Source organism: Leptodactylus fuscus, chromosome 6, assembly GCF_031893055.1.
Source record: "Leptodactylus fuscus isolate aLepFus1 chromosome 6, aLepFus1.hap2, whole genome shotgun sequence".
Classification (NCBI taxonomy): Eukaryota; Metazoa; Chordata; class Amphibia; order Anura; family Leptodactylidae; genus Leptodactylus; species Leptodactylus fuscus.
The window spans coordinates 3180955-3325133 of NC_134270.1; the positions used below are offsets into that span (position 1 = coordinate 3180955).

General features: G+C 47.1%; 3 protein-coding genes across 4 annotated transcripts in view; 2 read left to right on the forward strand and 1 right to left on the reverse strand.

The window, feature by feature from the left end:
• The first annotated feature begins 8591 nt into the window (after positions 1–8591).
• On the forward strand, positions 8592–43843 carry LOC142210230 (ATP-binding cassette sub-family A member 9-like). Its single transcript, XM_075279256.1, has 38 exons — positions 8592–8795; positions 11380–11593; positions 12808–12963; positions 13112–13209; positions 14113–14339; positions 14856–14994; positions 15412–15597; positions 16338–16485; positions 19547–19712; positions 20237–20295; positions 20438–20548; positions 20746–20921; positions 21196–21315; positions 22653–22791; positions 22902–22992; positions 23911–24050; positions 24173–24292; positions 26747–26942; positions 28431–28597; positions 29186–29313; positions 29571–29708; positions 29832–29942; positions 30052–30222; positions 31840–31953; positions 32824–32940; positions 33515–33592; positions 34994–35085; positions 35333–35450; positions 35829–35946; positions 36935–37026; positions 37396–37574; positions 39765–39840; positions 40027–40121; positions 40200–40319; positions 42017–42157; positions 42277–42356; positions 42926–42981; positions 43359–43843. The coding sequence occupies exons 1-38, from the start codon at positions 8691–8693 to the stop codon at positions 43449–43451; spliced, it is 4875 nt and encodes a 1624-aa protein (XP_075135357.1). The 5' UTR covers positions 8592–8690; the 3' UTR covers positions 43452–43843.
• Positions 43844–55297: 11454 nt separating this feature from the next.
• LOC142210229 (ABC-type organic anion transporter ABCA8-like) lies at positions 55298–108096 on the forward strand. Of its 2 annotated transcripts, none has more exons than XM_075279254.1 (39): positions 55298–55446; positions 61842–61946; positions 62976–63189; positions 64277–64432; positions 64582–64679; positions 65130–65356; positions 67164–67302; positions 67726–67911; positions 68494–68641; positions 70043–70208; positions 72172–72230; positions 72490–72600; positions 73189–73364; positions 73628–73747; positions 74346–74484; positions 75037–75127; positions 75748–75887; positions 76017–76136; positions 79758–79953; positions 80254–80420; positions 81326–81453; positions 81711–81848; positions 81976–82086; positions 82196–82366; positions 86743–86856; positions 91234–91350; positions 92052–92129; positions 92517–92608; positions 92856–92973; positions 95514–95631; positions 96201–96292; positions 98078–98256; positions 98409–98484; positions 100123–100217; positions 100296–100415; positions 100583–100723; positions 100843–100922; positions 107111–107166; positions 107544–108096. In XM_075279254.1, exons 2-39 carry the CDS (start codon positions 61842–61844, stop codon positions 107634–107636), a joined length of 4875 nt encoding a protein of 1624 aa, XP_075135355.1. In that variant the 5' UTR covers positions 55298–55446; the 3' UTR covers positions 107637–108096. The 2 variants fall into 2 exon arrangements, with proteins under 2 accessions (XP_075135355.1, XP_075135356.1); XM_075279255.1 differs by having other exon boundaries at positions 64280–64432.
• A 17122-nt stretch (positions 108097–125218) lies between these two features.
• Positions 125219–144179, reverse strand: part of PGS1 (phosphatidylglycerophosphate synthase 1) — a 32333-nt gene continuing 13372 nt past the window's right edge. Inside the window, exons 2-10 of the mRNA XM_075279264.1 lie at positions 137049–137247; positions 136375–136452; positions 136164–136251; positions 135852–136041; positions 135176–135354; positions 134420–134914; positions 132949–133097; positions 129564–129690; positions 125219–125444 (exon numbers count right to left, since the gene is read on the reverse strand). Of these exons, the coding sequence (XP_075135365.1) occupies positions 129571–129690; positions 132949–133097; positions 134420–134914; positions 135176–135354; positions 135852–136041; positions 136164–136251; positions 136375–136452; positions 137049–137247 (1498 nt within the window). The 3' untranslated portion in view covers positions 125219–125444; positions 129564–129570. The remainder of the gene's footprint in view (positions 125445–129563; positions 129691–132948; positions 133098–134419; positions 134915–135175; positions 135355–135851; positions 136042–136163; positions 136252–136374; positions 136453–137048; positions 137248–144179) is intronic.

Sequence of the window (144179 nt, forward strand, 5' to 3'; positions counted from 1 at the left end):
CCATGTGACTTTTCCACACAGCTAGCCACAATGGGATGCGATGCATCCCGCTCCTGATTAGGCCCAAATGAATGGATTCCGCATCAAAATCCACCTGCAAAAAACTCTGTGTGAACATACCCTAAGAGCAGGTTCCTCTCCATATAGCAGGGCGGTCCAGGGTTTGGGCTGCTTAATGAACCTCATTGAGAGGACTCTTGAAGTAAAGGAGAACATCACTGAGACATGACTGAGTCTGGAGAAGGCTGAGCCAAGGAATGTAGAGCTGGTAGCGTTCTGGTATGAACATCATTTTGTTTTGTGTTTCTAGGCATTAGGCCGACACCCTGATAGTAAAGGACGCTGCTTTCTGTAGTTAGTGGTCAGACGACCAGGATTTGTATATTGTTAAACCACTTTGTGGACCCTCGTTGTGTCTCTGCACGCTATGGCTGGAGAAAAAGCTACTGAGGTCAGTATTGAAGCTGAACTTCCTGTGTGGAACTGAAGAACTCTAGGATGTGCTAACCATCCTAGGCTGGAGATGGAGATCCGCTGACCTGTTACAAGTCTCCTCTCCCTTCTCTCTCTCTCTCTTGCTCCTCCTCTTCATTCTCTGTCTATTGCTCCTCCTCTCCATTTTCTCTCTCTAGCTCCTCTTCCTTCTTTCTGTCTCGAGCTCCTCTTCCTTCTCTTTCTCTCTCTTGCTTCTCCTCTTCTTTTTCTCTCTCTCTTGCTCCACCTCTTCCTTCTCTCTCTTTCTCTTGCTCCTCCTCTCCCTTCTTTCTCTCTCTTTTGCTGCTCCTCTTCCTTTCCTCTCTTTTGCTCCTCCTCTCCCTTCTCTCTCTTTTGCTTCTCCTCTTCCTTTCCTCTCTCTCTCTTGCTCCTCCTCTTCCTTCTCTGTCCCTCACTCCTCCTCTTCTTTTTTTCTCTCTCTTGCTCCTATTCCTTCTCTCTCTGTTGCTCCTCCTCTTCCTTCTCTCTCTCTTGCTCCTCCTCTTCCTTCTCTCTGTCTCTAGCTCCTCCTCTTCCTTCTCTCTCTCTTGCTCCTCCTATTCCTTCTCTCTCTATTGCTCCTCCTCTTCCTTCTCTCTCTCTTGCTCCTCCTTTTCCTTCTTTCTCTCTCTCTCTTGCTCCTCCTCTTCCTTTTCTCTCTCTCTTGCTCCTCCTCTTCCTTTTCTCTCTCTCTTGCTCCTCCTCTTCCTTTTCTCTCTCTCTCTCTCTTGCTCCTCCTCTTCCTTCTTTCTCTCTCTCTAGCTCCTCCTCTTCCTTTCCTCTCTCTCTTGCTCCTCCTCTTCCTTCTCTCTCTCTCTTGCTCCTCCTTTTCCTTCTTTCTCTCTCTCTAGCTCCTCCTCTTCCTTTCCTCTCTCTCTTGCTCCTCCTCTTCCTTTCCTCTCTCTCTTACTCCTCCTCTTCCTTCTCTCGCTTTCTCTTGCTCCTTCTCTTTCTTCTTTCTCTCTTTTTTGCTGCTCCTCTTCCTTTCCTCTCTCTCTTTTACTCCTCCTCTCCCTTCTCTCTCTCTGTTGCTGCTCCTCTTCATTTCCTCTTTCTCTTTTGCTCCTCCTCTCCCTTCTTTCTCTCTCTTTTGCTGCTCCTCTTCCTTTCCTCTCTTTTGCTCCTCTTCTCCCTTCTCTCTCTCTTTTGCTGCTCCTCTTCTTTTCCTCTCTCTCTTGCGCCTCCTCTTCCTTCTCTCTCTCTCTTTCTCCTCCTCTTCCTTCTCTCTGTCTCTAGCTCCTCCTCTTCCTTTTCTCTCTCTCTCTCTTGCTCCTCCTCTTCCTTTTCTCTCTCTCTCTCTCACTTGCTCTTCCTCTTCCTTCTTTCTCTCTCTCTAGCTCCTCCTCTTCCTTTCCTCTCTCTCTTGCTCCTCCTCTTCCTTTCCTCTCTCTCTTGCTCCTCCTCTTCCTTCTTTCTCTCTCTAGCCCCTCCTCTTCCTTTCCTCTCTCTCTCTTGCTCCTCCTCTTCCTTTCCTCTCTTTTGCTCCTCCTCTCCCTTCTCTCTCTCTTTTGCTGCTCCTCTTCCTTTCATCTCTCTCTCTTGCTCCTCCTCTTCCTTCTCCCTTGCTCTCTCTAGCTCCTCCTCTTCCTTCTCTCTCTCTAGCTCCTCCTCTTCCTTCTCTCTCTCTCTTGCTCCTCCTCTTCCTTCTCTCTCTCTTTTGCTCCTCCTTTTCCTTCTCTCTCTCTCTTGCTCCTCCTCTTCCTTCTTTCTCTCTCTCTCTTGCCCCTTCTCTTCCTTTTCTCTCTCTCTCTTGCTCCTCCTCTCCATTCTCTCTCTCTTATGCTCCTCCTCTTCCTTCTCTCTCTCTCTCTCTCTCTCTTGCTCCTCCTCTTCCTTCTTTCTCTCTCTCTTGCTCCTCCTCTTCCTTTTCTCTCTCTCTCTTGCTCCTCCTCTTCCTTTTCTCTCTCTCTCTTGCTCCTCCTCTTCCTTTCCTCGCTCTCTTGCTCCTCCTCTTCCTTTCCTCGCTCTCTTGCTCTCTGATACTTGCAGGACTTTTTTATCTACATTTTTAAAGCATAATGGGGAACCTAGTCTTAAGCTGATCCTTACCCTTCTGTGTTCCATGATATTTCCCATTATAAAGTACTGTATATGTAACCATCATCAAGCACATAAATCCTGTCCCATGTACTGCGGGGGTGGGGGAAGTAAACAAGATAAAAAAAATAGTTTTCCTCAAAATCTGCTATCAGGGGACAGCGATATGACCCAGTAAGCATTTTCTTTTCCTGCCAATTTCCTATTTGAATTCACTGTGTGCCAGATGTTACATAGAGCAGAAGAAACCATCGGACATCCCAGAGATGTGGAATCTAATGAGCGGGGAGAACAGAGCGGCTCTTGTCACCATCTTATGTGTATAACAATCCATGTCTTGTCAGCCCAATATCCTGACCTTCGCTCCTTTGTCCCGTCTTTTGCACCTTATATGACAACTAGAATAGACCCCACAATAAAGTCCCCAGACCCCTAAACACCAAATATTGATGGGATTTACATTTCTGTTTTCTTCATTCACTTCCTTTTGCTAATTGACAGAATTGTAGAAATTGTGAGGAAATCAGATTTTTTTGTAGGATTTATTTGTGTATGTCAGAGGTGTGAAAACTGTCCTAGAGGCGAAAGAGGTGAATTACATTGTCACGTTTCATCTGCACAGAAGATACAGAGAACAGCGGCCTGGTCTGTGGGGTCTAGACTGGCCATTAACCCCTTCTCCAATTCCAAAACCCATAACTTTCACAGAGCCATATTAGGGCTTAATGTTTGCAAGACAACATGTTCTTCGTAACGGTACCGTTTATTATTCTGTACAATGTACTGGGAGGCGGGGAAAAATAGCCCCACCCACTTCTACCTTGACTCCACCCATTTCCATCCATTTCTTTGTGCCCCCACACAGTATAATCCCCCTACAGCTACCCTAATGTGATATCCCCCCACATTATAATATCCTCCTCCTGGTTCCCCCACTGTATAATGTCCCCATCCAGCCAACCCCACAGTTTAATGCCCCCCTTTCATCTACCCCTACAATTTAAACTCCCCCTTCTGACGAGCAAACATAAAAAACCCCTAATACTTCCCTAGCCCCATTCCCTGATCTTTTCTGTAATCTCTACGCCCAGAGTCTTTACGGAGCTTTGCCCCCCACATATAATATATTTAACTAATGGCCACTTGTAATCTATAATATAATGGCCCCCATGTATAACCTATAATGTAATAGTCCCTACAGCGCCCCCTGCTGATGGTTAATGAGTGAGTGGTGAGCTGTGTCCTGTACTCACCTCCCAGTAAGGATGGAGTCTGCGGACATTCAATCCTCCTTTGTGGTGAGAGGAGGGACAGCGGCTCTCACTGTGGCATGTACCCCTGAGGAAAGCAGATCGCCCCCCCGGGGTACATGTACTGCAGGCTGAGAACCGCTGCTTTAAGGGGTGCTCCGATCTCACTGGGGTGTAGGACGATTTCCTCTGCACTACATATGTGTCCCAGTTCACGCCAAGTCTTTCTCCTGCCAGCAGAGAAGTCTCCATCCTACACAGAACCTTCTTGTTACATGAAGCTGTTGTCACTCGCTTTCTTCTTTTTGTTACAGTGTATCAGCACAGCTGTATTTGTACCAATGGAACGATTCCAAGACGTATCACGTGATGACTCTCCAGCATTATTAGGATACAGAATAGACTTTCTAGTGGAGGAAACAGACGGTAAGATCTCTACCCCTCCCACCGAGTCCTAAACTTCAGATCAGCAGAAGACGACATGAAGTGGAGAGACAAGAAACTTTCTCCCATCAGAAGCCTCAATATCTGAGCCCTTCTCAGTGTTTACCCTGCGGCCAAACAAAGAATTCAGGGTAAGTCGGCACTTTAAGGGTCAATTCAGATGTGATGGATACAGTATCCGCAGATTCGCACAGGTAAAGGTCACAGCAGATTACAGTATTGGGCAAGTGGGTGAGATATTACACGTCATCCATAGGCTGTGGACATATTCACTGTGACAAAGTGAGAATATTGCTGATTTCCAGATCCACAGTATTCTGCCCCATTGCAGGTTTCTTAGCACTGATGTTATCACTTTCAGGGTAAGTCTACATGTAACCAGGAAATATATCAGGGATTCTGAATCTGCACCAAAATCAGCAAGAGAATTGTGATACGGATTCTCTGTAGCGAGGATTGACATACATAGTAACTCATACGTGAATGTTTTTCCTCTCTCCTCAGCATGCAGATAATATTTGGTATACTCTCTATATACTTCTTCTTTCTGCCAGAAGAAGCTGCAAAAAATTAGTACTTTATGTTTCTGCTGCGGATTCTTAGTCCTGTGTGAACATAATATAATACATTGGGTAATTTAATAACATTTGGGAACAGACTGAAATCCGCCGTGGATCTGGGGCACAGACCAAAGTGAAATATAAAGTACGATAAGCTCGTCTACTTCTACTTTTTTCTTAATCCAGTCCTGGCCCTGCCTAACACGATATTATCCACATGACAGTGAATATCGGCCATGTGGTTGGTGGTTTTTTTAATGGCCATCACACGGCCGCTATCTGTAAATGACACAAAGGTTGACTGTCCGCTGTCCCAGACTTACAAAATGCAGGTTGTGCTCTGTTGCTTTCCGCTGTCACGGATCCCTCCATACCCTGCAATGTATGAGCGAGCCGGGCACAGGGGCCGTGGAGAAAGACATTTATTATGGCTGTTTTCACCCGTAGTCATGTCAATGTAGGCTCAATGTGCAAATCAATGGAACAAATATCCTAACCCCGACTGTGTTTACAACCAGTGATATCTCTGGTAATAATAGAGATAGCACTGCAGCTTCCTTTTCGTCCTAACAGCAGCACAATATGGGGTATTTCTGCCCCTGTGTGCTGGTAGGACAGAATGGAATTTTTAATGAACGATTAAATGGTTAAACATGATCTCCTCTCCCTCCTCAGTATAAGGAAGGAAGTACCAACCCCCAACATGTTTTTTTTTTTTGTTCTGTTGGCCATAACCTCAGCTAAGAGAGTAGGAGAACTTCAGGCTTTATCTTTGGTAGAACCTCACATAGCCTTCTATCCGTATAGAGTGCAATTGAGGTTTATAGCAGGGTTCCTCCCTAAGGTACCCTCAGATTTTAACTTGAACCAAGTTATTTCTTTACGCTGGGTTCAAACCAACGTCTGGACTCCGTTTTCAGGTTGCATGCAGAAGACGGAAACATGTCATGCCAAGTCCGACCGTGAGCACCGATGAGCGTATCATGCTCTCCGCGGCGAAACCGGGTTTTTTTAAACCGGACACAGAGTACTGCATGTCCGACTGCATAAAACGCTCACCGGCGCTCATGGCCGGAGACTTTTCAAGCCCATTCAAATGAATAGGATTGACACATGCCTGCAGGTTTCCATCTCCTGCCCCTGTTTTGTGCAGGAAACGGAAACCTGCAGAACGGAGACCGGGCGTAGATGTGAACGAGCCCTTACCAGTCTTCTATCCCAGTGCTTCAGCCACAGAGGAAGTTAAAATTCACCCTTGGATGTTTCCAGATGTCTCAGAATTTATATTCAGAGATCTCTGCCTTTAGGCGGTCGGAGGACCTCTTTTTGTCTTTTGCTGAGAAGAATAAAGGGCTCAAGGTTTCTAAACCCTCCTTGGCCCATTGGATTAAGGAAGCCATAAACTTGGCTTTTACTTCTCAGGGGTTAGACCGCCCTGAGGCTTTAGGGCTCATTCTATGAGAACCGTTTCCACCTCCTGGGCAGAAAGGAACTCCGCTCCTTTGGAACAAATCAGTTCTGCAGCTTCTTGAAGCTCCCATTATACCATTGTCAATCATTATAGATATAAGGGCTTGTTCACACGGAGTAAACGCGGCACGCAATGTGCCGCGTGTACAGGTCGTTTGCGCCGTGATTTTGACGGTGCATGTTTGCGTTAGCGCCGTGTAAACGCGCGTTAACGCGGCGCTAACGCGACCGCAAACATGCACCGTCAAAATCACGGTGCAAACGTCCCGTACACGCGGCACACTGCGTGCCGCGTTTACTCCGTGTGAACAAGCCCTAATACCCGGATACATAGGCCATTCCCTTTAGCTATTCTGTTCTGTTCTAGGGGTTCTCCTTGCCTGATCCCCAGTATTGTGCTGCTGGTGGGACCAAAGGGAAGCATGGATTATGAATGATGTTAATCTGTTTTTCCTTAGTCCCAACAGCAGCACCAGGTTCCCTCTCTATGTGTTATGTATTTTTCTTTATAATTACACATTGGGGGGTTGGTACTTCTTTCCATATATTGGGGAGGGGGAGGGGGTTAATGTTTAACCATTTAATTGTTCATTACAAATTCCATTCTGTCCTACCAGCACACAGGGACAGAAATATCCCAAATTGTGCTGTTGTTGGGATTAAAGGAAACAGATTAACATCATAATCTACGTTTAGTGTCATATGACAGAAAACAACCTCCTCTGTCACATGACACCAAAAGCAAGTTTTAGCATTTTATAATGTCGGAGATATATCTGTATGAAGTGACCCCTCCCCCGCCCTCATTTTCTCTTCATATTACACAGCCCCCTACTCCATACACAGGAACATTCAGTGAGAGGCCGGAACAGATCTCAGTACAGAAAAATAAAGAGAGGCCGATGTCACAGAAAGGAGACAGAATGTGTTCATAAAGAATATTCCAGAATGTAGTAATGACACAAATCCTGCCAGAAAATCAAAAGTTGTCTGAAAGTTTAGTGACACTATAAAGCGATATCAGTCCTGCATAGAATATATATATATATATATATATATATATATATATATATACACTCACCGGCCACTTTATTAGGTACACCTGTCCAACTGCTCGTTAACACTTAATTTCTAATCAGCCAATCTCATGGCGGCAACTCAGTGCATTTAGGCATGTAGACATGGTCAAGACAATCTCCTGCAGTTCAAACCGAGCATCAGTATGGGGAAGAAAGGTGATTTGAGTGCCTTTGAACGTGGCATGGTTGTTGGTGCCAGAAGGGCTGGTCTGAGTATTTCAGAAACTGCTGATCTACTGGGATTTTCACGCACAACCATCTCTAGGGTTTACAGAGAATGGTCCGAAAAAGAAAAAACATCCAGTGAGCGGCAGTTCTGTGGGCGGAAATGCGTTGTTGATGCCAGAGGTCAGAGGAGAATGGCCAGACTGGTTCGAGCTGATAGAAAGGCAACAGTGACTCAAATAGCCACCCGTTACAACCAAGGTAGCCAGAAGAGCATCTCTGAACGCCGCACAGTACGTCCAACTTTGAGGCTACAGATGGGCTACAGCAGCAGAAGACCACACCGGGTGCCACTCCTTTCAGCTAAGAACAGGAAACTGAGGCTACAATTTGCACAAGCTCATCGAAATTGGACAATTGAAGATTGGAAAAACGTTGCCTGGTCTGATGAGTCTCGATTTCTGCTGCGACATTCGGATGGTAGGGTCAGAATTTGGTGTCAACAACATGAAAGCATGGATCCATCCTGCCTTGTATCGGTAACGGTTCAGGCTGGTGGTGGTGGTGTCATGGTGTGGGGAATATTTTCTTGGCACTCTTTGGGCCTCTTGGTACCAATTGAGCATTGTTGCAACGCCAAAGCCTACCTGAGTATTGTTGCTGACCATGTCCATCCCTTTATGACCACAATGTACCCAACATCTGATGGCTACTTTCAGCAGGATAATGCAATGCCATGTCATAAAGCTGGAATCATCTCAGACTGGTTTCTTGAACATGACAATGAGTTCACTGTACTCCAATGGCCTCCACAGTCACCAGATCTCAATCCAATAGAGGAGCATCTTTGGGATGTGGTGGAACGGGAGATTCGCATCATGGATGTGCAGCCGACAAATCTGCGACTGCAACTGTGTGATGCCATCATGTCAATATGGTCCAAAATCTCTGAGGAATGCTTCCAGCACCTTGTTGTATCTATGCCACGAAGAATTGAGGCAGTTCTGAAGGCAAAAGGGGGTCCAACCCGTTACTAGCATGGTGTACCTAATAAAGTGGCCGGTGAGTGTATATATATATATATATATATATATATATATGGACTAGTAATAATAGTTGTGTTGGGGAGTATGTGAGAATCCAGGAAAAGAGAACGAAGCACCAAATAGTAGTGAGCTGACGCGTTTTACCGCAATCCTTCTGTTTTCCAGATGCCGGAGAGGAAGGTGACAGACACCGGTCTAGTTCAGCAGACCCTGGCGCTGCTGCTGAAGAATCTGATCCTCAAGTGGAGGCGGAAGTGGTCCACAATATGGGTAGGGGCGTAAGGGATCTGCTCAATGGATATGAATATTTATAGTGGTTTGCAACATTGTTACGGTGTTTGATGGACACAGAACAGTCCTGGATCGTATCTCTGCCTGCCACATGTTTGGTTGTCAAAGGGAATGTTCACACGGCAGAATTTGGTGCTGAATTCATGAAGTATTCCACCTCACAATCCGCCCCAAATTCTGCCTAAAACAAGGCTCCGCTGATTTCAGCTGGAGTCAAACAATGTGAAGCAGAAAATTACCGCATGGCCGCTGCAGAATTTGCAAATTCTGCAGCAGATTCCACAACAGATTACACAGCGGAGTTTAGTCAAGCAGAAAACTTCGATTTGAAATTCCTGAAACTGAATTATTCAGATAGATAAAATTCTTTGTGAACATATGGCTGTGTGTGGTCTGTGTCAGAAGGGGCGCTATATTGCATATCGGGAGGCCACTGTGAGTTATACAGGGACTTATTAGACTAGGCATGTCCTGCTAAGGGTAATGCAAATAAGACCTCCTGGTGAAAAAGAGGAACGCGCTCTAGCACCACCTATTGGAAGGAGCTGACTGTATAGCGATGCCTGGTTTTTACTATAACCTAATGGCACAATCTGGGAACAATTAGTAGAGATCACGTTCCGGCTGCACTTCCAGAACCATCCGCGGCTCAGCTGACGTGTGTTATTGCTGTATTATAGTGATGTACAGCAGGCATGTCAAACTCAGGATACCCCGAGGGCCACATGAGTAACAAGCGGTTGTTGCGAGGGCCGCACACAGCAGCTAATGGCTAGGGCCTAGGGGATTGATCACTAATACCATGCATCGCATAAATCCGGCATTTCTATTGCAGGCTACATAGAGTAGTCTACAATAGAAAGTATAGAATGACAGGCTGGAGCCTCACAATGCTCCCGGCTGCCATAAAAATGCACGCAGGCCCCAAACCTTGCTCCGGGTGCCTGCAATTGCCGGTAAAATGGCACCTCAGTTAAAGCTGGCAGACACCATTATTGTGTTGGAGTGCTGGGGAAGGGTTGGAGTGCTGGGGGGGGGGGGGGGTGCTGGGGGAGGGGGGCTTCTGGATGTCTGGCCCTTCCTTGGGCCTGAGGACTGTTTTTTCCCACCCACTTGCAATTCTTGCACTTGGGGGTTAATAGGAGCACTACAGACTGTAATACTCCAATTAACCCCCAAGTGAAAGAATTACAAGGTGGGTGGGAAAAAAACAGTCCTCAAGCCCAAGGAAGGGCCAGACAGACATCAAAAAGCCCCCCCCCTCCCCCAGCACCCCCTCCTCCAGCACCTCAACCCTTCCCCAGCACTACAACCCCCCATCATCATAAATCTAGTATTTATCCCCTATCATTAGGATAGGGGTTAAATACTTGAAAAATCCCAATTTCTTCTGCAGAAGCTTACCTGCTTCTGCTCTTCAGCCTGCACAGCGGTCTTGTGAGACCGCGTAGGACGCAGGCACACGTCGGGTGCGGGCCTGATTACGTGGCCACGTCACCCGGCGTGTGGGGAGGAGGGGGCGGAGTGGAGGGGGCGAAGCAGAGCAGACAGAGAGCAGGCAGGGAGACCTGCTCTCTGCGAAGGGTGAGGGGCGGCCGGTGGAGCAGCGCTGCGTCAAGCAGGGCCGCCCCAATCCACCTCTCACTTTCCCTGTCGAGACGGTGACACTAAGCCAGTCCAGAACAGTTTGCTGATCACGCAAGCAGGTCATATGCAGGGATATGGGCCAATGAATGAAGAGCCGGAAGTGCTGATCATGAGTTTTGTACATCTGCGGCCCGCACAAAAGTCTCAAACTTTGTCTCTAAAGTTTAGACACAAAGTTTGAGACTTTTGTGAGGGCCGCAGATATGCCTGTAAAGGGCCTCATTTGGCCCGCGGGCCGCATGTTTGACATGCCTGATGTACAGGATGATGCTGCGACTTCCAGCCTGACTGCGACTCTTCTGTCCTGTACACACCCCATTATTTGGGACAGTAGACCGGCCACAGTATCATAGATCACTATATTACTGCAAGTTCAGCCAAGTCGTAGACAGTACAGGAGAAGAGGCCGTCACATGGACCATATTACCCAGACCACACATGGCTGTCTGATTTTGCACTAAAACATCCTCAAATCCAGCTCTTGTTTCTTCTGGAGCTCAAGCTCTTGACCTTTTGCCTCCTCCACAAACCCCTGGCAAATCTTGGCCCATTGCTCATTCCTCAGAGTAATCTTGATCCCTTCTAGTTAACTATTGGATGTGTAACACTCAGGAGGACCAGGGCTGGTATCACGGGTAATATATCAGATGTGGTCGGCTTTTAGGGGGTCCCTGGGTCCCAAATGTGCACAAAATCTCCTTTTTGACGTCCCCGACTACCCACCCCCACGTGGTATCTCACAATGACAACAGACAACCAGGTCCTTCCTCCTCAGTCACCTGGGCGTGGCCAATCCTGTACAAGGTGGACTCTTCAGCCAATAAGAAGTAGTAGGGAACCCGCTGATGGTCTGACACAGGGTTGTGGGCGCTGCGGTCCTTACTGCTATTTATTTCTAGTGCTTTGTGTTTTTCAGGAATGGATCCAGAACTTGGCCTTTGTCTTCTTGATGTTTCTCTTAGTCCTTTCCGGGGAGCGTTATTTATTGAAACATATAGTAGTCTCCCCTGCAGAAGAGCTCGGGTCTTTGGACAGCTTTGACAGGTCCGAATTTATAATCGGATATGTGACTAGTCCTCCGGCCGCCAGAGAGATCATGAAGAAAGCGGCTGAGAGCAGCCTGATAGCAGGTAGGTGAGCAAAGAGCACAGAGCCTTGGACACCCTGCACAAAGCCATTGATGCCACCAGCACAGAATTCTGACTTTTTGCACCTGCCACTAGAGGGAGCTTAGTTATAGGGGGTGGACGGGATTTTTTTTATTTATGGCTTTCTATTAATTGTCCCAGGGACTTTTACTATTATTTTTGGGCAAGGGGATAATAAGGAGTGGGCACCTTTGCAGGCGTATGAAGACTTACAAAGCCATTTTCGCTCTACTAGGGGATTATGGGGAATATGCAAATCTGCACAGCTAAAACTTCTAAACTGAGACAGCGCCACCTAAAAGATACATGTCACATGTCACACCGCATTATAACTATTTAGTTCTAGGCTCCACTATATGAGGACGGGGTGCAGGGGGCTGAGGGCTCCGGTTCTCACACAGTCCTCTTCATCTTCTCCTCCTCCGGACAGATCGGTGTCAGGGAGGAAACAGCTCTCTCAGGGTCCGGGTAAAGAACTTTATCAACACGTGTCCCACTAATGTCACTCCTTGAGGAGAGATCACCTTCTCGGGTGTGTGGAGCCTTACAAAAAGCCATTTTAGCTCCACTGGGGGATTATGGGAAGACTATGCAAAGATGTAAATAGGGAAACACTGCCTCTGTTTGCTGCCCTCTCGGGGAAGCTCCCTTGAACATCATGCCCAACTTTCCCACAAGCCCTTGCTACAATGTTGCGGGGTTTTGCCCAGTCAGTATCCCAGCTGTGGACAGCGCTGTTTTGATCTGATTGGATCTCTTCAGCACAGCCTAGGGAATATTGAGTTGGCAGAGGTGAGACACTTCTAGACCAGGTTATGAGGATAATGTCACTCCTTGGCTTGCAAAATCCTGCATCATTGCAGCAAAGGCTTGTGGGAAAGTCGGGCATGATGTTCAAGAGCGTTTACCCTAGAGGGCAGCAAACAGAGGCAGTGTTTACTTATTTACATCTTGGGAAACAGATTTGCATATTCTTCCCACTAAATATGGAATCAGTCGGGGGGATCTGACACAACCGGACCCCCTGACTTTGGAGTATAAGATGCAGACACTCTTTAGTAACATTTTTTCTTATAGTCCACTAATGCGATAGGTATTGTGGCAAGGGAGCAGATGGTAAGTTTGAGTCTGCCACAATGTTATGTCCTGCTGCGTCCTGCTCTCACTTTACAGCTGTTGTGTTTTTTGCTTTGCAGCAGAAAATTTAAAGGAATTTGAGGATGAAAACCAATTGCAGGCGGCCATGTCCAGCAACCTGTCAGTGGGCGTGGTGTTTAAAGACTCGTTCCACTATGACATCAGATACAATATGGCCGATATACCCCTTCCTAATGAATACCTCTCACACATGGGTAAGAGATCTAGTCTGTACCCGTCAGCTGCTTATACAAGTCATGGAAGCCTCTTATACAGCCCGATGTAGCAGAGCTCAGTTTGTCTCTTAGCAAATGGTAATTCTGTGTCTTTTAACGACGGACATTTATGTTTTTTTCCTTGCAGGAGACTGTGATAAGAAGTCAAATTTTTGCATTCCCTTACAATACTGGAAAAGTGGATTCCTGTCACTGCAAGCGAGTATAGACTCCGCCATCATTGAAGTGAGTGGAGGGAAGACGCCGCGGGGCTGGATACGTACATTACTAATCACACGACTGGGCTGCTTTCCCTTCTTAACTGTGCCATTATTTTTTTATAAGGTTTTTATTTAGAGATGTATAGCTTTGGATCCTCAGGGGCGGGGCTACAATCGTAGTTTGGGCTATCATTGGTCAGTTTTTTAGGGTTTTTTATTTTATACATCGGGACCTCCATTATTTTTGTTCTCGATTTCTCCCACAACTAGGGCTGATATATTTATTATTATGGATTGTAGATGTGATCTGGGTCTGCTAAAAGGGTTAACCAGGACTATAAAACATGGCTGCTTGCTTCATTTCCATAAGTGACGTCAATTCTACAGCTCAGTCCTGTTCTAATGAATAGGATTGTGCGGTAGCATTGCCATGGGGCCCACAGACATGATGTCACCTACAAAAAAGAAACAGGCAGCCATGTTTGTCATCCTGGGTAACCCCTTTAAGACCCAGCAGCTCCTACATCGACCTAGCCCCCAGTGATCATATGATCGCCAGGACTGGAGCAGTGAGCAGCATTGTCCTACGTCAGAACTTACAGACACTAGTCAATACGACTACATGCACACCATCAGGATTTACATGTAGAAAATCTGCACTGAAATCTGCCTGTATATGCACAGCAACCCATGCAGAGAATCCACCCCAACCGGTTCAGAGGATGCTTGATTTTCATATATGTATATATTGATTTTGGTGCAGCTTTGGAATCATTTTTTGAAATTTGGACACTTATGTATTACACAGAAGGCCATTCACTGCAATGGCCAACATGTAATACTATTTGTCACCTGTAGTGGCCGCTGTATAGCCTAACATGACTTCTACACCTATATAACATACACTAACCAGGATTTATATCTACAGATGACCACCGACCGTTCCGTACGGAACAACATGGCGTCCATCAAGGTAACGAAAATGCAGTCTCCAGTCCGAACGTGGAGGAAACACGTGAACATCGGCTCATTCCTGCTCTTCATAAACATCAGCTTTGTGTCTGTGATGTATCTCATGTCTGTGTACGTCGCAAGAGAGCGGCGGGAGATGAGAGAGATCATGAAGATGATGAGGATGAGAGATCTGGCTTTCTGGTGAGTTCTCCAGCATTATGTCACCAGAATAACTAAGTTGTTATGTCAAACTAACCCTAATAATAGACGGACACTTGGCCATCCTGGAGATTTTTTTTATTTTTTTTTGCAGCAGTTTCCTCATTTACAATAACAGGATTACAATAGTAGATAACACCACTGATGATATCACTCCTTATCTCCTCCCCCTTCCTGCATAGAGCATGTCTAGAAAACTCCCCCATAGACCTCAATGAATCGGCTCCAGACTATTACCGCCTATGGCCACGACACTGCTGTAAAGCAGATCACTAAATGCTGTTAGCAGAGCAGAGAAGAAGCTCAGCCTAGAAAAACAAATAATAAATTTCACAATCTGGTTTTAATACATTTAAACTAGTGACACATTTATTTTAAAGGGGTCCACTCCTTCTATAGGGAAATATCCCTTTAACTATATTATCTCCTATAGACTATGTTAGGTCCTCCTTTACCATACACTATAGAAGCGTTAACCCTTGACATGTCTGTTCCTAGGTTATCCTGGGCTTTGCAGTACGCCATCTATGTGCTAATAATGGCAAACCTGATGACTCTGGTTACAGGAGATTACGTATTTGTGCGGAGCTCCTATGGATTAATCTTGCTGCTGTTTTTCCTCTATGGTATATCATCGGTAGGTGCATTATATACATTATACTAGCAGAAGGACCCGGTTTTGCATGAGTATTTTTCATTTTTCGTTTGTGCAGTGGCCCCATAAGAATAGGTTGTTTGTTATGGCAACCTGGTGTAAAGCTGTGTGTATGTTAAGACTGAACCGGGGTCAGGGACTAAGAGAACTCCTTAAGGAGAAAACACCTTTGCAGGCCTATGGAAACTTACAAGTCATTTTCGCTCCACTGGGGGATTCTGGGGAATATGCAGATCTGTGTTCCAGGATGTAATTCGAAAACAATGCCTCTGCTCGTTGCCTCTAGGACAGACCCCTCAACATCAGACAGCCTAATACCATGATGTGGGATTATTGCCAAACTAGTATATCTAGTCCAAAAGGAACAGACTCACTGACAGGGTTATTCCTTTTCCGCAGATGTGTTTCACCTTCATGCTGATCGCTCTTCTCAGGAGACCGCGTATTACCGCCATCGCAGGCTTCTTCATTACCGTCTTCCAATCTGTCCTCAGCCTCCTTCTGCTCATGAAAGATCTGCCCAAATTTTTTGAGGTGATCCTGAGCGTCTTCCCTGCTTTTGCCTTCTCAGTTGGGATTTCACAGGTAAATGACCCGGACGCTCGGCTGTCTATCAGTCAGTGTAATCTGTGCGGTCAATGCCATAGACTTTGTATGGAGTGTCAGGGTGCGTGGTCAGCCACCGCCGCTCCATTCAGTCTCCTGAACTGCAGGGACTTGGTGCTGAAGGAAAGCAGGGCCCTTTGTGGTTGGACGCCCATCACTAGTATTTATCACCCCTCCAGTAAATAGATGATGGCTACTGCAGGCCAGATTAGGCTTACGCTAGGTTCACACTGGGGATGCGTCTCTGTTGGTTGGTTCCATCGGTTTGTGAGGGAGTCTATCACTGTGGCCCCTCTCTGGAGCAATTTTAGGCGGCCCAACAACAAACTCACCATTATGAGAGAGCTTCAGTTAGGCAACTCATCACTTAGAGCCCATATACAATAAATATCCCCTGAGGAGTAGCACTTATGTGCATGAAATACATCCAGGAGACAGACCAGTACACCAGGAGACATGGAGGGGGCCGTAGGAGGGCGACATCCTCATCAGGAGCATGCCCACACATTGTAGGGCATTGTCATACAGGCACGTGGAGGCCACACACACTACTCAGCCTCATCTCCTTGTCTTGAGGAATTTCCACCAAAGTTGGATCTGCCTGGAGTTTGATTCAGATTTGGATCATTCCAAACCCCCGACCTCCAGGGGAGATTCATATACATTTACATAGATCAGTTTTAATGTTCTCAACCAATGACTATATACCTTCATTGCAGAGTATATACATGGAGTACGACTTTCAGGGAGTCCACTTCTCCGCCTTGATGAACGATTCCTCTCATGTATTGGTCAGCTGCATCATGCTTGTTGTGGACGCCATTTTCTACATGATGCTGACGCTTTATTTTGAGAAGATTTTGGCAGGTAAAGAAGGTTTATATCCAAAGCAGAGCGTGAAGCGGCTTCTGTCAGGTTATCTAGAACCATCTATTTACTATATATAGTACTGCAGTCCTCATGCAGGGGTCTTCAGTCCCCGCAGTACCAGTCACAGGGCCCCGACCATCTATTTACTATATATAGTACTGTAGTCCTCATGCAGGGGTCTTCAGTCCCCGCAGTACCAGTCACAAGCCCCCGACCATCTATTTACTATATATAGTACTGCAGTCCTCTTACAGGGGTCTTCAGTCCCCGCAGTACCAGTCACAGGGCCCCGACCATCTATTTACTATATATAGTACTGCAGTCCTCATACAGGGGTCTTCAGTCCCCGCAGTACCAGTCACAAGCCCCCGACCATCTATTTACTATATATAGTACTGCAGTCCTCATACAGGGGTCTTCAGTCCCCGCAGTACCAGTCACAGGGCCCCGACCATCTATTTACTATATATAGTACTGTAGTCCTCATGCAGGGGTCTTCAGTCCCCGCAGTACCAGTCACAAGCCCCCGACCATCTATTTACTATATATAGTACTGCAGTCCTCATACAGGGGTCTTCAGTCCCCGCAGTACCAGTCACAAGCCCCCGACCATCTATTTACTATATATAGTACTGCAGTCCTCATACAGGGGTCTTCAGTCCCCGCAGTACCAGTCACAGGGCCCCGACCATCTATTTACTATATATAGTACTGTAGTCCTCATGCAGGGGTCTTCAGTCCCCGCAGTACCAGTCACAAGCCCCCGACCATCTATTTACTATATATAGTACTGCAGTCCTCATACAGGGGTCTTCAGTCCCCGCAGTACCAGTCACAAGCCCCCGACCATCTATTTACTATATATAGTACTGCAGTCCTCATACAGGGGTCTTCAGTCCCCGCAGTACCAGTCACAGGGCCCCGACCATCTATTTACTATATATAGTACTATAGTCCTCATGCAGGGGTCTTCAGTCCCCGCAGTACCAGTCACAAGCCCCCGACCATCTATTTACTATATATAGTACTGCAGTCCTCATACAGGGGTCTTCAGTCCCCGCAGTACCAGTCACAGGCTCCCGACCATCTATTTACTATATATAGTACTGCAGTCCTCATACAGGGGTCTTCAGTCCCCGCAGTACCAGTCACAGGCTCCCGACCATCTATTTACTATATATAGTACTGCAGTCCTCATACAGGGGTCTTCAGTCCCCGCAGTACCAGTCACAAGCCCCCGACCATCTATTTACTATATATAGTACTGCAGTCCTCATACAGGGGTCTTCAGTCCTCTCAGTACCAGTCACAGGGCCCCGACCATCTATTTACTATATATAGTACTGCAGTCCTCATACAGGGGTCTTCAGTCCCCGCAGTACCAGTCACAAGCCCCCGACCATCTATTTACTATATATAGTACTGCAGTCCTCATACAGGGGTCTTCAGTCCCCGCAGTACCAGTCACAGGGCCCCGACCATCTATTTACTATATATAGTACTGTAGTCCTCATGCAGGGGTCTTCAGTCCCCGCAGTACCAGTCACAAGCCCCCGACCATCTATTTACTATATATAGTACTGCAGTCCTCATACAGGGGTCTTCAGTCCCCGCAGTACCAGTCACAGGCTCCCGACCATCTATTTACTATATATAGTACTGCAGTCCTCATACAGGGGTCTTCAGTCCCCGCAGTACCAGTCACAGGCTCCCGACCATCTATTTACTATATATAGTACTGCAGTCCTCATACAGGGGTCTTCAGTCCCCGCAGTACCAGTCACAAGCCCCCGACCATCTATTTACTATATATAGTACTGCAGTCCTCATACAGGGGTCTTCAGTCCCCGCAGTACCAGTCACAGGCTCCCAACCATCTATTTACTATATATAGTACTATAGTCCTCATACAGGGGTCTTCAGTCCCCGCAGTACCAGTCACAGGGCCCCGACCATCTATTTACTATATATAGTACTGTAGTCCTCATACAGGGGTCTTCAGTCCCCGCAGTACCAGTCACAGGCCCCCAACCATCTATTTACTATATATAGTACTATAGTCCTCATACAGGGGTCTTCAGTCCCCGCAGTACCAGTCACAGGGCCCCGACCATCTATTTACTATATATAGTACTGCAGTCCTCATACAGGGGTCTTCAGTCCCCGCAGTACCAGTCACAAGCCCCCGACCATCTATTTACTATATATAGTACTGCAGTCCTCATACAGGGGTCTTCAGTCCTCGCAGTACCAGTCACAGGGCCCCGACCATCTATTTACTATATATAGTACTGCAGTCCTCATACAGGGGTCTTCAGTCCCCGCAGTACCAGTCACAGGCTCCCAACCATCTATTTACTATATATAGTACTATAGTCCTCATACAGGGGTCTTCAGTCCCCGCAGTACCAGTCACAGGGCCCCGACCATCTATTTACTATATATAGTACTGTAGTCCTCATACAGGGGTCTTCAGTCCCCGCAGTACCAGTCACAGGCCCCCAACCATCTATTTACTATATATAGTACTATAGTCCTCATACAGGGGTCTTCAGTCCCCGCAGTACCAGTCACAGGGCCCCGACCATCTATTTACTATATATAGTACTGCAGTCCTCATACAGGGGTCTTCAGTCCCCGCAGTACCAGTCACAAGCCCCCGACCATCTATTTACTATATATAGTACTGCAGTCCTCATACAGGGGTCTTCAGTCCTCGCAGTACCAGTCACAGGGCCCCGACCATCTATTTACTATATATAGTACTGCAGTCCTCATACAGGGGTCTTCAGTCCCCGCAGTACCAGTCACAGGCTCCCAACCATCTATTTACTATATATAGTACTATAGTCCTCATACAGGGGTCTTCAGTCCCCGCAGTACCAGTCACAGGGCCCCGACCATCTATTTACTATATATAGTACTGTAGTCCTCATACAGGGGTCTTCAGTCCCCGCAGTACCAGTCACAGGCCCCCAACCATCTATTTACTATATATAGTACTGCAGTCCTCATACAGGGGTCTGATATTTACTGACCATGAGATTCTCCACATTAGATAAACATGGTAAGAAGTCCGAGCCGCTCTTCTTTATGAAATCTTCATTCTGGTCTAAAAGGAGTCATGTCCCTCTAAGGACCGAGGAGGACGGACGCAGCGAGATGCCGGCCGGAGATTATGTAGAGAAAGTCTCTGCAGAATTACTGGGGAAAGAAGCTGTAAGGTAAAGTCTGCACCACATAGATGAGGGAAGGTGATCCTTAAAGGGGTTTCCCATGATCATCACACTATATAAATGTCTGTAGACAATTGAGGTAAACATTTTGGCGAATATAAGTAAGTAAAAATTTTACAGAAGACACCTGGCGGCTATGGCTGCCACTCGACTCCTGAGCGACCACCATATTTAAATACCCAATATCCGTCTTACTATGACAATTGATGTCGCGAAGGGGTTAAACACACCGATCCCACATTCAGCTCATCTCCCTGAGCAGTGGGAGGATCAACGTGGGCACGTTTAGTGATGTTGCAGCAGTAATAGAAGAAAACTCCCCCTGTACTCCCAGATACTACTCCAAGATAGTGCTTTTTCTCTGCATCCCCGGGGCTGTGAAACATAAGAAAGGTATCTTTTTTTTTTTTTCCAAGGATCAGCAATAGATTTAAAGAGCAAAGTATTTGCAAAGTTACTCAAGTACACCTAAGAAATTTTAGAAAACTAAAAATAAGTCCTTTTCATTACAGGATAAGTAAGGTTAGGAAGACGTACAGCGACGCGGAGGAGAAGGTGGAAGCCTTGAGAGGTAAATTTACCTAAATGTAAACCGTAAACCTAAGGGGGAGAGACAAAGTTTAAAAAGTGCCAAAAATGTTGCAGGGTAATGACTTTAAGGGTCGGATCGGCCCCAGGTTATCAGATGGTCATAGAAATTTTCTTTCTTGCAGGTCTAGACTTAAATATATATGATGGACAAATTACGGCTCTGCTCGGACACAGCGGTGCAGGGAAAACAACATTACTCAATATCTTAAGTGGAATGTGTCCAGCGAATGGTGGTGAGTAGAGATGAGCGACACGAGACACAAAATTTTGGGGGTTGATTACCGATGAACTGAGTATAATAGGCGGAGGTCCTGGAGTACACAGCACTGTGTATATCTGTGATGTAGCAGATACAGACATAACCTGTGTAGTCTGATGGTGTCGTCCTGTATTACTCTGCGCCTTCAGTCCCTTATTTCCTAACCTCCAGGCTCGGTCTCTGTGTATAACTGGGACATATCAGATCCGGAGCATTCGGAAGAGGTAAAGAAGAGACTCGGCTTCTGCCCTCAGTCCGATGTGAAGTTCGATCCTCTAACAGTCAAAGAAAATCTGAAAGTATTTGCCAAAATAAAGGGAATCCCATCCAAGCAAGTGAATGAAGAGGTAACGTTATCAATGTGTCTGTACCCCACCTAAATCCCTGACCTGACCCTGAGGAAGCAAACCCTAAATATGGAGCCTGATGTCACCCCCATCATTAGTGATGCCTCCGTACCACACATAGGATCACTTACTCCCTCAGATATAACATGACCTGCCGCCTGCACCCCCAGACCTCCCTGCCTATACTGGGGGGCCGGGGATCTCTGCAATAAGTCATTGTTATGCAGACACTTTAATGGATTTTTATATATAAGACCCCAAATCTTTTCCCCAGGTACAAAGAATTATCTCAGATTTGCACATGGAAAACATTGAGGACGTTGAGGCTGGTAATTTGAGCGGAGGACAGAAGAGGAAACTAACCCTGGGCATCGCCCTCCTGGGGGACCCTCAGGTAAGTGTCAGACCGCTGAATATCTACGATGTACATTGATGGTGGTTTTCAAGGATTGACCAAGTGCCTAATGTTTAGGAGGGGGGTCCTGATTTTACTATTTTATACATATGAGGGTATTTGTAATTCTGAACTCACTATAAAACCCCCTTTTTCGCCTAATTCACTGGGAGATACAGCATTGTGGGTATTAGCCCTGACACTAGGAGGCGATACACCCTCACAGACACTGCGCTTGATCAGTTTTATCTAGTGTCCATAGGAGGCCGACATGACCTGACTCGTGTCTTTCTGTTTCACATTGCTTTTATTTTTTATTTTTTTTCGGGTGCAGGGGTCTTCAGCATGGACTCCACACTAGTCATACCCCTCTGTCGGCGTAACACTCAATTAGAGCACCGGTCACCTGTCCCCACTTACTGTGTCTGCAACTGGATTGCCGGTGACCCCACTTCCGTTCTGCGGGTCCTGGGCACAATGGTCTCATCCTCTGAGGCCGTCCCTTTCACTCAGTTCCACTCATGTCCTCTGCAGTTGACTATTCTGGCCTGCTAGGACAAATCTCCGGTCAGCCTCGATCACCTGATTCTCCTGCTTTCTTAGGTTTGTCGAGCTTCTTTAGTGGTTCTCCTCCCCAGGACTATTTCGGTGAAAGTCCTTTCTTCCCCTCCGTTTGGCAGGTCATTTCCATCAATTAAGTCTCTCAGGCTGGGGAGCAGTTTTGGGTGCCTTGACCCTTCAGGGCCTGTCGTCCAAGGCAAAGTCCTCCCTCCAGAGCAACCTGATAGAACTGAGGGCCATCTTCTTAGCCCTTTTTCATTGGACTTTTCTTCTCCAAGAACTTATGCTCAGAGTTCAAACCAACAACTCTACCAAGATCGCCTACTTGGATCATCAAGGGGCAATAGGAGCCATATGGCCTTTCTAGCGGCCTCCCATTCTCTTTGGGCAGAACACCACAAGCCAAATCTTTCAGCGGCCTACATTCCATGTGTGGACAATTGAGCAGCAGACTACTTTAAATCGCAAAAGACTTGACCTGGGTGAGTGGTCGCTTCATCAGCAGTTCTTACTTTAGTTGAGCTCCCACTGACGCACGCCCGACGTCAACGTCTTCGTCTCCCACCTGAATCACAGGAGGGGGAGCCAGCAGATTGTTTTCATCTCTTAGCAGCCGGGCTAATACCCAAGGTGCTGTGTCGCCCTGTGAAAACATTGAGAAAAGGATTTTATGGTGAATACAAAAAATCCATTTACCAGACAAGTTCTGTATTACAACATGATGGAAATCCACAAGCAAAGCATGCTGGGGAAAAAATAAACTCTATTTACTACAGATCCTGCTCCTGGACGAGCCCACCGCAGGGCTGGACCCATGTTCTCGCCACCTCATATGGGCTCTGCTGAAAGAACATAAAGTCAATCGGGTGACCTTGTTCAGTACCCAGTTCATGGACGAGGCCGATATACTCGCTGGTAAGCCACGTTTCTTTCTATGAACACATTAGACAGACATTACTTCTGCCATAAGTATACTTATTAGTATCTGTCTCTTTTTTTACTCCGTATGTTTGGTTTTTTTCTAGATCGGAAAGCTGTTATATCCAATGGGAGACTGAAATGTGTTGGGTCATCCCTGTTCTTAAAGAGAAAATGGGGCATTGGCTATCATCTGAGGTAGAGGATTTATCGCCACACTATGCCATCTCTTATATTACTATTTATATAGAGAAGGGATATTTTGCATGACTGCAATCACCACTAGAGGGAGCTCCTTGTAGACGGATTTGTCCATCTCCTATTGGACTCTGTAGTAAGTCAGTCATTAGCTCCTGATCTCCCTCTAGTGGTGGCCAGAATGTTGTATTTTATTGGGGGCTCTGTATGAACCAAATAAGGAGCACTGATCCTTCTATATAATATGTTAGGAAACACCTGCACATTGAGGCCAAGGCTCCATGTACACGAGTGTCTGCTCTGTCCGTGTTCTGGCAGTGATTATAACAGCTAGCGCTCATATTGTTTATTTTTTATGGCCCTATACACATGATGGGTCAGTGTACCTCTTATGTCCTTGGCCGTAAACCAAGGACAAAACTCATCACTGGTCCTGTTCCTGTCCGTTTTGCAGTCTGGGCTCTCTATATGACATGAATGGGTTTGTGGAGAGCACGGACAGCACATGTGTATCATCTATGTAGATGCACACACTCATGTGCTTGTAACCTTATGGGAAAAATGTGCAAATCTGTTTCCCAAGATGTAAATAGGGAAACAGTGCCTCTGTTTGCTGCCCTCTATGGGTTGCTCCCTTGAACATCATGCCCGACTGTCCAACAAGCCTTTACTGCAATGATGCAGGATTTTGCCAAGTCAGTATCCCAGGGATACTGAGATATATATATTTTCCCATAATCCCCCTAGCGGAGCTAAAATGGCTTTTTGTAAGACTCCATATGCCTAACAAGGTTGTCTCTCCTTAGGGAGTGACATTATCCCCATAACCTTGTAACCTTAGTGCACCAAATGTAAATATGTCCTGAATCGATCTGTTAATGGTTTACAATAATTTATTATTCTCCTGGCATTGACCAGGATGCAGGTGCCCCCATCTTGTGACCCCGAGCAGATGACGTCCATCATTAGGCAGCACATACCCAGCGCCAAGATGTCTGTACAGAATGAAGAACACATCACATACACTTTACCATTTGAACACATGGACGGCTTCTCAGGTAAATGACAGATCTACAAATCTCACATGTCCTGAATAATGTCCTGTCCCCAGCCCTGGATCACACTGGATTGTAATAGAAACTTACATAAAATATTACATTTTCATATACTTGGGTTTTAGACCTTTTTGCTCATCTGGACCAGCGTGTAGGACAGGACATTGTCACATATGGAGTCTCCATGACCACCCTGGATGATGTTTTCATCAAGCTGGAAGGAGAAGCAGAGCTTGAAAAAGGAGGTAAAGAGCAGAGATGTGTAACAAGAATATAACTAATATAATACTGCCCCCTTATGTACAAGAATATAACTACTATAATACTGCTCCTATGTACAAGAATGTAACCACTATAATACTGCTCCTATGTACAAGAATATAACTACTATAATACTACCTCCTATGTACAAGAATATAACTACTATAATACTACTCCTATGTACAGGAATATAACTACTATAATACTGCCCCCTATGTACAATAATATAACTACTATAATACTACCTCCTATGTACAAGAATATAACTACTATAATACTACTCCTATGTACAAGAATACAACTACTATAATACTACTCCTATGTACAAGAATATAACTACTATAATGCTACTCCTATGTACAAGAATATAACTACTATAATACTACTCCTATGTACAAGAGTATAACTACTATAATACTACTCCTATGTACAAGAATACAACTACTATAATACTACTCCTATGTACAAGAATACAACTACTATAATACTACTCCTATGTACAAGAATATAACTACTATAATACTACTCCTATGTAAAAGAATATAACTACTATAATACTACTCCTATGTACAAGAATACAACTACTATAATACTACCCCCTATGTACAAGAATATAACTACTATAATACTGCCCCCTATGTACAAGAATATAACTACTATAATACTACCTCCTATGTACAAGAATATAACTACTATAATACTACCTCCTATGTACAAGAATATAACTACTATAATACTGCCCCCTATGTACAAGAATATAACTACTATAATACTACCTCCTATGTACAAGAATATAACTACTATAATACTACCTCCTATGTACAAGAATATAACTACTATAATACTACTCCTATGTACAAGAATATAACTACTATAATACTACTCCTATGTACAAGAATATAACTACTATAATACTACCCCCTATGTACAAGAATATAACTACTATAATACTACTCCTATATACAAGAATATAACTACTATAATACTACCTCCTATGTACAAGAATATAACTACTATAATACTACCTCCTATGTACAAGAATATAACTACTATAATACTACTCCTATGTACAAGAATATAAGTACTATAATACTACTCCTATGTACAAGAATATAACTACTATAATACTGCTCCTATATAAAAGAATATAACTACTATAATACTACCTCCTATGTACAAGAATATAACTACTATAATACTACTCCTATGTACAAGAATAACTACTATAATACTGCTCCTATGTACAAGAATATAACTACTATAATACGGCCCCTATGTACAAGAATATAACTACTATAACACTGCCCCTATGTACAAGAATATAACTACTATAATACTGCTCCTATATACAAGAATATAACTACTATAATACTACTCCTATGTACAAGAATATAACTACTATAATACTACTCCTATGTACAAGAATATAACTACTATAATACTCCCTCCTATGTACAAGAATATAACTACTATAATACTACTCCTATGTACAAGAATATAACTACTATAACACTGCCCCTATGTACAAGAATATAACTACTATAATACTGCTCCTATATACAAGAATATAACTACTATAATACTACCTCCTATGTACAAGAATATAACTACTATAATACTGCTCCTATGTATAAGAATATAACTACTATAATACTACTCCTATGTACAAGAATATAACTACTATAATACTACTCCTATGTACAAGAATATAACTACTATAATACTATCTCCTATGTACAAGAATATAACTACTATAATACTGCTCCTGTGTATAAGAATATAACTACAGGTAGTCCTCGGGTTACGACGGTCTCGGGTTACGACGTTTCGTGGTTACGACTAGAGATGAGTGAGTAGGTCCTTGCTAGTCGGGAGTGCTGGCAGCTTGCATTTATGTGGGAGCTGACTTTTTCTCATAGGAATGCATTGGCCAGCGTTGATTGGCCAGTGTAGAGCAATCAGCGTTGATTGGCCGAATGCTCTACACTGGCCAATCAACGCCGGTCAATTCATTCCTATGAGAAAAAGTAAGCTCCCTTGTAACAGCAAGCTACCAGCTCTCCCTGTACAGTACGTAATTTAGTGTGCAGCGGCACAGAACTTCTCGGCTCTTCTCAAGGAAGACTGTACTGTACTGTACTATACTGTACTGTATATGGTACAGTCTTCCTCGGTTCCGAGCCACTGTACACTAAATCACATTGATCCGTTCCTACGCGGCGTCGTATGGTATGTTTCCGACTTACATCGAAATTCGGTTTACGCGTAAGAATGGATCAATGTCGTAAGTCGAGGACTACCTGTAGTATAATACTGCTCCTATGGAAAAAGTATAACAAAAAATTTGAGAGGAAATTGAGTATAAGGCCAGATATGACACCAGATCATATATACGGTAGATATTTCTCACTGTCATGTGATTCTTCCTCTCATTGTAGATTTCAGTGTTTTTGGACATGAACAGCAAACAGCAGATGACGCCTTCTCAGCAGAAATGGACGAGTCTCTTTTATTGATGTCAGACTCAGGAACTGTAACATTAAGTGGATTTCAGCTCTGGAAACAACAAGTTCTGACTGCTGCACGGATTCGATATCTAAAGCTGAAACATGACAAAAAAACCTTCAGATCTATGTGAGTTACAACACATACAAGACGTAGAATAGTGAGCGCAGCTCTGGAGTATAATACAGGATAAGTAATGTAATGTATGTACACAGTGACTGTACCAGCAGAATAGTGAGCGCAGCTCTGGAGTATAATACAGGATAAGTAATGTAATGTATGTACACAGTGACTGTACCAGCAGAATAGTGAGCGCAGCTCTGGGGTATAATACAGGATAAGTAATGTAATGTATGTACACAGTGACTGTACCAGCAGAATAGTGAGCGCAGCTCTGGAGTATAATACAGGATAAGTAATGTAATGTATGTACACAGTGCCTGCACCAGCAGAATAGTGAGCACAGCTCTGGAGTATAATACAGGATAAGTAATGTAATGTATGTACACAGTGACTGCACCAGCAGAATAGTGAGCGCAGCTCTGGAGTATAATACAGGATAAGTAATGTAATGTATGTACACAGTGACTGTACCAGCAGAATAGTGAGCGCAGCTCTGGAGTATAATACAGGATAAGTAATGTAATGTATGTACACAGTGACTGTACCAGCAGAATAGTGAGCGCAGCTCTGGGGTATAATACAGGATAAGTAATGTAATGTATGTACACAGTGACTGTACCAGCAGAATAGTGAGCGCAGCTCTGGAGTATAATACAGGATAAGTAATTTAATGTATGTACACAGTGACTGTACCAGCAGAATAGTGACTGCAGCTCTGGAGTATAATACTGGATAAGTAATGTAATGTATGTACACAGTGACTGCACTAGCAGAATAGTGAGCGCAGCTCTGGAGTATAATACAGGATAAGTAATGTAATGTATGTAAACAGTGACTGTACCAGCAGAATAGTGAGCGCAGCTCTGGAGTATAATACAGGATAAGTAATGTAATGTATGTACACAGTGACTGCACCAGCAGAATAGTGAGCACAGCTCTGGAGTATAATACAGGATAAGTAATGTAATGTATGTACACAGTGACTGCACCAGCAGAATAGTGAGCGCAGCTCTGGAGTATAATACAGGATAAGTAATGTAATGTATGTACACAGTGACTGTACCAGCAGAATAGTGAGCGCAGCTCTGGAGTATAATACAGGATAAGTAATGTAATGTATGTACACAGTGACTGTACCAGCAGAATAGTGAGCGCAGCTCTGGGGTATAATACAGGATAAGTAATGTAATGTATGTACACAGTGACTGTACCAGCAGAATAGTGAGCGCAGCTCTGGAGTATAATACAGGATAAGTAATTTAATGTATGTACACAGTGACTGTACCAGCAGAATAGTGACTGCAGCTCTGGAGTATAATACTGGATAAGTAATGTAATGTATGTAAACAGTGACTGTACCAGCAGAATAGTGAGCGCAGCTCTGGAGTATAATACAGGGTATAACTCAGGATCAGTATAGGCTATATACTCTATCTGTACATTGATAAGTTACATCTGTATAGATATATAATGTACTTTTTTCTTTTTTTCTAGATTACTGATCTTGACCTTGTTCATCCTGCCACTGATCGGAATGACTATATACATGCATGTTGTCCCTTTTATATATTCTTTGGATCTGTCTCCCAATCTCTACTTCTCTAGACCAGGAGACCGATATCACGGCTACTACACCAACCTCCTGATTCACAATAACACAGGTAGCTGTTTGTACTCTCAATCATAGACATATTTTCCAAACTGAATTTATATTCACCCCACAAGCCCGTCACCACCTACCCCATGTACACTGCCTCCCGTATACCCAGACCACTCACACCTGCGCCTTTTTTTTTCTCCCTTTGGTTTTATGAGGACTTTTTAGAACGAAAGACAACTTTATGAAATTTCGGATATAGACAAGAAGGTCCAGTGCTTATAGAAAAACTATGTAATAAAAAGACATAAATATCCAGATATTTGATGTCAGAGATGTGTCCGTGTTTCCCAACCATATGTCTGAATGCAGATGGTTATGAAACATGAATTATGACTTTGATGTTACCTTTTCCCTTTGTCCTGGAAAGCCACAACCATACACATAATATGTAACTATTCACACTACAATATATGCACAATTCATCAAAGCTGGATTCTGTAAACATATGACTAGTATGTAATGTGTTGTTGTATAACTAGGAAAGCTGTGTGATGACCATGTGGTATGTATAACGGCCGCCTCTTTGGGTGTCACTCAGCTTTACCTGACTCAGATTTAAGGACCTTTTCTTCTTTACTCCCCCTCCCAGGCTCCCCTATAGAAGACTTTGTCATGGCCGTGCGAGCTCAGGATATTGTGGTGGATGTTGTTGATGGAGAATATGATCTAAAGACCGAAAAATATAAGGGCGCCATTGAGGTCTCTCATGGAGATAAGGTACGGATACAGGTAGCAAGGTGTTAAAAGGGAGTATGGTTTAGGGGTTAATGCTGTGAATTGGGGGGAAAGGTATTTTATTGTAATGAATTCTGTCTACCTGCAGCCACCACTAGAGGGCGCTCACTGTATGGAGTCTAATGGCAGCTGTATAGATGTGTCTGCAGTGAGCTCCCCCTGGTGGTGGCTGCCATTCTTGTTAGGGACACTGTGACATTGTTGGACATGGTTCATACACTGCATTACTTCTTTTGTAGGGTTACAGCTTTCACATAGTTGGAAACACCAAAGCAATAAACGTATTCCCGGTACTGGTGAACGTCATCAGTAATGCCTTCCTCCAGATGTCCGAGTCTGCCAACCTCATCCATGTGTGGAACAATCCCTATCTACATGTATGTAACTGGGGGAAAGTGTCATCAACATGGAAACACATAGAAGTGCTCAGTGGTGTTATCTGTTTCTGGGAAAGCTGAGTTATTCACCGTTTCCTTCATTTTCCCCAATTTTTTTTATAGGGTGCTATGCATAATTTGTATGAGATTCATATGGACATGATTGTACTTTACACCATGTTCTCGGCCAGTCTCTCCCCTCACATTGCAATGAGCAGTATCAGTGACAACATGGTGAGTAGTGCGCCCAATGCCAGACGTATCCTGGCACAGCCGCCACGTTATGACGCAGATTCACAATAAGCAACTCATTGACCTAACCAAGTAATCTCGACTTTCTTAGATCAAAGCTCGGTGTCAGCTGCGGTTGTCAGGTCTCTTCTCCTCGGCGTACTGGCTCGGACAAGCGTTGGTGGACGTCACGGTCTACTGTCTCCTCCTCTTCCTGCTGACCGCAATATTTTTTGCTTTCAGCCAATTAAATGTCTTTTATTTCGGGATGACCGTACTTCTGGTGAGTGACCGGGGAGAGGCAAATAACTAGAATGTAGTGTTATATATATCTGACATTCATCATCATCCCAGAGCTGTAATAGTGAGCGCAGCTCTGGAGTATAATACAGAATAAGTAATGTAATGTATGTACACAGTGACTGCACCAGCAGAATAGTGAGCGCAGCTCTGGAGTATAATACAGGATAAGTAATGTAATGTATGTACACAGTGACTGTACCAGCAGAATAGTGAGCGCAGCTCTGGGGTATAATACAGGATAAGTAATGTAATGTATGTACACAGTGACTGTACCAGGAGAATAGTGAGCGCAGCTCTGGAGTATAATACAGGATAAGTAATGTAATGTATGTACACAGTGACTGCACCAGCAGAATAGTGAGCACAGCTCTGGAGTATAATACAGGATAAGTAATGTAATGTATGTACACAGTGACTGCACCAGCAGAATAGTGAGCGCAGCTCTGGAGTATAATACAGGATAAGTAATGTAATGTATGTACACAGTGACTGTACCAGCAGAATAGTGAGCACAGCTCTGGAGTATAATACAGGATAAGTAATGTAATGTATGTACACAGTGACTGTACCAGCATAATAGTGAGCGCAGCTCTGGAGTATAATACAGGATAAGTAATGTAATGTACACAGTGACTGCACCAGCAGAATAGTGAGCGCAGCTCTGGAGTATAATACAGGATAAGTAATGTAATGTATGTACATAGTGACTGCACCAGCAGAATAGTGAGTGCAGCTCTGGAGTATAATACAGGATAAGTAATGTAATGTATGTACACAGTGACTGCACCAGCAGAATAGTGAGCGCAGCTCTGGAGTATAATACAGGATAAGTAATGTAATGTATGTACATAGTGACTGCACCAGCAGAATAGTGAGCGCAGCTCTGGAGTATAATACAGGATAAGTAATGTAATGTATGTACACAGTGACTGCACCAGCAGAATAGTGAGCGCAGCTCTGGAGTATAATACAGGATAAGTAATGTAATGTATGTACACAGTGACTGTATCAGCAGAATAGTGAGCGCAGCTCTGGAGTATAATACAAGATAAGTAATGTAATGTATGTACACAGTGACTGCACCAGCAGAATAGTGAGCACAGCTCTGGAGTATAATACAGGATAAGTAATGTAATGTATGTACACAGTGACTGCACCAGCAGAATAGTGAGCGCAGCTCTGGAGTATAATACAGGATAAGTAATGTAATGTATGTACACAGTGACTGTACCAGCAGAATAGTGAGCGCAGCTCTGGAGTATAATACAGGATAAGTAATGTAATGTATGTACACAGTGACTGTACCAGCAGAATAGTGAGCGCAGCTCTGGAGTATAATACAGGATAAGTAATGTAATGTATGTACACAGTGACTGCACCAGCAGAATAGTGAGCGCAGCTCTGGAGTATAATACAGGATAAGTAATGTAATGTATGTACACAGTGACTGCACCAGCAGAATAGTGAGCGCAGCTCTGGAGCATAATATTGGTTGTCACAAGATATGTCATCTAATGCATTTATAGCATGTATATAGATGATATCTGTACATATACTAGTCCTGTGTGTAATCTCTGTATATTTTCTGTCCTCACAGATTGTCAGTATTATTAGTTACGGTGCAGCGATGATCTTCTACGTGTATATACTTGCTTTTCTTTTTGGGAAGAATAAAACCCATTACGACATCTGGTCCTTGTTCTTCATAATAGTAAGTAATCCTTGTGTACGTGGATATGTCAGTGTATGGGGACTGTGGGGATAAGCTGTAGGCAGGACTGCTGTAACCATACACTTGCATCGGGCCCTATGGTAGTGGGGCCCCCTATCTCTGCTTCCAGCGTAGGGTTTGGAGCAGGCAGTATGATGTAGTGAGACCTGATACTGTGGGGAAATCCTGGAGAAGAGAAATTATACAGTGGGGTAACTTGGATAGGGGATGTGTTACTGGTGGAGGGCAAATTAGAAAAGGGACATTATACTTTGGGGCAAAGTGGAGGGGGGCATTATAAAATAATGTGTGAGAGGCCACCGAGGTGGGACAGGGTAATGTATGAGGGATCACTGGGGACCTGTTAATATCTGATGCCTCTGCAGCGGCATTAGATAGTGTGATGGGCCACTGAGGGGCATTATATTGTATGGGACCACTAAGGAGGCATTATACCATGTGAGAGTCACTGAGGGGGCATTATATTTGGGGGGGGGGGGTCAGGTATTTCTAAGTGGTGGTGATGGGGGGGCCCATTTATGAAATCTTTCTACTGGGCCCACCGATGTGTTAATGCAGCCCTGGATGTAGTGTGTAGCCGAAGGACGTGTCCTGGAGAGGGCGCTGTCAGCAGACTACAGCTATAGCGTATGTGACCCCCACAGACACCACTACAGTCTATGCACCCTTTATAGCTCCTCTACCTGTATAATTCCTGTATACACTGCTGTACATACTGCCTGTATACTGCTGACTGCACCTGTAGGGTGATATCGGGGATTATGGGACTGTCTCCCCCTATAGAGCCGGTGACATATTGTGTGATGTATAAAGTGGCTCAGAACTTGAGTTTCATCTTCTCTCTTTCAGACTTCCTTGGTTCCCTTGGCTTTAGCAGACTTATTCAGCAAATTTGTTTCCCATATATCACTGCTGTATGCCTTAATATTTCCAAGCAGTAGCCTTGGAGTGATCCTGATAAATATAGTAAGTTTCCGGGAAAGTTGGGTGTTTGGCCGGTGCAATCGCTTACTTACATTGGTCCACTAGAAATAACACTGATGGACTTACTATATCACTGACCTGTACTTGCTCTGGGCCTCCCATCGCTCATGGCAAGGACCCTTAAGCTAAGTTCACATGGTGGAAAATGAAGAGGTATTTGAGGCAGACATGCACCTCAGACTCCTCTTATCCTCCTCCCTAATACCCCCCCCCCCCTCCCCCTGCGTCAGAATCCAAAGTAGAGCTTCACTATTCCGCCATGACTTTCCGACTCTGTTTAGGCCTAATGGATTATCTCACGCCACAGAGTCCGCAGCAGGATAGAGCAGGATACTTATTCTTTCAGCTTCCTGCTCCGATCTCCGATTCCCATTGAATATAGTGGGAGTAACGCCGCTGATCTCGCCCACGCTCATCTGTAAGGGGCCTCAGAGTCAGGGCAGAATCTGTTGCTGATTTTGAGGCAGAGACACGACTAGACTAGATGAAGAAGATGTCACATTTTGCTGTTCATTTCATTTCTACTTCTATCACTTTTCTTCTCTTTTCTTTCCAGCTGACCAGCCCCTATGTCACCGGTTACTATGATGCAGAGGATTGGGAAATCCCACTAGAATACTTCCTTGTCATGATAGTGAGTATGTCTGTAACAGGGACGAATCCAGAGCCGCGGCGCGGCCCGGACCTAACAAAATGGTCCCGGTCAGCATGTCCCGTCCTACGGACGCCGATGAGCTGAATACATAGGCGTTTAAAGCAGGAGCTGACAGCTCCTGCTGGGGCAAATGAAGGGGGGGCAAATGAAGGGGGGGGGGAACGGCATGACACTGAGGCAGATGAAGGGGGGAGAATGGCATGATACTGGGGCAGATGGAGGGGGGGAGAACGGCATGACACTGGGGCAGATGAAGGGGGGAGAATGGCATGACACTGGGGCAGATGAAGGGGGGGAATAGCATGACATTGGGGCAGATGAAGGGGGGGGGAGAACGGCATGACACTGGGGCAGATGAAGGGGAGAGAACGGCATGACATTGGGGCAGATGAAGGGGGGGAGAATGGCATGACACTGGGGCAAATGAAGGGGGGGAGAACGGCATGACACTGAGGCAGATGAAGGGGGGAGAATGGCATGATACTGGGGCAGATGAAGGGGGGGAGAATGGCATGACACTGGGGCAGATGAAGGGGGGAATGGCATGACATTGGGGCAGATGAAGGGGGGGGAGAACGGCATGACACTGGGGCAGATGAAGGGGAGAGAACGGCATGACATTGGGGCAGATGAAGGGGGGGAGAATGGCATGACACTGGGGCAGATGAAAGGGGGGGGCATGAAACTGTGGGAAGATTAAGGGGGGAGAATGGCATGAAACTGGGGACAGAGATAGAGGGGGGGACATGAAACTAGGTGTAGATGAAGGGTGTATATGAAAATGGTTGGAGATGGAGGGGGGACATATATATTTTACGGGTGACTGTAGGAGGATTATACTGTGTGGAATCACGTGAAAATGAATGAGAATGGGCGGAGTCAACATAAAAGTATTCCCTCCTTCTCGTTTTCAACAGTTGGGAGGTACAGGTTAGAAGTGCGAAGACCCCCCGGTAAGTAGGGCCCCGCCAAATTCAATTGCCCAGGGCCCCGCAAACCCTGGATCCGCCACTGGTCTGTAAATACTAAGACCCCGAACACACAGGAATTTATTATATTTATATACTCAAGGCAGAATTTGCTTTGATTCCTTGACATATCAATTTTGTTGCAGATAAAAGAGGAAATTCCATGGAAAGAATTTCCAGGCTGCGGATTTCACTATCTGCATCCATTCAGTTAAAGCCATTTCCTCTCCAATGGAATGGTGTGGGATTGCTGGGACCCCCACTGATCATAAGAAGGAAGGGTCTTTGTGCCCCCTAAATTAATAGAGTAGCTTTTCATGAACGCACAATCCTGCCGTTCACTTCTGTGGGACTGCAATAGATATGTGGCCGCTGTCTTACATGTATCTTCCCCTCTGTGTCTTCTTCTCAGCCCATCATACAAATCTTCTTATTCTTTGGCATCCTGTGGTTCCTGGAATGGCGTTGGGGGAAGAAGACCATCAAGAGAGATCCAGTTTTCAGGTTCTGTACAGTCGGTATATTCAGCCTGATTTACATGGTAGCGCTGATGTAGCAGAGCTGAGTCCGGGTGATATGACATTGTGTTATCTCTGGTGTTACCAGTTATCAGCTCAGTGACACATTCAGCTCTGCTACATCTTATACACATATTATTAATACTCACTCTCCATCTCTGCAGTAAGAGTCTGTATTACGTATTATAGTCTATTATACAGATGACATTACGGTTTCTTCCTGCGAATTGTAGAACTTACAGGCAGAAAACTAAACTGAAGAAGAACCCGGAGACCCTGGAAGGCCCGGAGGACGTCTTGGAAGAAAGAGAAAAGGTTGAGACCCTGTTGGCTTCCCAAAATGTGGAGGAGGTAAGTGCTCATGTGATGTATGATAGTAGTGGTATGTTACAGGTATATACTGCCGTCTAATAGTGCCGTATACCAACAATCTCAGTCACTGACAGTCTGGTGCATGTGTGGCTGACAACTGTCTCAGCTCGTACATATGTGCATGTGTTGTCGCTGGGGATCTGACATGTCTTGTGGCAAAACATAGGACAGCTCTTATTCCCGTCCATTTTGTGGCCCAGCCGTGTTTGGCCAATGCCACTTTCTCACAGATCCATCCATGTACAAGATCATGTGTATGTAGAAGCCGACCCCTGTCATGAGTCTGTGGTCTATACTACAAGATTTACTGACATTTACCCTCCTGACTTACAAAGGATTTTTCACTTTATTTTTAAGAAACCGGTGATTATCGTTGACGGCCTGCGCAAAGAATATCGTGTCCGGAGTCGCTGGTACCAGCTTAAGAAAAAGAGGAAAGTGGCCACAAAAAATATCTCATTTCACGTCAGAAAAGGTTTGTATACAAGATTGTTTGTATGGAGGTGACCTGAAGTTATGCTAAATAATAGGAAAAAATTACCGATTTCTTAAACCGGGTTTTAATCATATTTTTAAAAGAATTTTCCATGTCGCTACATATATTTTAAAAACAATGACTAAATCCTGGGATTTTCACTCTGGCTTTAAAGCCTAATATTAGGCCGATGTTTTAGGAATTTTCTTTGCATCAGTCACCTCATTTACATTACAGACAGGACTACAATAGAAGATAACACCCAGAATAATCCATCATTCCATCCACCACTGACCGTAGATGATGTCACAGCTTATCTCCTATCCCCCCCCTTCCTTCCCCTGCAGAGAAAGTCTAGAAAACTCTCCCATAGACCTCAGTGACTCCAGCTCCAGGCTAGTGCTGCCTATAGCCATGAGACTGCAGTAAAGCAGATCACTAAATGCTGTTAAAGGGATCCTATCATTCAAACGCCTTTTTTTCTCAGTAACACGTCGGAATAGCCTTAAGAAAGGCTGTTCTTCTCCTACCTTTCGTTGTCCTCTCCGCGCCGCCGTTCCCTTGAAATCCCAGTTTTTGTCGGTATGCAAATTACTTCTCTCGCAGCACTGGGGACGGTCCCCAGCGCTCAAACAGCACTTGGGACGTCTCCGATACTGTGACAGAACTCTCTCCAGTGTCGCCTCCATTTTTGTCAGCAATTGCCTCTTCACGTGTCTTCCTCTGGAGCGCGGGGGTTAAAATTCAATGCATGCGCAAGTCGGCTCTGCCAGCGGGCCTCAGGCAGAGCCAACTTCACATGCGGGCGGCCATTTTTTGTGGCCGCTTACGCGAGCAGGCGTAGTAAGAACTCAATAGAACTACAGGAGTGTACTACACATGCTCACAGAAGCGGCCACAAAAAAATGTCAACTCCTTCCCTATAAGATCTGGATTCTCGTCCATTATTGATGTGCAGGATGATGACTTCCGTGTCTTTTATGTTAAGGTGAGGTGCTCGGCCTATTAGGACCCAATGGAGCAGGAAAAACCACCTCGGCGTATCTGCTGGCGGGGGAGGAGGAACCAACCGCGGGAAATGTGAGTATCCCCGAGGCCTGGAGAGGAGCAGAAACGTCCTGGTAAATAGGAAAAGCCAAAATCAGCGGGAAATCGGATTTATCTCATAGGAATGAGCGCTCCGAGCATAGCCCTAAACCAGAAGTAAATCATTCCCAAATTTACAGCAGTTGCTCCCTTTCCAGCAGGATTGTTCTGGGATAGTGCAGGAAACCCATTAGAGCCTCAGTAGCCATCTACATGGGGGTTGTAGCCATTCCTAGACATCACACTGTAACAACCCCTCTGCTCTTGTAGTCCCGGTATACAGGCTGCCATAAGTCAGTCTGAAAACAGTTATATAAGATTGTTGCAGATATAGTATACACTAACATTATGTGTTATCTGCAGGTGGAGCTGTGCGGGGTGGGGTCTCCGGTACCCCAGAAGATGGAGGAGTGCACGGCCTTCCTGGGCTACTGTCCTCAGACCAGCCCCTTATGGCCCAGCCTGACCATAAAGGAACATCTAGAGATTTACGCTGCTGTAAAAGGCCTAAGGAAGGAGGACGCCGACACGGCCATCAGACGGTAAGAGATGCCCGTCACACGCGGAAGTGAATACAATCGTGAAGCAGTAAGCTGCCCGCCCTCTACTGAGAAATGGTGACATGACTTACATTGCACTTGCTGCTCTTTGAATCCCCCCAGGAACTGAAAAGGTAGAGGACTGTAGGAGGACACGGAGAGGTGACTATAAGTGGAGGGGGGGGGGGGTTTCCATTATACAGTGAGAGCACCAGGAGGAGAGTGTATATACAGTGGGGGCACCAGGAGGAGAGTGTATATACAGTGGGGGCACCAGGAGGAGAGTGTATATACAGTGAGAGCTCCAGGAGGAGAGTGTATATACAGTGGGGGCACCAGGAGGAGAGTGTATATACCGTGGGGGCACTAGGAGGAGAGTGTATATACAGTGGGGGCACCAGGAGGAGAGTGTATATACAGTGGGGGCACCAGGAGAAGAGTGTATATACCGTGGGGGCACCAGGAGGAGAGTGTATATACAGTGGGGGCACTAGGAGGAGAGTGTATATACAGTGGGGGCACCAGGAGGAGAGTGTATATACAGTGGGGGCACCAGGAGGAGAGTGTATATACAGTGGGGGCACCAGGTGGAGAGTGTATATACAGTGGGGGCACCAGGTGGAGAGTGTATATACAGTGGGGGCACCAGGAGAAGAGTGTATATACAGTGGGGGCACCAGGAGGAGAGTGTATATACAGTGGGGGCACTAGGAGGAGAGTGTATATACAGTGAGAGCACCAGGAGGAGAGTGTATATACAGTGGGGGCACCAGGAGGAGAGTGTATATACAGTGGGGGCACCAGGTGGAGAGTGTATATACAGTGGGGGCACCAGGAGGAGAGTGTATATACAGTGGGGGCACCAGGAGGAGAGTGTATATACAGTGGGGGCACCAGGAGGAGAGTGTATATACAGTGGGGGCACCAGGAGGAGAGTGTATATACAGTGGGGGCACCAGGAGGAGAGTGTATATACAGTGGGGGCACCAGGAGTAGAGTGTATATACAGTGGGGGCACTAGGAGGAGAGTGTATATACAGTGGGGGCACTAGGAGGAGAGTGTATATACAGTGGGGGCACTAGGAGGAGAGTGTATATACAGTGGGGGCACCAGGAGTAGAGTGTATATACAGTGGGGGCACCAGGAGGAGAGTGTATATACAGTGGGGGTACCAGGAGGAGAGTGTATATACAGTGGGGGCACCAGGAGGAGAGTGTATATACAGTGAGAGCACCAGGAGGAGAGTGTATATACAGTGGGGGCACCAGGAGAAGAGTGTATATACCGTGGGGGCACCAGGAGGAGAGTGTATATACAGTGGGGGCACTAGGAGGAGAGTGTATATACAGTGGGGGCACCAGGAGGAGAGTGTATATACAGTGAGAGCACCAGGAGGAGAGTGTATATACAGTGGGGGCACCAGGTGGAGAGTGTATATACAGTGGGGGCACCAGGAGGAGAGTGTATATACAGTGGGGGCACCAGGAGGAGAGTGTATATACAGTGGGGGCACCAGGAGGAGAGTGTATATACAGTGGGGGCACCAGGAGGAGAGTGTATATACAGTGGGGGCACCAGGAGGAGAGTGTATATACAGTGGGGGCACCAGGAGTAGAGTGTATATACAGTGGGGGCACTAGGAGGAGAGTGTATATACAGTGGGGGCACTAGGAGGAGAGTGTATATACAGTGGGGGCACTAGGAGGAGAGTGTATATACAGTGGGGGCACCAGGAGTAGAGTGTATATACAGTGGGGGCACCAGGAGGAGAGTGTATATACAGTGGGGGTACCAGGAGGAGAGTGTATATACAGTGGGGGCACCAGGAGGAGAGTGTATATACAGTGAGAGCACCAGGAGGAGAGTGTATATACAGTGGGGGCACCAGGAGGGGGCCATTATACTGTGGGGGAAAACTGAAGGGTGAATATTACATTGTCAGGGCCACTATAGGGGTGTTATTCTGAGTGGGGGCTCAAAGAGACATTGTTGGGACTGGACAGGGCCAAAGTAGAAATGGATGAGGCTGGAGCTGAGTCTTACTATATGTAAATTTGCCGGGCAAAGCGTTCCACACATTCTGTCCCTTATTCTTTCCTTTGAGAATTATGAGCTATGACTTCCTACTACTGAGGTCAGGATGTTTTATGGCGTCAGAGAAAGTTGTATAAAATTCATTCTCCTCCTCTCAGGGTTGCCGATGCTTTGGAGTTGAAGGACCATTTAGGAAAACCGGCCAAGAAGTTATCTGCTGGAGTGTCCAGAAAGGTGAGGCCGCACATCACACACTATAAGGTGCCGTCACACCGGTGTCATCGCTTCATTTCTCTTCAATAAGATGTATTACAATGTTCTTATATTCACCTGTACTATTCATTAATGAGAAGGTATCTTATAATTGGAGGTCCACTTTAAGCCCTGTGGCCTCCTGAGATCCATCTCTCTCCATTTCAGGTGTGTTTTGCTATCAGCATGCTGGGTAATCCCACCATTGTCCTCCTGGATGAGCCCTCTACTGGGCTGGACCCCAGAGGTCAGCAGCGTCTATGGTAAGAAAGATGGCTGAAGACTGATAAATCTTCCTTCCTTCCAGTCTTCCTTCCTTCACCTTTCTTCTCACCCTGAAGGAGAGCCATCAGAGCGGCCTTCAAGAACAAGGAGCGAGGGGCGATACTGACCACCCACTACATGGAGGAGGCCGAGGCTGTGTGTGACCGAGTCGCCATCATGATTGCCGGCAAACTCAGGTAAACCAAGAGTTAAAGGAGCTACGGGCCTGCAGTCTAGTACAGGACACGTAGCTTGTACTGCCCGGCTGTGGGGTACAGAGGGGTCATCTACAATAGAAGGCAGGCAGGGTAGGATTGTCCCACCGGGGTACCGGTGAATCCCCTGATGGGCCCCGTGCCTTTACGGGGCCCTACCAGACCCCCATTGCTTTTTTTTAATAGGCAGAGGAGGAGCAGTAAGGCCCCCATTCACTTACCTATCTCGACTCCTGGCCAGGGATCCCCGTACGCTGCACATTACGTCATCACGACATGCTGTGCAGTGCATAGGGGTCCAGTCTGCAGTGGGTAGGGGAGAGGCCGATAGCAGGAGTGGGGTAAGGTAAGTTATGCAGACAGGTTCTCCCTGATTTTGTGATCTGGTTTTAACAACTGGATTGGAAAAACAGGGAGATGTGGCGCCGCTGACCTGGTTCTGCTACTACTATAGCTGAAAGAAACTGGCTTCCTGCTCTACCACTCACAGGCTTGTAGGCCACAGGCCCCATTGAACCAGTGAAGGGGCCACTTTCCCACTCCCCATACAGTGGCCCCCTTACTATTCTTACCTCATACAGTGTCCCCTTCACTGGCCCCCTATACTGTTTGGGGACCATGGATGAGGTCGTTATTTTGTGGGTGGAGGAGGGCAGTGATGGAAGCCAATATGTTGAGGGACATTAAAGGGGTTGTCCAGGATAACACTTTTTAGAGGTGGTCCTTGTGCATATATAGTTTTATATACCACTAGAAAGCCAACAATGCGCTGAATTCCCATTTTGTGACCCTTGCCTGGAGATACTGTTGCCGTTAATTTCGGCACCGATCTCTCCCCACTGTCAGAAGGGCGTTCCTGACAGTCTAGCGCAGGGGTCAGCTATCTTCGGCACGCCAGCTGCTGTGAAACTACAACATGCTCCATTCACTTCCATGGGAGACCCAAAAACAGTAGAGCAAGTATACATGCTGGGAGTTGTAGTTTTACAACAGCTGGAGAGCCGAAGATTTCGTACCCCTGGTATAGCGTCATTGCTGGGCTGTGAGGAACACCTTCCCCCTGACAGTACTCGTCCATAGACTTGTACTGGGGGTGCGTTCCTTAGAGCACAGCATCATGGCTGGGGGCTGCAAGCAGTCCAAGCGCTCCCCTCTGTGTATTAGCCGGGCACCTTCACTGCATCTCAGCACACATTGAAGTCGGTGAGAGTTGAGCTGCAGTGAAGGCGCCGGGAAACTATACCACGGATGGAGCTTTTTGCTTCCAGCTCTGTGTGTTGTATACAGAATGGGTGCCGAAGATGGCTCCATACAGCAGCTGGGGCCATGTGTCAGCCCCCTACCGATTAGGTATTTATGGCCTATCCTGAGGACCTGAGGATAGGCAATAGAAAAAATTACCCCTAGACAGTGTGGCTACAGGTAATGGTGACAATTCTAGGAGCCACGCTGTTCATTTGTCATACAGGGTGTAGCAGTGGGTTTACATGGTATGGTTGAGCACCATGGCTCCCAACATGTTATTATCTTTAGCTCCCTGTGTCAGTACAGCTGATCTGCAGGGGTCTTGGTGGTGGGCCCCTAGAAACAATTCCACTGGTGGGACCTGGACGGTCTGGGGACACACACATTGTAGATATGGCCTGATGTAATAGAGTAATGGCCGCTCGTCTCTCTAGATGCATCGGCTCCATACAGCAACTCAAGAGCAGATTTGGTAAAGACTATCTCCTGGAGATCAAAGTGAAGGATTCCCAGCAGCCGGAGACCATTCACAAGGAAGTGATCCGCTTGTTTCCTCATGCAGAGAGACAGGACAGGTAAGTCATCCAGCATGGCTGCCATGTCCTGTATGCTCTGAGGACAGGATCTCATGTCGCTGCCCCCTTGTCCACCTGGTCTTCTGTGTGACCCATCTGCTTATAATCTATTCCCACAGATTCTCCTCCTTGCTGGCATACAAGATACCAAAGGATGATGTGGGCACCTTGTCACATGTCTTCTGTCTGCTGGAGGAAGGTACCGCCATATACTGATAATAAGGTCACATGACCCTACATGCCCTGCAGCCCCATTGGTAGTGAATATGTGGTACAGAGCATAAAAAGCAAATCCAGCTGTTCCTGGTGCTATGTTGTCCACTGCCGGTGTCTGTTCAGACTTGTGGTGTCCTCATTTTTAGAAGTCCTGCTCCCCACATGAGACACAGGGGGCCTAGGACTTCTGGAAACGAGGCCCCAGCATGAGAACGAATGGAGTTTGGCAGTGGACAACAGAGCCCCAGGAAAATGTCAGCATGCTTCTTTTTATTTTACACCTTCCCCTGGTCTCTGTAGGGCTTAGTCCAATTCAGGAACAATCCCTTTAATGTGTCCGTGTCCTTTTTTAGTCACAGTCACAGTAGTACTAGATGCCTTTTCTGTGCTCTAGAAACAGCGCCACCATTGTCTATAGGCAGTGTCTGGTATTGCATCTCTTCTTTAGCTCTTCACACAACACTATGCTGTAGCTTGTCCGATGTGTTAGTGTCTCCGGACCTGCCGTACAGGTCACACACCCCATTATAATCTGCTGTTTCCCATCCACAGCTAAACGGGCCTACAACCTAGAAGAGTACAACTTCTCCCAGCCCACCCTGGAGCAGGTAACACCGACACATTACTTACTACTATTCTGTGGTAATGGGTAGAGGCGAAACCGAAAACTAATGTGCGACCTAAACAAAACTAGTGATAGCGGTCCAGTCCTGCCAGACACTACCTAGAGAAGGGGTCGGCACTGGACACTAAGGATATATTCACATACTGCAGACTGCTTTCAGAACTTTCTGCAACTAAAAATCCACTCTGTTCCTTTGACTGGGGATGTTTCTGCAGAATGTGCCTGGATTTCAGCAGCCCTATTCATATGAATGGACAGTCACACAAATCTGCTGCCTGTGAATTCATCCTAATGTATAGGGAGACATTTCCAGCACCTGCATTCTGACAGTTTCCTGACACGGCCTCTTCTACTCTCCAGGTTTTCATTGAGTTGGCCAAAGAGCAGGGCATGGAGGACGCGGACGTGAGTCGCAGTTTCCAATGGAAACAACTGAGAGCGGAGAAGGTGTGAAGGTGCGAGGAGGCCGCAGCGTCTGTCAGTGTAGAGTATATATATATATATGTCTATGGCGGGCGGGGGGTACAGGGGAGATCAGGGCCAGGACATTCCTACACATCACTATATTACAAGACCAAAGAATGTATTTGTCACTTTTTTACCTTTTTTTTTTTCTTTCATACAAAAATTACAACAATAAGAGAGAAATGAAGTGCAATGATTTCTGACAACTTGCCTGACAACTAGTTTCTTGCAATACATGACATGTGACCATAAAGCAAGGCATGACATGGCATTACAAGGGCTCTGAAATACAACAGTAAGATCGGAGACGGCTTTTATCTTGCTGTAGCGTTGCAGCACTTCTGTGTTTCACCTTTGAGATGATGTTATTGAGTAATAAAGATGGATTGCACTGATATTACAAGTACATGGATGTGTCTGTCTTCTCTTACAATATGTCTGCGGTACAGCCTAGGAGGAGCTCTCACCTGTCATTCATAGCACATGTCTAAGACAGAAGAAGGAAACAGCAGAACAAGTAGAAGTAGACAGGCAAGTCAAAGTTGTGAGTAACAGCAATGCAACAAATGGCCATGACTAGAGCCGGGAACTTCAATGGGTTTATTCACATGGCGCTCGCTGCATCCGTTTTGACATAGCTGTGAAAAGTGGACCATTAAAAAATACGGGTGTGTGAATAGATATCGGGGGTAATTTATCAAATGCTTCATTTTTCAGCAAAATTTTGCACAGTTGCGCCTTGACTTGGGGAGGAGGAATATAGTTTCACTCCATGTTTACTTACCATCTCCTGAAAGCCCCACTTACCATTACCAAACACGTTCCCCGACCCAAGAACAACCAGGACTTACCTACTTTGGATTTAAATTCGGCCTGTACAGTCTGAATTATTAAACATTATAAAAAGTAACACATAAATAACATATAAATAAGCGCCATAAACGGGCAGAATATAAATACACATAAGTTACTGTACAGAACAATACAGTATATTACATATACTATATACGGTACTTCTTTGTTTCTTAATCCTCCCCTCCGTCACGTGAACCTGATCCCCTAGTGTCTAGGGCCTTGTCTCTTGTGCACCCTTTCAGTTTCTGGCGCAAACTGTTGGTAAATCCCATGCACGTTTCGTGTCCTGCGCCTTTTTTTTTTTTTACAGGTGTTCGCAATGTGCTGAATTTGTCAAAAGGGCTCAACTACATAATAAAATTAGAGAAGCAGAAACAAGTGACTTCTCTGAATCTGGAAAGATGGCTGCAAATCTATTCAGCTTGTCCAGTGAAGAGAGCTGTGGCCAGGCCCTTGGCCCCATGTTAGCTTCACCTCTGACCCCGCTAGCTATGCCTCTGCCCTCCTGCTAGCTACACCTCTGCCCCTGCTAGCTACACCTCTGCCCCCGCTAGCTACACCTCTGCCCCCGCTAGCTACACCTCTGCCCCTGCTAGCTATGCCTATGCCCTCCTGCTAGCTACACCTCTGCCCCCGCTAGCTACACCTCTGCCCCCGCTAGCTACACCTCTGCCCCTGCTAGCTATGCCTATGCCCTCCTGCTAGCTACACCTCTGCCCCCGCTAGCTACACCTCTGCCCCCGCTAGCTACACCTCTGCCCCCGCTAGCTACACCTCTGCCCCTGCTAGCTATGCCTATGCCCTCCTGCTAGCTACACCTCTGCCCCCGCTAGCTACACCTCTGCCCCCGCTAGCTACACCTCTGCCCCTGCTAGCTACACCTCTGACCCTACTAGCTACACCTCTGCCCACAGCTAGCTATGCCTCTGCCCCCCCATGCTAGCTACACCTCTGCCCCCGCTAGCTACGCCTCTACCCCCCCACTAGCTACACCTCTGCCCCCACTACCTACACCTTTGCCCTCCCACTAGCTACACCTCTGCCCCCGCTAGCTACACCTCTACTCCACCCACTAGCTACACCTCTACCCCCACTAGCTACACCTCTGCCCCCGCTAGCTACACCTCTGCCCCCGCTAGCTACACCTCTACTCCACCCACTAGCTACACCGCTACCCCCACTAGCTACACCTCTGCCCCCCGCTAGCTATGCCTCTACCCCCCCCACTAGGTACGCCTCTACCCCCTGCTAACTACGCCTCTACCCCCCGCCCCCCCCCCCCCCCCACACACACTAACTACACCTTTGCCCCATGTTAGCTTCGCCTCTGCTGCCAATGCATTTTATGGTTTTGACACAAGTAATTGAATTTGATTTATAAAATTGATTTAAATATTAAGTTTACTAACTTTACATAGTTTTGTGTGTGTCTCCTGGTTGTACGATTGTGTCCTATAGTCTGCGCTGTTATGTACGTGTCCCCAGAGATTTGCGTCTATTCATGCATTTCATAAATCCGAGGTAACGGTGAAAAAAAGCAGGAAAAAAAGTGCAGCAGACGCCAAAATCACCCACAAACACGATGATAAATGGGCCCCATTGAATCCAAATGTTCTTCATGGCCTAACGCTTTTAATCCCAATTCATTGCAGCTGCCATAAAGCAAACTCTTCCTGCTGCAATGTCTCCAGTGTGTGCTTCCAATATGGCCGCCTCCAGGTAACGTCCAGCACTGTCTCTCTTCTATACATAGCTGATGACATTACAATAAGATCGGATCCATTTGCTTTCTGGTGTTCTGACGTCTCTTTGCAGCTGTTCTCTTCTTACATTCCAGATGTGTAAGGGAATACGTATTCTCTAAAGGAGCCCTCAAGATATTCCAGGACATTGTTGTCTGCAGAGGCCAAAACCAGGAGGTCATTAAGGGTAGAAATACCGAAATGTACATGAGAAATGACGTCATATAGTGCAGATGCTATGTATATGTATGTCTGTATACAAAACGGTGCAAAAGTTATAAGAAGTGCTTTTCCAGAGAATCAAACCCCAGGCAAGTTAAGCCTCGCCCGATTTCCCCCTCGTTTGCATGAGTAAAACAGCGATTTACATCAGACATGTCTGGTAATGTTAGAATCACCTTTACAAGGTCCCAGGATTAGGATTATAACCAATTTACTGCTGACATACTCCCTGTAATAGTTTATTATTAGTCAATGAACAAAATGAAGTGAATGAAGAAAAGAGAAATGTAAATCCCATGAATATCTGTTGTCATCTTTGCCCTTTGGAGAGAGAGTTTTGGAAGGGATGATGGCCCCACGGAAATATAGCCCTGATCTCAACATCATCCAATCTGTCTGGGATGACATGAAGAGACAGACGGATTGGAGCAAGCAACATCCACAGAAGATCTGGGCTTAGTTCTCCAACAACCTCCCTGCCCATTCTGCCAAACACTGTCTGCAAATACCGAAAAGAACTGATGGAAGGCAAAGGTCACACCAAATATTCATGGGATTTACATTTCTCTTGGGAAGAAGGTAAGAGCAGGTTCCTCACCATATAGCAGGGAAGTCCAGGGTTTGGGCTACTTAATGAACCTCATTGAGAGGACTCCTGAAATAAAGGAGAACATCACTGAGACATGACTGAGTCTGGAGAAGGCTGAGCCAAGGAATGAAGAGCTGGTAGCGTTCTGGAATGAACATCATTTTGTTTTGTGTTTCTACACCCTGATAGTAAGGGACGCTGCTTTCTATAGTTAGTGGTCAGACGACCAGGATTTGTGTATTGTTAAACAATTTTGTGAACCCTCTTGTGAATCTGCACGCTGTGGCTGGAGAAATAAAGCTTCTGAGGTCAATATTGAAGCTGAACTGCCCGTGTGGAACTGAATATTTCTTGGATGTGCAAGCTAAACTAACCCCTAAGTTGTCACAAGTCTCCTCTCCCTTCTCTCTCTCTCTTGCTCCATCTCTCCCTTCACTCTCTCTTTTGCTCTTCCTTCTTTCTGTCTCTTCCTCCTCCTCTTCCTTCTCTCTGTCTCTAGCCCCTCCTCTTCCTTCTCTCTGTCTCTAGCTCCTCCTCTTCTTTCTCTCTCTCTCTTGCTCCTTCTCTTCCTTCTCTCTGGCTCTAGCTCCTCCTCTTCCTTTCCTCTCTCTCTTGCTCCTCCTCTTCCTTCTCTCTCTCTAGCTCCTCCTCTTACTTCTCTCTCTCTCCTGCTCCTCCTCTTCCTTCTTTCTCTCTATCTTGCTCCTCCTCTTCTTTTTCTCTCTCTTGCCCCTCCTCTTCCTTCTCTCTGTCTCTAGCTCCTCCTCTTCCTTCTCTCTGTCTCTAGCTCCTCCTCTTCCTTCTCTCTCTCTCTCTTACTCCTCCTCTTCCTTCTCCCTCGCTCTTTCTTGCTCCTCCTCTTCCTTCTCCCTCGCTCTTTCTTGCTCCTCCTCTTCCTTGCTCTCTCTTGCTCCTCCTCTTCCTTCTCTCTCTCTCGCTCCTCCTCTTCCTTCTCTCTCTCTCTTGCTCCTCCTCTTCCTTCTCTCTCTCTCTTGCTCCTCCTCTTCCTTCTCTCGCTCTCTCTTGCTCCTCCTCTTATTTCTCTCTCTCTTGCTCCTCCTCTTCCTTCTCTCTCTCTTGCTCCTCCTCTTCCTTCTCTATCTCTCTCTTGCTCCTTCTCTTCCTTCTCTCTCTCTCTTGCTCCTCCTCTTCCTTCTCTCTCTTGCTCCTCCTCTTCCTTCTCTCTCTCTTGCTCCTCCTCTTCCTTCTCTCTCTCTCTTGCTCCTCCTCTTCCTTCTCTCTCTCTCTTGCTCCTCCTCTTCCTTTTCTCTATCTCTCTTGCTCCTCCTCTTCCTTCTCTCTCTCTCTCTTGCTCCTCCTCTTCCTTTTCTCTCTCTCTCTTGCTTCTCCTCTTCCTTCTCTCTCTCTCTCCTGCTCCTCCTCCCTCTCGCTCCTCCTCTTCTTTCTCTTTTTCTCTTGCTCCTCCTCTTCCTTTTCTCTCTCTCTCTTGCTCCTCCTCTTCCTTCTCTCTCTCTCTTGCTCCTCCTCTTCCTTCTCTCTCTCTCTTGCTCCTCCTCTTCCTTCTCTCTCTCTCTTGCTCCTCCTCTTCCTTCTCTCTCTCTCTTGCTCCTCCTCTTCCTTCTCTCTCTCTCTTGCTCCTCCTCTTCCTTTTCTCTATCTCTCCTGCTCCTCCTCCCTCTCTCTCTCTTGCTCCTCCTCTTCCTTTTCTCTCTCTCTCTCTTGCTCCTCCTCTTCCTTCTCTCTCTCTCTTGCTCCTCCTCTTCTCTCTCTCTCTCTTGCTCCTCCTCTTCCTTCTCTCTCTCTCTCTTGCTCCTCCTCTTCCTTCTCTCTCTCTTGCTCCTCCTCTTCCTTCTCTCTCTCTCTCTCCTGCTCCTCCTCCCTCTCTCTCTCTCTTGCTCCTCCTCTTCCTTCTCTCTCTCTCTCTCTTGCTCCTCCTCTTCCTTCTCTCTCTCCTGCTCCTCCTCCCTCTCTCTCTCTTGCTCCTCCTCTTCCTTCTCTCTCTCCTGCTCCTCCTCCCTCTCTCTCTCTTGCTCCTCCTCTTCCTTTTCTCTTTCTCTTGCTCCTCCTCTTCCTTCTCTCTCTCTCTCTCTCTCTTGCTCCTCCTCTTCCTTCTCTCTCTCCTGCTCCTCCTCCCTCTCTCTCTCTTGCTCCTCCTCTTCCTTTTCTCTTTCTCTTGCTCCTCCTCTTCCTTCTCTCTCTCTCTCTCTCTCGCTCCTCCTCTTCCTTTTCTCTATCTCTCTTGCTCCTCCTCTTCCTTCTCTCTCTCTCTCTTGCTCCTCCTCTTCCTTTTCTCTCTCTCTCTTGCTTCTCCTCTTCCTTCTCTCTCTCTCTCCTGCTCCTCCTCCCTCTCGCTCCTCCTCTTCTTTCTCTTTTTCTCTTGCTCCTCCTCTTCCTTTTCTCTCTCTCTCTTGCTCCTCCTCTTCCTTCTCTCTCTCTCTTGCTCCTCCTCTTCCTTCTCTCTCTCTCTTGCTCCTCCTCTTCCTTCTCTCTCTCTCTTGCTCCTCCTCTTCCTTCTCTCTCTCTCTTGCTCCTCCTCTTCCTTCTCTCTCTCTCTTGCTCCTCCTCTTCCTTTTCTCTATCTCTCCTGCTCCTCCTCCCTCTCTCTCTCTTGCTCCTCCTCTTCCTTTTCTCTCTCTCTCTCTTGCTCCTCCTCTTCCTTCTCTCTCTCTCTTGCTCCTCCTCTTCTCTCTCTCTCTTGCTCCTCCTCTTCCTTCTCTCTCTCTCTCTCTTGCTCCTCCTCTTCCTTCTCTCTCTCTTGCTCCTCCTCTTCCTTCTCTCTCTCTCTCTCCTGCTCCTCCTCCCTCTCTCTCTCTCTTGCTCCTCCTCTTCCTTCTCTCTCTCTCTCTCTTGCTCCTCCTCTTCCTTCTCTCTCTCCTGCTCCTCCTCCCTCTCTCTCTCTTGCTCCTCCTCTTCCTTCTCTCTCTCCTGCTCCTCCTCCCTCTCTCTCTCTTGCTCCTCCTCTTCCTTTTCTCTTTCTCTTGCTCCTCCTCTTCCTTCTCTCTCTCTCTCTCTCTCTTGCTCCTCCTCTTCTTTCTCTCTATCTCTCTTGCTCCTCCTCTTCCTTCTCTCTCTCTTGCTCCTCCTCTTCCTTCTCTCTCTCTTGCTCCTCCTCTTCCTTCTCTCTCTCTCTCCTGCTCCTCCTCCCTCTCTCTCTTGCTCCTCCTCTTCCTTCTCTCTCTCTCTCTTGCTCCTCCTCTTCCTTCTCTCTCTCTCTCTCTTGCTCCTCCTCTTCCTTCTCTCTCTCTCTCTCTTGCGCCTCCTCTTCTTTCTCTCTCTCCTGCTCCTCCTCCCTCTCTCTCTCTTGCTCCTCCTCTTCCTTCTCTCTCTCTCTTGCTCCTCCTCTTCCTTCTCTCTCTCTCTTGCTCCTCCTCTTCCTTTCCTCTCTCTCTTGCTCACTGATACTTGCAGGACTTTTTTATCTACATTTTTAAAGCAGAATGGGGGATGGATTTCCTGAGCGGAGACCTGGCACTGGTGTGAACTTAGTCTTAAGCTGATCCTTACCCTTCTGTGTTCCATGATATTTCCCATTGTAAAGTATATGTAACCATCATCAAGCACATAAATCCTGTCCCATGTACTGCGGGTGTGGGGGAAGTAAACAAGATAAAAAATAGTTTTTCTCAAAATCTGCTATCAGGGGACAGCGATATGACCCAGTAAGCATTTTCTTTTCCTGCCAATTTCCTATTTGAATTCACTGTGTGCCAGATGTTACATAGAGCAGAAGAAACCATCGGACATCCCAGAGATGTGGAATCTAATGAGCGGGGAAAACAGAGCGGCTCTTGTCACCATCTTATGTGTATAACAATCCATGTCTTGTCAGCCCAATATCCTGACCTTCGCTCCTTTGTCCCGTTTTTTGCCTCTTTTGTGACAAATAGTATGTACAACCTCACACGTCTATCAGAAGACATCCATATTGTCTCATCTCAGAAGAACCAAGACGGTAGACAGCCGTGAAGCAAGGGGGCCTGATATTGAAATGTGTTATTATTAGTAGTAAAAACACCAAAACAGACCCCAAAATAAACATACCTGACCCCTAAACACATTAAAACCTCAGACTAGACCCTTAAACACCAACAGGGCCGGTTTTGGACAAAGCGGGACCCCCATATCCTGACACACCAACACCATCATATTCAGTCATTTCATAAGTCAGGGCTGCAATTCCAGCGACATTGATATAGTCTCAAAACATCAGGAATACCAAAAAATTTGTAAAGATATACATATATACTGTATATATATATATATATTTCCCTGAAAATAAGACAGTGTCTTATATTAATTTTTGGTCCTAAAGACATGCTATGTCTTATTTTCAGGGGATGTCTTATGTTCTAAGATTGCGCAAAGACTGTATAAAGAAAAACATTGCAGCCGGCTGAACGCTTGTGCGGTGATCTGTTTTCACAGGAAAGTCGGCGGCTGCTGCTGCTGTGATCCCATTATTTGTATTCAGTGTTCCTGTTGCTGTGGGATGAGCTGGGAGAGTGGATCCCCCCGCCGCATATGATGCTTAGTGTATGTCCACGGGCATCTCCCAGCTCATCCTACTGCAGCAGGAACAGTGGATACAACGTATTGCATCGGTGTCAGCAGCCGGCATATCTGTGCACACAGAACATCGCGCACAGTGTTCAGCTGGCTGCAATGTTTTTCTTCATACAATCTTTGCGCAGAAAGATTATTACCGTATTATTGGGGAATGTTTTACTTTCGGTGGGTGCCTTATATTAGGCAATTCAACAATACCTCTGCCATGTCTTACTTTTGGGGAATGACTTATTTTCGGGGAAACAGGGTATGTAGAAAGAGAGAGTATATACAATATATATATGTATATATATATATATATATATATATATATTACTGTATATATTAGTTCCCCTAGCCTTATTAATAATAATCCTTCCTTTTATATATAGCTCCCTTATTAATAGTATCCCCCTCCCCGGCCTTATTATTAATAGTTCCCACTAATAAATAATAATTAGGGGGTCTTACTAATATAAGACCCCCTTATTAGAAATGGTTCCAAAAATAAAATATTTATGCTGGAAGAGAGATAATTTGCATTGCCGAGAGAAATCGGGATTGTAGGCAAAGGTGACGCAGAGAAGACAACGAAAGGTAGAAGAAGTATAACCTTTCTTAAGGCTATTCCGACATTGTACTTAGATACAATTGTGTGTGACTGATGGGATCTCTTTAATAGATCTTTCTTATCAATAGCCCCTTTATTAATAATAGTTCCTCTCTCTTTATATATAAAAAACATAAAGGTACTGTTTATTATTCTGTACAATGTACAGGGAAGCTGGAAAAACTTCAGAAAGCCATGATGTCCTTATTGTGGTCAGGTTATCTTTTCGTACATGTAGTGACCTCCTGATAACCAGCCATGATGTCCTTATTGTGGTCAGGTTATCTTCTCATACATGTAGTGTCCTCCTGATAACCAGCCATGATGTCCTTTTTGTGGTCAGGTTATCTTCTCATACATGTAGTGTCCTCCTGATAACCAGCCATGATGTCCTTATTGTGGTCAGGTTATCTTCTCATACATGTAGTGTCCTCCTGATAACCAACCATGATGTCCTTATTGTGGTCAGGTTATCTTCTCATACATGTAGTGTCCTCCTGATAACCAGCCATGATGTCCTTATTGTGGTCAGGTTATCTTCTCATACATGTAGTGTCCTCCTGATAACCAACCATCATGTCCTTATTGTGGTCAGGTTATCTTCTCATACATGTAGTGTCCCCTCCTGATAACCAGCCATGATGTCCTTATTGTGGTCCGGTTATCTTCTCATACATGTAGTGTCCTCCTGATAACCAACCATGATGTCCTTATTGTGGTCGGGTTATCTTCTCATACATGTAGTGTCCTCCTGATAACCAGCCGTGATGCCCTTATTGTGGTCGGGTTATCTTCTCATACATGTAGTGTCCTCCAGATAACCAGCCATGATGTCCTTATTGTGGTTGGGTTATCTTCTCATACATGTAGTGTCGCCCTGATAACCAGCCATGATGTCCTTATTGTGGTCAGGTTATCTTCTCATACATGTAGTGTCCCCTCCTGATAACCAGCCATGATGTCCTTATTGTGGTCCGGTTATCTTCTCATACATATAGTCTCCTCCTGATAACCAGCCATGATGTCCTTATTGTGGTCAGGTTATCTTCTCATACATGTAGTGTCCTCCTGATAACCAGCCATGATGTCCTTATTGTGGTCAGGTTATCTTCTCATACATGTAGTGTCCTCCTGATAACCAGCCATGATGTGTTTTATTGTGGTCAGGTTATCTTCTCATAAATGTAGTGTCCTCCTGATGACCAGCCATGATGTCCTTACTGTGGTCAGATTATCTTCTCATACATGTAGTGTCCCCTCCTGATAACCAGCCATGATGTCCTTATTGTGGTCAGGTTATCTTCTCATACCTGTAGTGTCCTCCTGATAACCAGCCATGATGTCCTTATTGTGGTCGGGTTATCTTCTCATACATGTAGTATCCTCCTGTTAACCAGCCATGATGTCCTTATTGTGGTCGGGTTATCTTCTCATACATGTAGTGTCCTCCTGATAACCAGCCATGATGTCCTTATTGTGGTCGGGTTATCTTCTCATACATGTAGTGTCCTCCTGTTAACCAGCCATGATGTCCTTATTGTGGTCAGGTTATCTTCTCATACATGTAGTGTCCTCCTGATGACCAGCCATGATGTCCTTATTGTGATCAGGTTATCTTCTCATACATGTAGTGTCCTCCTGATAACCAGCCATGATGTCCTTATTGTGATCAGGTTATCTTCTCATACATGTAGTGTCCTCCTGATAACCAGCCATGATGTCCTTATTGTGATCAGGTTATCTTCTCATACATGTAGTGTCCTCCTGATGACCATACTATTAGGTGTCTCTCTCAGCTTTTAGCATTCTTAGCTTGGACTGTTATCACAGATTTCATTGCTCTATGGCTAACTATTGATAGCATTTGATAGCCACCTAGTAGCCTCTCTGGGGATATTTGGGCTAGGTTCCCATTCCGACCAGTTTATGGGGCAATTTCCTGATTATTTCGGCTCTCAGAGCTTTTCTATTTGCAGACTACAATAGATGTTTGCAGTTAGGGATTTGTAATAGACCCTAATAGATTTGTGTAACACACCCGGGGACTCTTGGTGCCTGGACAAAAATTGTTGTATAGTAAAGTGTTAGCTGTGTTTGCATTGGCAGCTTTATTACACCCGATTTGGTTATCACGTTTCTACTTTTACACATAGTGGGATTTTTTATTTTTGTTTTATGCCGCTCCCTATCAGTGATTTCAGTTATTGTTCTGTACAATGTCCTGGGAAGCTGGAAAATAATCCGAATTGGGTAAAATTGGAGAAAAAATTTGTGCAACTTTCTTATGGGTTTCATTTTTACGGTGTTCATTGTGCAGCTAGATGACATGTTGCCTGTATTCTATGTTTTGGCACATGTGATTTTTAGACCTTCCCTAGGGGTCCTGACCATTTAAGGGGTTAAGTGTTACATTTAGTCGCTGGACGCCTGTCTCTTCACTGCACCATCCTCTAGTGGGGCCCTATAGTGTCGGGGGGCCTTGCACAGAACTGATTTTCTTTCAAGTGCACTGAACTGTCACAGGTAGTAATAATCCTAATGTCTATTGTCTTCTCTCTATTGCTTGCAGTCTATGCAGTCAGAAATGATTGCTCAGGAATGGTGGGGGCTAGCGAAAAACCTCCAACTGAGAAGCCTATTATACAATGCAAATAGGTCAGGTGGTGAAAGGTTCCCTTTAAGTTTAATGACCTTAGGGATTTTTCTTGTCGCCGCAGGCATGTGCAGTCTGCTCTGCCCAAGGCCTAGCAGTTAGCTCCGGAAGAAGACGCGCAGAGAGGCCGTTCCTGAAGAAGATGGAGGTGGCGCTGGAGAGTTCTCTCGCAGCATTGGGGACACCACCAGTGCTGCTTGAGCGCTGAGGACCGCCCCCAGTGCTGTGAGAGAATTCATTTGCATACAGACGAAAACCGGGATTTCTACCGAATGGCGGTGTGGAGAAGACATCTAAAGGTAGGAGAAGAATAGTCTTTCTTAAGGCTATTCCTACGTGTGATCAAGAATAAATGTGATTTTACTGATAGAATCCCTTTAAGGGGTGCTCCGATCTCACTGGGGTGTAAGACGATTTCCTCTGCACTACATATGTGTCCCAGCTCACGCCAAGTCTTTCTCCTGCCAGCAGAGGAGTCTCCATCCTACACAGAACCTTCTTGTTACATGAAGCTTTTGTCACTCGCTTTCTTCTTTTTGTTACAGTGTATCAGCACAGCTGTATTTGTACCAATGGAACGATTCCAAGACGTATCACGTGATGACTCTCCAGCATTATTAGGATACAGAATAGACTTTCTAGTGGAGGAAACAGACGGTAAGATCTCTACCCCTCCCTCCGAGTCCTAAACTTCAGATCAGCAGAAGACGACATGAAGTGGAGAGACAAGAAACTTTCTCCCATCAGAAGCCTCAACATCTGAGCCCTTCTCAGTGTTTACCCTGCGGCCGAGCAAAGAATTCAGGGTAAGTTGCCACTTTAAGGGTCAATTCCGATGTGACGGATACAGTATCCGCAGATTCGCACAGGTAAAGGTCACAGCAGATTACAGTATTGTACAGTATTGGGCAAGTGGGAGAGATATTACACACTTCATCCATAGGCTGTGGACACTTTCACTGTGACAAAGTGAGAATATTGCTGATTTCCAGATCCACAGTATTCTGCCCCACTGCAGGTTTTTTAGCACTGATGTTATCACTTTCAGGGTAAGTCTACATGTAACCAGGAAATATATCAGGGATTCTGAATCTGCACCAAAATCAGCAAGAGAATTGTGATACGGATTCTCTGTAGCGAGGATTGACATACATAGTAACTCATACGTGAATGTTTTTCCTCTCTCCTCACATGCAGATAATATTCGGTATACTCTCTATATGCTTTCTGTATACTCTATATACTCTCTATACACAGCAGATTTGCTGTCATGGAATTGTATAGAGAATATCTGCGACATGTCAAATGGGTCAGACTTCACACGGCCACTGGCTATTAATGGGAGATATTTACATGACACAAAGGTTGACTTGTCCGTTGTCACAGACTTACAAAATACAGATTGTGCTCTGTTACTTTCTGCAGTCATGGATCCCTCCATACCCTGCAATGTATGAGCGAGCCGGGCACAGGGGCCGTGGAGAAGGATATTTATTATGGCGGTATTCATCCGTAGTCTTGTAAATGTAGGCTCAATGTGCAAAATATTGGCACAAATATCCTAACCCCGACTGTGTTTTCAACCAATCATATCTCTGGAAATAATATACAGTTAGGTCCATATATATTTGGACACCAAGACAAATTTGGGTTGTTTTTTTTTTACCTATTTACTGAAACATATTCAAGTTGTAGTTATATAATAGACATAAAGTCCAGAGTTTTAGGATTTTCAACTCCCTACATCGTCCCCCTAGTTTTAAAGGGCCCATATGTAATTGTACCATTGACTCTGTGGCTGTTTCCTGGGCAGGTTTGGGCAATTCCTTCCTTATGTTATTCTCAATGAAGCAGAAACAAGGGCTGAAGTGGATGTGAAGTGTGGTGCTTGCGGTGCTTGTGGTGCTGTATTTGGAAGATTTTATTGTAAAGAAAATATGTGGTCAAAGGAGATCTCCCTGCAGGTGAAACAAGCTGCGGAAACAGAAAAACTCATCCGAGAAATTACCACAATATTAGGAGGGGCAAAATCTACAGTTTGGTTCATCCTGAGAAAGAAAGAAATCAAGAAAGCCCTGGTGAGCTCCTGGGACCTGACCCGCAGTGACGTAACTACCGTGGAAGCAGTGGCATACCTCCTGTGGTAGCGGCTGCCATAGCGCCCGGGACATTAGGGTGCCCGGCGACAGCCTCTACCGCTGCGTTTTTTAATTTTTTTTAATAGCCGGTAACGGGCCCTATATACTTACTGAGCCTGGCAGGGGCCGGGATCGGTAAGTGACGGTGCGGGCCCCACAAGCACAATTATACTCGGGGGATCTTTTTGGACCCAGAGTATAACAATTGGAGGCCCGGGAGAGGTAAAATAATGTAAAAAACTGTGTTACCTACCTCTCCAGGCTCCGGGCAGGCTTCGGCCTACTTGCGTGACGTCGTATGACCCGCGACGCAGGGCTGCGGTCACATGACGTCCCAGAAGATGGCTGACAGCGACGGAGAATGCAGGGAAGTCAGGAGATAGGTAACAGTAGTTTGTTATGTCCGATTATTATACTCTGGGGTCTGAAAAGATAATTGTTCATGTGTGTCCACTATGGGACAGAATACTGTGTACTGGGGCCAGTATGGAACATAATACTGCATACCTCCCAACTTTTGAAGAACTGAAAGAGGAACAAAATGTGCGGCGCGCGTAGCGTGCCATGGCAAATTTAGCCCCGCCCACTTTTGTGTTGACTCCGCCCATTCGTTAATTTTTCATGTGCCTGCACACAGTATAATCCTCCTACAGTCACCCGTAAATTATATGTCCCCCCTCTATCTCTCGCCCAGTTTCATATACACCCTTCATCTTCCCCCAGTTTCATGTCCCCCTTCCATCTCTGCCCCCAGATTCATGTCCCCTCCATCTCTGCCCCCAGATTCATGTCCCCTCCATCTCTGCCCCCAGATTCATGTCCCCTCCATCTCTGCCCCCAGATTCATGTCCCTCCATCTCTGCCCCCAGATTCATGTCCCCCCAGATTCATGTCCCTCCTCCATCTCTGCCCCCAGATTCATGTCCCCCATCTCTGCCCCCAGCTTCATGTCCCTCCATCTCTGTCCCCAGATTCATGTCCCCCCAGATTCATGTCCCTCCTCCATCTCTGCCCCCAGATTCATGTCCCCTCCATCTTTGCCCCCAGATTCATGTCCCTCCATCTCTGTCCCCAGATTCATGTCCTCCCATCTCTGCCCCCAGATTCATGTCCCCTCCATCTTTGCCCCCAGATTCATGTCCCTCCATCTCTGCCCTCAGATTCATGTCCCCCCATCTCTGCCCTCAGATTCATGTCCCCCCATCTCTGCCCCAAGATTCATGTCCCCCATCTCTGCCCCCAGATTCATGTCCCCCATCTCTTCCCCCAGATTCATGTCCCCCATCTCTGCCCCCAGATTCATGTCCCTCCATCTCTGCCCCAAGATTCATGTCCCTCCATCTCTGCCCCCAGATTCATGTCCCCTCCATCTCTGCCCCCAGATTCATGTCCCCCCATCTCTGCCCTCAGATTCATGTCCCCCCATCTCTGCCCCAAGATTCATGTCCCCCATCTCTGCCCCCAGATTCATGTCCCCCATCTCTGCCCCCAGATTCATGTCCCCCATCTCTGCCCCCAGATTCATGTCCCCCATCTCTGCCCCCAGATTCATGTCCCTCCATCTCTGCCCCAAGATTCATGTCCCCCATCTCTGCCCCCAGATTCATGTCCCCCATCTCTGCCCCCAGATTCATGTCCCCCATCTCTGCCCCCAGATTCATGTCCCCCCTCCATCTCTGCCCCAGATTCATGTCCCCCCAGATTCATGTCCCCTCCATCTCTGCCCCAAGATTCATGTCCCCCATCTCTGCCCCCAGATTCATGTCCCCCATCTCTGCCCCCAGATTCATGTCCCCCCTCCATCTCTGCCCCAGATTCATGTCCCCCCAGATTCATGTCCCCCCTCCATCTCTGCCCCCAGATTCATGTCCCCCATCTCTGCCCCCAGATTCATGTCCCCCACATCTCTGCCCCCAGATTCATGTCCCCCATCTCTGCCCCCAGATTCATGTCCCCACATCTCTGCCCCCAGTGTCATGCCGTCCTCTCCTTCATCTGCCCCCAGTTTCACGTTTCACCTCCACATTAAACTTACCTTCTCCTCCGCTCCCTCGCAGCTCTCTGCGCGCCTCTCTCGCTGACACACATGCAGCTGAAGAAAGGAGCTGACACAGGTCAGCTCCTCGCTTCACCGCTGCGTGTCTCTCTCGCTGACACACATGCGGCTGAAGCGAGGAGCTGACCTGTGTCAGCTCCTTGCTTCAGCCGCATATGTGTTCAACTCAGATCTGCGTCCTCTGGAAGTTGAAATCGGGACATACCTCTCTCCAACCGGGACGGTTGGGAGGTATGATACTGTGTGCAGGGGCCAGTATGGGACATAATACTGTGTGCAGGGGCCACTATGGGGATATAATACTGTGTACTGGGGCCACTATGGGACATAATACTGTGTACTGGGGCCAGTATGGGACATAATACTGTGTGCAGGGGTCACTATGGGGGATAATACTGTGTACTGGGGCCACTATGGGGTATTATAGTGTGTGCAGAAATGCACACATGGGGGGGGTGGCGGTGGTAGGGGTCAGTTGGTCGAGATCTTCAGTGTCGGGAGGGAGGGGGGCCATGTCAAAAGTTGGCCACAGGGCCCCGCCATTCCTAGTTACGCCACTGCTGACCCGGACCTGGCCATGGAGACAACAGTGGTGGATGATCACAGAATAACAGAAACCCCTGCACAGCCAACCAAGTGAGCGGCCCTCCCGGGGATGTAGACAACATATCAGTACCCAAATCTATGGAAGTAAGTAAAGAGGGGTCACTGCGCGGTGCGAGCCACTCATAAGCCTCAAAAATAGCAAGGCTAAAAAAGCCAGCACAGATCTGGAAGAACATTCTTTGGACAGATGAAACCAAGAGCAACCTCTAGCATAATGATGGGATGAAAAAAGTATAGCATATAATAAAGAAAAAAAAGCACAAAAAACTAAGAAAATATAAATTTATTGATATGTAATAAAACATATATAAACACAAAAAATATAAGGCAAAAAGCAATAAATTTATATTTTCTTAGGGTTTTTTTGTGGGGGGTTTTCTTCTTTAATATATGGTTTGTAGCGGTTTCCCACATGTTGTTTTGTTATTGGACTTGACTGTGTTATACAGAAAAAAGTATGGTGAAGGCTCGGTACAGCTCATGATCCAAAGCTTAGCACATCATGTGTAAGACACGTCGGAGGTGGCAGTGTGATGGCTTGGGTATACATGGTTGCCAGTGGCCCTGGGTTGTGTGTAAGACACGGTGGAAGTGTGATGGGTTGGGTATACATGGCTGTCAGTGGCCCTGGGTCATGTGTAAGACATGGCGGAGGCGGCAGTGTGATGGGTTGGTCAGACATGGCTGTCGGTGGCCTTGGGTCATGTGTAAGACATGGTGGAGGCGGCAGTGTGATGGGTTGGTCAGACATGGCTGCCAGTGGCTCTGGGTCATGTGTAAGACACGGCGGGGGTGGTAGTGTGATGACTGGGGCAAACATGGCAGCAAGTGGCCCTGGGACATGTGTAACACACGGTGGAAGCGGCAGTGTGATGGGTAGGGTATACATGGTTGCCTGTGGCCCTGGGTCATGTGTAAGACACGTCGGAGGTGGCAGTGTGATGGGTTGGGTATACATGGCTGCCAGTGGCCCTGGGTCATGTGTATGACATGGTGGAGGTGGCAGTGTGATGACTGGGGTATACATGGTTGCCAGTGGCCCTGGGTCATGTGTAAGACACGTCGGAGGTGGCAGTGTGATGACTGGGGTATACATGGTTGCCAGTGGCCCTGGGTCATGTGTAAGACACGTCGGAGGTGGCAGTGTGATGACTGGGGTATACATGGTTGCCAGTGGCCCTGGGTCATGTGTAAGACACGTCGGAGGTGGCAGTGTGATGGCTTGGGTATACATGGTTGCCAGTGGCCCTGGGTCATGTGTAAGACACGTCGGAGGTGGCAGTGTGATGGGTTGGGTATACATGGCTGCCAGTGCCCCTGGGTCATGTGTAAGACACGTCGGAGGTGGCAGTGTGATGGCTTGGGTATACATGGTTGCCAGTGGCCCTGGGTCATGTGTAAGACACGACGGGGGTGGCAATGTGATGGGTTGGGTATACATGGTTGCCAGTGGCCCTGGGTCATGTGTAAGACATGGCAGAGGTGGCAGTGTGATGGGTTGGGTATACATGGCTGCCAGTGCCCCTGGGTCATGTGTAAGACATGACGGGGGTGGCAATGTGATGGGTTGGGTATATATGGCTGCCAGTGGCCCTGGGTCATGTGTAAGACATGGCAGAGGTGGCAGTGTGATGGGTTGGGTATACATGGCTGCCAGTGCCCCTGGGTCACTAGTGGTTATGGATGATGTGACACGGGACAGAAGCTGCCAGATGAATTCTGCGGTATTCAGAGACATTCTGTGCGCTCATATCCAACCAAACTAATACCTAATACAGATGGACAATGAGCCAAACCATAAAGCCAAAGCAACCAAGGAGTTTATATAGCAAAGAAGTGGAAGATTCTAGAATGGCAAAGTCAGTCGCCTGATCTCAGCCCCACTCAGCATTTCACTTGTTACAGACTAAACTTCAGACAGAAAGGCCACAAACAAAGAGCGACTGAAACCTCTGAAGTAATGGCCGAGCAAAAAGAACAAGGAGACACAGCGAGGTCTGGAGATGTCCATGAGTACAAGACTTCAGCCAGTCACTGCCAACAAAGGGGAACAGCCAAGGATTAGAGAGTCACATCTTAGTTACAATTCTTTAATTTGTCCAATTACCTCTGGGCCCCTGACATGACGGGATTGGGTTTCTCTATAGACTTTAGTTCCTCACATTTTTGTGCAATTATTTTGTTCATCCCACTGAATTAAATCTGAAAGTCTGAACTTCAGCGGCATCAGAATTGTTGTGCTTAGAATTCGTTGTGTTAATGTGCAGAAGCAAACGAGAAAAATGTGCTCTGTGCCCGAATATCTCTGGACCCCTCTGTATATAATGCTGTAAGCTTCGTGTCATATGAGGGAGAATAGTAGTGAGCTGACGCGTTTTACCGCAATCCTTCTGTTTTCCAGATGCCGGAGAGGAAGGTGACAGACACCGGTCTAGTTCAGCAGACCCTGGCGCTGCTGCTGAAGAATCTGATCCTCAAGTGGAGGCGGAAGTGGTCCACGATATGGGTAGGGGCGTAAGGGATCTGCTCAATGGATATGAATATTTATAGTGGTTTGCAACATTGTTACGGCGTCTGATGGACACAGAGAGGTCACGGATCAGAGCTTGATCCACCAAATATTGGTATGTCTAAGGGAATGTTCACACAGCAGAATTTGGTGCTGAATTTAAGGCGGATTCTGCCTCAAACGCAACTCCAAATTCTGCCTAATACAAGGAGTCAAATTTTTTATTTTTTTTTCCCTCAAGCTCAAGCGTCATCCTCAGTCCACAGGCGGATCCCAGAGGCCGTCACATGGACCATATTACCCAGACCACACATGGCTGTCTGATTTTGCACTAAAACATGGTCAAATCCAGCTCTTGTTTCCTCTGGGGCTCAAGCTCTTGACCTTTTGCCTCCTCCACAAACTCCCGGCAAATCTTGGACCGTTGCTCATTCCTCAGAGTAATCTTGATCCCTTCTAGTTGACTATTGGATGCCTGTCCTGTATCTGGATCTCTCTGATCCCTGTAGGTTTAGGATTTATGACTGTCTATTCCAGGCCTCAGACATTGCCAAGGAACACAGTGTAGCAGTGAGCGGGCGTGTTGTCATCCCATATACTCTGCTGGACGGCTCTAGCGCTATGTGGGGTCTTTCACTGTAGATATATAAATATCAGTATTCAATGAGTTTTCTTTCTGTGCAGCTGCAGATGTCTCATGTGATGTCAAGGGACTATAACTCCCATCATCCTCTGCAAGAATAAAAGTTCACATTATGACTCCTCTAGAGTATATGGATTGCATTGAAATATAATTGGTCACAAAGTAACAAATCCAATAAGTATGTGCCCCCTACAGGTAGCATTGTACATCAGTTTTGGGGTGACAGCTCCCTGATTAGAGCAGCTTATTTCATACACGTTGGTCCCATGACTGACTCTGCTGTAGTCTATGGAGTAGTGCAGAGTCATAGAGCTGTAGGGAAGGCAAAGTATGATGGTCTGACACAGGGTTGCTATTTATTTCTAGTGCTTTGTGTTTTTCAGGAATGGATACAGAACTTGGCCTTTGTCTTCTTGATGTTCATCTTAGTCCTTTCCGGGGAGCGTAATTTATTGAAACGTATAGTAGTCTCCCCTGCAGAAGAGCTCGGGTCTTTGAACAGCTTTGACGGGTCCAAATTTATAATCGGATATGTGACTAGTCCTCCGGCTGCTAGAGAGATCATGAAGAAAGCGGCTGAGAGCAGCCTGATAGCAGGTAGGTGAGCAAAGAGCACAGAGCCTTGGACACCCTGCACAAAGCCATTGATGCAACCAGCACAGAATTCTCTCTTCTTGCACCTGCCACTAGGGGGAGCTTAGTTATAGGGGGTGGACGGGATTTCTTATTTATGGCTTTCCGTCATTTGACCCAGGTTGCCCAGTCTCTGTTATGCAGAATGGGGCTATGGGATATTCATAAACCCGGGGGTTGGGACCAGTGCATTTTATTCTTAGCTCAGTGGTTAGGTAACACACGGGGAATACACAATGTAAAATCCTCTCAGTGGATGAGGCGGTTAGGAACATACTCGGTGACCTGGGGAAGGTTCGGACCGCTTGTGCTTCACCACTGTGCTCCTGTATGCATCGGCCCTGGGAGTTGTAGATGTGATGTGATGACGCTGCTGCAACTCCTTGAACACTCTGGAGAGGGAGACCTGAAACAGGGTAGCAGGAGAGCAAGGAGAGGTAAGAAAATGGAGGGGGGACACTAAACTGGGGCAGATGGAGGGGACAAGTCCGCCTATAGTTGCCCCAATTTAATATCCCCATCCAACTATCCCAACGTTTTAATGTCACCCTCCAGATGCCCCAGTTTAACTGGGGCACCAGGAGAGGGACTTCATAAGGAACATTATAATGTGGGGGAAAGTAATGAGTGATTGTTGGGGCATTATACTGTGTGGGGCACATAGAAAAATGGATCAGAGTCGGCAGAGTCAACATACAAATCGGTGGAGCTAAATATGCGCACCGCATGCTGCCCTCTTTCTATCCTTGGGACCATGTAGCACCCAAAAATACTCAAATGGAGCCCGCCAGACTCTACAGCTAACACTTCCCAAAGCCAAGACAGCACCACCTAAAATATCCATGTCACATGTCGCACCGCATTATAACTACTTAGTTCTAGCCTCCACTATATGAGGACGGGGTACAGGGGGCTGAGGGCTCCGGTTCTCACACAGTCCTCGTCATCTTCTCCTCCTCCGGACAGATCGGTGTCAGGGAGGAAGCAGCTCTCTCAGGGTCCGGTTAAGTTCTGCTCTCACTTTACAGCTGTTGTGTTTTTTGCTTTACAGCAGAAAATTTAAAGGAATTTGAGGATGAAAACCAATTGCAGGCGGCCATGTCCAGCAACCTGTCAGTGGGCGTGGTGTTTAAAGACTCGTTCCGCTATGACATCAGATACAATATGGCCGATATACCCCTTCCTAATGAATACCTCTCACACATGGGTAAGAGATCTAGTCCGTACCCCGTCAGCTGCTTATACAAGTCATGGAAGCCTCTTATACAGCCCGATGTAGCAGGGCTCAGTTTGTCTCTTAACAAATGGTAATTCTGTGTCTTTCAACGACGGACCTTTATGTTTTTTTCCTTGCAGGATATTGTGAAGAGAAGTCAAATTCTTGCATTCCCTTACAATACTGGAAAAGTGGATTCCTGTCACTGCAAGCGAGTATAGACTCCGCCATCATTGAAGTGAGTGGAGGGAAGACACAGCGGGGCTGGATATGTACATTACTGATCACATGACTGGGCTGCTTTCCCTTCATAGATTTGTGGTTTTTCATTATGGTTATTTTTATAGGAGATGGTTAGCTGTCATTCCTCGGGGGCGGGGCTACAGGTGTAGTGTGTGCTACCATTGGTCAGATTTTATTTATTTATTTTACACATTGAGCCACTCTTAAGGCCATGAGAGACCTGCATTATTTTAATCCAAATACTAAGGAGAATTTCTCCAGGAAAAAAACAAGGGTCATTAGTGCTGTAAGGGTCATATACTTATATATTACACAGAAGGCAATTCACTGCAATGGCCTCCATGTAATACTATTTGTCACCTGTAGTGGCCGCTATATAGCCTAACATGACTTCTGCACCCATACAATATACAGTAGCCAGGATTGATACCTTATATATCTACAGATGACCACCAACCGTTCTGTATGGAACAACATGGCATCCATCAAGGTAACAAAGATGCAGTCCCCAGGCCGTACATGGAGGTACAATATGAACATCGGCTCATTCCTGCTCTGCATAAACATCAGCTTCGTGTCTGTGATGTATCTCATTTCTGTGTACGTCGCAAGAGAGCGGCGGGAGATGAGAGAGATCATGAAGATGATGAGGATGAGAGACCTGGCTTTCTGGTGAGTTCTCCAGCATTATGGTCCTTAAAGGGAATGTGTCACCAGAAAAGACCTACCATATATGCTCAAGTATAAGCCGAGTTTTTCAGCCCCCCTCGGCTTATACTCGAGTCAAGTGCTAGAGCAAGGGAGACCCGATGCTGACTTTGGGTGGTGCTGCTGCTGATAGGTGAGTTGCGACTATAAGTCAGCTGCGACTATAAGGGAGACGGAATTGCAGCATCGCCAAGCTCCTGCCGCTGCTGGTTTCTTTCAGTGGCAGGAGCGTGGCGATGCTGCGGGCCTCGGCACCAAAACCCTCCCCGGAATCCACCGTTCTATTACAGTGGATGCCGGGTCTGTAAGTATAATGGCAACCGGGTTTCCGCTGTAACTCTGATCGCAGGCATCATTGACCTCCCCCCTTAGCCCTGGGTCCCTACCAGCCCCATACCTTTAGAGTTGCAGGCCAGCGAAGTTGCAGGAGCTGACCTGTTCTGGTGACAGCTGGGAGCCTAATGAAGGCTCCCAGGCCTGTCATAGCAATATCACTATTGAGGCTGGTCTATGACCAAACGCAATAGTAATGTATAGAATCAAAAAAAAAGTAATGTGCAGAATCTCCCATAGACGGCCATACACTTGTATTGCCGTCTATGGGACTTGCAATCGAATGATTGCAGGTTCAAGTCCCCTAGGCAGGGGGTTATAAAATAGTGGAGAAAAAAAAAAAAAGCTTTAAAAAAATAGAATAAAAAAATTAAATAAATAAACGTTCTAAATCATTTATTAACCCTAACATCCCTCAACACGAGAGTGTTCAGTATGATGATGATATCTAGTGCAGCCTGGCATGTGAACCTATATGGTATCTGTGTCAATATAATGACATAAACAAAGACAAAATAATAATAAATAATCCAAAAAATACTTTTATTAATATTACAAATATCGAAAAAAAAGGGAAAACAAAATAATTAAAAACAATTAAAAGAAAATCGCATCGACATACGAATGGGTCACATGTAAAGTATAGTCAAAGGTATATAGCAGTGCTATTAATCAATTGTACACAGTACCTAGACAGATATATACACCCATTTATAACACATGTAATGTGAGTGACAAAAGTAATCACTCATATATATGAAAATATCCAGCACGACAAGAGTTAAATGTAATAAAAGGTAAATACCAGTCAAATAATAATGACATCAGAGTATACAAAGCTGTAGCATGTATATATAAAGGGAATCAAGATCTGTCCAAATAGCGTAGCTAAGTACAAAATAGTATCTAATAGAACATGCTGACCACTGCAACCTCCACCTGCATTTCACACCCTGCTTCGTCAGTGGAGATCGCCACAAGAAAATGGCCGCTTACACAGTATTGTAAGTGGCCATTTTCTTGTGGACGGCGGGCATGCGCAGTAGGCTTTGTCCTAGGCCCGAGGCCTAGAAATCTGAAGTCTGCACCGGAAAAAGACGCATGAAGAAGACGTTGCTGAAAAAGATGGAGGTGGCGCTGGAGAGAGTTCTCTCTCGCAGCATTGGGGATGCCCCTGGTGCTGTTTGAGTGCTGAGGCCCGCCCCCAGTGCTGCAAGAACTCATTTGCATACCGACAAAAAACAGGATTTCAAGCGAACAGCGGCGTGGAGAAGACAAGGAAAGGTAGGAGATGAATAGCCTTTCTTAAGGCTATTCCGAGGTGTTAATGAGAAAAAAATGTGTTTGAATGATAGGATCCCTTTAACTATATTATCCCCTATAGACTATGTTTACCATACACTATAGAAGCGTTAACCCTTGACATGTCTGTTCCTAGGTTATCCTGGGCTCTGCAGTACGCCATCTATGTGCTAATAATGGCAAACCTGATGACTCTGGTTACAAGAGATTACGTATTTTTGCGGAGCTCCTATGGATTAATCTTGCTGCTGTTTTTCCTCTATGGTATATCATCGGTAGGTATCATATATATAAGATAATATTTAGGGGTTAATGTATACAGCCTGTATCCCCCCACCTTTGTGTCACGTTCAATCTAGGTCCAAAATCCCATAGATCATTATTTTCTAATATATCTTTATAGGGGTTGGCACTGCGCTTGCTGATACAGAGCTCCAAATCCCCTGTAAAGAGCTAGATGGTAAAATTCTGACTGCCTTCAGCCACCACTAGGGGGAGCTGGCTATAAATGGATTTACATTCCATGATAATAAAATCAGATCAATTCCAGTCCCTCTCAGAGATCCCCTTTAATCGGCTCCCCCTACTGGTGGGTGCAGGCAGCAATAATCTTACAATTCTATAGTTGTACAGAGGAATGTTCTGCTTTGTATCACAAATCTCCACTTATCACTGACAGGGTTATTCCTTTTCCGCAGATGTGTTTCACCTTCATGCTGATCGCTCTTCTCAGGAGACCGCGTATTACCGCCATCGCAGGCTTCTTCATTACCGTCTTCCAATCTGTCCTCAGCCTCCTTCTGCTCATGAAAGATCTGCCCAAATTTTTTGAGGTGATCCTGAGCGTCTTCCCTGCTTTTGCCTTCTCGGTTGGGATTTCACAGGTAAATGACCCGGACGCTCAGCTGTCTATCAGTCAGTGTAATCTGTGCGGTCAATGCCATAGACTTTGTATGGAGTGTCAAGGTGCGTGGTCAGCCACCGCCGCTCCATTCAGGTAGCCTGACTGCCATTAGGTATCGGTACTGAGATCCTCAGACCCTTTTGAGACCATATACAAGTGCAGTGGGCCCTGGGCTCATTCTGATGCAGGACAAGGCCAGACCTCATGTGGCAGGAGAACATCGACCGACTCATCAGAGCATGCCCAGGCGATGTAGGGAGGTCATACAGGCACGTGCAGGCCACACACACTACTCAGCCTCATCTCCTTTCAAGGATCTGCCTGGAATTTGATTTTCCACTTTGATTTTGAGGACCATTCCAAACCCCCGACCTCCAGGGGAGAATCATTTACATTTATATTGATCATATTCATGTTCTAAAGGCAGATTACACCATATAATGAGTAAAGATTTGCAACTGGAAGATTTAACTCATTGATATTTAGGATGTGGGATTGTAGTGTTCATGTGTGTATACTGTATGCTATATATATGGAATCTGACCATATACCTTCATTGCAGAGTATATACATGGAGTACGACTTTCAGGGAGTCCACTTCTCCGCCTTGATGAACGATTCCTCTCATGTATTGGTCAGCTGCATCATGCTTGTCGTGGATGCCATTTTCTACATGATGCTGACGCTTTATTTGGAGAAGATTTTGGCAGGTAAAGAAGGTTTATATCCAAAGCAGAGCGTGAGGCGGCGTCTGTCAGGTTATCTAGAAAGATCCATTTGCTCTCTCTCGCTCTCTCTCTCTCTCTCTCTCTCTCTCTCTCTCTCTCTCTCTCTCTCTCTCTCTCTCTCTCTCTCTATATATATATATATATATACTATATACTATATACTATACTACTATAGGATGTTTGTGAGTTTGGATGTTTGTTCCTCAATCACGCAAAAACGACTGAACGGATTTGCATGAAATTTGCTACATACATAGATAGGAACCCCAATTAAAACATAGGCTACTTTTTATCCCGGTAAATGACGTCACTATACGACCGCAGTGAGGGAATTTAGGTTCGCACTACACTAAAGGACCTGTGATGATATCATCACAGGTCCTTGAGCCATTCTCAGCTAGGATCATGCTCGGCAGTGGGCGGAGCTATATAGGATGAAGATGGACAGTGTGAAAGCTGAAGAAAATGAAGTCTCATAGAAGATCAGGAGACTACAGAACATGCAGGCTGTGTGTGGGCAAGAGGAGTATATCGGGTGTAGAGTTTCAGTCAGTACGACGGGGAATGTGTTGTTCTGCCTCTGATGTGGGGGGGGGGAGAACTTTAGCACATTTCAGCAACATCCGTTCAGCCCTTTGTAACACAGAAGCTGCTCAGACAGTCACATAACCAAACCCCTGTAATCACAATTGCCCGATGTAGCAGAGTTTAGGCAGCACTGTAGCACACCCCTATAGGCTCTGCATATGCAAACATGTACATACAGGTGGGTATCCTATGCATATGCAGCGATGTAGCAGAGCCGAGACGCGGGAGCAGGCTGATCGAACTGTGGCAAATTTCTGCAACATCCATTCAGCCATTTCCAACACAGAAGCTGCTCAGACACTGACATAAGAACACCCCTCTAATCCAAATGGCCAGATGTAGCAGATCTTAGGCGGTGCTGTAGCACAGCTGAGTACGCTCTCTATATGCAGAGATGTACATACAACTGAGTATGCTGCGTATATGCAGTGATGTAGCAGAGCTGAGACGCGGGAGCAGACGGATCATCCACAACAGCAATTGGCTAAATATAAGCGGCTCAGCGCCAACACCAACCCGCAAATAAAGTCACAGGCAGATGCTAGTATATCTATATATATATATATATATATATATATATATATATATAGTACTATTTATGGTTCAGAGGCCATAGGGGTCATCATCTAAGGTTGTCAACTATGATTTAGTGATGCATGCAGTATATTCTATAGTAAATGTCTGCCGCCTGCTCATGCTCTGCGCTACCTTGATTCCCAGTATGTTGGTGACGTCTGCTCGTAGCTTTACTTGCACATGTCTGATATTTACTGACAATGAGATTCTCCACATTAGATAAACATGGTAAGAAGTCCGAGCCGCTCTTCTTTATGAAATCTTCATTCTGGTCTAAAAGGAGTCATGTCCCTCTAAGGACCGAGGAGGACGGACGCAGCGAGACGCCGGCCGGAGATTATGTAGAGAAAGTCTCTGCAGAATTACTGGGGAAAGAAGCTGTAAGGTAAAGCCTGCACCACATAGACGAGGCAACATGGTCTTAAAGGGGTTTTCCCAAGAACATAACCACATATACGTCTGTAGACAATTAAGTTAAACATTTTTGCAAATATAAATAATTAAAAATTATAAAGAATTTATAAAATTATCTCTAATCATCTGTTGTCTTCAACATCAGTTGCCAATAGATACAACCACGAATGCAGGAGTTTTCTATGTTTAGGGACTTGTCAGAAACCCAACAGTGATGTCCTTATTGTGGTCAGGTTATCTTCTCTTAACCCCTTCCCGCCAATGGCATTTTTTGATTTTCGTGTTTCGTTTTTGACTCCCCTCCTTCTAAACCCCATAACTTTTTTATTTTTCCGCTCCCAGAGCCATAATTTTTGGGGGACAAATTTTTCTTCATGATGCCACCATTAATTATTCTATATAATGTACTGGGAAGCAGGAAAAAAATTCAGAATGGGGTGGATTTGAAGAAAAAATGCATTTCTGCGACTTTCTTACGGGCTTTGGTTTTACGGCGTTCACTGTGCAGCCAAAATGACATGTCCCCTGTATTCTGTGTTTCGTTACGGTTCCAGGGATACCAAATTTCTATGGTTTTATTTACATTTTGACCCCTAAAAAAAATTCCAAAACTGTGTTAAAAATTTTTTTTTCTAAAAGTCGCAGTATTCCGACGGCCGTAACTTTTTTATACGTAAGTGTACGGGGATGCATAGGGTGTCTTTTTTTGAGGGGTCGGGTGTACTTTTTAGTTCTACCATTTTCGGGAAATGTTATTGCTTTGATCACTTTTTATTCAAATTTTTATCAGAATCAAAACAGTGAAAAAACAGCACTTTGGCACTTTCGACTATTTTTCCCGCTACGGCGTTTACCGAACAGGAAAAATATTTTTATAGATTTGTAGAGCGGGCGATTTCGGACGTGGGGATACCTAACATGTATGTGTTTCACAGTTTTTAACTACTTTTATATGTGTTCTAGGGAAAGGGGGGGTGATTTGAATTTTTAATACTTTTTATATTTTTTTTTATATTTTTTTTTTACTTTTTTTAACTATTTTTTTTTTTGCATTTATTAGACCCCCTAGGGGTGTTGAACCCCAGGGGGTCTGATCACTAATGCAATGCATTACAATGCTAATGCATTGCAATGCATTGCAAAAAATCATCCTTTCTTTTGCAGGCTGCATAGACCAGCCTGCAAAAGAGAGGATTTGCAGACAAGCCTGGGAGCCTTCTACATGCGCCGCCGGGAAAATGGCGCCTCCAGCGCCTTTGACCGCGGCGCCGGAGGGGTTAATGCCTCCGGTCGGTCCGGGGACCGATCGGAGGCATGAGAGCCGGTTGTCTACTGCTTAAAGCACTAGACACCTGGCGGCTATGGCGGCCGCCCGGCTCCCGGGCGGTCGCCATAGTTACAGACCCGACATGCGCCGTACTATTACGGCGCATGTCGGGAAGGGGTTAAAGCTGGGTGATTGCACATTGTGCTGCTACTACCCCCAATTGGAAGCTGTTGTTCTACCTGTTCCAGTTGTTAAATAAAGTTATCACCCTGTTCAACTGCAAGCGCGGGCTTCCTGAGTCCTGTCTGCATCGCCATCAGGGCCCTTCTGAACACCATCCCACCGGCTCAGAGAGGAGAGGTTCCCGCCGGAAACTACTACCACCACCATCCAGGTAGTAGCGCAGGACCTCCCTCAGCGATGTCTGGCCCAGGAGCGGGCCTGGGGTGCATGGTTGCGTGTGCTTGGCCTAGCAGATGTCACATCATCCAACACTACCACTCCCATCCTCCGTTTCCCTCCATCTGGGTTGCGACATACTGACTGTTTCCAATTACAACCAACAGCATAAAACCGCAAAGCAAAGTATTTTCAGAGTTACTCAAGTTTCTTTGTGAAGTTTATCTAAGAAATTTTGAAAACTGATAATAAGTTCTTTTCATTACAGGATAAATAAGGTTAGGAAGACGTACAGCGACGCGGATACAAAGGTGGAAGCCTTGAGAGGTAAATTCACCTAAACATATGCACTAAACCTAAGGCCCGCTTCACCTCTGCCTTCGGGTTTCCATTCTGGGACTCCGTGTGGGGAAACCCTATAGGCATTAAAAAGCAGTTACCTAGGGAAGCCACACAGACACCATAGACTGTAATGGGGTCCATGTGGTTTCTGCTTGGTTTCCACACAAATCATGCAGAGAGAAAACTTTAAGGGTCGAATTGGTCCCGGATTATCAGATGGTCATAGAAATTTTCTTTCTTGCAGGTCTAGACTTAAATATATATGATGGACAAATTACGGCTCTGCTCGGACACAGCGGTGCAGGGAAAACAACATTACTCAATATCTTAAGTGGAATGTGTCCAGCGACTGGAGGTGAGTAGAGATGAGCGACACAAAACCCAAAACTTTGGGGGTTCATCACCGAGTATATTAGGCGGAGGCCCAGGGGAACTTTACAATAATAAACAGTTATACTCACCTTACCTCTTCTGGTCATCCCCGCTGTCCGGTGCTCCCTCTTGGTCGCCTTGCGGCTCCAGGATATTCCCAATCACAGGCCTCAGTGGTCACATGGGGCACACGGACGTCATTACACTTGTGTAGCATCCCCTAGGAGGCCGGAAGAGGATCCAGAAAGAGTGCCAGATGCCAAAAGGAGATCCAGAAGAAGTGAGGGAAGGTGACTATAACTGTTTGCTTTTTTTGCAGGGGCCACATCATCACTTCCAGAACTCCACCTCCAAAGGGCAAAGGTCACACACAAAGATTTTTTGTATTTTTTGTTCACTTTTATTTTCCAAGGCATTCTTATTTTGCAGTATTTTTTCCACATCTGCCTAACACTTTTGCACAGCACTGTGTATATCTGTGATGTAGCAGACTACAGACATAACCTGTGTAGTCTGATGGTGTCGTCCTGTATTACTCTGCGCCTTCAGTCCCTTATTTCCTAACCTCCAGGCTCGGTCTCTGTGTATAACTGGGACATATCAGATCCGGAGCATTCGGAAGAGGTAAAGAAGAGACTCGGCTTCTGCCCTCAGTCCGATGTGAAGTTCGATCCTCTAACAGTCAAAGAAAATCTGAAAGTATTTGCCAAAATAAAGGGAATCCCATTCAAGCAAGTGAATGAAGAGGTAACGTTATCAATGTGTCTGTACCCCACCTAATCCCTGACCTGACCCTGGGGAAGCAAACCCTAAATATGGAGCCTGATGTCACCCCCATCATTAGTGATGCCTCCGTACCACACATAGGATCACTTACTCCCTCAGATATAACATGACCTGCCGCCTGCACCCCCAGACCTCCCTGCCTATACCGGGGGGCCGGGGATCTCTGCAATAAGTCATTGTTATGCAGACACTTTTATATATAAGACCCCAAATCTTTTCCCCAGGTACAAAGAATTATCTCAGATTTGCAGATGGAAAACATTGAGGACGTTGAGGCTGGTAATTTGAGCGGAGGACAGAAGAGGAAACTAACCCTGGGCATCGCCCTCCTGGGGGACCCTCAGGTAAGTCTCAGACCGCTGAATATCTACGATGTACATTGATGGTGGTTTTCAAGGATTGATCAAGTACCTAATGGATATGAGGGGGTCCTGATTCTACAATTGCTAAAAAACCCCTTTCTCGCCTAATTCACTGGGGGACACGGCATCGTGGGTATTAGCCCTGACACTAGGAGGCGATACACCCTCACAGACACTGCACTTAAAGGGATTCTGTCATTAAAACTGCATTTTTTCTCGCTAACACGTAGGGATAGCCTTAAGAAAGGCTTTTCTTCTCCTACCTTTAGAAGTCTTATCCGCGCCGCCGTTCCGTAGATATCCTGGTTTTCATCAGTATGCAAATGAGTGTTCTTGCAGCACTTGGGGCGTTCCCAGTGCTGCAAGAGAAATCGCCTCTTCTTCCTCTGGGACTCCCTCTCTGCGACCTGTTCTTCAGATGGCTTCTTCTGGTTTTAAATGGGACGCATGCACAGTCCGCTCTGCCGTGCTTGCAGCCATTTTCTTGTGGCCGCTTACACATACTCAGTTTTGCATTACAACATGATGGAAATGCACAAGCAAAGCATGCTGGGAAAAAATATATATATATTTCTTGCAGATCCTGCTCCTGGACGAGCCCACCGCAGGGCTGGACCCATGTTCTCGCCACCTCATATGGGCTCTGCTGAAAAAGCACAAAGTCAATCGGGTGACCTTGTTCAGTACCCAGTTCATGGACGAGGCCGATATACTCGCTGGTAAGCCACATTTCTTTCTAATATCCTTTAAAGGGATTGTCCAATTGTAGATTCTTATCCCCGATCCACAAGGGGGAAAAGTGTCACATAATTGGGGGAGGGGCAGGGCCTGAATCCACAGTCGCTGTATTCGCGGTTATGGGACTGTCGTCTCTGGAAACCCCATAGAAGTGAATAGAACGCCAGTCACACAAGCGCCTTAGTACTTCATCCACAGAGCGGATCCAGGTCCCCCATTGTCCTGAGCGCTGGGGGTTCCAGCAGTTGGATAGGGATAACATGAGCAGCAATGCGCTGCATAGACAGAATTTTTCTACCACAACTTACCTCCTACTAGAGCCTGTCCCAGCTTAATGAAGAACCACAGGTTGTCAGAGCAGGCTGGAAAGCCACAATGGTTGTCAGGGCCTTCTGGCATGCCAGGCTATATAGGGCGTTTATTAATATAAAAATATAACTATCTATGAACACATTAGACAGACATTACTTCTGCCATAAGTATACTTATTAGTATCTGTCTCTTTTTTACTCCATATGTTCGTTTTTTTCTAGATCGGAAAGCTGTTATATCCAATGGGAGACTGAAATGTGTTGGGTCATCCCTGTTCTTAAAGAGAAAATGGGGCATTGGCTATCATCTGAGGTAGAGGATTTATCGCCACACTATGCCATCTCTGTTTACAGTACTAATTATATAGAGAAGGGATATTTTGAATGACTGCACTCACCACTAGGAGGAGCTCCTTGTAGACGGATTTGTCCCTCTCCTATTGGACTCTGTAGTAAGTCAGTCATTAGCTCCTGATCTCCCTCTAGTGGTGGCCAGAATGTTGTATTTTATTGGGAGCTCAGTATGAACTAAATAAGGAGCACTGATCCTTCTATATAATATGTTAGGAAACACCTGCACATTGAGGCCAAGGCTCCATGTACACGAGTGTCTGCTCTGTCCATGTGCTGGCAGTGATTATAACAGCTAGCACTCATATTTATTTTTTATGGCCCTCTAACCATCATGGATCAGTGTAGAGGGCCATAAACCAAAGACAAAACTCATCACTGGTCCTGTTCCTGTCCGTTTTCCAGTCAGGGCTCTCTATATGACATGAATGGGTCTGTGGAGAGCACGGATATTACACAGATATCATCTATGTAGGTGCACACACTCATATGCTTGTAGCCTTAGTGCACCAATGGTATATATGTCCTCCATCGATCTATTAATGGTTTACAATAATTTATTATTCTCCTGGCATTGACCAGGATGCAGGTGTCCCCATCTTGTGACCCCGAGCAGATGACGTCCATCATTAGGCAGCACATACCCAGCGCCAAGATGTCTGTACAGAATGAAGAACACATCACATACACTTTACCATTTGAACACATGGACGGCTTCTCAGGTAAATGACAGATCTACAAATCTCACATGTCCTGAATAATGTCCTGTCCCCAGCCCTGGATCACACTGGATTGTAATAGAAGACAGAAACTTACATAAAATATTACATTTTCATATACTTGGGTTTTAGACCTTTTTGCTCATCTGGACCAGCGTGTAGGACAGGACATTGTCACATATGGAGTCTCCATGACCACCATGGATGATGTTTTCATCAAGCTGGAAGGAGAAGCAGAACTTGAAAAAGGAGGTAAAGAGCAGAGATGTGTAACAAGAATATAACTACTATAATACTGCCCCCTTATGTACAAGAATATAACTACTATAATACTGCTCCTATGTACAAGAATATAACTACTATAATACTGCTCCTATGTACAAGAATATAACTACTATAATACTGCCCCCTTATGTGCAAGAATATAACTACTATAATACTGCTCCTATGTACAAGAATATAACTACTATAATACTGCTCCTATGTACAAGAATATAACTACTATAATACTGCTCCTATGTACAAGAATATAACTACTATAATACTGCTCCTATGTACAAGAATATAACTACTATAATACTGCTCCTATGTACAAGAATATAACTACTATAATACTGCTCCTATGTACAAGAATATAACTACTATAATACTGCCCCCTTATGTGCAAGAATATAACTACTATAATACTGCTCCTATGTACAAGAATATAACTACTATAATACTGCTCCTATGTACAAGAATATAACTACTATAATACTACTCCTATGTACAAGAATATAACTACTATAATACTGCCCCCTTATGTACAAGAATATAACTACTATAATACTACTCCTATGTACAAGAATATAACTACTATAATACTGCCCCCTTATGTACAAGAATATAACTACTATAATACTGCCCCCTTATGTACAAGAATATAACTACTATAATACTGCCCCCTTATGTACAAGAATATAACTACTATAATACTGCCCCCTATGTACAAGAATATAACTACTATAATACTGCTCCTATGTACAAGAATATAACTACTATAATACTGCCCCCTTATGTACAAGAATATAACTACTATAATACTGCCCCCTTATGTACAAGAATATAACTACTATAATACTACCTCCTATGTACAAGAATATAACTACTATAATACTACTCCTATGTACAAGAATATAACTACTATAATACTACTCCTATGCACAAGAATATAACTACTATAATACTGCTCCTATGTACAAGAATATAACTACTATAATACTACTCCTATGTACAAGAATATAACTACTATAATACTACTCCTATGTACAAGGAAATAACTACTATAATACTACCTCCTATGTACAAGAATATAACTACTATAATACAACTCCTATGCACAAGAATATAACTACTATAATACAACTCCTATGCACAAGAATATAACTACTATAATACTACCTCCTATGTACAAGAATACAACTACTATAACACTGCTCCTATGTACAAGAATATAACTACTATAATACTGCTCCTATGTACAAGAATATAACTACTATAATACTACTCCTATGTACAAGGATATAACTACTATAATACTACTCCTATGTACAAGAATATAACTACTATAATGCTACTCCTATGTACAAGGATATAACTACTATAATACTGCTCCTATGTACAAGAATATAACTACTATAATACTACTCCTATATACAAGAATATAACTACTATAATACTACCTCCTATGTACAAGAATATAACTACTATAATACTACCTCCTATGTACAAGAATATAACTACTATAATACTACTCCTATGTACAAGAATATAACTACTATAATACTGCTCCTATGTACAAGAATATAACTACTATAATACTACTCCTATGTACAAGAATATAACTACTATATTACTACCTCTTATGTACAAGAATATAACTACTATAATACTACCTCCTATGTACAAGAATATAACTACTATAATACTACTCCTATGTACAAGAATATAACTACTATAATACTGCTCCTATGTACAAGAATATAACTACTATAATACTGCTCCTATGTACAAGAATATAACTACTATAATACTACTCCTATGTACAAGAATATAACTACTATTATACTACCTACTATGTACAAGAATATAACTACTATAATACTACTCCTATGTACAAGTATATAACTACTATAATACTACTCCTATGTACAAGAATATAACTACTATAATACTACTCCTATGTACAAGAATATAACTACTATAATACTACTCCTATGTACAAGAATATAACTACTATAATACTACTCCTATGTACAAGAATATAACTACTATAATACTACCTCCTATGTACAAGAATATAACTACTATTATACTACCTACTATGTACAAGAATATAACTACTATAATACTACCTACTATGTACAAGAATATAACTACTATAATACTACTCCTATGTACAAGAATATAACTACTATAATACTACCTCCTATGTACAAGAATATAACTACTATAATACTGCTCCTATGTACAAGAATATAACTACTATAATACTACCTCCTATGTACAAGAATATAACTACTATTATACTACCTACTATGTACAAGAATATAACTACTATAATACTACCTACTATGTACAAGAATATAACTACTATAATACTACTCCTATGTACAAGAATATAACTACTATAATACTACCTCCTATGTACAAGAATATAACTACTATAATACTACCTCCTATGTACAAGAATATAACTACTATAATACTACTCCTATGTACAAGAATATAACTACTATAATACTACCTCCTATGTACAAGAATATAACTACTATAATACTACCTCCTATGCACAAGAATATAACTACTATAATACTACCTCCTATGTACAAGAATATAACTACTATAATACTACCTCCTATGTACAAGAATATAACTACTATAATACTACTCCTATGTACAAGAATATAACTACTATAATACTACCTCCTATGTACAAGAATATAACTACTATAATACTACCTCCTATGTACAAGAATATAACTACTATAATACTACCTCCTATGTACAAGAATATAACTACTATTATACTACCTACTATGTACAAGAATATAACTACTATAATACTACCTACTATGTACAAGAATATAACTACTATAATACTACTCCTATGTACAAGAATATAACTACTATAATACTGCTCCTATGTACAAGAATATAACTACTATAATACTACCTCCTATGTACAAGAATATAACTACTATTATACTACCTACTATGTACAAGAATATAACTACTATAATACTACCTACTATGTACAAGAATATAACTACTATAATACTACTCCTATGTACAAGAATATAACTACTATAATACTGCTCCTATGTACAAGAATATAACTACTATAATACTACCTCCTATATACAAGAATATAACTACTATAATACTACCTCCTATGTACAAGAATATAACTACTATAATACTGCTCCTATGTACAAGAATATAACTACTATAATACTACCTCCTATGTACAAGAATATAACTACTATAATACTACCTCCTATGTACAAGAATATAACTACTATAATACTACCTCCTATGCACAAGAATATAACTACTATAATACTACTCCTATGTACAAGAATATAACTACTATAATACTGCTCCTATGTACAAGAATATAACTACTATAATACTACCTCCTATGCACAAGAATATAACTACTATAATACTGCTCCTATGTACAAGAATATAACTACTATAATACTACTTCTATTCAAAAGAATATGGAAACATTTGAGAGAATTTGCAGTATGATGCCGGATATGACACCAGATCATACAAGATCATACAAAGATATTTCTCACTGTCATGTGATTCTTCCTCTCATTGTAGATTTCAGTGTTTTTGGACATGAACAGCAAACAGCAGATGACGCCTTCTCAGCAGAAATGGACGAGTCTCTTCTATTGATGTCAGACTCAGGAACTGTAACATTAAGTGGATTTCAGCTCTGGAAACATCAATTTCTGACTGCTGCACGGATTCGATATCTAAAGCTGAAACATGACAAAAAAACCTTCAGATCTATGTGAGTTACAACACATACAAGATGTAGAATAGTGAGCGCAGCTCTGGAGTATAATACAGGATAAGTAATGTAATGTATGTACACAGTGACTGCACCAGCAGAATAGTGAGTGCAGCTCTGGAGTATAATACAGGATAAGTAATGTAATGTATGTACACAGTGACTGCACCAGCAGAATAGTGAGCGCAGCTCTGGAGTATAATACAGGATGTAACTAATGATCAGTATAGGCTACGTATCTGTATATTGATAAGTTACATCTGTATAGATATATAATGTACTTTTTTCTTTTTTTTCTAGATTACTGATCTTGACCTTGTTCATCCTCCCACTGATCGCAATAACTATTTACGTACATGTCGCCCCTTTTATATATTCTTTGGATCTGTCTCCCAATCTCTACTTCTCCAGACCAGGAGACCGATATCACGGCTACTACACCAACCTCCTGATTCACAATAACACAGGTAGCTGATTGTACTCTCAATAGTAGACATGTTTTCCAAACTGAATTTAGATTTTGTCACCAATGATCACCTACTGATCCCACAAGCCCGTCACCACCTACCCCGTGTACTCTGCCTCCAATATACCCAAACCACTCACACCTGCACCTGCCGACACTAAACAGTAAACTTCAATCCAGACTGGCATACAAAGGGTAGCAAGGTTAAGTGGTTTTTTATATACTTTTGGGTCTATGGGGACGTTTTAGAACCAAAGACAATGTTATGAAATTTTAGATTCAATTTACACACAAAAAAGTCCAGTGCTTAAAGAAAAACAAGGTAATACACAGACATAAATATAAGCAACCAGTATACAAATAAAAAGGGAATATAATAAAGAAGTTAACCTCTATTTAGGGTCAGTTCACACAGAGGAATTTGCCGCAGATTCCGCTCCTGAATACTGAGTTGATTCCTTGCGAATCCACTTCCCATTGTTTTCAATGGGAGGCAGAGATCGCAGCAGGACTCCGAAAAAAGAAGCGTCCTGCTCGATCTTGCCGCGGATTCTTCCTGCGAGGTCTGCGGCGTGTTTCCCACCCATATGTCTGAGTGCAGATGGTTATGAAACATGAATTATGACTTTGATGTTATCTTTTCCCTTTGTCATCAAAAGCCGCAACCAGACACATAATATGTAACTATTCACACTACAATATATATACAATTCATCAAAGCCCGATTCTGTAAACATATGGCTAGTGCGTAATGTGTTGTTGTATAACTAGGTAGATTTACCATGCAGTTATCCAGGAACGTTGTGTGATGACCATGTGGTATGTATAACGGCCGCCTCTTTGGGTGTCACTCAGCTTTACCTGACTCAGATTTACGGACCTTTTCTTCTTTACTCCCCCTCCCAGGCTCCCCTATAGAAGACTTTGTCATGGCCGTGCGAGCTCAGGATATTGTGGTGGATGTCGTTGATGGAGAGTATGATCTAAAGACCGAAAAATACAGGGGCGCCATTGAGGTCTCTCCTGGGGACAAGGTACGGATACAGGTAGCAAGGTGTTAAAAGGGAGTGTAGTTTAGGGGTTAATGCTGTGAATTGGGGGGAAAGGTATTTTATTGTAATGAATTCTGTCTATCTGCAGCCACCACTAGAGGGAGCTCACTGTATGGAGTCTAATGGCAGCTGTATAGATGTGTCTGCAGTGTTCTCCCCCTGGTGGTGGCTGCCATTCTTGTTAGGGACACTGTGACATTGTTGGACATGGTTCATACACTGCATTCCTTCTTTTGTAGGGTTACAGCTTTCACATAGTTGGAAACACCAAAGCAATAAACGTATTCCCGGTACTGGTGAACGTCATCAGTAATGCCTTCCTCCAGATGTCCGAGTCTGCCAACCTCATCCATGTGTGGAACAATCCCTATCTACATGTATGTAACTGGGGGAAAGTGTCATCAACATGGAAACACATAGAAGTGCTCAGTGCTGTTATCTGTTTCTGGGAAAGCTGAGTTATTCACCGTTTGTATCAATTTCCAATTTATTTATTTTTCATAGGGTGATGTACATGATTTTTATCCGATTCAGACTGATATGATTATGATTCTCACCATGTTCTCGGCCAGTCTCTCCCCTCACATTGCAATGAGCAGTATCAGTGACAACATGGTGAGTAGTGCGCCCAATGCCAGACGTATCCTGGCACAGCCGCCACGTTCTGACGCAGATTCACAATAAGCAACTCATTCACCTAACCAAGTAATCTCGACTTTCTTAGATCAAAGCTCGGTGTCAGCTGCGGTTGTCAGGTCTCTTCTCCTCGGCGTACTGGCTCGGACAAGCGTTGGTGGACGTCACGGTCTACTGTCTCCTCCTCTTCCTGCTGACCGCAATATTTTTTGCTTTCAGCCAATTATTTGACTTGTCTTTTGGACTCTCTGTACTTCTGGTGAGTGACCGGGGAGAGGCAACAGTGAGCGCAGCTCTGGAGTATAATACAGGATAAGTAATGTAATGTATGTACACAGTGACTGTACCAGCAGAATAGTGAGCGCAGCTCTGGAGTATAATACAGGATAAGTAATGTAATGTATGTACACAGTGACTGCACCAGCAGAATAGTGAGCGCAGCTCTGGAGTATAATACAGGATAAGTAATGTAATGTATGTACACAGTGACTGTACCAGCAGAATAGTGAGCGCAGCTCTGGAGTATAATACAGGATAAGTAATGTAATGTATGTACACAGTGACTGTACCAGCAGAATAGTGAGCGCAGCTCTGGGGTATAATACAGGATAAGTAATGTAATGTATGTACACAGTGACTGCACCAGCAGAATAGTGAGCGCAGCTCTGGAGTATAATACAGGATAAGTAATGTAATGTATGTACACAGTGACTGCACCAGCAGAATAGTGAGCGCAGCTCTGGAGTATAATACAGGATAAGTAATGTAATGTATGTACACAGTGACTGCACCAGCAGAATAGTGAGCGCAGCTCTGGAGTATAATACAGGATAAGTAATGTAATGTATGTACACAGTGACTGTACCAGCAGAATAGTGAGCGCAGCTCTGGGGTATAATACAGGATAAGTAATGTAATGTATGTACACAGTGACTGCACCAGCAAAATAGTGAGCGCAGCTCTGGAGTATAATACAGGATAAGTAATGTAATGTATGTACACAGTGACTGCACCAGCAGAATAGTGAGCGCAGCTCTGGAGTATAATACAGGATAAGTAATGTAATGTATGTACACAGTGACTGCACCAGCAGAATAGTGAGCGCAGCTCTGGAGTATAATACAGGATAAGTAATGTAATGTATGTACACAGTGACTGCACCAGCAGAATAGTGAGCGCAGCTCTGGAGTATAATACAGGATAAGTAATGTAATGTATGTACACAGTGACTGTACCAGCAGAATAGTGAGCGCAGCTCTGGGGTATAATACAGGATAAGTAATGTAATGTATGTACACAGTGACTGTACCAGCAGAATAGTGAGCGCAGCTCTGGAGTATAATACAGGATAAGTAATGTAATGTATGTACACAGTGACTGTACCAGCAGAATAGTGAGCGCAGCTCTGGAGTATAATACAGGATAAGTAATGTAATGTATGTACACAGTGACTGCACCAGCAGAATAGTGAGCGCAGCTCTGGAGTATAATACAGGATAAGTAATGTAATGTATGTACACAGTGACTGCACCAGCAGAATAGTGAGCGCAGCTCTGGAGTATAATACAGGATAAGTAATGTAATGTATGTACACAGTGACTGCACCAGCAGAATAGTGAGCGCCGCTCTGGAGTATAATACAGGATAAGTAATGTAATGTATGTACACAGTGACTGCACCAGCAGAATAGTGAGCGCCGCTCTGGAGTATAATACAGGATAAGTAATGTAATGTATGTACACAGTGACTGCACCAGCAGAATAGTGAGCGCCGCTCTGGAGTATAATACAGGATAAGTAATGTAATGTATGTACACAGTGACTGCACCAGCAGAATAGTGAGCGCAGCTCTGGAGTATAATACAGGATAAGTAATGTAATGTATGTACATAGTGACTGTACCAGCAGAATAGTGAGTGCCGCTCTGGAGTATAATACAGGATAAGTAATGTAATGTATGTACACAGTGACTGTACCAGCAGAATAGTGAGCGCAGCTCTGGATTATAATACAGGATAAGTAATGTAATGTATGTACACAGTGACTGCACCAGCAGAATAGTGAGCGCCGCTCTGGAGTATAATACAGGATAAGTAATGTAATGTATGTACACAGTGACTGTACCAGAAGAATAGTGAGCGCAGCTCTGGAGTATAATACAGGATAAGTAATGTAATGTATGTACACAGTGACTGTACCAGCAGAATAGTGAGCGCAGCTCTGGAGTATAATACAGGATAAGTAATGTAATGTATGTACACAGTGACTGCACCAGCAGAATAGTGAGCGCAGCTCTGGAGTATAATACAGGATAAGTAATGTAATGTATGTACACAGTGACTGTACCAGAAGAATAGTGAGCGCAGCTCTGGAGTATAATACAGGATAAGTAATGTAATGTATGTACACAGTGACTGCACCAGCAGAATAGTGAGCGCAGCTCTGGAGTATAATACAGGATAAGTAATGTAATGTATGTACACAGTGACTGTACCAGCAGAATAGTGAGCGCCGCTCTGGAGTATAATACAGGATAAGTAATGTAATGTATGTACACAGTGACTGTACCAGCAGAATAGTGAGTGCCGCTCTGGAGTATAATACAGGATAAGTAATGTAATGTATGTGCACAGTGACTGCACTAGCAGAATAGTGAGCGCAGCTCTGGAGTATAATACAGGATAAGTAATGTAATGTATGTACACAGTGACTGCACCAGCAGAATAGTGAGCGCAGCTCTGGAGTATAATACAGGATAAGTAATGTAATGTATGTACACAGTGACTTTACCAGCAGAATAGTGAGCGCCGCTCTGGAGTATAATACAGGATAAGTAATGTAATGTATGTACACAGTGACTGTACCAGCAGAATAGTGAGTGCCGCTCTGGAGTATAATACAGGATAAGTTATGTAATGTATGTACACAGTGACTGCACCAGCAGAATAGTGAGCGCAGCTCTGGAGTATAATACAGGATAAGTAATGTAATGTATGTACACAGTAACTGCACCAGCAGAATAGTGAGCGCAGCTCTGGAGTATAATACAGGAGAAGTAATGTAATGTATGTACACAGTGATTGTACCAGCAGAATAGTGGGCACAGCTCTGGAGTATAATACAGGATAAGTAATGTAATGTATGTACACAGTGACTTCACCAGCAGAATAGTGAGCGCAGCTCTGGAGTATAATACAGGATAAGTTATGTAATGTATGTACACAGTGACTGCACCAGCAGAATAGTGAGCGCAGCTCTGGAGTATAATACAGGATAAGTAATGTAATGTATGTACACAGTGACTTCACCAGCAGAATAGTGAGCGCAGCTCTGGAGTATAATACAGGATAAGTAATGTAATGTATGTACACAGTGACTGTACCAGCAGAATAGTGAGTGCCGCTCTGGAGTATAATACAGGATAAGTAATGTAATGTATGTACACAGTGACTGCACCAGCAGAATAGTGAGCGCAGCTCTGGAGTATAATACAGGATAAGTAATGTAATGTATGTACACAGTGGCTGTACCAGCAGAATAGTGAGCGCAGCTCTGGGGTATAATACAGGATAAGTAATGTAATGTATGTACACAGTGACTGTACCAGCAGAATAGTGAGTGCCGCTCTGGAGTATAATACAGGATAAGTAATGTAATGTATGTGCACAGTGACTGCACTAGCAGAATAGTGAGCGCAGCTCTGGAGTATAATACAGGATAAGTAATGTAATGTATGTACACAGTGACTGCACCAGCAGAATAGTGAGCGCCGCTCTGGAGTATAATACAGGATAAGTTATGTAATGTATGTACACAGTGACTGCACCAGCAGAATAGTGAGCGCAGCTCTGGAGTATAATACAGGATAAGTAATGTAATGTATGTACACAGTAACTGCACCAGCAGAATAGTGAGCGCAGCTCTGGAGTATAATACAGGAGAAGTAATGTAATGTATGTACACAGTGACTTCACCAGCAGAATAGTGAGCGCAGCTCTGGAGTATAATACAGGATAAGTTATGTAATGTATGTACACAGTGACTGCACCAGCAGAATAGTGAGCGCAGCTCTGGAGTATAATACAGGATAAGTAATGTAATGTATGTACACAGTGACTGCACCAGCAGAATAGTGAGCGCAGCTCTGGAGTATAATACAGGAGAAGTAATGTAATGTATGTACACAGTGACTGTACCAGCAGAATAGTGAGCGCCGCTCTGGAGTATAATACAGGATAAGTAATGTAATGTATGTACACAGTGACTTCACCAGCAGAATAGTGAGCGCAGCTCTGGAGTATAATACAGGATAAGTAATGTAATGTATGTACACAGTGACTGTACCAGCAGAATAGTGAGCGTAGCTCTGGAGTATAATACAGGATAAGTAATGTAATGTATGTACACAGTGACTGCACCAGCAGAATAGTGAGCGCAGCTCTGGAGTATAATACAGGATAAGTAATGTAATGTATGTACACAGTGACTGTACCAGCAGAATAGTAAACTCAGCTCTGGAGTATAATATTGGTTGTCAAAAGATATGTCATCTAATGCATTTATAGCATGTATATAAATAATATCTGTACATATACTAGTCCTGTGTGTAATCTCTGTATATTTTCTGTCCTCACAGATTGTCAGTATTATTAGTTACGGTGCAGCGATGATCTTCTACGTGTATATACTTGCTTTTCTTTTTGGGAAGAACAAAATCCATTACGACGGCTGGTCCTTATTCTTCATAATAGTAAGTAATCCTTGTGTATGTGGATATGTCAGTGTATGGGGACTGTGGGGATAAGCTATAGGCAGGTCTGCTGTAACCATACACTTGCATCGGGCCCTATGGTAGTGGGGCCCCTCTCTCTGCTACCAGCGTATTGTACGGTGCAGGCAGTATGATGTAGTGACGTCACTTTCATCGCGCCTGTTGCTTCCTGAAGATGTCGGCAGCAGAAATAGAAGATAACAAGGAAGTGAGGAATATTAGGGGTTTTATTTTATTTATTTTTTTTATTTGATACTGGAGAAGGGACATTATACTGGGGGGGGGGGGCAACCTGGAGAAGGGACATTATACTGGGGGGGCAACCTGGAGAAGGGACATTATACTGGGGGGGCAACCTGGAGAAGGGACATTATACTGGGGGGGGGGGCAACCTGGAGAAGGGACATTATACTGGGGGGGCAACCTGGAGAAGAGACATTATACTGGGGGGGCAACCTGGAGAAGGGACATTATACTGAGGGGGCAACCTGGAGAAGGGACATTATACTGAGGGGGCAACCTGGAGAAGGGACATTATACTGGGGGGGCAACCTGGAGAAGGGACATTATACTGGGGGGGCAACCTGGAGAAGGGACATTATACTGGGGGGGGGGCAACCTGGAGAAGGGACATTATACTGGAGGGGCAACCTGGAGAAGGGACATTATACTGGGGGGGCAACCTGGAGAAGGGACATTATACTGGGGGGCAACTTGGAGAAGGGACATTATACTGGAGGGGCAACTTGGAGAAGGGACATTATACTGGGGGGGCAACTTGGAGAAGGGACATTATACTGGGGGGCAGCTTGGAGAAGGGACATTATACTGGAGGGGCAACCTGGAGAAGGGACATTATACTGGGGGCAACCTGGAGAAGGGACATTATACTGGGGGGCAACCTGGAGAAGAGACATTATACTGGAGGAGCAACCTGGAGAAGGGACATTATACTGGGGGGGCAACCTGGAGAAGGGACATTATACTGGGGGCAACCTGGAGAAGGGACATTATACTGGGGGGCAACCTGGAGAAGGGACATTATACTGGGGGCAACCTGGAGAAGAGACATTATACTGGAGGAGCAACCTGGAGAAGGGACATTATACTGGAGGAGCAACCTGGAGAAGGGACATTATACTGGGGGGGCAACCTGGAGAAGGGACATTATACTGGGGGGCAACCTGGAGAAGGGACATTATACTGGGGGCAACCTGGAGAAGGGCCATTATACTGGGGGCAACCTGGAGAAGGGACATTATACTGGGGGGCAACCTGGAGAAGGGACATTATACTGGGGGGCAACCTGGAGAAGGGACATTATACTGGGGGCAACATGGAGAAGGGACATTATACTGGGGGGCAACCTGGAGAAGGGACATTATACTGGGGGCAACCTGGAGAAGGGACATTATACTGGGGGGCAACCTGGAGAAGGGACATTATACTGGGGGGCAACCTGGAGAAGGGACATTATACTGGGGGCAACCTGGAGAAGGGACATTATACTGGAGGGGCAACCTGGAGAAGGGACATTATACTGGGGGGCAACCTGGAGAAGGGACATTATACTGGAGGAGCAACCTGGAGAAGGGACATTATACTGGAGGAGCAACCTGGAGAAGGGACATTATACTGGGGGCAACCTGGAGAAGGGACATTATACTGGGGGCAACCTGGAGAAGGGACATTATACTGGGGGCAACCTGGAGAAGGGACATTATACTGGGGGCAACCTGGAGAAGGGACATTATACTGGAGGGGCAACCTGGAGAAGGGACATTATACTGGGGGGGCAACCTGGAGAAGGGACATTATACTGGAGGAGCAACCTGGAGAAGGGACATTATACTGGGGGGCAACCTGGAGAAGGGACATTATACTTGGGAGTAACCTGGAGAAGGGACATTATACTGGAGGGGCAACCTGGAGAAGGGACATTATACTCATTATACTGGGGGGGGGCAACCTGGAGAAGGGACATTATACTGGGGGGGCAACCTGGAGAAGGGACATTATACTCATTATACTGGGGGGGGGGGGCAACCTGGAGAAGGGACATTATACTGGGGGGCAACCTGAAGAAGGAACATTATACTGGGGGCAACCTGGAGAAGGGACATTATACTTGGGGGCAACCTGGAGAAGGGACATTATACTGGAGGGGCAACCTGGAGAAGGGACATTATACTTGGGGGCAACCTGGAGAAGGGACATTATACTGGAGGGGCAACCTGGAGAAGGGACATTATACTCATTATACTGGGGGGGGGGGCAACCTGGAGAAGGGACATTATACTGGGGGGCAACCTGGAGAAGGGACATTATACTGGGGCGTATCCTGGAGAAGGGACATTATACTGGGGGGGCAACCTGGGTAGGAGACATGATACTGAGGGAGACCATATTCTGTGGAGGCAACCAGGTAAAGGGACATTATACTTTGGGGCAAAGTGGAGGGGGGCATTATAAAATAATGTGTGAGAGGCCACCAGGGTGGGGCAGGGTAATGTATGAGGGATCACTGGGGGGACCTGATAATATCTGATGCCTCTGCAGGGGCATGTGATAGTGTGATGGGCCACTGAGGGGCATTATATTGTATGGGACCACTAAGGAGGCATTATACCATGTGAGAGTCACTGATGGGGCATTATAATTTGGGGGTCAGGTATTTCTAAGGGGTGGTGATTATGGGAATGTCTCCCCCTATACAGGTGACATATTGTGTGATATATACAGTCCTATGAAAAAGTTTGGGCCCCCCTATTAATCTTAATCATTTTTAGTTCTAAATACTTTGGTGTTTGCAGCAGCCATTTCAGTTTGATATATCTAATAACTGATGGACACAGTAATATTTCAGGATTGCAATGAGGTTTATTGTACTAACAGAAAATGCGCAATATGCATTAAACCAAAATTTGACTGGTGCAAAAATATGGGCACCTCAACAGAAAAGTGACATTAATATTTAGTAGATCCTCCTTTTGCCTCTAGTCGCTTCCTGTAGCTTTTAATCAGTTCCTGGATCCTGGATGAAGGTATTTTGGACCATTTCTTTCTACAAAACAATTCAAGTTCAGTTAAGTTTGATGGTCGCCGAACATGGACAGCCCGCTCTCAAATGATCTGAAAACAAAGATTGTTCAACATAGTTGTTCAGGGGAAGGATACAAAACGTTGTCTCAGAGATTTAACCTGTCAGTTTCCACTGTGAGGAACATAGTAAGGAAATGGAAGACCACAGGGACAGTTCTTGTTAAGCCCAGAAGTGGCAGGCCAAGAAATATATCAGAAAGTCAGAGAAGAAGAATGGTGAGAACAGTCAAGGACAATCCACAGACACCTCCAAAGAACTGCAGCATCATCTTGCTGCAGATGGTGTCACTGTGCATCGGTCAACTATACAGCGCACTTTGCACAAATAGAAGCTGTATGGGAGAGTGATGAGAAAGAAGCCGTTTCTGCACGTACGCCACAAATAGAGTTGCCTGAGGTATGAAAAAGCACATTTGGACAAGGCAGCTTCATTTTGGAAACAAAGATTGAGTTGTTTGGTTATAAAAAAAGGCGTTATGCATGGCGTCCAAAAAGAAACAGCATTCCAAGAAAAACACATGCTACCCACTGTAAAATTTGGTGGAGGTTCCATCATGCTTTGGGGCTGTGTGGCCAATGCCGGCATCGGGAATCTTGTTAAAGTTGAGGCTCGCATGGATTCCACTCAGTATCAGCAGATTCTTGAGAATAATGTTCAAGAATCAGTGACGAAGTTGAAGTTACGCCGGGGATGGATATTTCAGCAAGACAATGATCCAAAACACCGCTCCAAATCCTCAGGCATTCATGCAGAGGAACAATTACAATGTTCTGGAATGGCCATCCCAGTCCCCAGACCTGAATATCATTGAACATCTGTGGGATGATTTGAAGCGGGCTGTCCATGCTCGGCCACCATCTAACTTAACTGAACTTGAATTGTTTGTCCAAAATCCCTTCATCCAGGATCCAGGAACTGATTAAAAGCTACAGGAAGCGACTAGAGGCTGTTATCTTTGCAAAAGGAGGATCTACTAAATATTAATGTCACTTTTCTGTTGAGGTGCCCATACTTTTGCACCGGTCAAATTTTGGTTTAATGCATATTGCGCATTTTCTGTTAGTACAATAAACCTCATTTCAATCCTGAAATATTACTGTGTCCATCAGTTATTAGATATATCAAACTGACATGGCTGCTGCAAACACCAAAATATTTAGAACTAAAAATGATTAAGATTAATAGGGGTGCCCAAACTTTTTCATAGGACTGTAAAGTGGTTCAGAACTTGAGTTTCATCTTCTCTCTTTCAGACTTCTTTGGTTCCTTTGGCTTTATCAGAGTTATACAGCAGATTTGTGTCCTTTGTGTCACTGCTGTACGCCTTAATATTTCCGAGCAGTAGCCTTGGAGGGATCCTGGGAAATATGGTGAGTTTCAAGGAAAGCTGGGTGATGACAATATACTGCAGTTTGACCAGTACAATCGCTTATTGGATACCTGTAACACTGAACTGTACTTACTCTGGGCCTCCCATCGCTCATGGCAAGGACCCTTAAGCTAAGTTCACATGGTGGAAAATGAAGAGGAATTTGAGGTGGACATGTACCTCAGACTCATCTTCTCCTCCTCCCTAATACCCCTCCCCCCCCCCCCCCAACTCCCTACGTCAGAATCCAAAGCAGAGCTTCACTATTCCGCCATGACTTTCCGACTCTGTTTCGGCCTAATGGATTATCTCATGCCGCAGAGTCCGCAGCAGGATACTTATTCCTTCCGGTTCCTGCTCCAATCTCTGATTCCCATTGAATATAGTGACAGTAACGCCCCTCGCAGACGACCATGGCCGTGTTCAGTGTGATATTCATGTATTTCCCGGATAGCACACTGACCCATTCTTTTCTATGGACCCAAGTGTCTCTGGACATCCCCGTGTGCCGCCCCTGTGCTATTAATTCACAGACAGCGCAGTCATCTGCATCAGATCTCGGTCGTCTACAGGGGGCTTTAGAGTCAGGGCGGAATCTGCTGCTGATTTTGAGGCAGAGACACGACTAGAAGGAGAAGGAGGTCACATTTTGCTTTTCATTTTATTCTTACTGCTATCACTTATCTTATCTTTTCTTTCCAGCTGACCAGCCCCTATGTCACCGATTACTATGATGCAGAGGATTGGGAAATCCCACTAGAATACTTCCTTGTCATGATAGTGAGTATGTCTGTAAATACGAAGACCCCGGACACACAGGAATTCATTATATGTTCAAGGCAGATTTTGCTTTGATTCCTTCACATGTCATTTTTGTCACAGATTTTATTTTAGATTGTGAAAGATGAAAGAGTTTCCATGCTGTGGATATCCATATCTCAGTACTTGGCTATTATTGTATTATGCTGCAGATTTTCTGCCCAACGTGTGCATTTACCCTAAGGGCTGGTTCACACAGAGGAATTTGGAGCAAGTAATCCCGCACAGAAGACCTCCAAATCTTCTATATGAATATACCCTAATAGTAAATCTCATACCCATACAATACAGAGGTACTTACCTCCATGCTGTCTTACATGTATCTTCACCTCTGTGTCTTCTTCTCAGCCCATCATACAAATCTTCTTATTCTTTGGCATCCTCTGGTTCCTGGAATGGCGTTGGGGGAAGAAGACCATCAAGAGAGATCCAGTTTTCAGGTTCTGTACAGTCGGTATATTCAGCCTGATTTACATGGTAGCGCTGATGTAGCAGAGCTGAGTCCGGGTGATATGACATTGTGTTATCTCTGGTGTTACCAGTTATCAGCTCAGTGACACATTCAGCTCTGCTACATCTTATACACATATTATTAATACTCACTCTCCATCTCTGCAGTAAGAGTCTGTATTACGTATTATAGTCTATTATACAGATGACATTACGGTTTCTTCCTGCGAATTGTAGAACTTACAGGCAGAAAACTAAACTGAAGAAGAACCCGGAGACCCTGGAAGGCCCGGAGGACGTCTTGGAAGAAAGAGGAAAGGTTGAGACCCTGTTGGCTTCCCAAAATGTGGAGGAGGTAAGTGCTCTTGTGATGTATGATAGTAGTGGTATGTTACAGGTATATACTGCCGTCTAATAGTGCCGTATACCAACAATCTCAGTCACTGACAGTCTGCTGCATGTGTGGCTAACAACTGTCTCAGCTCGTACATATGTGCATGTGTTGTCGCTGGGGATCTGACATGTCTGGTGGCAAAACATAGGACAGCTCTTATTCCCGTCCATTTTGTGGCCCACCCGTGTATGGCCAAAGCCACTTTCTCACAGATCCATCCATGTACAAGATCATGTCACTGACCTGACTAAAAAACTGAGACGTGCCTCGCGGGTTGCAGAGCGTCTCTGGAAGAAAAGCCACTCCCAGGAGGACTTCCTCAGGTACAAAGAGGCAGTTCTCTCATTTAAGAACGCACTCACCGCCGCCAAGCAGGTCTACTTCACCACACTCATATCCGCACTCTTTCGCAACCCCAAACAGCTATTCTCCACCTTCAACTCCCTCCTCCGTCCTCCCGCTCCTCCTCCGACATCACTTATCTCAGCTGACGACTTCGCCTCCTACTTTAAAACTAAAATTGACACCATCAGAGACAGCCTCACCCTACTCCCCCGACAATCCATCCACCCAACTACTCGCTGCTCCTCATCCCTGACCTGTTTCTCCTCCATCACTGATGAAAAACTCTCCTAATCTCCAAATCCCACCTCACCTCCTGTGCGCTCGACCCGATTCAATCACATCTCATCCCCAAGCTCTCTGAAGTTATCACTCCAGCCCTAATCCATCTCTTCAATCTATCCCTAACCAATGGATCCTTCCCCTCAGCCTTCAAACACGCCACTGTCACTCCTATACTTAAGAAACCATCCCTCGCCCCGTCCTCTCCTGCCAACTATCGTCCCATCTCACTGCTCCCGTACGCCTCAAAACTTCTCGAACAACACGTCCACTCAGAACTCTCCTCCTATCTCTCGTCCAACCTGCTCTTTGACAGACTTCAGTCAGGCTTCAGACCCCGGCACTCCACTGAAACTGCCCTAACAAAAGTCACCAATGACCTGCTAACCGCCAAAGCCAAGCGCCATTACTCTGTCCTCCTCCTCCTCGACCTCTCCTCGGCCTTTGACACAGTTGACCACTCCCTCCTGTTAGAAATTCTCTCATCCCTTGGTATCTCAGACCTGGCCCATTCCTGGATCTCCTCATACCTCACTGACCGCACATTCAGCGTCTCCCACTCGCACACCACCTCCTCACCTCACCCTCTCTCTGTAGGTGTCCCCCAAGGCTCCGTCCTAGGACCCCTCCTGTTCTCCATCTACACCCTTGGCCTGGGCCAACTCATAGAATCTCATGGCTTTCAGTACCATTGCTATGCCGATGACACCCAAATATACATCTCTGGACCAGACATTACCTCCCTGCTGGCCAGAATTCCAGAATTGTCTAGCGGCCGTAGCCTCCTTCCTCTCCTCCCGCTTTCTCAAACTCAACATGGAGAAAACAGAGTTTATCATCTTCAGCCCATCCTCTATGGCCCCTCCACCTGACCCATCTATCAAAGTTAATGGAACCCCACTTACCCCTGTCCCACAGGCCCGATGCCTTGGGGTAACCCTGGACTCCGACTTATCCTTCAAACCACATATTCAAGCCCTCAACACCTCCTGCCGCCTCCAGCTCAAGAACATCCACCGAATCCGCTCCTTCCTCACCCCAGAAACTACCAAGATGCTCGTCCAGGCCCTCATAATCTCCCGCTTAGACTACTGCAACACCCTTCTCCATGGACTCCCAGCAAACACCCTCGCCCCCCTCCAGTCCACCTTAAACTGTGCTGCTCACTTAATCCACCTCACCCCCCGATCTTCATCGGCTGCTCCCCTCTGCCAGTCCCTCCACTGGCTACCCATAGCCCAGCGAATTGAGTTCAAGCTACTAACGCTAACATACAAAGCCATCCACAACCTGTCCCCTCCATATATCTCTGACCTCATCTCCCGCTACCTGCCCACACGTAACCTCAGATCCTCCAATGACCTCCTACTCCGCTCTGCCCTCATCCGCTCCTCACACAACCGTCTCCAAGATTTCTCCCGTGCATCCCCCATACTCTGGAACTCCTTACCACGACACATAAGACTGACCCCCACAATCACAGGCTTCAAGAAGGCGCTGAAGACTCCCCTATTCAGGAAGGCCTACAACCTCCAATAACACTATCACCACACCGCCATCTGTACAGTCTCCCCCTCTCCTTCTGTCTCTACCCCCCTTCCCTCATAGATTGTAAGCCCTCGCGGGCAGGGCCCTCTACCCCACTGTGCCAGCCGATCACTATTAGTATGATATGTACCTGTATATTTTGTGAATTGTATGTAACCCCCAAATGTAAAGCACCATGGAATTAATGGTGCTATATAAATAATAATAATAATAATAATAATAATGTGTATGTAGAAGCCGACCCCTGCCATGAGTCTGTGGTCTATACTACAAGATTTACTGACATTTACCCTCCTGACTTACAAGGGATTTTTCACTTTATCTTTAAGAAACCGGTGATTATCGTTGACGGCCTGCGCAAAGAATATCGTGTCCGGAGTCGCTGGTACCAGCTTAAGAAAAAGAGGAAAGTGGCCACAAAAAATATCTCATTTCACGTCAGAAAAGGTTTGTTTACAAGATTGTTTGTATGGATGTGACCTGAAGTTATACTAAATAATAGTAAAAAATTACCGATTTTCATATAAAAATATTTTTTTTAGGAATTTTTGATGATATTTTGAAGAATTTTCCACGTCACTGCATATATTTTAAAAACAATTGCTGTAATTTTCACTCTGGCCATAAAACCTAATATTAGACTGAGACTTGCCAATTTTGTAGGGATTTTCTTTGCATCAGTCACTTCGTTTACATTACAGATAGGATTACAATAGAAGATAACACCCAATAATAACCATTGTTATTGCTGCCTATGGCACTGCAGTAAAGCAGATCACTAAATGCTGCCAACAAATCAGAAGAGAAGCTCAGACAAGATGGCCGCAAATAATAATAATGTACAGAAAATACAATTAAAAAAATCTACATTCAGGAAATATAAACAAAGTAGTAAACAATGATAGATTTCACTGGTTTTAATGAATTTTATAAACTTCACCTCCTTCCCTGTAAGTTCTGGATTCTCGTCCATTATTGATGTGCAGGATGGTGACTTCCATGTCTTTTATGTTAAGGTGAGGTGCTCGGCCTATTAGGACCCAATGGAGCAGGAAAAACCACCTCTGTGTATCTGCTGGCGGGGGAGGAGGAACCGACCGCGGGAAACGTGAGTATCCCCGAGGCCTGGAGAGGAGCAGAAACGTCCTGGTAAATAGGAAAAGCCAAAATCAGCAGGAAATCGGATTTATCTCATAGGAATGAGCGCTCCGAGCAGAGTCCTAAACCAGAAGTTCCGTATATACTCGAGTATAAGCCAACCCGAATATAAGCCGACCCCCCTAATTTTACCACAAAAAACTGGGAAAACTTATTGACTCGAGTATAAGCCGAGGGGGGGGGGGGGAATGCAGCGGCTAATGGAAAATTTCAAAAATTAAAATGGTTGGAGTTTTTGGGTGCAGTAGATGCTGGGGAAGGGGAGGGGGTGTTTTGGTTGTCTGTCTGACCCTCCCCTGAGCTTGAGGATTGGGTTTTTTTTCCCCCCCCATTTGGAATTCAGCCTGGCTGACTATAGGGTATCTGCAGTGCTACTATTAACCCCTTCCCGACGGAATAGTAGCACTGCAGATCCCCTATATTCAGCCAGGCTATAGTCAGACTGATTTCCAAGTGTGGGGGAGGGGAACCCAGTCTCGGGGAAGGGGCAGTTAGCCAACTTTTTTTTTCCAGCTACGGCGTTTACCGTACAGGAAAAATATTTTTATAGATTTGTAGAGCGGGCGATTTCGGACACAGGGAGACCTAATGTGTTTCACAGTAATAGTTTTATATGTGTTCTATGGAAAGGGGGGGGGGTAGTGATTTGAATTTTTTATACTTTATTTTTTTTTACTTTTTTTAAAAAATATTTTTTTTTTGCATTTATTAGAGTCCCTACGAGTCTTGAACCCCAGGGGGTCTGATCACTAATGCAATGCATTACAATACATTGCAAAAATTGACATTTCTTTTGCAGGCTGCATAGAGCAAAAGAAAAGCACTGCAGTCGGGGAGCCTTTACAGAGACGCTGAGAGGAATCCCCGGCAGTAGCACTGAGGGGCGGACCTGAAGGAGAATCTCGGCTGCTGGACCTGAAGGAGAACTGTGGCCGGCTGCCAGCAAAAGCGCTGAGGGGAATCCATGGCAGACTTGGATGCCTGAATTCCCCTCAGTGCTTCTGCCAGCGGCTGGCCGCAGGTCCTGCGGCCAAGGTCTTCCTTCAGGTCACGCTCCTGCCAGTGGCCGGGGATCTCCCTCAGCGCTTCAGGGCTGCATTTCAGAAAGCGGTCGTGCCTGCTCCCTCCTCTCTCCAGGGACATGGTAGCGCCTGCCGCAGAGGAGGGCATCTCCAGTATAACTCCAGTGCTCAGGAACTCCGGCATTACCACTGTAAGAGTTAGGTGGAGGTGCTGACTGCAATGGTAACTGCTCTGGAGCAGAGCGGCGCCATTATAGCTACAGACCACTACAGACTACAGCTACCGTAGTTACAGACCCAGCATACAGACAACGGGGCGGGTGCCGGGCCCTGCCAGGAGCGTGGCGATGCTGCGGCCTGGCACCCTCCCCATGTCTATAACTACGGTATTACCGTAATGACTCGAATATAAGCCAAGGTGGACTTTTTCAGCACAAAAACTGTGCTGAAAAACTCGAGTATATACGGTAAATCATTCCCAAATTTACAGCAGTTGCTCCCTTTCCAGCAGGATTGTTCTGCGATAGTGCAGAATACCCATTACAGCCTCAGTAGCCATCTACATGGAGGTTGTAGCCATTCCTAGACATCACACTGAAACAACCCCTCTGCTCTTGTAGTCCCGGTATACAGGCTGCCATAAGTCAGTCTGAATACAGTTATATAAGATTGTTGCAGATATAGTATACACTAACATTATGTGTTATCTGCAGGTGGAGCTGTGCGGGGTGGGGTCTCCGGTACCCCAGAAGATGGAGGAGTGCACGGCCTTCCTGGGCTACTGTCCTCAGACCAGCCCCTTGTGGCCCAGCCTGACCATAAAGGAACATCTAGAGATTTACGCTGCTGTAAAAGGCCTAAGGAAGGAGGACGCCGACACGGCCATCAGACGGTAAGAGATGCCAGTCACATGGGCTCGAATGCAAAATCTGCAACAGGGCCCTCCATTAGTCATTGCCTTCATACTACAGGGCTCAATATATTTTATGGTTTCAGAGTTGCAGTGTTGTTCCCCTTTAATAAATTTGATTCTCCTCCTCTCAGGGTTGCCGATGCTTTGGAGCTGAAGGACCATTTGGGAAAACCGGCCAAGAAGTTATCTGCTGGAGTGTCCAGAAAGGTGAGGCCGCACATCACCGTCACACCGGTGTCATCGCTTCATTCTCAGCCTGGGGGGGCGTCACATGCTCTGTGCGAGCTGTCAGTCATATGAGGGACCACCCCACGGACTCATTTAAAGCGGACCTCCGTTTATAACACAATATCTCATAAATGAATAGTAGAGATGAATACAAGAAACTCTGTAGTATATCTTATTAAAGGATAATGCTTCCTTCTCCATTTATCAGGCTGTTTTCCTTCTCTGAGATCTTTTCTGTAATAGCATCCATATCCGTCTCCAGTCTCATACACAGAAGTCTATGGTGGAAGAGGAGGAGGGGGCGGAGGCTGCCAGATAGAAATTGATTTATTGCCTCATTCTCTATAATGGCAGAGCATTATCTTATTAGATATTGTAGAGTCAAATGAGATCAGTCAGTTACTAAGTGTAGCAGAGTTTGGCATCTTGCACTATGTCTGTTTATTACAGCAACCCCCTCCCCTCTCCATAGACTTCTATGTTAGAAATAACTTGATAAATGGAGGAAAAAGAATTTTTCTTCAATAAGATGTATTACAATGTTTCTTATAGTCACCTGTACTATTCATCTATGAGACAGTATTTTATAATTGGAGGTCCACTTTAAAGGGATCCTATCATTAAAACTAATTTTTTTCTGCCTAACACGTAGGAATAGCCTTAAGAAAGGCTATTCTTCTTCTACCTTTAGATATCCTCTCTGGGCCGGTATTTGGTATATAATCCGGTTTTCATCAGTATGCAAATGAGTTCTCAAACAGCACTGGGGGCGGTCACAATGCTGCGAGAGAACTCTCCAGCACCGCCTCCATCTTCTTCAGTCAGGCATGCGCAGTCGGCTGCCCGAGGCCTAGAAGTGTGAAGCCAACCCCCGGAAGAAGACGTGAAATAGACCCGTTCCTGAAGAAGATGGAGGCTGCGCTGGAGAGTTCTCTCACAGCATTGGGACCGCCCCCAGTGCTGCAAGAGAACTCATTTGCATACCGACATAACCAGGATTATATACCGAACGGCGGCGCGGAGAAGACATCTAAAGGTAGGAGAAGAATAGCCTTTCTTAAGGCTATTCCTACGTGTTAGGCAGAAAAGGATCCCTTTAAATGGGCTCTATCACTGGATTTTCGCTATTTAGATAAACATATGCCTGAATAGCCTTTAAAAAGGCTATTCAAGTCCTGCTAATCGTTTGGTAAGACACCCCCCCCCCTCCGTTTTAATGAATTACCTTTTAAACGTATATGTAAATGAGCCCTCTGTGACCCCTCACGTCATACTCTGTTCACGCCCTCCTCTGTGGTTCTTCTATGTAGTCCCTCCTCCTGCTTTCGATTCACCAGCTGTCTCTTCCCTGCTAGTGGCACAGGACCTGTGATGATGTCACTACAAGGTCCTTCGTCGTCTTCTAAGTAGTTATCTATGCAGAGCTGGGGCTGCAGCTCCCTGTGTCTATCAAAGGTCTCCATGTGCATAGTAGATTTATGCTATGATATACACAGGGAGCTGCAGCCCCTGCTCTGTATAGATCACTACTTAGAAGACGTAGAAGAACCTTGTAGTGACATCATCACAGGGACAAGTCAATCACAGGAACCTAAGATCCATCTCTCTCCATTTCAGGTGTGTTTTGCTATCAGCATGCTGGGTAATCCCACCATTGTCCTCCTGGATGAGCCCTCTACTGGGCTGGACCCCAGAGGTCAGCAGCGTCTATGGTAAGAAAGATGGCTGAAGACTGATAAATCTTCCTTCCTTCCAGTCTTCCTTCCTTCACCTTTCTTCTCACCCTGAAGGAGAGCCATCAGAGCGGCCTTCAAGAACAAGGAGCGAGGGGCGATACTGACCACCCACTACATGGAGGAGGCCGAGGCGGTGTGTGACCGAGTCGCCATCATGATTGCCGGCAAACTCAGGTAAACATAGAGTTAAAGGAGCTATGGGCCTGCAGTCTAGTACAGGACACTCGTAGCTTGTACTGCCCGGCTGTGGGGTACAGAGGGGTCATCTACAATAGAAGGCAGGACACACACATTGTAGATATGGCCTGAGGTAATAGAGTAATGGCCGCTCTTCTCTCTAGATGCATCGGCTCCATACAGCAACTCAAGAGCAGATTTGGTAAAGACTATCTCCTGGAGATCAAAGTGAAGGATTCCCAGCAGCCGGAGACCATTCACAAGGAAGTGATCCGCTTGTTTCCTCATGCAGAGAGACAGGACAGGTAAGTCATCCAGCATGGCCGCCATGTCCTGTATGCTCTGAGGACAGGATCTCATGTCGCTGCCCCCTTATCCACCTGGTCTTCTGTGTGACCCCTCTGCTTATAATCTATTCCCACAGATTCTCCTCCTTGCTGGCATACAAGATACCAAAGGATGATGTGGGCACCTTGTCACATGTCTTCTGTCTGCTGGAGGAAGGTACCGCCATATACTGATAATAAGGTCACATGACCCTACATGTCCTGCAGCCCCATTGGTAGTAAATATGTGGTACAGAGCATAAAAAGCAAATCCAGCTGTTCCTGGTGCTATGTTGTCCACTGCCGGTGTCTGTTCAGACTTGTGGTGTCCTCATTTTTAGAAGTCCTGCTCCCCACATGAGACACAGGGGGCCTGAGACTTCTGGAAACGAGGCCCCAGCATAAGAACAAACGTGTAAACCCTCAGCACCTCCAACTCAAGAACATCCATCGAATCCGCACCTTCCTCACCCCAGAAACCATTAAGATGCTCATCCAGGCCCTCAATCTCCCGCCTAGACTACTGCAACACCCTTCTCCATGGACTCCCAGCAAACACCCTCGCCTCCCTCCGGTCCACCTTACACTGCTCTGCTCGCTTAATGCACCTCACCCCACGATCTACATCGGTGGCTCCCCTCTGCCAGTCCCTCCACTGGTTACTTATAGCCCAGCGAATAGAGTTCAAGCTACTAACACTAACATACAAAGCCATCCACAACCTGTCCCCTCCATATATCTCTGACCTCATCCACAACCTGTCCCCTCCATATATCTCTGACCTCACCTGTCCCCTCCATATATCTCTGACCTCATCCACAACCTGTCCCCTCCATATATCTCTGACCTCATCCTCACCTGTCCCCTCCATATATCTCTGACCTCATCCTCACCTGTCCTCTCCATATATCTCTGACCTCATCCACAACCTGTCCCCTCCATATATCTCTGACCTCATCCTCACCTGTCCCCTCCATATATCTCTGACCTCATCCTCACCTGTCCTCTCCATATATCTCTGACCTCATCCACAACCTGTCCCCTCCATATATCTCTGACCTCATCCTCACCTGTCCCCTCCATATATCTCTGACCTCATCCTCACCTGTCCCCTCCATATATCTCTGACCTCATCCTCACCTGTCCCCTCCATATATCTCTGGCCTCATCCTCACCTGTCCCTTCCATATATCTCTGACCTCATCCTCACCTGTCCTCTCCATATATCTCTGACCTCATCCTCACCTGTCCCCTCCATATATCTCTGGCCTCATCCTCACCTGTCCCCTCCATATATCTCTGGCCTCATCCTCACCTGTCCCCTCCATATATCTCTGGCCTCATCCTCACCTGTCCTCTCCATATATCTCTGACCTCATCCTCACCTGTCCTCTCCATATATCTCTGACCTCATCCTCACCTGTCCTCTCCATATATCTCTGACCTCATCCTAACCTGTCCCCTCCATATATCTCTGACCTCATCCACAACCTGTCCCCTCCATATATCTCTGACCTCATCCTCACCTGTCCCCTCCATATATCTCTGGCCTCATCCTCACCTGTCCTCTCCATATATCTCTGACCTCATCCTCACCTGTCCTCTCCATATATCTCTGACCTCACCTGTCCCCTCCATATATCTCTGACCTCATCCACAACCTGTCCTCTCCATATATCTCTGACCTCATCCTCACCTGTCCCCTCCATATATCTCTGGCCTCATCCTCACCTGTCCTCTCCATATATCTCTGACCTCATCCTCACCTGTCCTCTCCATATATCTCTGACCTCATCCTCACCTGTCCTCTCCATATATCTCTGACCTCATCCTAACCTGTCCCCTCCATATATCTCTGACCTCATCCTCACCTGTCCCCTCCATATATCTCTGGCCTCATCCACAACCTGTCCCCTCCATATATCTCTGACCTCATCCTCACCTGTCCCCTCCATATATCTCTGGCCTCATCCACAACCTGTCCCCTCCATATATCTCTGACCTCATCCTCACCTGTCCCCTCCATATATCTCTGACCTCATCCTCACCTGTCCCCTCCATATATCTCTGACCTCATCCACAACCTGTCCCCTCCATATATCTCTGACCTCATCCACAACCTGTCCCCTCCATATATCTCTGACCTCATCCACAACCTGTCCCCTCCATATATCTCTGACCTCATCCACAACCTGTCCCCTCCATATATCTCTGACCTCATCCACAACCTGTCCCCTCCATATATCTCTGACCTCATCCTCACCTGTCCCCTCCATATATCTCTGACCTCATCCTCACCTGTCCCCTCCATATATCTCTGGCCTCATCCACAACCTGTCCCCTCCATATATCTCTGACCTCATCCACAACCTGTCCCCTCCATATATCTCTGGCCTCATCCTCACCTGTCCCTTCCATATATCTCTGACCTCATCCACAACCTGTCCCCTCCATATATCTCTGACCTCATCCTTACCTGTCCCCTCCATATATCTCTGACCTCATCCACAACCTGTCCCCTCCATATATCTCTGACCTCATCCACAACCTGTCCCCTCCATATATCTCGGTACCTCATCCTCACCTGTCCCCTCCATATATCTCTGACCTCATCCTCACCTGTCCCCTCCATATATCTCTGGCCTCATCCACAACCTGTCCCCTCCATATATCTCTGACCTCATCCACAACCTGTCCCCTCCATATATCTCTGGCCTCATCCTCACCTGTCCCTTCCATATATCTCTGACCTCATCCTCACCTGTCCCCTCCATATATCTCTGACCTCATCCTTACCTGTCCCCTCCATATATCTCTGACCTCATCCACAACCTGTCCCCTCCATATATCTCTGACCTCATCCACAACCTGTCCCCTCCATATATCTCGGTACCTCATCCTCACCTGTCCCCTCCATATATCTCTGACCTCATCCTTACCTGTCCTCTCCATATATCTCTGACCTCATCCTCACCTGTCCCCTCCTTATATCTCTGACCTCATCCTCACCTGTCCCCTCCATATATCTCTGACCTTATCTCCCGCTACCTGCCCCCACATAACCTCAGATCCTCCAATGACCTTCTACTCCGCTCTTCTCTCATCCGCTCCTCACACAACCATCTCCAAGATTTCTCCCGCGCATCCCCCAGACTCTGGAACTCCTTACCACGACACATAATATAATAATGCACAGCACCATGGGATTAATATAATAATATACAGCACCATGGGATTAATATAATAATGTACAGAGCACCATGGGATTAATATAATAATATACAGCACCATGGGATTAATATAATAATGTACAGAGCACCATGGGATTAATATAATAATGTACAGAGCACCATGGGATTAATATAATAATGTACAGCACCATGGGATTAATATAATAATGTACAGCACCATGGGATTAATATAATAATGTACAGCACCATGGGATTAATATAATAATGTACAGCACCATGGGATTAATATAATAATGTACAGCGCCATGGGATTAATATAATAATGTACAGAGCGCCATGGGATTAATATAATAATGTACAGAGCGCCATGGGATTAATATAATAATGTACAGAGCGCCATGGGATTAATATAATAATGTACAGAGCGCCATGGGATTAATATAATAATGTACAGAGCGCCATGGGATTAATATAATAATGTACAGAGCGCCATGGGATTAATATAATAATGTACAGAGCGCCATGGGATTAATATAATAATGTACAGAGCGCCATGGGATTAATATAATAATGTACAGAGCGCCATGGGATTAATATAATAATGTACAGAGCGCCATGGGATTAATATAATAATGTACAGCGCCATGGAATTAATATAATAATGTACAGAGCACCATGGAATTAATATAATAATGTACAGCACCATGGGATTAATATAATAATGTACAGTACCATGGGATTAATATAATAATGTACAGAGCGCCATGGGATTAATATAATAATGTACAGAGCGTCATGGGATTAATATAATAATGTACAGCACCATGGGATTAATATAATAATGTACAGAGCGCCATGGGATTAATATAATAATGTACAGCACCATGGGATTAATATAATAATGTACAGAGCGCCATGGGATTAATATAATAATGTACAGCACCATGGGATTAATATAATAATGTACAGCACCATGGAATTAATATAATAATGTACAGCACCATGGAATTAATATAATAATGTACAGCACCATGGGATTAATTTAATAATGTACAGAGCACCATGGGATTAATATAATAATGTACAGAGCACCATGGGATTAATATAATAATGTACAGCACCATGGGATTAATATAATAATGTACAGAGCGCCATGGGATTAATATAATAATGTACAGAGTGCCATGGGATTAATATAATAATGTACAGCACCATAGGATTAATATAATAATGTACAGCACCATGGAATTAATATAATAATGTACAGCACCATGGAATTAATATAATAATGTACAGCACCATGGGATTAATATAATAATGTACAGAGCACCATGGGATTAATATAATAATGTACAGAGCACCATGGGATTAATATAATAATGTACAGCACCATGGGATTAATATAATAATGTACAGAGCGCCATGGGATTAATATAATAATGTACAGAGCGCCATGGGATTAATATAATAATGTACAGCGCGCCATGGAATTAATATAATAATGTACAGCACCATGGAATTAATATAATAATGTACAGAGCACCATGGGATTAATATAATAATGTACAGCACCATGGGATTAATATAATAATGTACAGCACCATGGGATTAATATAATAATGTACAGCACCATGGGACTAATATAATAATGTACAGAGCGCCATGGGATTAATATAATAATGTACAGAGCGCCATGGGATTAATATAATAATGTACAGAGCGCCATGGGATTAATATAATAATGTACAGAGCGCCATGGGATTAATATAATAATGTACAGAGCGCCATGGGATTAATATAATAATGTACAGCACTATGGGATTAATATAATAATGAACAGCACCATGGGATTAATATAATAATGTACAGAGCACCATGGAATTAATATAATAATGTACAGAGCACCATGGGATTAATATAATAATGTACAGCGCCATGGAATTAATATAATAATGTACAGAGCACCATGGAATTAATATAATAATGTACAGCACCATGGGATTAATATAATAATGTACAGCACCATGGGATTAATATAATAATGTACAGAGCGCCATGGGATTAATATAATAATGTACAGAGCGCCATGGGATTAATATAATAATGTACAGCACCATGGAATTAATATAATAATGTACAGCACCATGGGATTAATATAATAATGTACAGCACCATGGAATTAATATAATAATGTACAGCACCATGGGATTAATATAATAATGTACAGCACCATGGAATTAATATAATAATGTACAGCACCATGGGATTAATATAATAATGTACAGAGCACCATGGGATTAATATAATAATGTACAGCACCATGGAATTAATATAATAATGTACAGCACCATGGGATTAATATAATAATGAACAGCACCATGGGATTAATATAATAATGTACAGAGCACCATGGGATTAATATAATAATGTACAGAACCATGGAATTAATATAATAATGTACAGCACCATGGGATTAATATAATAATGTACAGAGCACCATGGGATTAATATAATAATGTACAGCACCATGGAATTAATATAATAATGTACAGAACCATGGAATTAATATAATAATGTACAGCACCATGGAATTAATATAATAATGTACAGCACGATGGGATTAATATAATAATGTACAGCACCATGGGATTAATATAATAATGTACAGAGCACCATGGGATTAATATAATAATGAACAGCACCATGGGATTAATATAATAATGTACAGAGCACCATGGGATTAATATAATAATGTACAGAGCACCATGGGATTAATATAATAATGTACAGAGCACCATGGGATTAATGTTGCTATGTAAATAAACAATAATAATAACAAACAAAATTTGGCAGCAGACAATGAAGCCCCAGGAAAATGTCAGCATGTTTCTTTTTATTTTACACCTTCCCCTGGTCTCTGTAGGGATTAGTCCAGTTTATGAACAATCCCTTTAATGTGCCCGTGTCCTTTTTTAGTCACAGTCACAGTAGTATTAGATGCCTTTTTTGTGCTCTAGAAACAGCGCCACCATTGTCTATAGGCAGTGTCTGGTATTGCATCTCTTCTTTAGCTCTTCACACACCACTATGCTGTAGCTTGTCCGATGTGTTAGTGTCTCCGGACCTGCCGTACAGGTCACACACCCCATTATAATTTGCTGTTTCCCCTCCACAGCTAAACGGGCCTACAACCTAGAAGAGTACAACTTCTCCCAGCCCACCCTGGAGCAGGTAACACCGACACATTACTTACTACTATTCTGTGGTAATGGGTAGAGGCGAAACCGAAAACTAATGTGCAACCTAAACAAAACTACTGATAGCGGTCCAGTCCTGCCAGACATTACCTAGAGAAGGGGTCGGCACTGGACACTAAGGATATATTCACATACTGCAGACTGGTTCCACAAGTTTCTGCAACTAAAAATCCACTCTGTTCCTTTGACTGGGGATGTTTGTGCAGAATGTGCCTGGATTTCAGCAGCCCTATTCATATGAATGGACAGTCACACAAATCTGCTGCCTGTGAATTCATCCTAATGTATAGGGAGACATTTCCAGCACCTGCATTCTGACAGTTTCCTGACACGGCCTCTTCTACTCTCCAGGTTTTCATTGAGTTGGCCAAAGAGCAGGGCATGGAGGACGCGGACGTGAGTCGCAGTTTCCAATGGAAACAACTGAGAGCGGAGAAGGTGTGAAGGTGCGAGGAGGCCGCAGCGTCTGTCACTGTAGAGTATATATATATATATATGTCTATGGCGGGCGGGGGGTACAGGGGAGATCAGGACCAGGACATTCCTACACATCACTATATTACAAGACCAAAGAATGTATGTGTCAAGCTTTCCCACAATCCTGAACGGCACATTTACCTAGTAATGCAGGGCTATGGGAGCGTGGGCTGTACTGCAGCATAACCTAACACACTGGCCATTCAGGATTCCTGGAAAGAGGGATGGCAGCTGTGTCTTTTACTAAATAGCGAGCAGGGAAGGAGATAGAACTATACACTAGGCGGTATATAATGCATAACTTTTGTATGTCATGTATTGTACCCTCCTCTGTGGGGCAGGGCGATGTGCTGCCCCCTGTAGTCTGTACTGTGCCTAATGATTATCCTTTATACAGCAGTGTTATACTAATGATTAAAGCTGCAGAGCAGCGCTCATTGTGGTGTCAGTCTGCAGAATATACCCTGTACCCTATATACTTACCTGCTGGGGCAGAGGGGAAACCTCAAGCGCCAGAGTGCAAAATCTGTATTGCAATGGGTGATGTGCTATAATACTGATCTCCGTCTTTGGGAAGAGACGCCTTAGGGGACCCCAAGACTCCTCGCCTATCGCCTGCACATAGGAGCGCCTGCTGACCTGCACTTACCGGAGTCGATAGACCTTTGGTTAGGCCGGGATGCAAATCCAGACTCCAGAAACAACATGCTGGCAAGGAAGAGGCACGAGGGGCGAAAACAGATGCAAACAAGTGCACGATATGGAACAAATATTAAAGGAGTCATTTGGTTTTTTTGCCAAAATGTGAACTATGAAATCCTCTAGCACATCCTACACCAGCGGTCCACATGGGGGCAGCACACACCCACCTTTAGGAACAAGTTAGGAGAGTAATCTGCACTTGTAGTCAAATAAAAAAAAGCTGCACCCAGCGCACGGCCATACAGAGAATATCCACAGGGGGGCAGCACACACTGCAGTCACACTAAGAATAGGATAACGGTGCATGAGAATAAACAGCGCCCCCTGGAGAAGTTATGTACAGTAAACCATATCAAGCCCTGCCTATTTCCATCCACAAAGTATAATTCCCTTTACATAATAATACCCCCCCACCTATATAACGTGCCCGTACAATATACTGCCCATCTCCTGGCACCCCCCTCACCAGGCGTGCAATACTCTATGATTATACTACCTGTAAGTCCCAGCCATTGGCTAGTAAGGCTAGCTGGGAGTTGTAGTGTTACAGCAGCTGGTAGAGATGGTCAGGACAGTGTCAGCGACTACAGAGGGCAGTATAACCCCAGCGGCATCTCCTGCTAACTCCTATAGAAGAGAATGGAGCATGCTGGGAGTTGTAGTTACAAAGCCAATGGGGAGCCTAAGGTTGCTGAGCCTTGGCGTAGGACATGGTGGTGCAGAGCGGGCCTTGCACTGTCTATCTGTACACCAGGGGTGCAATTATCAGGGGAGCGGCTGCCACAGGGCCCGGGACATCAGGGGCCCTATTTACTTACCAGTCTTGGCTCCGTTACCGGTAAGTGAGGCCACGGGCCCGCGCTCCCCACAAGCACCATTATACTCGGGGGATCTGACAGTATAATGATCGGGGGCCCAGGGGAGGTGAAGGAACATAATAAACGTTCTTACTTACATCTCCCGGCTCCGGAAGGTTTCGGGCCTACTTGTGTGACGTCCCTGACGTCATGTGGGCCGGGCTTGCGTCCTTAGGACGTATCGTACATCATTGAAGATGGCCGACATCAGCAGGGAGCGCGCTGGAGACAGGGAGAGGTAAGTACCAGTGTTCTTTATGTTTGTATCCTCCCCTGGGGCCTGAATTATTCTGCAGGATTACAAAACATGGCTGCTATCTTCTCCTCACATTCATTGTTTGCACAGCTCAGCCCCATTAAACTGTATGAGACTGAGCTGCCGTAGGATCATGTGACCAACGGGCGTGATGTCACTTCCTGAGAAGAAGAAATCAGCCATGTTTTCTAAACCAGCAAAGCCCCTTTAAGAGGCTCTGAATGTCAATGTAGCGCAGTCAGGAACTTATGGGGTGACTTAGGTTAGGTCGGGGGTCCCCTTGGTGTCTGCCCCGCTCCTCAAGTGTCACAAATGTAGAAAACTGACTGTGCGGGATATCCCAATAGTTATAAATCTGGCCACACTGTCACCCTCGGCCCGTCTGTCACACACTGGGGAAAGTGGTACAAAGCCCACAGCTGCTGCAGCGCACCTTACAGCTGTGACGGGAAGTGGTGACACCGGAGGAAGCCGCCTCGCCTTTACCGCACTCTTGTGGGTTTGCCTCTTACTGCCCTGACAGGTGGCAGATTATCACCCAGCTTTCCTAGACATCAGAATGGCTGTTGTGCTTGGGCATGCCCTGGTATAGGCTGGGAAAGATGGCTGCCCCCTAAAAACCGTATAATCCTGTGGTCATGCCGCAGCCCCACAAAGACATCAGATCCTCAAAACCAGCCAGGACTCCGGGCAGTCACTTACCTGTCGGGCTCTCGCGCTGGCATGGCGGGTACGGGCAGCGGGCAGGCCTGTCCTGTACACATGGCTTCAGTCCCGCTTCTGGTTTCCGGGCAGGGATTACAATCCGGATTAGTAAACCTTTTATTTGCTGAAGAATAAAACTCGGCTGAGATTACACTGAACACACAATGTAACATGTACACGGATAGAGGGCGCCGATCACACCGCAACACTGCGCCACCGGCTTCTGGGAAACGGCTCCAAGACGGTGCCAGGACCTCGCGCTGGTATCCTGCAGTCTGTCCTCAGGTCACCCGTCAGGACATGTTCACACAGGCAGGTCTTATCTGCAGAACCGATTCTGACACAATACGCTGCATGTGAACACGGACCACGGATCAGGGATAAGCGGTGACCAGACACATGCGGCGCCACTTATCAGTCAAAGGAAAAAAAATCTCAGGCAATGTCACGACCCCTGACCTCACAGGTACTTAATTACCTATGAAATTGGGGAAGGAGGGAGGGGGTGGAGTGACCCAGAAGCCCCTCCCCCGCTCCATCATCATCATCTACTGGACCAAGTGAGTCCATTCCCTGGAACAATCCCTTTAAGTGATTGTCTAAGGATGGCGACCCCTAGAGGCCAGACATTTCTCCAAGGCTCTTGGTCTTCTCCAAGTGTACAGTGCATTAACCCTTTGCCTGCTTTACCTGGTGCAGACCCCAGACCCCCCACAGATCCCGTACACGGCCGGGGCCGACTTCCTGGAATCCTGGCTTAAAATTCTTTCCAGAAATAACTTGCACCGTGAATGTGTCTACAAAGAATCAAGGGAGCGGAGGGCTGGCACAGGGGGGTCATCGGAGGACGCTGCCAAAAAAAACAAGAGAGTCCCTGCACAAGTGGCGAACTACTCACCCCATTATCCACCGAATAGGTCATAATAGGAGTGATGCTCTATGCAGTGCACTAGGGGCGGGGCTAGAATAGGAGCTGATCGGTGCGGGTGCAGGTGTCAGACCCCTAATAATAGGAGTGATGCTCTATGCAGTGCACTAAGGGCGGGGCTGGAATAGGAGCTGATCGGTGCGGGTGCAGGTGTCGGACCCCTAATAATAGAAGTGATGCTCTATGCAGTGCACTAGGGGCGGGGCTAGAATAGGAGCTGATCGGTGCGGGTGCAGGTGTCAGACCCCTAATAATAGGAGTGATGCTCTATGCAGTGCACTAAGGGCGGGGCTGGAATAGGAGCTGATCGGTGCGGGTGCAGGTGTCGGACCCCTAATAATAGGAGTGATGCTCTATGCAGTGCACTAAGGGCGGGGCTGGAATAGGAGCTGATCGGTGCGGGTGCAGGTGTCGGACCCCACATGTCACAGACTGATATCCTTTGCAAAGGCCATTAATGTGAACATTTGATTTGGGGCTGGAAAATCCCTTTACCAGGCCAGGTTTGCCGTTCAGGAGCCTGGAGAAGATGTGTCCATACTGGAGGACCCCTTTATTAAACTCCCATTTGTTTATTAGAAAGCAATGACAAGTGTTCCCCATAAGTCGATTCTGGGAAAGCAGAAAGGAAGGGGAAGCGGGAGACCACAAGCTCATGCAACCCCCTCTGCGGGGTGAGTGAGGGCGGGCGGCATTGGCACAACCACAGGCCCAGGTTTCAGAGATCGGCGAGGTTGTTGGACGTTTCCTCACTGCGCTGGTTACCACACGGGAAATGCGCACAATCCTAACTCACTGACCTGCCAAGTATTACCTAACTACAACTCCCAGCATGCCCTGCACATATTACACAACGCTCGCGGTTCTTCTCTCGTCCTCATCCAGAATTTCATTCACTTCTTAAAACCCATCTGCAAACCTCCTGCACCGATGTAGGAGAAGTCACGGTACGGCCTGCCTGCAGCCACCAGTAGGGGGAGCTCTCTGTACGTCGCTGCAGTCACAGGAAGGAAACGCATTTGAATTCATAGAAATTTCTGCAGCCGATCTTTTGGGTGTGAACACATCTGTATAAGACGGAAATCGTCGCATTGTGAAACCAGCGGTAATCGGTCACCCCTGTGTCACCCAAAATGTGCAGGAGGGGCACCATCACCTGGCCACGAAAAGCTGAGGTCACCCACATACAGCCGGCGTGAAAGTGCAACCCCCAGCGTATCCTGTGACTGATGAGGCATGATGGGAGTCGTAATACACAACAGCTGAAGATCTGAGAACATGGCTAGTCACAGAGCGCTAGTCACAGGCCGCTAGTCACGGAGCGCTAGTCACAGGCCGCTAGTCACAGAGCGTTAGTCACAGGCCGCTAGTCACAGGCCGCTAGTCACAGAGCGTTAGTCACAGGCCGCTAGTCACAGGCCGCTAGTCACAGAGCGCTAGTCACAGAGCGCTAGTCACAGGCCGCTAGTCACAGGCCGCTAGTCACAGGCCGCTAGTCACAGAGCGCTAGTCACAGGCCGCTAGTCACAGGCCGCTAGTCACGGAGCGCTAGTCACAGGCCGCTAGTCACAGAGCGCTAGTCACAGAGCGCTAGTCACAGAGCGCTAGTCACAGGCCGCTAGTCACAGAGCGCTAGTCACAGGCTGTGTGCAGGGGGCGACTAAGGGAGGAGGGGGAGACCATCAGCAAGTTGTTTAGTAGTCCTAAACCTCACCCCAAGCAGACAGTCCCATCTGGTGCATCAGGAGACAACACCATATGAAATGTCAATCTTATCAAATCTGCCCCACTGTGCGGAGACATTATGGGGCAGATTTATGGAGGTTGGTGTTATTAACCCCTGAGCTGACAGAGGATGCACCCCATTTACAACATGGTGCACCCTCAGCCGGGCCGGTGCTCTGACGGAGATCTGCACCAGCTCATATCTGACGGAGATTTCCGGTATTGTTTCCGTCAGATTGCCATTGTCGCTTCTCCATTGACCGCACAGAATAGTTGCAACTTTTTACACCTTGTAAGCCGAATAACTGGCATATCCGACATAATATATGAGAGCTGAGCAGTGGTATCTCCCGACACAGGATCGGGCCCACCAGTGTCAGACCGTCCCATCAGAGGACCTTCCGGGGGGCCCAGGCTCTAACACAGAAGAAGACACCCAAATGTAAGGGGCACTGTGCTCTGTTTCCTAAAACTGATGCTAGTTTACTGCATAGTCAGGATCCAGTATGACACTGACACCCATAGATCTCTGCAGCGCCCCCTTAGTCACGATCCAGTATGACACTGACACCCATAGATCTCTGCAGCGCCCCCTTAGTCACGATCCAGTATGACACTGACACCCATAGATCTCCACAGCGCCCCTTAGTCACGATCCAGTATGACACTGACACCCATAGATCTCCGCAGCGCCCCCATAGTCAGGATCCAGTATGACACTGACACCCATAGATCTCCGCAGCATCCCCTTAGTCACGATCCAGTATGACACTGACGCCCATAGATCTCCACAGCGCCCCCTTAGTCAGGATCCAGTATGACACTGACACCCATAGATCTCTGCAGCGCCCCCTTAGTCACGATCCAGTATGACACTGACGCCCATAGATCTCTGCAGCGCCCCCTTAGTCACGATCCAGTATGACACTGATGCCCATAGATCTCAACAGCGCCCCCTTAGTCATGATCCAGTATGACACTGACGCCCATAGATCTCCACAGCGCCCCCTTAGTCATGATCCAGTATGACACTGACGCCCATAGATCTCCGCAGCGCCCCCATAGTCAGGATCCAGTATGACACTGACGCCCATAGATCTCCACAGCGCCCCCTTAGTCAGGATCCAGTATGACACTGACACCCATAGATCTCCACTGCGCCCCCTTAGTCACGATCCAGTATGACACTGACACCCATAGATCTCCACAGCGCCCCCTTAGTCACGATCCAGTATGACACTGACGCCCATAGATCTCCACAGCGCCCCCTTAGTCATGATCCAGTATGACACTGACGCCCATAGATCTCTGCAGCGCCCCCTTAGTCACGATCCAGTATGACACTGACGCCCATAGATCTCCACAGCGCCCCCTTAGTCATGATCCAGTATGACACTGACACCCATAGATCTCCACAGCGCCCCCTTAGTCATGATCCAGTATGACACTGACACCCATAGATCTCTGCAGCGCCCCTTAGTCACGATCCAGTATGACACTGACGCCCATAGATCTCCACAGCGCCCCCTTAGTCATGATCCAGTATGACACTGACACCCATAGATCTCTGCAGCGCCCCTTAGTCACGATCCAGTATGACACTGACACCCATAGATCTCCACTGCGCCCCCTTAGTCACGATCCAGTATGATACTGACGCCCATAGATCTCCACAGCGCCCCCTTACTCACGATCCAGTATGACACTGACGCCCATAGATCTCCGCAGCGCCCCCTTAGTCAGAATCCAGTATGACACTGACACCCATAGATCTCCACAGCGCCCCCTTAGTCACGATCCAGTATGACACTGACACCCATAGATCTCCACAGCGCCCCCTTAGTCACGATCCAGTATGACACTGACGCCCATAGATCTCCACAGCGCCCCCTTAGTCACGATCCAGTATGACACTGACGCCCATAGATCTCCACAGCGCCCCCTTAGTCACGATCCAGTATGACACTGACGCCCATAGATCTCCACAGCGCCCCCTTAGTCATGATCCAGTATGACACTGACGCCCATAGATCTCCACAGCGCCCCCTTAGTCACGATCCAGTATGACACTGACGCCCATAGATCCCTGCAGCGCCCCCTTAGTCACGATCCAGTATGACACTGACGCCCATAGATCTCCACAGCGCCCCCTTAGTCATGATCCAGTATGACACTGACGCCCATAGATCTCCACAGCGCCCCCTTAGTCACGATCCAGTATGACACTGACGCCCATAGATCTCTGCAGCGCCCCCTTAGTCACGATCCAGTATGACACTGACACCCATAGATCTCCACAGCGCCCCCTTAGTCACGATCCAGTATGACACTGACGCCCATAGATCTCCACAGCGCCCCCTTAGTCATGATCCAGTATGACACTGACGCCCATAGATCTCTGCAGCGCCCCCTTAGTCACGATCCAGTATGACACTGACGCCCATAGATCTCCACAGCGCCCCCTTAGTCATGATCCAGTATGACACTGACACCCATAGATCTCTGCAGCGCCCCTTAGTCACGATCCAGTATGACACTGACACCCATAGATCTCTGCAGCGCCCCTTAGTCACGATCCAGTATGATACTGACGCCCATAGATCTCCACAGCGCCCCCTTACTCACGATCCAGTATGACACTGACGCCCATAGATCTCCGCAGCATCCCCTTACTCACGATCCAGTATGACACTGACACCCATAGATCTCCACAGCGCCCCCTTACTCACGATCCAGTATGACACTGACGCCCATAGATCTCCACAGCGCCCCCTTAGTCATGATCCAGTATGACACTGACACCCATAGATCTCCGCAGCGCCCCCTTAGTCAGAATCCAGTATGACACTGACACCCATAGATCTCCACAGCGCCCCCTTAGTCACGATCCAGTATGACACTGACACCCATAGATCTCCACAGCGCCCCCTTAGTCACGATCCAGTATGACACTGACGCCCATAGATCTCCACAGCGCCCCCTTAGTCACGATCCAGTATGACACTGACGCCCATAGATCTCCACAGCGCCCCCTTAGTCACGATCCAGTATGACACTGACGCCCATAGATCTCCACAGCGCCCCCTTAGTCATGATCCAGTATGACACTGACGCCCATAGATCTCCACAGCGCCCCCTTAGTCACGATCCAGTATGACACTGACGCCCATAGATCCCTGCAGCGCCCCCTTAGTCACGATCCAGTATGACACTGACGCCCATAGATCTCCACAGCGCCCCCTTAGTCATGATCCAGTATGACACTGACGCCCATAGATCTCCACAGCGCCCCCTTAGTCACGATCCAGTATGACACTGACGCCCATAGATCTCTGCAGCGCCCCCTTAGTCACGATCCAGTATGACACTGACGCCCATAGAAATCCGCAGCATCCCCTTACTCACGATCCAGTATGACACTGACGCCCATAGATCTCTGCAGCGCCCCCTTAGTCACGATCCAGTATGACACTGACGCCCATAGATCTCCGCAGCGCCCCCATAGTCAGGATCCATTATGACACTGACGCCCATAGATCTCCACAGCGCCCCCTTAGTCACGATCCAGTATGACACTGACGCCCATAGATCTCTGCAGCGCCCCCTTAGTCACGATCCAGTATGACACTGACGCCCATAGATCTCCGCAGCGCCCCCATAGTCAGGATCCATTATGACACTGACGCCCATAGATCTCCACAGCGCCCCCTTAGTCACGATCCAGTATGACACTGACACCCATAGATCTCCACAGCGCCCCCTTAGTCACGATCCATTATGACACTGACACCCATAGAAATCCGCAGCATCCCCTTAGTCAGGATCCAGTATGACACTGACGCCCATAGATCTCCGCAGCGCCCCCTTAGTCACGATCCAGTATGACACTGACGCCCATAGATCTCCGCAGCGCCCCCTTAGTCACGATCCAGTATGACACTGACACCCATAGATCTCCACAGCGCCCCCTTACTCACGATCCAGTATGACACTGACGCCCATAGATCTCTGCAGCGCCCCCTTAGTCACGATCCAGTATGACACTGACGCCCATAGATCTCCACAGCGCCCCCTTAGTCACGATCCAGTATGACACTGACACCCATAGATCTCCACAGCGCCCCCTTAGTCACGATCCAGTATGACACTGACGCCCATAGATCTCCACAGCGCCCCCTTAGTCATGATCCAGTATGACACTGACGCCCATAGATCTCTGCAGCGCCCCCTTAGTCACGATCCAGTATGACACTGACGCCCATAGATCTCTGCAGCGCCCCCTTAGTCACGATCCAGTATGACACTGACGCCCATAGATCTCCGCAGCGCCCCCATAGTCAGGATCCATTATGACACTGACGCCCATAGATCTCCACAGCGCCCCCTTAGTCACGATCCAGTATGACACTGACACCCATAGATCTCCACAGCGCCCCCTTAGTCACGATCCATTATGACACTGACACCCATAGAAATCCGCAGCATCCCCTTAGTCAGGATCCAGTATGACACTGACGCCCATAGATCTCCGCAGCGCCCCCTTAGTCACGATCCAGTATGACACTGACGCCCATAGATCTCCGCAGCGCCCCCTTAGTCACGATCCAGTATGACACTGACACCCATAGATCTCCACAGCGCCCCCTTACTCACGATCCAGTATGACACTGACGCCCATAGATCTCTGCAGCGCCCCCTTAGTCACGATCCAGTATGACACTGACGCCCATAGATCTCTGCAGCGCCCCCTTAGTCACGATCCAGTATGACACTGACGCCCATAGATCTCCGCAGCGCCCCCATAGTCAGGATCCATTATGACACTGACGCCCATAGATCTCCACAGCGCCCCCTTAGTCACGATCCAGTATGACACTGACACCCATAGATCTCCACAGCGCCCCCTTAGTCACGATCCAGTATGACACTGACGCCCATAGATCTCCACAGCGCCCCCTTAGTCACGATCCAGTATGACACTGACGCCCATAGATCTCCACAGCGCCCCCTTAGTCACGATCCAGTATGACACTGACGCCCATAGATCTCCACAGCGCCCCCTTAGTCATGATCCAGTATGACACTGACGCCCATAGATCTCCACAGCGCCCCCTTAGTCACGATCCAGTATGACACTGACGCCCATAGATCCCTGCAGCGCCCCCTTAGTCACGATCCAGTATGACACTGACGCCCATAGATCTCCACAGCGCCCCCTTAGTCATGATCCAGTATGACACTGACGCCCATAGATCTCCACAGCGCCCCCTTAGTCACGATCCAGTATGACACTGACGCCCATAGATCTCTGCAGCGCCCCCTTAGTCACGATCCAGTATGACACTGACGCCCATAGATCTCTGCAGCGCCCCCTTAGTCACGATCCAGTATGACACTGACGCCCATAGATCTCTGCAGCGCCCCCTTAGTCACGATCCAGTATGACACTGACACCCATAGATCTCCACAGCGCCCCCTTAGTCACGATCCATTATGACACTGACACCCATAGAAATCCGCAGCATCCCCTTAGTCAGGATCCAGTATGACACTGACGCCCATAGATCTCCGCAGCGCCCCCTTAGTCACGATCCAGTATGACACTGACGCCCATAGATCTCCGCAGCGCCCCCTTAGTCACGATCCAGTATGACACTGACACCCATAGATCTCCACAGCGCCCCCTTACTCACGATCCAGTATGACACTGACGCCCATAGATCTCTGCAGCGCCCCCTTAGTCACGATCCAGTATGACACTGACGCCCATAGATCTCTGCAGCGCCCCCTTAGTCACGATCCAGTATGACACTGACGCCCATAGATCTCCGCAGCGCCCCCATAGTCAGGATCCATTATGACACTGACGCCCATAGATCTCCACAGCGCCCCCTTAGTCACGATCCAGTATGACACTGACACCCATAGATCTCCACAGCGCCCCCTTAGTCACGATCCAGTATGACACTGACGCCCATAGATCTCCACAGCGCCCCCTTAGTCACGATCCAGTATGACACTGACGCCCATAGATCTCCACAGCGCCCCCTTAGTCACGATCCAGTATGACACTGACGCCCATAGATCTCCACAGCGCCCCCTTAGTCATGATCCAGTATGACACTGACGCCCATAGATCTCCACAGCGCCCCCTTAGTCACGATCCAGTATGACACTGACGCCCATAGATCCCTGCAGCGCCCCCTTAGTCACGATCCAGTATGACACTGACGCCCATAGATCTCCACAGCGCCCCCTTAGTCATGATCCAGTATGACACTGACGCCCATAGATCTCCACAGCGCCCCCTTAGTCACGATCCAGTATGACACTGACGCCCATAGATCTCTGCAGCGCCCCCTTAGTCACGATCCAGTATGACACTGACGCCCATAGATCTCTGCAGCGCCCCCTTAGTCACGATCCAGTATGACACTGACGCCCATAGATCTCTGCAGCGCCCCCTTAGTCACGATCCAGTATGACACTGACGCCCATAGATCTCTGCAGCGCCCCCTTAGTCACGATCCAGTATGACACTGACGCCCATAGATCTCCGCAGCGCCCCCATAGTCAGGATCCATTATGACACTGACGCCCATAGATCTCCACAGCGCCCCCTTAGTCACGATCCAGTATGACACTGACACCCATAGATCTCCACAGCGCCCCCTTAGTCACGATCCATTATGACACTGACACCCATAGAAATCCGCAGCATCCCCTTAGTCAGGATCCAGTATGACACTGACGCCCATAGATCTCTGCAGCGCCCCCTTAGTCACGATCCAGTATGACACTGACGCCCATAGATCTCCGCAGCGCCCCCTTAGTCACGATCCAGTATGACACTGACACCCATAGATCTCCACAGCGCCCCCTTACTCACGATCCAGTATGACACTGACGCCCATAGATCTCTGCAGCGCCCCCTTAGTCACGATCCAGTATGACACTGACGCCCATAGATCTCTGCAGCGCCCCCTTACTCACGATCCAGTATGACACTGACGCCCATAGATCTCCGCAGCGCCCCCTTAGTCAGGATCCAGTATGACACTGACACCTATAGATCTCCGCAGCGCCCCCTTAGTCAGGATCCAGTATGACACTGACACCTATAGATCTCCGCAGCGCCCCCTTAGTCAGGATCCAGTATGACACTGACACCTATAGATCTCCGCAGCGCCCCCATAGTCACGATCCAGTATGACTTCCCATAAATCTCTCCTGCCATCTCCTCCTACACATTTCGATGTCGCCTTGATCTGGGTTTCCTAAGTAAAGTCAGACCTGGTGTATTTAAGAGGAAATCTGTCGGCGGCGGCGGCGTCGGGTTCGCAGGTACGTGACTCATCCTGAAATGGCGGCTTTAGTTTCCTTTTAACATGTAAAGAGAAGAGGCCGCGGCCGAGTTCACAGAGTGAAACTGGAGGGGGAACGAGGCGAAACGTTACAGAAATTGTTCACTTCACAGAAGAGCCGAATACACCAGAAGGAAAGAAAAAGTAAGAGCGGCCAGAGATGACTCCACCGCCATCGAAATAGTGCCGTAACCCCCTGCAAGCCAGAGAGAGAGCGCAAGAGGCTGCGGGACAGGAGCCCCGACCTGGGCAATCTGACACCAGGATCACCCAGGGCGCCCCCAACAGGATCCTCAGAGCCCGGCCCATGTGCCCAGTATATAGAGCCCTGATACCTATAGATAACACCTCGCCTGGTCTGTAGAGGGTCAGTCTGAACACCGCCCCATACTAGTGGCTTTGTAGCACCAGGTTTTCAGTAAAGGTTTTCTGACTCATGACAATAAATTTTCCTAAAATATCACATTTACATGAAATGTACAAAATGACGTCAGTGATCAGCGGCCGCCCAACAAAGACGCCGCTCATCCAGGCCCGACATCAGCAGAACAGAAATATACACTCACCGGCCACTTTATTAGGTACACCATGCTAGTAACGGGTTGGACCCCCTTTTGCCTTCAGAACTGCCTCAATTCTTCGTGGCGTAGATACAACAAGGTGCTGGAAGCATTCCTCAGAGATTTTGGTCCATATTGACATGATGGCATCACACAGTTGCAGTCGCAGATTTGTCGGCTGCACATCCATGATGCGAATCTCCCGTTCCACCACATCCCAAAGATGCTCCTCTATTGGATTGAGATCTGGTGACTGTGGAGGCCATTGGAGTACAGTGAACTCATTGTCATGTTCAAGAAACCAGTCTGAGATGATTCCAGCTTTATGACATGGCATTGCATTATCCTGCTGAAAGTAGCCATCAGATGTTGGGTACATTGTGGTCATAAAGGGATGGACATGGTCAGCAACAATACTCAGGTAGGCTTTGGCGTTGCAACGATGCTCAATTGGTACCAAGGGGCCCAAAGAGTGCCAAGAAAATATTCCCCACACCATGACACCACCACCACCAGCCTGAACCGTTACCGATACAAGGCAGGATGGATCCATGCTTTCATGTTGTTGACGCCAAATTCTGACCCTACCATCCGAATGTCGCAGCAGAAATCGAGACTCATCAGACCAGGCAACGTTTTTCCAATCTTCAATTGTTCAATTTCGATGAGCTTGTGCAAATTGTAGCCTCAGTTTCCTGTTCTTAGCTGAAAGGAGTGGCACCCGGTGTGGTCTTCTGCTGCTGTAGCCCATCTGTAGCCTCAAAGTTGGACGTACTGTGCGGCGTTCAGAGATGCTCTTCTGGCTACCTTGGTTGTAACGGGTGGCTATTTGAGTCACTGTTGCCTTTCTATCAGCTCGAACTAGTCTGGCCATTCTCCTCTGACCTCTGGCATCAACAACGCATTTCCGCCCACAGAACTGCCGCTCACTGGATGTTTTTTCTTTTTCGGACCATTCTCTGTAAACCCTAGAGATGGTTGTGCGTGAAAATCCCAGTAGATCAGCAGTTTCTGAAATACTCAGACCAGCCCTTCTGGCACCAACAACCATGCCACGTTCAAAGGCACTCAAATCACCTTTCTTCCCCATACTGATGCTCGGTTTGAACTGCAGGAGATTGTCTTGACCATGTCTACATGCCTAAATGCACTGAGTTGCCGCCATGTGATTGGCTGATTAGAAATTAAGTGTTAACGAGCAGTTGGACAGGTGTACCTAATAAAGTGGCCGGTGAGTGTATATCAAGCTAGTAATAAAAACTTCTGAGATGATGTTCTGCAGCAGCTGAGGTGTGTATAAGAGGTTCTGCAGCAGCTCAGGTGTGTATTATGATGTTTTGCAGCAGCTGAGGTGTATATTATGAGGTTCTGCAGCAGGTGCAGTATGTATTATGAGGTTCTGCAGCAGCTGAGGTGTGTATAATAGGTCATGTGACCTGTGGGTCTTGGGCCTGACCTTAGAGCAGCCCTGGTCACTTACTGGTCCAGCTCAGCCCCATCCACCATGTAATGATTGTTACTCCCCAAACTTCCTCCCCTCTCTAGACGCCACCATTGTATTACTGTATATACAGACGCTCCCCTTATATTACACACACGTCAGTGTATATATGTATGTATGTGTATATATATATATATATATATCTGCCTGAGGTGTCATCTTGTATTGTCTTCTTGTCACATCGTGTTCTCAGCACTGGGAGTGTCGGCCATTCACCTCCGGGGGATTGGCTGCATGACAATGGCTGCCGGGAACTGAAGCCCCAGTGGGCGCCGTGTAGCATCTGAGCCCCGTGCACATGGGACTGCAGCTAAACCGGGCAGTATTAAAGGGGTGTGAGCCATCAGAAGAACAGGGGCCCCCGCCATTGTGAGCTCCCATCTAATTCATAGTCTATGGGACTGATGGAGGGTCAGACGAAGGCTCCTGGGCCCACCCAACAATAAGCCCTAGGACATAGACCATAGTAGCCTTCAGGGCTGGGGGGCCCAATCCTATCCCCATTATATGGAGCACACGTAGTGACGTATGGATGGCGGTCGCCCTGACGCTCTGTTATTCCCTATGGGAGGTTTTTCTCCGACTCGGACAATGTCCGCTTACTAATAAGAGAGAAACCTCCCTGAGAACAATGGCTGCCGCCGCGCCGGCCGCTCGGTGCCATCCTGGGCACACACATAAGACATTAAATACACCGCGACGTCATCTATTGTCCGCGGTGACGTAACGATAGGTCACTGGCGTTATCTTCTATTGTAATCCTGTCTGTGATATAAATGAGGATACAAAGAATTAGCAAGTGTCAGTCTATTATTAGGCTTAGTGGTCATTGAATATTGGAGGCTATAGATAGGGACATAATAAGACACTAGCTATCTATATCAAGAATACTTAGAATAGATGCGTAACAAAAACCTGTTCTACAAAGTAGGCCGCGTTCTGCTCATTCCTTCCCTTTAAGAAGGAGCGACTGACAGTAATAGTAAGTAACGTGTCGAGTGCGTTACATAAGACGTCTGCCATGTAAAAGGCGTTCTATAAAAAGCTGCCGGAGGAATGCGCCTTCAGGGATTTACCGTAACCGCCATGGCGGCGAGGTCAAACAGAACAAGACGTCCTAATAATACTCCCATGATATTGTCCTATTACCGTAACTGGGTAATGGCAGGTCACGCCTCGTGTCACATCTGAACATGATCCTAATAACCCGGAGGCTGCAGGGTGTAATATATATATATATATATATATATACCATCAGTGTAAACAACGCCACTTCTCATGGTAAGACCGCGTTCACATGGCTTAGATTTCCATGCAGGAACTGCAGCGCGGCCTGGAATATAAGAGGAGGCAGAAGACATGATGGAAGGGAGCTGTGTGAACGTGCGCTTAGAGGGGATGGGTGGGGGGATCCCTCTGGTGGTTTATATACTGCCGCACTAATACAGAGGCCGCTGCTGCACACGCCCAGTCTGAGCCTTTTATAGCACTGCCCTCCCTCACATGACTGACCCCGCTCTACTCTAAGAATGGCGCGGTCGTCCACATGACAAAGACTTGGATTGCCAGGAGAGCCGGATGGAACAGAAGGCTCAGACCCCTGACAGTGCTAGAAAAAGCTCAGACTGGGCGTGAGCAGCACCAACGTCCATCAGTAACCGGACCCATCCGGGGCAGCAGGTTTATCCTTCCCACATAACCTGACTAAAGTCTCTGGAGCCATGTCTGTTACTGGGAAAGCTGAGTGACAACCCCCATGGGCACTACAAGTGGCAGTCGAGATGACAGGAGGCGGGGGTAGACGAGACGGAGCAGTGATAGTTGAGGGGGTACAGAAGAGATGAGGGAGGTACACACGAGATAAGGCGGGTACAGAAGATATGAGATGAGGCAAGTATGGAGGAGAGGAGGTGGGTACAGACGACAAGGTGGGTACAGATGAGATGGGGCAGTGATAGTTGAGGGGGGTACAGAAGAGATGAGGTGGGTACAGAAGAGACGAGGTGGGTACAGAAGAGACGAGGTGGGTACAGAAGAGACGAGGTGGGTACAGAAGAGATGAGGCGGGTACAGAAGAGATGAGGCGGGTACAGAAGAGATGAGGCGGGTACAGAAGAGATGAGGTGGGTACAGAAGAGATGAGGTGGGTACAGAAGAGATGAGGTGGGTACAGAAGAGATGAGGTGGGTACAGAAGAGATGAGGCGGGTACAGAAGAGATGAGGCGGGTACAGAAGAGACGAGGAGGGTACGGATGAGACGAGGAGGGTACAGATGAGGCAGTGATCGTTGAGGGGGTACAGATGAGGCGAGGCGGGTCACTGGGCAGAGACTGACTACCTGCAGTGCTGGGATCCTGTAGACAAGGACATCATCATCATCTTCAAGGATCTCGTGTGTTCTCGGTTTTCTCAGGAGTTTCCTCCAACTCCAAAAATAAACTGGAAAAACTAGAAACTCTGGAATTTAGTAAATAGTAGCTCTAGGTAATGAATGATATCCTGCACCTGCATAGTATACACCGCTCTGCCGCTCAATCACTCACTGAATCCACAGCTATGGCAGACAAGAAATCCTGCAGGCCTGCGGCGGTCTCCTTATTACACAGCGCAGATATATATATATATATACACGGCCTCCTGTCGCTATTACTTATTCATTCCATCATAGTGACATTTCCCATGGACACTCAGTAAGCCCGGCGCTGGAGTCGCTCGGCTTTGTATTCTGACCTCTCCGTCTGCGCCGCTCGCTTCCCTCCATTATGGTGACATTATAGGCCTCTGTACTGGAGCTGGCAGCAATGTCTGTGTGTATATATATATATATATATATATATATATATATATATATATATATATATATATAGCACATACACCTATATACTACCAGAACATCCGCCACCCCCAGGCTTTCCATCAGGTCAGACCAGCAGACAATTGGGTTACGGTTTTATTCACACAAAGCTTTATATACAAGTCCTATTAATAAATAGAGTTAAGTTAGTTCAGAGCAGGAAGACGCAGCGAAACCTCGAGATGGAGCAGAAGCCGCAAACGGACTAGAAGATCGGAGCAGAATGTCCTCACTGAAAGGCATCTTGGTGGATCCTCAGGAGACGCGTCCCGGCCCTGGACCGAGGCCTCAGTGTTATGTCCCGTCCGTCCACACCCGGGGCCTGCAAACAACAGGTAAATGTCATCACATTGTTACAGTGTATCAGTGTAGGTGCAATGGATCAGCAAAGACTCCAGACTGTGCAGTTACAATGTAGCAAACCCCCAGCTGGGACAAGTGAGAGGGCTGGAAAGCTTCATATACTGTAAGAGTCCTGTGTACAGGGACTGGTCTCGTATACAATGGGGATAATCTGGGTGAGCCTCGCACCAAGATCGGAGTATTACAGGTCCAGCATTTTACCAAACTGCAGGAAAAATGGAGTAAAATGCTGCTGAGTTGCAGTACCAGACACAACCCACGTACAGGGGGGGCGCTGTTCTGGACAGAAATGGCAGAATAAACACACCTATATCCATATCCCTGCCGGCCCTGCTGCTATTGAATGTTTTCTTCGAAATTTTCGGTGCGCGGGCTCAGCACATTGTGTATAACAAGCCGTCTGTGGGGGAGGGGGGCGCAGCGTTTGGACTCCGACCGCACAGACGCTGATGGCAAATCTTTGTAATATAGTGTGAGGGGGTCGATCTAAACTAAATTGACCCTTTCCGTCCAGTTTTGTATCTGGTAAAATTCACTCTCAAAAGACAAAAAAGAAAAATTCTTAACCCTTCACTTCCTGGGACCCGGAGGGGCGAGACACGAGACGCCATCTTTAGCCATCAAACATCATATTCAAGGAGGGAGTCTGACCCTATAATACTAAAATAATCGGCAGGCGCCGCTGTCTGGTCCGGTAGTAAGGAGACGTCCACCCAGCTTTTCCAACCTCCTGCACAGGGATTGATCTAAATGCAGAAAAGTGTCAAAGTTGCAAACCAACATGGCCGCTCTGGTCCTATTGGTCGATACCCACAATGATTGGAGGGAATGTTCCGGACTCTTTACAGACCTGCTTTAACCCCACGGGTGCCGTAGCCGGGTTTGTAATGTTACCATTGCTGTTGCCGGCAGCACCTAAGGGGTTAAACAGCCAGGTCTGGCGCCATCTTTAATCCTGGACGTTGTGGCTGACACAAAGACCGGGACACTGGCTGTGTATGGAGCGGACTCATCTATATGGCGGGGGGAGCCAAGGAGATAGAATCGCCCCCTGGAATTATAAGACAGTCGTGGAAGGAATGAAGGTTATTCTGTATTCACATGGGCGCAGACTGGAGCGATTGCCCCCCTGCACTGCCCCCTCTGTACTGCCCCCCCTGCACTGCCCCCTCTGTACTGCCCCCCTGCACTGCCCCCTCTGTACTGCCCCCCCTGCACTGCCCCCTCTGTACTGCCCCCCCTGCACTGCCCCCCTGCACTGCCCCCTCTGTACTGCCCCCTCTGCACTGCCCCCTCTGCACTGCCCCCCCTGCACTGCCCCCTCTGTACTGCCCCCCCTGCACTGCCCCCTCTGTACTGCCCCCCCTGCACTGCCCCCTCTGTACTGCCCCCCCTGCACTGCCCCCCTGCACTGCCCCCTCTGTACTGCCCCCTCTGCACTGCCCCCTCTGCACTGCCCCCCCTGCACTGCCCCCTCTGTACTGCCCCCCCTGCACTGCCCCCTCTGCACTGCCCCCTCTGTACTGCCCCCCCTGCACTGCCCCCCCTGTACTGCCCCCTGGCCGCCCCCCTGCACTGCCCCCCGCCCGGCTCCAGCAGTTGTTTTCCTGTAATGCACATTGAGGGAAACCCGCTCTATATTTAACCTCAAACTGAGGGGGGGGGACTATCAGAAACTGAAGCTGAGAGCCCCGACATGAGGCAACGCCAACCAGCCGGGAATTTGCATAAATTCACTCATGTGAAACTGTGCGGGAGTTTCTAGACTCCGCCCCCTTCAGGTTACGATTTCACATTAATAGGAAGTTCGATGACATCACAGCTTCAGTTACTGCTGGAGAGAAGAAAGAGCGACGTAAAGCGATCGCCGTAACGCGGCCGCCCGCTGCCTGGCCTCATTGCACAAGTCGTAGGAGTCACGTCACCCGGAGCGGAGGAGAAGGCCGCGGCGCTCAGGTCCTTCCTCTTCTGCATTGTGAAATGGCTCTTGGTGACGAAGGCGACAATGTGTAGTAACGTGTCCGGGAGACGACGGCAACAAAAACACCGCACCGTGGGAAGATCTGCAGCGCAACGTGCCAGGAAGATGGAGGACAGTATGGCCGTGTGTGTGGGGGGGGGGGCAGGACATGGTATATACACTCACCGGCCACTTTATTAGGTACACCATGCTAGTAACGGGTTGGACCCCCTTTTGCCTTCAGAACTGCCTCAATTCTTCGTGGCATAGATACAACAAGGTGCTGGAAGCATTCCTCAGAGATTTTGGTCCATATTGACATGATGGCATCACACAGTTGCAGTCGCAGATTTGTCGGCTGCACATCCATGATGCGAATCTCCCGTTCCACCACATCCCAAAGATGCTCCTCTATTGGATTGAGATCTGGTGACTGTGGAGGCCATTGGAGTACAGTGAACTCATTGTCATGTTCAAGAAACCAGTCTGAGATGATTCCAGCTTTATGACATGGCATTGCATTATCCTGCTGAAAGTAGCCATCAGATGTTGGGTACATTGTGGTCATAAAGGGATGGACATGGTCAGCAACAATACTCAGGGAGGCTTTGGCGTTGCAACGATGCTCAATTGGTACCAAGGGGCCCAAAGAGTGCCAAGAAAATATTCCCCACACCATGACACCACCACCACCAGCCTGAACCGTTACCGATACAAGGCAGGATGGATCCATGCTTTCATGTTGTTGACGCCAAATTCTGACCCTACCATCCGAATGTCGCAGCAGAAATCGAGACTCATCAGACCAGGCAACGTTTTTCCAATCTTCAATTGTCCAATTTCGATGAGCTTGTGCAAATTGTAGCCTCAGTTTCCTGTTCTTAGCTGAAAGGAGTGGCACCCGGTGTGGTCTTCTGCTGCTGTAGCCCATCTGTAGCCTCAAAGTTGGACGTACTGTGCGGCGTTCAGAGATGCTCTTCTGGCTACCTTGGTTGTAACGGGTGGCTATTTGAGTCACTGTTGCCTTTCTATCAGCTCGAACCAGTCTGGCCATTCTCCTCTGATCTCTGGCATCAACAACGCATTTCCGCCCACAGAACTGCCGCTCACTGGATGTTTTTTCTTTTTCGGACCATTCTCTGTAAACCCTAGAGATGGTTGTGCGTGAAAATCCCAGTAGATCAGCAGTTTCTGAAATACTCAGAGCAGCCCTTCTGGCACCAACAACCATACCACGTTCAAAGGCACTCAAATCACCTTTCTTCCCCAGACTGATGCTCGGTTTGAACTGCAGGAGATTGTCTTGACCATGTCTACATGCCGAAATGCACTGAGTTGCCGCCATGTGATTGGCTGATTAGAAATTAAGTGTTAACGAGCAGTTGGACAGGTGTACCTAATAAAGTGGCCGGTGAGTGTATATCACACCATAAGAAGCTGGACCAGAGTGGGCGGGGCATGGCAGGATTGCTCCGCCCCCATGCTAGATATAACGCAATGTATTCTGTATAATGTGAATGAAGCTTAAAATAATTTTTCAGCTGACCTATGGTAAGGTCATCAACTGAGGATCAGAGGGGACCCCGAAACCCAAGACCCCCCCGGTCAGCTGTCTGAAGCCCATCCACCTCACAGTCCATGTCATATCATGTTTATGGATCACATGACCTGTCTGACACTCAGTCCCATTCCAGTGAATGGGACTCAGCTGTAATATCGGGCACAGCCACTATACAAGGTACAGGATCAAGCTTCCTACAGCATGCTGGACCCGGGGCTTTTGTTCTGGTTCTGACCCCAGGTCATGTGATTATAGGTCTGCACCCCCCCCCCCTCTAGATTTCACTATAGTATAATCAGCCAGCCCCCCCATAGTATAGTATAGTGTAGTGAGAGGAGGGAGGGGCGGAGCGACCTGGGGTCAGAGGTTGGTTCCAATGCTGTGACCTGGGGTCAGAACCAGTCCGGGAACCTCCAGCATAATGAAGCTGTCGGAGGAGGCCAGTAAATGTAACAACCCCGACCAGCCCTGAGCGATGTCTATAAGCCGAGCGATCCTTCCTGGAAAGGGCCGACTGCTGGACTGAAGGAACACACAGAAGATTTCCCGTCACTCACCAGAACTTCAAAAGAAATTCTTGATCAGCGGAGTCACCAGCTTTACCCAGAGCTTCACGTAGCGGCTGGGGTCCTGAAAGGTGGCGGCGCTCACGTCAGTCGATCGCTCGTACAGATTCTGCTGCTCCTGCGGAGACAAACATGAAAACCGAAGACGTTACAAAGACCAGAGGAAAGACCAACAAACAGAGACGGGAGGACAGAGACGCCAGCGGGCCGGGAGGACAGAGACGCGCCAGCGGGCCGGGAGGACAGAGACGCGCCAGCGGGCCGGGAGAACAGAGACACGCCAGCGGGCCGGGAGGACAGAGACACGCCAGCGGGCCGGGAGGACAGAGACACGCCAGCGGGCCGGGAGGACAGAGACACGCCAGCGGGCCGGGAGGACAGAGACACGCCAGCGGGCCGGGAGGACAGAGACACGCCAGCGGGCCGGGAGGACAGAGACACGCCAGCGGGCCGGGAGGACAGAGACACGCCAGCGGGCCGGGAGGACAGAGACACGCCAGCGGGCCGGGAGGACAGAGACACGCCAGCGGGCCGGGAGGACAGAGACACGCCAGCGGGCCGGGAGGACAGAGACACGCCAGCGGGCCGGGAGGACAGAGACACGCCAGCGGGCCGGGAGGACAGAGACACGCCAGCGGGCCGGGAGGACAGAGACACGCCAGCGGGCCGGGAGGACAGAGACACGCCAGCGGGCCGGGAGGACAGAGACACGCCAGCGGGCCGGGAGGACAGAGACGCGCCAGCGGGCCGGGAGGACAGAGACGCGCCAGCGGGCCGGGAGGACAGACACACGCCAGCGGGCCGGGAGGACAGAGACACGCCAGCGGGCCGGGAGGACAGAGACACACCAGCGGGCCGGGAGGACAGAGACACGCCAGCGGGCCGGGAGGACAGAGACGCCCCAGCAGGCCGGGAGGACAGACACACGCCAGCGGGCCGGGAGGACAGACACACGCCAGCGGGCCGGGAGGACAGACACACGCCAGCGGGCCGGGAGGACAGACACACGCCAGCGGGCCGGGAGGACAGACACACGCCAGCGGGCCGGGAGGACAGAGACGCCAGCGGGCCGGGAGGACAGAGACGCCAGCGGGCCGGGAGGACAGAGACGCCAGCGGGCCGGGAGGACAGAGACACGCCAGCGGGCTGGGAGGACAGAGAGGACAAGAGACGCCAACGGGCCGGGAGGACAGAGACGCCAGCGGTCCGGGAGGACAGAGACGCCAGCGGGCCGGGAGGACAGAGACGCCAGCGGGCCGGGAGGACAGAGACGCCAGCGGGCCGGGAGGACAGAGACGCCAGCGGGCCAGGAGGACAGAGACGCCAGCGGGCCGGGAGGACAGAGACGCCAGCGGGCCAGGAGGACAGACACGCCAGCGGCCGGGGAGGACAGAGACGCACCAGCGGGCCGGGAGGATCATTGGTAGAGTATAGAGATGAGTGAACACTGTTGGGATCAGCTGTTCCGAACAGCACGCTCCCATAGAAATGAATGGAAGCACCTGGCACGTACACTTTGCCGGCGGCCGGTTGCCGTGCCAGGTGGTTCCATTCATTTCTATGGGAGCGTGCTGTTCGGAACGGCTGATCCCAACAGTGTTCGCTCATCTCTAGTAGAGTATACAAGCCCAGCAGAGAGAGATATATATGAGGCTTTCTTAGTGCACATCACATATACAGTGTAACGGCCCTGCATGAATACAAGTAGTTTCCTTTCCAGCCACCATGGCCTGCGGGTCTCCTTCTCCTCCTTGCAGTAATGGATCATACACACCCCAGTAGGGGGCAGCAATCACCACAGATACCCTGAGGAGCTTAGATGCCAGAGAGCAGAGCCCCTCTATATACTGCAGGAGCCTCTGGGCAGGCTATATACTGTATACAGCGCCCTACCTACAAATGACAGGATACACTGGTGTAAGAAGGAGCTGACACTGGATATATACAGCACATCTACACAGTGCATACACATATATATATATATATATATATATATATATATATATATATATATATATATAATGCTCGTGAGTCTCGGGGTCCTTTATATTAACATCATTTACTGCAAAGTGACGCAGATCGGTTGCGAGTTTACAGCGCACGTCAGATGAAGCGTCCCTGGCTCTGTACACCGCTACGCCAGCGCTGATCATGTGCCAGCGCGCTGACAATACAGGGCGTGTAATAAGGAAGTTCACCCGCGCACATCAGGACCTCATGAGCAGCACATCCCCCCTCCCCCGACTGTAGGGCATTGAGGGATTTCCTGACTTACAGTAAATGTAATAACTTAAGAGAGGGAAGAGACCTCAGCGCCGGTCACATGGGCCGGAGGATTGCGCCGATGGCTCAGGATTTATGCAAATAAAAAATGAATGATTGACGTCATTGTCTGCCGCGCGGTCCTCGCCGTAGCACATGGGAGGAAATGGATCCGTATCCCGCGACGAATCTTACAATAAGTGACAGAGCTTCAGCAGCGAGGTCGGCCGTATACAGGAAAGGATCAAAGAGCCGGGGGGAGACGACTTAAAGGGGTTGTCCTGTTTGCCCCTCCCCCACTATTAGATGGACATATGGGGACAGATATCCAAACAGTGCACCCATCATTTGGATTAGGAGGCCTCGATGTTCGGGTGACGCTGCGGCCTCCTCACTGATTACATATAATAGCTGTGCTTGGTATTGTAGCTCAGCCCCATTCACTTGAATGGGACTGAGCTGCTGCTCTATCATGAGATCAATGAACGTGACGTCATCGGCACAAGGAAGAGGCCGCAGCACTTGAGAGCAGCTGATCAGCGGGGGTCCTAGGTGCCGGCCCCCACAATCACATGTACCAGCAGGACATGGGGCCCCGTTCTTGTAATGGGTGAAGGAGCCGCCATTAGTCAGACTCTGCGGAGACAGGAGGGGGCGCTCAGTTTCTGGTGGATACAGAACATTACAGAGGGCGGCGATGCTGATGTCTGAACTGTCACATACTCAGGACTGTACGTGACCCTCCTCCTCCTCCTCCGCACCGTTTTGTCTATTTGCTGGGAAAGCGATTACGTGAAACCTATCCACAGGACCTGCGTTACCCCTGGGTGGGCGGGGGAAGATTACTGAAAATCTCCAAAATATTTCTCACCTCCCAGGCCAAAGTATAAAATAAAACAGCTCAAAACCCCCGAAAAAAACAAAGTGATCCCCATGGGAGGCGTAGGAGGGGGAGGGGGGGTTACCTCTGACATTACAGAACACATTGCTGTGGGACGAGAAGAGAAACCCCTTGGCAGCCGGAGAGGGGATTCTCTATGACAAACCACAGGCGGCTCTGTAAATAGACCCGTTCCACCCCCTCCCCTCCCCCGTGTCACCCCCCTGTGGTCACCTGATGGAGCTGCTGCTGCAAGTCTTGGTTTTCGGTCACGAGGGCGATTTGCGCTTCCAAATCTCGGTGAACAGATCTGTAACCAAAGTTTGGTGAGCCGATGAGAGTGAGGCACGGCCTGTCCTTCCCTGCGGGGTACAGCCACAGACCTGTAGGGGGCAGCACAGAAAGATCAGGTTAGAAACATAGAAGTCGTGACACAAGGACATCAGCGGCGCCCACAAGACGGGATTCCTGGCAGGCGATGGGTTAGTCAGGGTTTACGGTCAGCGGCTTGTCCGGTTCTTCCGGTTCCAGGACGAGACACCTGAGCTCGGTCTCTATAGAACGGAGGAGACGAGAACAAGAGGCTTCAGGTCCTGGAGGGGAGCGGGTCCGGACCTGACCACGTTACTCATAGGGCTTGTGTTACCGAAACCTGCGCTTATGTGCTATTAAGTGGGTGCCAGTCATTCCCAAGTCACAAGCCTGGCACATTGTGTAATAGCGCCCCCCTATGGTAGTGAGGAGGCCCGTCTACCTATACACCCTGAGATGTATAAACCAATCAGATTCCAGCTCTTTCCCAGAAGGCACCTGATTGGTTCCCACAGACAACAGGGGAAATTTATGTATCATTTTGCCAAACAACAAAACCCGGGTGTTTGGGGGTGTGGCTTAGAAGGAGGGGCGTGGCCTCCAGCAGACAAGAATTTATGGCAGAGATTAGAATAAATTACAGCGGAGATCTGAGGCGGGTCACCGAGGGTTAAAGATAGAATTTATCTATTAAAGGGGTTTTCTGGACCCAAATTGTGTTTTTATACTGATAACCTACCTGACCCCCGGGCCCCGCACAGATCAGCTGGAGGATGGATGGGCGGAGTCTGTAATGGACGGGGCCGATACTATTACCAGTATAAGAGCGGCCCTGCGTGCACTGCCCGTCGCCCAGTAACCAGGGGCTGCTGCAACCACTGACCTGTGTGGGGGCTGGACCCCACAAATCACATACAGATGACCTATCCTATGGGTCCTGATCGTCCGTCGCACTGATGACATTTCCTTCGTATACGTCATCAATATAAGATTGGTTGGGGTCGGATACCCAGCACCCTCACAGATCAGCGTTTTGTGTTCTGCTTCACAGGCCAGTGATGACACACTTATTACTCACATGGCCTACTTACAGCTCAGTCCCATTCAAGTGAATGGGGCAGAGCTGCAATATCAAGCAGAGCCAGCATACAATGTACAGGGCTGTGCTTGGTAAGAAGTGAAGAGGCCGCAACCATCACCCAAACGCTGCAGCCCATTAGTCAGCTGATCGGTGGGGGCGCCGGGTGTCAGACCACCACCAGTCTGATATTGATGATCTATCCTAGGGAAGGACCATCAGTATCACAGTCCCATAACGCCCCTTTAATGACCCATTTTATCCTCCTCTTGTGGGATTAATATTTCACAAACCTTCTTCAGCTCGCAGTCGTACCTTTGGCATGGAACGTCCAGTGGTCCCTGAAGTATTCTCGGAGCCGGACCCTCGGCCGCTGCCCTTGTTTGCAGACTTCATTATAAAACTGACGCTCTATGTGCACGTAGGCGGCCGGTATAGCGCCGGCAATGCCCTTAGCGCCATAGAAGCCATTGACTTCAGGCGAGGCCAGGAGAATGTTGTAGTCGGCCCTCGTGCCCAGTACCAAGTCCATGTAGCCCTGTGTCAGGTTGAAGTAGCCGGTGGTGAGGTGGAGCTGGTCTCCGCGCTCCGCCTCGGTCAGCAATGTCTCTGTCACTAGTTCATCTATTTGGATTCCAAATGGCTTCATCTGTATCAGAGGGTAAACCCAAGTATCGGGGGGCTCGGTGCCCGCTGTGGGCCCCCTGCTCTGGAAGCTGGCGCTGTGCAGCTCGCACTGCTTGTGTCTGGCCGTCTCGATCACCGTCATTACTCTTTTCTTGGCGGCTTCACAGTATTTGGCTTTGTCACCTGGAAAACAAGCAACGTCATGTAGGGCGGGGGTCCGAAACTTGGCTGTGGAAATGGGCCACATAGAGAAGTTGCAGAATCGGTGCGGGGTTCCTCCTCTCCTGGTTCTGCTGCATTTTTTAATGACCAGATCAGCAGAACTGTGGAGAAGTGACGGCATCCACCCCCCACCCCCCCGCGGCCAAGGATGACGGGCTCAGGGCTCACCCATTATGTGTATGGTGCCCTCAGGAGTACATCATGGAGGATTTGGCTACTTGCCTTGGTACGGGTGCTCCATTCCGTCTTCTATGTGCATCGTATCATCCGGCTCGAGCTGAAGGGAAACATCTCCGACGGCCGCCACCAACTCGTTGAAGAAATCGGCCACTTCGGAGCAGCCCTGCAGCAGGATATAGCGGTCCTGGCGATTGGTGAAGTAGGAATCACTCAGGTTGGCTCTAAAAAGAATCAGAGAAATCATGAAATACATAAGTGAGAACTATCAAAACCCCATTCTGACGACATCATCAGTCACATGGTACAAGGTGAACAGGGCTACGAGGCAATACCAAGCACGGCCACTGGAATATGTGTGGCGCTGTGCTTAGTATTCACTGAAGGGGTCACAGCAGCCACGCCTGTCAGGACCCCCACCGATCACAGCAAAAGGGACCCCATTACACATGGCAGTGGAAACGCAGCTAGATGTCTAATATCTGGCAGTAATTTCGCCACGTGCGGCCTTACAGGAAGATCCAGAAATCTGTACTAAATGCAGAACAAAATCCTCCGACTGCCGGGACCGGCCCTGACCCAGTAGTGGATCCAGCAGGAAGGAGAAGGACAAGTCCGTGCAACAGATCTCCCCTTCCTTCTGAGTCCACTCCTGTTTGCATTTCCAGCCTTTGAGACATTCCCCAAGTCCGTCTTGGATCACAGAGTTTGCCGGACGTACCCACTAAGGATGACATTGTCATCAAACAGATAGATCTTCATGTGCTGCAGACCAATGGTCTCATTGAACCTCTCCGGGGTGAGCAGACGCAGGAGCCCTCGCAGGTTCGGGGTGTGGAAGAGGGACACGCGCACCCGGTCCGGGTATCGGCGCAGCAGAGGGAGCAACATGGTGCGAGAATTCTTCTTTCCTGAAACGCAAGACGTTGATTTTTACAGTTCTACAACCTGGAGAACTACAACTCCCAGCAGGCAGTGGTGCCACCCAGTGTGAGGTCAGCCCCCTCCCCCCTCTATGGCACCCGTCACTGACCCCGGGACCCTCTGGTGTAGTCCAGCAGAATGGAGACCTGCAGCTCCGTCCGGCCCCTTCTCTGCAGAGTTTCTTCTATACAATCCACCTGAAAGAGAAAGTTTTTCTTCATCTTGATCTAAATGGGCAAATATCTCATACACGAGACAAAAACTTTATTAACAACAAACACAAGACTGGAGGACATTAGCAAATCCTCGTAAGCGCTCACCAGCTCCTGCTCCAGCGCGCCGGTCCCCAGGTACAGAGACGCCATTGTGATTCGCTTCTGAGCAGCTTTAACCTGAGCCTAAATATAATGAGAGGGTCAAAAAGTTATCGAAACAGGAGGACAGACGCCAAAGATGGAGCGCGGCCGAGCGGGCCGGCTGTATGATGTCCGGTATAGCCTGCAGACCAGAATAGGGACACGCTACACTGGGATGACAAATCGGGGTCTAACGCACAGGACCCCAAATGAACAATGGTGGAAGAGACCACCACATTGGGGTGAGCGCTGCAGCCTTATCACAGCGCCACACATTGTATAGTGGCTGTGCTTGGTATTGCACCTCAGCCCTATTTACTTGAAAGGAACTGAACTGCTCCTGTACCATGTGACTGATGAACGTGATGTCATCAGAACAGAACATGACCTCATCAAACAGCGGATCTGTAGAGTTCTTGAGGGTCAGAGATCTGAACTAGGGATCATTCATCTCTATGCAAGTCCTTTCATTAGATCAGACCCAAAACTCCCCGAATGTGAAGTCACTGCGACTATACTGGTAAGACGGGTGCTCTTCTCCCCCCCCCTGCAATACCTCAGGACCCCTCCTACAGGCTACGTCTGGTACAGCACTGACCTGCGGACGGGTCCACAATCCCCCCCCGGCGCCCACTTACCTTCATTACTTGGTAGAACTCGGCCGGACTGGACAGGATCTTCACGCTCGAACTGGAGATCCCAAATTCTGGAACCAGGTTTCCCACCCATTCAAACCGATGCGCTCCCCGCGGACAAACACAACCTAAAGGGGGGCGCTGTGTGGCTGCCGGCGGGACCGAGGGGGCCACGAGAGGAGCCAGAAGAAACAAAGGCGTCCTAGAAATAATAGAGAGACAATGAATGTTACACAATAGGAAAATGGCGGAGAGGAAGCAGGAAGTGGAGGGGCCCCTGAGGTCAGAGTCTTACACATGGCGCCCCCTGAGGTCACAGTCTTACACATGGCGCCCCCTGAGGTCAGAGTCTTACACATGGCGCCCCCTGAGGTCACAGTCTTACACATGGGGCCCCCTGAGGTCACAGTATTACACATGGGGCCCCCTGAGGTCACAGTATTACACATGGCACCCCCTGAGGTCAGAGTCTTACACATGGCACCCCCTGAGGTCAGAGTCTTACACATGGCGCCCCCTGAGGTCACAGTATTACACATGGCACCCCCTGAGGTCACAGTCTTACACATGGCGCCCCCTGAGGTCAGAGTCTTACACATGGGGCCCCCTGAGGTCACAGTATTACACATGGCACCCCCTAAGGTCAGTCTTACACATGGCGCCCCCTGAGGTCACAGTCTTACACATGGCGCCCCCTGAGGTCACAGTCTTACACATGGCGCCCCCTGAGGTCACAGTCTTACACATGGCGCCCCCTGAGGTCACAGTATTACACATGGCACCCCCTGAGGTCACAGTCTTACACATGGCGCCCCCTGAGGTCAGAGTCTTACACATGGCGCCCCCTGAGGTCACAGTATTACACATGGCACCCCCTGAGGTCAGTCTTACACATGGCGCCCCCTGAGGTCAGAGTCTTACACATGGCGCCCCCTGAGGTCACAGTCTTACACATGGCGCCCCCTGAGGTCACAGTCTTACACATGGCACCCCCTGAGGTCAGAGTCTTACACATGGCGCCCCCTGAGGTCACAGTATTACACATGGCACCCCCTGAGGTCACAGTCTTACACATGGCGCCCCCTGAGGTCAGAGTCTTACACATGGCGCCCCCTGAGGTCACAGTATTACACATGGCGCCCCCTGAGGTCACAGTATTACACATGGCACCCCCTGAGGTCAGAGTCTTACACATGGCGCCCCCTGAGGTCACAGTCTTACACATGGCACCCCCTGAGGTCAGAGTCTTACACATGGCGCCCCCTGAGGTCACAGTATTACACATGGCACCCCCTGAGGTCACAGTCTTACACATGGCGCCCCCTGAGGTCAGAGTCTTACACATGGCACCCCCTGAGGTCACAGTATTACACATGGCACCCCCTGAGGTCACAGTCTTACACATGGCGCCCCCTGAGGTCAGAGTCTTACACATGGCGCCCCCTGAGGTCAGAGTCTTACACATGGCACCCCCTGAGGTCACAGTCTTACACATGGCGCCCCCTGAGGTCAGAGTCTTACACATGGGGCCCCCTGAGGTCAGAGTCTTACACATGGCACCCCCTGAGGTCAGAGTCCTACACATGGCGCCCCCTGAGGTCAGAGTCCTACACATGGCGCCCCCTGAGGTCAGAGTCTTACACATGGCGCCCCCTGAGGTCACAGTATTACACATGGCGCCCCCTGAGGTCACAGTATTACACATGGCACCCCCTGAGGTCAGAGTCTTACACATGGGGCCCCCTGAGGTCAGAGTCTTACACATGGCGCCCCCTGAGGTCAGAGTCTTACACATGGCGCCCCCTGAGGTCAGAGTCTTACACATGGCGCCCCCTGAGGTCAGAGTCTTACACATGGCACCCCCTGAGGTCAGAGTCTTACACATGGCGCCCCCTGAGGTCAGAGTCTTACACATGGCGCCCCCTGAGGTCAGAGTCTTACACATGGCGCCCCCTGAGGTCAGAGTCTTACACATGGGGCCCCCTGAGGTCAGAGTCTTACATATGGCACCCCCTGAGGTCAGAGTCTTACACATGGGGCCCCCTGAGGTCAGAGTCTTACACATGGCGCCCCCTGAGGTCAGAGTCTTACACATGGGGCCCCCTGAGGTCAGAGTCTTACATATGGCACCCCCTGAGGTCAGAGTCTTACACATGGGGCCCCCTGAGGTCAGAGTCTTACACATGGGGCCCCCTGAGGTCAGAGTCTTACACATGGCGCCCCCTGAGGTCAGAGTCTTACACATGGGGCCCCCTGAGGTCAGAGTCTTACACATGGCGCCCCCTGAGGTCACAGTCTTACACATGGGGCCCCCTGAGGTCACAGTATTACACATGGCGCCCCCTGAGGTCAGAGTCTTACACATGGCGCCCCCTGAGGTCAGAGTCTTACACATGGGGCCCCCTGAGGTCAGAGTCTCACTGATGGGACCCCAGTGCAGCTCTCGCTCTGGACCCCAGGGGGTGCTGTGTATTAGGACGTGTCTCCTGCCATCTTGATTGTCTATAGATAACACGCCCAGAGCCGAGGCAGCGCCACCTACTGAATCCACTTGTATAGGTCTTTCCGTTGTTCTTATCCATCAGACAACCATAAGAATGATAAAGTGGGCCCCGCTGGATCTGTTCTATGGCAGACATGAATGAGCCCTCGGGGTGTCAGGTGTCCATTCTTTTTTTTTTTTTTACAAAATTTAAGAAAACAAACCAAAAGGGACTATCCGAATCGGAGGACCCCTTTAAACAGTTGAGAGGTGAATGAGATTTCCGGAGAATCTTTTCGGGGTCAGCCATCGCCTATAGATGGATACCGTGCAGTAATTTCCAGGGGATCCCCGCTATAAGTCACATTACAAGGTGACGTCTGTTTCGCTATTGGGAAGTCCCGTAGTTTTTTATTTTTCGTCAGCCCGGTCTCTGACAGGATCACTACAAGTTTCACAGAAACGCTTCACAAAGGAGGAACCAACAGCCCTGAGTATCATCCTCCCATGGACCGGCGAATTTGGGGATTCCTCTGCCCAAGGGGAACCTGAAGAAATCGCACAATGCTTACATGGCATGAGATGAGGGGGAGGAGGTCGACCATGTGCGGCGCTCCAGCTCTGGTGAAACTACAAGTCCCAGCATGGCCTGACAAGGGGCAGATAGGTGCACTCTGCTCAGCCCAAGGCAAAATTAGTGTTTCCATTGTAACAGACTGCAAACAGATCTATGTAGTCGGATCCTGCAGTCACTTACCCTCATATCATCAGCGTTACCTGAATCAATCTAACAATGTTTTCCCCTTGTGTATTGCAGCCTCCATTACCGAGATATTACAGTTTTTGTCAATATGCAAATGAGTTCTTTGGTGCATCAAAGGCATTGCCATTGCTCCAAAATGGGAAACTGCAACCCCCTTGTTACTCCATAGACCTCATTTGCATATTGAGAAAACGGCAAAATTGCACCAATGAAGGCAACAAGCGGAATACACTGCTAGGTGACAGTAACCTATCTATCTGCAGGGCTGGGGTGATATGCTGGGTCTGGTGACAGTAACCTATCTATCTGCAGGGCTGGGGTGATATGCTGGGTCTGGTGACAGTAACCTATCTATCTGCAGGACTGGGGTGATATGCTGGTTCTGGTGACAGTAACCTATCTATCTGCAGGGCTGGGGTGATATGCTGGGTCTGGTGACAGTAACCTATCTATCTGCAGGGCTGGGGTGATATGCTGGTTCTGGTGACAGTAACCTATCTATCTGCAGGGCTGGGGTGATATGCTGGTTCTGGTGACAGTAACCTATCTATCTGCAGGACTGGGGTGATATGCTGGTTCTGGTGACAGTAACCTATCTATCTGCAGGGCTGGGGTGATATGCTGGTTCTGGTGACAGTAACCTATCTATCTGCAGGGCTGGGGTGATATGCTGGGTCTGGTGACAGTAACCTATGTATCTGCAGGGCTGGGGTGATACGCTGGGTCTGGTGACAGTAACCTATCTATCTGCAGGGCTGGGGTGATACGCTGGGTCTGGTGACAGTAACCTATCTATCTGCAGGGCTGGGGTGATACGCTGGTTCTGGTGACAGTAACCTATCTATCTGCAGGGCTGGGGTGATATGCTGGTTCTGGTGACAGTAACCTATGTATCTGCAGGGCTGGGGTGATATGCTGGTTCTGGTGACAGTAACCTATCTATCTGCAGGGCTGGGGTGATATGCTGGTTCTGGTGACAGTAACCTATCTATCTGCAGGGCTGGGGTGATATGCTGGTTCTGGTGACAGTAACCTATGTATCTGCAGGGCTGGGGTGATATGCTGGTTCTGGTGACAGTAACCTATCTATCTGCAGGGCTGGGGTGATATGCTGGTTCTGGTGACAGTAACCTATCTATCTGCAGGGCTGGGGTGATATGCTGGTTCTGGTGACAGTAACCTATGTATCTGCAGGGCTGGGGTGATATGCTGGTTCTGGTGACAGTAACCTATCTATCTGCAGGGCTGGGGTGATATGCTGGTTCTGGTGACAGTAACCTATCTATCTGCAGGGCTGGGGTGATATGCTGGTTCTGGTGACAGTAACCTATGTATCTGCAGGGCTGGGGTGATATGCTGGGTCTGGTGACAGTAACCTATCTATCTGCAGGGCTGGGGTGATATGCTGGGTCTGGTGACAGTAACCTATCTATCTGTAGGACTGGGGTGATATGCTGGTTCTGGTGATAGTAACCTATCTATCTGCAGGACTGGGGTGATATGCTGGTACTGCTGACAGTAACCTATCTGCAGGACTGGGGTGATATGCTGGGTCTGGTGACAGTAACCTATCTGCAGGACTGGGGTGATATGCTGGGTCTGGTGACAGTAACCTATCTATCTGCAGGGCTGGGGTGATATGCTGGTTCTGGTGACAGTAACCTATCTATCTGCAGGGCTGGGGTGATATGCTGGGTCTGGTGACAGTAACCTATCTATCTGCAGGGCTGGGGTGATATGCTGGTTCTGGTGACAGTAACCTATCTATCTGCAGGACTGGGGTGATATGCTGGTACTGCTGACAGTAACCTATCTGCAGGACTGGGGTGATATGCTGGGTCTGGTGACAGTAACCTATGTATCTGCAGGGCTGGGGTGATATGCTGGTTCTGGTGACAGTAACCTATCTATCTGCAGGGCTGGGGTGATATGCTGGGTCTGGTGACAGTAACCTATCTATCTGCAGGGCTGGGGTGATATGCTGGTTCTGGTGACAGTAACCTATCTATCTGCAGGGCTGGGGTGATATGCTGGGTCTGGTGACAGTAACCTATCTATCTGCAGGGCTGGGGTGATATGCTGGGTCTGGTGACAGTAACCTATCTATCTGCAGGGCTGGGGTGATATGCTGGTTCTGGTGACAGTAACCTATCTATCTGCAGGCTGGGGTGATATACTGGGTCTGGTGACAGTAACCCATCTATCTGCAGGGCTGGGGTGATATGCTGGGTCTGGTGACAGTAACCTATCTATCTGCAGGGCTGGGGTGATATGCTGGGTCTGGTGACAGTAACCTATCTATCTGCAGGGCTGGGGTGATATGCTGGTTCTGGTGACAGTAACCTATCTATCTGCAGGGCTGGGGTGATATGCTGGGTCTGGTGACAGTAACCTATCTATCTGCAGGGCTGGGGTGATATGCTGGTTCTGGTGACAGTAACCTATCTATCTGCAGGGCTGGGGTGATATGCTGGGTCTGGTGACAGTAACCTATCTATCTGCAGGGCTGGGGTGATATGCTGGGTCTGGTGACAGTAACCTATCTATCTGCAGGGCTGGGGTGATATGCTGGTTCTGGTGACAGTAACCTATCTATCTGCAGGGCTGGGGTGATATGCTGGTACTGGTGACAGTAACCTATCTATCTGCAGGGCTGGGGTGATATGCTGGTTCTGGTGACAGTAACCTATCTATCTGCAGGCTGGGGTGATATGCTGGGTCTGGTGACAGTAACCTATCTATCTGCAGGCTGGGGTGATATACTGGGTCTGGTGACAGTAACCTATCTATCTGCAGGGCTTGGGTGATATGCACCATGTTTGTTGGACCCGAATTTGTGGTCATCCTTTATTACAAAAAAAAAAAAACTTTTAAAAAAATTTCCTTTCACGGGGAAAGGGAAGGAGAAGTGGGAACCCTTCATCTGATTTCTGGAACAGGGTGATTCATGTCAAAAGAGAATCACCAAGAGAAGACACAAATATTCCCAGAAGCCGAGTGTGTGCAGATGCCAGGACCTCGCAATGGGACTGAGTCACTGCCCAGACTACACAAAATCCTCCTCAAACTGCGGCCGCTGATACCAATCTAAACACACTCTGGAATGCGCCACGTTGTAGGGTTACTATGGGGGATCCCAGATGGGTCACGTTGTGTCAACGGTGTGTGGGGTGCACATATTTATACAGGAGCCGCCCCCACCACTAAGGCATCACAAGGTCTCCTAAAATGTGGTGAAGAGCCGGAACACAGAGCAGCCCGCGCCCCATCACATGTTAGTGAAGGACTGAGACATCAACAGAGGAGTCAAAGGGGAAGCAACAAAAATGGCAAAGGGGCCCACCGAGCAGACCCCATAGGAAGGTGCCCACTGAGGAGATCCCATGGGAAGGTGCCCACTGAGCAGACCTCATAGTAAGGTGCCCGCTGAGGAGACCCCATGGGAAGGTGCCCACTGAGCAGACCCCCATGGGAAGGGGCCCACTGAGCAGACCCCCATGGGAAGGTGCCCACTGAGCAGACCCCCATGGGAAGGGGCCCACTGAAGAGACCCCCATGGGAAGGGGCCCACTGAGCAGACCCCCATGGGAAGGGGCCCACTGAGCAGACCCCCATGGGAAGGTGCCCACTGAGCAGACCCCCATGGGAAGGGGCCCACTGAAGAGACCCCCATGGGAAGGGGCCCACCCAGCAGACCTCATAGTACGGTGCCCACTGAGGAGACCCCATGGGAAGGGGCCCAATGAGGAGACCCCATGGGAAGGTGCCCACTGAGCAGACCCCCATGGGAAGGGGCCCACTGAGCAGACCCCCATGGGAAGGGGCCCACTGAGCAGACCCCCATGGGAAGGGGCCCACTGAGCAGACCTCATAGTACGGTGCCCACTGA

Excerpts from the sequence above, each read along its gene's own strand:
- LOC142210230 (XM_075279256.1), top strand. The coding sequence starts at position 8,691 with ATGCCGGAGAGGAAGGTGACAGACACCGGTCTAGTTCAGCAGACCCTG. Across the intron at positions 20,296-20,437 it reads GAAGGTGGAAGCCTTGAGAG|GTCTAGACTTAAATATATAT; the intron begins GTAAATTTACCT and ends TCTTTCTTGCAG. Across the intron at positions 39,841-40,026 it reads CTGCTGGAGTGTCCAGAAAG|GTGTGTTTTGCTATCAGCAT; the intron begins GTGAGGCCGCAC and ends TCTCCATTTCAG.
- LOC142210229 (XM_075279254.1), top strand. The coding sequence starts at position 61,842 with ATGCCGGAGAGGAAGGTGACAGACACCGGTCTAGTTCAGCAGACCCTG. Across the intron at positions 92,974-95,513 it reads CTTCCCAAAATGTGGAGGAG|AAACCGGTGATTATCGTTGA; the intron begins GTAAGTGCTCTT and ends TTTATCTTTAAG. Across the intron at positions 95,632-96,200 it reads CTCATTTCACGTCAGAAAAG|GTGAGGTGCTCGGCCTATTA; the intron begins GTTTGTTTACAA and ends TTTTATGTTAAG.